Source organism: Andrographis paniculata, unplaced genomic scaffold (genome assembly GCF_009805555.1).
Source record: "Andrographis paniculata isolate CXL003 unplaced genomic scaffold, ASM980555v1 Contig86END, whole genome shotgun sequence".
Lineage (NCBI taxonomy): Eukaryota > Viridiplantae > Streptophyta > Magnoliopsida > Lamiales > Acanthaceae > Andrographis > Andrographis paniculata.
This window is the reverse complement of record NW_026137624.1, coordinates 3,089,097-3,233,275: the sequence shown is the minus strand read 5'-3', so window position 1 is coordinate 3,233,275 and position 144,179 is coordinate 3,089,097. Positions and strand designations below refer to the sequence as shown.

General features: G+C 31.7%; 6 protein-coding genes across 6 annotated transcripts in view; 3 read left to right on the top strand and 3 right to left on the bottom strand.

The window, feature by feature from the left end:
* The window catches only part of LOC127242031 (ABC transporter G family member 51-like), a 2,084-nt gene extending 34 nt beyond the window's left edge, over window positions 1–2,050 (top strand). The window contains exons 1-6 of the mRNA XM_051261365.1: window positions 1–50; window positions 278–361; window positions 735–822; window positions 1,187–1,353; window positions 1,594–1,742; window positions 1,885–2,050. The exon at window positions 1–50 is cut by the window's left edge and continues 34 nt beyond it. Of these exons, the coding sequence (XP_051117322.1) occupies window positions 1–50; window positions 278–361; window positions 735–822; window positions 1,187–1,353; window positions 1,594–1,742; window positions 1,885–2,050 (704 nt within the window). The remainder of the gene's footprint in view (window positions 51–277; window positions 362–734; window positions 823–1,186; window positions 1,354–1,593; window positions 1,743–1,884) is intronic.
* Window positions 2,051–9,483: 7,433 nt separating this feature from the next.
* LOC127242030 (uncharacterized) lies at window positions 9,484–11,489 on the top strand. The gene is made up of 7 exons (XM_051261364.1): window positions 9,484–9,622; window positions 9,704–9,764; window positions 9,819–10,184; window positions 10,554–10,716; window positions 10,987–11,033; window positions 11,130–11,398; window positions 11,476–11,489. The coding sequence occupies exons 1-7, from the start codon at window positions 9,484–9,486 to the stop codon at window positions 11,487–11,489; spliced, it is 1,059 nt and encodes a 352-aa protein (XP_051117321.1).
* A 38,295-nt stretch (window positions 11,490–49,784) lies between these two features.
* Window positions 49,785–50,687, bottom strand: LOC127242029 (uncharacterized). Its single transcript, XM_051261363.1, has 2 exons — window positions 50,503–50,687; window positions 49,785–50,397 (listed from the first exon to the last, which is right to left on the bottom strand). Exons 1-2 carry the CDS (start codon window positions 50,685–50,687, stop codon window positions 49,785–49,787), a joined length of 798 nt encoding a protein of 265 aa, XP_051117320.1.
* An 11,884-nt stretch (window positions 50,688–62,571) lies between these two features.
* LOC127242345 (protein DETOXIFICATION 14-like) lies at window positions 62,572–65,134 on the top strand. Its single transcript, XM_051261850.1, has 7 exons — window positions 62,572–62,940; window positions 63,349–63,893; window positions 63,995–64,081; window positions 64,162–64,218; window positions 64,341–64,579; window positions 64,669–64,874; window positions 64,965–65,134. Exons 1-7 carry the CDS (start codon window positions 62,689–62,691, stop codon window positions 65,034–65,036), a joined length of 1,458 nt encoding a protein of 485 aa, XP_051117807.1. The 5' UTR covers window positions 62,572–62,688; the 3' UTR covers window positions 65,037–65,134.
* Window positions 65,135–84,117: 18,983 nt separating this feature from the next.
* Window positions 84,118–84,525, bottom strand: LOC127242028 (uncharacterized). The gene has a single exon (XM_051261362.1). The coding sequence runs from the start codon at window positions 84,523–84,525 to the stop codon at window positions 84,118–84,120; it is 408 nt and encodes a 135-aa protein (XP_051117319.1).
* A 23,312-nt stretch (window positions 84,526–107,837) lies between these two features.
* Window positions 107,838–121,659, bottom strand: LOC127242027 (protein DETOXIFICATION 3-like). The gene is made up of 8 exons (XM_051261361.1): window positions 121,414–121,659; window positions 120,781–121,334; window positions 120,438–120,524; window positions 118,983–119,039; window positions 116,696–116,934; window positions 116,371–116,576; window positions 108,757–108,945; window positions 107,838–108,326 (listed from the first exon to the last, which is right to left on the bottom strand). Exons 1-8 carry the CDS (start codon window positions 121,657–121,659, stop codon window positions 107,838–107,840), a joined length of 2,067 nt encoding a protein of 688 aa, XP_051117318.1.
* Between the last annotated feature and the right edge of the window lie 22,520 nt (window positions 121,660–144,179).

The following is a 144,179-nucleotide window of genomic DNA, read 5'->3' as shown; positions in this document are numbered from 1 at the left end:
CGGAGGAATTTCTTATTGAAAATCAAGATCTGAAATCTTTGTTCATTCTGGTTCCTCCTTAGAACCATCCACCAGACTTGCCCATAAAGGCTCTTCTTCAATCCAATAAACTTCTGTCATCCGGCATGGGACTCGTCGGCCCAGCCGAGATTTGACAGATCTTGAGTCTTCTTCTATTGAACATAATTCTTCTCTTGCTTCACTTTTGGGTTGGGCTGCAGTGATTGTATCAGCAAGTTGAATGATTCATATTGTTGTTTGAATGATTAATTTCCAGGAGTACGGCTCAAGCATTGTCTACCTTGATGTGAGCACTTCTTCCATTTTCCTTGGTATAAACAATTATAGTACTGTACAACCGGTAATATCAATTGAGAGGTCTGTTTTTTATAGAGAAAGGGCTGCTGGAATGTACTCTCCGGTTTCATTCGCACTTGCACAGGCGAGATTTTCCATTTATTTATTTTTGTAAATGTTGCTTTAGCTTCCAAATACTCTGCTTCTATTTCTGAATTAAAAAATTTGTACTCATATCGCTGCCTCTTTCAAATTTTTTGTTTTCCTACACAAATTGAGTTCATAACCTTTTTTGTTCGGACGCAACAAGTGATTTCAAAACTGGACATGGGAATCATCTTATATTTTATTTTATGATCCCATAAATTCAAGTCATATGTATTTTTCGCAATTTAGTGTATCCTTCAATCAAGTCCTAACCTTTTGTATGATTGCAGGGGCTTGTGGAGCTTCCATACATTGCAGTACAAGCGATAGCATACTCCATTATCACCTACTTCATGATGAACTATAAAAGGACGGCTGGTAATTTTTATTATTTATTATTTATTTTTCTTTCTTTCTTACTGCTTACCACTTTCATTCCTTTGTTGGTTGCCATTTCATAAAAATAATAATAAAAAAAATGCACACATTTGTTTTTGTATTTTTCTAAAATGTTCCTTTATATTGTACTCATCTTTAACTCTGAACTTACACAAGGTACATGTGTAATATCTCATTCCGGCCGGTTTCGAAAATATATATATATATATATAGCATAAAGATCACCTTTTTAAAGCTTTTAATATGTGTCGTCGTGACGTGGTTGTTGTTAAATTAATGGTGAAAATCTTGATCTGAGGTAACTTATGGTGCTAATTTTGCTGTTTTTCTTAATATATGATAGGCAAAATTTTCATGTATCTCTTGTTCATGTTTCTTACATTCTTATACTTCACCTTCTTTGGAATGATGGTCGTGGGACTTACTCCCACTCTACATTTGGCGGCAGTTTGTGCCACTGCATTTTATGCAACATGGGAACTATTTTCTGGCTTTCTTATCCCGGTTCCGGTAAGTATAGACCTCAAGAGTTGGTTGTTATATAGAAACACACACACTCGAGCGCGAGCACACATCTTGCATCTATTTCCCTGTGGAACAATAACCCCTAATGCTTTTTAAGAAACACGAGTTGGGGTTTTTGTTTATGGTTCATATCTTTCGAACATTTTATAGAGTAGAGTAGTAAAATTGTAGTTTAGAATTTGATTAGCATTTAAACTCACAAATAGTTGATTATAATTGATGCAGATCATCCCTCCATGGTGGGTATGGCTCTACTACATCTGCCCGGTCGCTTGGACTTTGCGCAGCATAATAACATCCCAACTAGGCGACGTAGAGACAACAGTCATCGCAACGGATTTTCAAGGAACAGTTAAGGAGTTCATCAGTCACCAGTTTGGCTTTGAGTAAAAAATGCTCTGGCCTACAGTCGGTGTGCTCATTGGATTTTCTGTTGTATTCTTCGCTATTTATGTCTTCTCAATCAAAGTTGGCAATTTCCAAAGACGATGAATGAACTACACTACAACTTGGAAGAAAGCTGCTTTCGGAGGGACCCGGCCACGACGGGAAGGTCTACGGTCTCGCCCGCCGGAAGACGAAGACAAAGACGAAATCTAGGAAGAGGAAGAGGCCTTCCGGGAGTGAGAGAGAGGACGAGGGACAAAGTAGGGAGGAGAGTGAGAATGTAATGGATTGGTGATTATATATGAGTATATATAGATATAAATGTAAATTGATTTATGTATGAGAAATGACGTGGGAGGTTTGCAGTCAATTTACTAAAAGATTTATTTCTAATTTTATTGAGAAGTTGGTTACGTGATTAAGTTGACAAGGGTTTAAATGCTTTGTATTTTGATTTTTGTGGAAGTTTCTAATTTATATGTTTTATGTTTTTCTTTGTTGTTGAATGAAAATTTAGATGATTGACAAGTGTTGATTACTGCATAAATTTTCTATATCGATCCAACATTTAGTATCAGAGCAAGGTTCATGCTCAAGTACCTCCGATTAGAAACCATGTCAGTAGTGACGCAAGGAAAATAAATCGGTGGCATACCGTTTCAATGTCCGATGTTAACATCTTCGAACTATACGACATGAGCGATAAGGATGGAGGCCATTATGGATGCCCAAGGGGTATGGGAATCTGTCGAACCAAAGGTCGGTGAGGTCGTATTGCCGAGAGACATCCTTTTGCAAGTAGCCAAGAGGAAGACGACACAAGAGGTCTGGGAATCTCTAAAGATGCGGTATCTCGGAGCTGACATAGTGCAAAAGACAAGACTTCACACATTAAAGTGTGAGTTCGAGGCTCTTCAAATGGGAGATGGGGAGACCATAGATGAGTTCAATGGGAAATTAAGCAGCATGATATCAAAATAAAATAGCCCGGGAGCATCAATCGAAGATAGTGTGTTGGTAAGAAAATTGCTTAATTTAGTCCCTGACAAGTACCTACAACTAGTAGTGTCCATTGAGCAATGTTCTGATGTGGACTCAATGCCGTTTGAAGAAGCTATTGGGATATTAAAGGTCTATGAATATCGTTTGCGAGTGCGCAATGAAAATACAAGCAATAAATGAAGTTTGTTGCTTACAAAGTCTGCAGGTTCTAGTCAAAAGATTTCAGGCAGATTTCTCTCACCATCATAAGGTAGAGGCCGTGGTTCTACACATGGTCATAGATGGAGTCGAAATGGTGGTCGGGGCAGAGGCCGCGGTAAAGGTGGTCGAGGAAGTACTAGTGGTCAACGAGATTTTGGGGACAGCCGTTACAAACGAAGAGAAAAGAAGCACATAAGGTGCTTTAATTGTGAAGAGTACGGTCACTACGCATTTGAATGCAAAGCTCCAAAGGAAAAATCCGATGAAGTAAATTTGACTCAAACTCAAGATGAGGAACCATACCTATTGTTTATGAAAGTGCAGCGAACCATGAATCGGTTGTACAAGATTACACTCAAAATTGCTCAACCAGTGTGCTTAAATACAAGCATTGACGACAATGGGTGGCTATCGCACGTGAGACTCGGTCACATAAATTCTCGAGTATTAGAATCAATGGTGAAAAGAGGATTAGTGTGTGGTATACCCAACATCAAGTTCCCCACTCAAGTGCGTGAAAACTGCATGATTGCTAAGCAAACTGATCGAAGATTTTTGAGAGATTTAGAAATATCGTTTAAGATACAAAAAATGATATATGTATAAAATGAAAATATTGTCGCGCATGTTCGTGTAGTAACTCCAAAAACTTCGTAAGAAAAAAAAACTCTTTAACCGGTGAGTTTCCGGTTCGAACTCAGGGAATATGCGAATATCCTATATTTAATTAGAAAAAGTGCAATGAGTTAATGCAATCGATGAAACTGAAAGGATAAATTACAGAAATTAAATCTAATTAAAAAGCGATAAAATATATGTATCTTGAAAAGGATGAAGCGAGGCATTCGTGTCTCACTTTTGCGTTTCTTAATGGCTAGATTTTCATGGATGAAATGGACATGATGATGGCGTGATAGCGAAAAATATATTTATAATTGCGGGGCGGCTCGAAGGAATGAGCGTGATCGCATTTGCTTGCTTAAGCCGATTCTCGACTCGATTGGTACTTGATCTTAGGAGATTTACAACGAAGCTTCCGCGACACCCGGCAAAGAACATTATAAGTAAGAAACTCTATTGTCACTAGAAATTTTTGTGACCCAATAGACCACCGCCTATGCCCCATGAATTATTCTTCCAACCGTTGCGCTAGTGGCTCTACCCCTCTGATATCTCTCTTAAATCGGAATCGAATTTAGAACAACAACTAAGCAGGTCGACAAGCCTCCCGCGTACTTAGCTACGCTGAACTACCCGAAATCTATTTGTGACGCAAAACAAGGCTGAAATAGTCGATTCTTCTATCGCCCTTCCGCAACCTTGTTGAAATCTAACTTAAACAATTCAAACCGAACATGGCATTTTTGGGTGAAGGTGAGGTGGAGAAGTGTGATAGGAATTTTACTAGCTAAAATAATATGTTGTAATTGAAAGAAGGGGAGGAGAAAATCAGTTTGCTCGCGACACAAAATCGAAAATCTCGTATTATTAAACTAGATAAAAATGTGGAAGAAAGAAATGGAGAAAATAGAGTGTATGGTTATGTATATTATTGTGTATATATATGGTAAAATGAGAGGGAATATTTATAGAGGCGAAAAGCTTCTAGAAGTTTGGCGGTTACAACCGCCCATGAATAATTACTTCTAAAAATAACCATAAATAACTAACTCTAAAAATAGTTACTAACTACATCTAAAAATAGCTACTAATATAACTACTAATAACTACCTATTTTCTAGAAGGTTTTAGAATTAAATTTTATACTAAACAACAAAAAAATTGACTAAGAAATAGTGTATAAATTTAATCAAGAGTGCTGGGAGAGTGCAGTAAATGCAGAGTTGAGAGAGTGCAGTAAATTCAGGAGCTGAGGAAGCCTGGGCATCAAATGCAGCCGCTAACCCAACGGCAATAAATGGAGCCGCCGCTCGCTCAAATTTCTGTGTAGCCGCCGCTCGCTTTCCGTGTAGCTGCCCGAATTTTCGCGTTCATAAATGCAGCCGCCGCTCAAGGATTAATGGACATAAAATTCCGCTTCGCTCAAATTTTCGTGCAGCCGCTGCTCGCTTTCCGTGTAGCCGCCGCTCGCTTTCCGCATAGCAACATTGCTTTCCCCGCGGCCGGTGTTAGAATTCCGCGCCAGGGTTGACCGTTGACTTTTATGCGTTGACTTTTGTTGACTTTCGCGCTGGCGGCTGTTTTTCGCTCATGAAGCTATTTTTTTCACTTTTTAAGGTTAGTTTTGGACTCTAGATCAATTTTCAAGCATTATTTCACGTGTATGAATAATAAACACCTTATAAATATTTGTTTAAATAAATAATACTTATTAAAAAATATTAATTTAGCCAAAATTAAATACTTAAATAGCACATGAATAATGTCAAAAATTATAATTTAAGAAACACATCAATTAATTTAATTTATATACCAAATAAATTATAAATTACACCTAAAAATTAATAACTTAATATTATATACACAAGATGAAATAAATACAATTATTAGAATAAATTAACATAAATAATACTAAAATTCGACATAAATAAATAAATAATTAAATAAATTTAATCTATAAAATATGGCGAAATCAAGAGTTATCAAACTCCTCTCACTTAACCTTTATTCGTCATCGAATAAATTCAATTAGTGAAATTAAACCAAGTATTTTCTAAATAAGGACTCAATATTGTTGGTAATATCGACGGTGGTGTGTAAACGAATCTTAGCTAAAGTTCAGATCCTTAAGCCATTTATGCATTATTGCTCATCTACAAAGATTCTAAATTATGTCTCCCAAAATATTTTCAAACTTAAGTATTCGGAGTAGATTTTAAAGATGATGCGACGACTCAAAGCTTTAAATATAACGCCGTTATAAATTATATGGTGCAATAAATTAAGAAGCAAGGCAGATGACACGACTCCGAATCACCCGAACCCAACCTTAGACGGACCGATTGCAACCCGGATCCGGTCGAAGCTACTTATTTGCTTGAAGGTTGTGATCCTTTGATCTTAATCAAAATGTGTGGTTTAGATTAGCTTGCCACTTAAGATGTGTGGCTTAGATTAATTTGTCATTTAGTATATATAGTCATGTTTATTTTCTTGATGGACACACAACTTAGATGAGAACAATTTGAGAGGGTTTACCCTAGCTTTGGAGAGATTCCTTAGAGTTGGAGACGGAAGACACATCGGCAACCTCGGAAAGTCTGTGGATTCTGGAAAGTGCTTGCTCGAGAGGAGTGATTTTTTTTGGAATTCGATTTATCCTATTTTCTTTCGATTTGTCATTTGTAAGTTTCCCAAATATATTAGATATTTCATTTTCGAGTTTGATTCATGAATATGATCCTAATCCATGTCATAAATTGGTATCAGAGCGGTTGTTGATTTGATCATAAGATTTTGAAGCTATCTTGTTCACAACATGTTCGATAATATGCCTCTATGTCTTGTTTGATCAAATTTGTGTTAAAACATAGGTTTACTTCATGTTATTGGAGATAGTTCATAGTTTCTGAAAATAGCCATTTCGTTGTTGCAAAAATTCCCTATCTAGTGGAAATGATAGCTAGTTCCAATCCATTGTTAGTTGTCAAACATGAGTTGTGTTGTTGAATTTGTCTCTCAAGAAAACACAAGTAGTAGTGATTTTTGGCCGGCACTAACAACTTTATTCGTAGTTTTTTAAGTATTCTTAGACCTTGATTGAGTAATATGGTTGGTTTTGAGCCTAAACACATCAAATGATCGTGGAATTGAGTGAATTGAGGGCTTAGAAGTGTAATTTTGTGAGTTTTGTCGATAAATCGTATTTTGGCCGTAACTTTTGCATACAAACTCCGATTTACTACTGTGAGGAAGTTTTGGAATTGGCATCAAATCCTCTATACAGTGAGCATCAATATGCCATGATGCAATCTCAAAATCTTCAAAAAATGCCTGGAAGACAGTTTTTGGTCAGTCTGAAAATCTTCGGTTTTTAGCAGTCGAATTGTTCGATTTACTGCTCTCAATTGGCTGAGAATTTTTGTGTGATTCATTTTTTTGATGTTAGATAACGCCTTGAAGTTGATTATAATTTTTGGAATCGTGAGATTTGGATTTGAATAACGCTCTGAAATAGCGTTTGAATTTGATTATAGTGCACTGCGTTTTGTTTTTCAGGAGTGTGGCAAAAATGCAGCGAAAGAGCCAAGATGGTAATATGAATTATAAAAAGGTGCACTCTAAACATTAAGTAAAAGCCTAAAGCATATAAAAAAAAAGAAAAAAAAAACAAAAGAAAACAAAAGAAATTGAGCAGCACACTTTCTCTTCTTGTTATAGTGCATTGTCAATCATTTGGATAATCATAATTGAGAGTCACTAAACCAGTTCTGAGGGAGTAGTTCTATTCTTCTGTGGAGGTTCTTTTGAGTTATGAGAGATTGTCATGATCAAATGATGTGCTAGGGATTTCGATTCTAGCTTGTTGCTTAATTGTGGAATAAGAACTTATGTCAAACTTTCTTTACATTCTGCGATTATAGTTTGCCGTCGAATCCTCTAGTTTGTTTCCTAGTTGATGCGTCTTGTTTTTGTTCGACGTTACTTCTCCTTGAGTATTGCATTTGAAGGAATTCCTACGTACTGTTTGTGGTATTTGCAAAACACTTCTTCTGTTTTGATTGTGGTTGCTTCTGATTTTCCTTTCTGAGAGTTGTGAGAGCGAGAGTGAGAACACTTACCTTTCGATATACATATATATAGCTTGTCTTTGTTTGCAGGATGGCCACTTTTGAACAATTCAAGGAGCTGTTAGAATCGAGTATGCAAAAATCGGAGGCCAAAATGAAAAAAAACTTTATCCATGCAACAAAAGGCAACGTGGGATCATGTAGAGTACGCCGTGAATAAGAAAATGAAGGACTTAAATCATAGGTTGACATCGTTGGAGATGGCACAGACTGAGGTTCCTTCTGGAGTAGCTGATATTCGGGGTAGATATGATGCAGTTTAGGCTTCTCGTCATCGTGATGTGAGTCCTTCAATGAGGTCAGATACACACAATAGTCATAACTCAGAGCACTCATTCTATGAACGAGACCGAACTTATCATCGACGTGGTGAAGTGGATGACGATCTTTCTACCATTAGGATTACCCTTACTACCTTTGAGGATTAAGAAGGGCAGAGGAATTTCTGGATTGGACAACGAAGTGTGATATGGTATTTGATTGCCATAATTACTCGGATGGCAAGAAATTTTGAATGGCGATTTGTGAATTCAAGGATTATGCATTGACTTGGTGGGAGAAGGAGAGACGTTATAGAGAACAACATTGACAACATCCGATTGATAGTTGGCCCCGGTTGAAGGAAATCATGAGGAGGCGTTTTGTGCCACAAAGTTATGAACGAGATATGAATATCAAGTTGCAGTCCTTGGTGCAAGGTTTGAAACCGGTGGAGGAATATTTTAAGGAATTGGAAATTTTGATGATGCGACTGGATATTGATGAGAGTGAGTCATTGACAGAAGCTAGGTTCATTAAGGGTTTGAGGCGTGAGATATCTGATACGGTTGAGCTGCACCGCTTTTGTTCTCTTCGGGAAGCTGTGGATTTGGCTATCAAAAGCGATGAGCAGCTCAGGAGACCAACTTCAACCGGATTTTCATCTCAAAAGAAGTTCCCAACCAATTTTGTAGCTCTGGTCATATCTTCTACCAGATCTAAAGGAATTGTTTTCGCTAAGTCTTTCGATAAAAATAAGGATAAAGATAAATCTAAAGTAGTTGATAAGAAGGATGAGGCTGCAAAGTTCAAAGGAAAGGAGTTTGGACAACAAAAAGAAAAGATTGTAAAGTGCTATAAGTGTCATGGACAAGGGCACTATATAGGTCAATGCCCCAATAAACGAATCATTATGATTTTGGAGAATGGCGAATGGGGATATGTCGATGATGGTAAGGGCGATGAGGTAGTAGAGGCTGAAGCAGAGGCTAGAAGTGATGATGACGTTAAAGAAGTGTGCGATGAGCATCCGTTAAGTTTAGTAGTCATGCGTGCCTTGACCTCTTTACCGTACGAAGATAAGGATGCGGAACAGCGAGAAAATCTATTCCACTGTTATTGCAAGGTAGCGGGACATACTATATCCATGATAGTGGATTTGGGTAGTTGCACCAATGTTATTATTTCCTATGTGATCGAGAAGCTGAATTTAAATTCTACCCCACACCCGAAACCATATAACCTACATTGGATGAGTAATGAAGGACCTGTTCGTGTCGATAGATGATCGATTGTTACATTTTCGATTCATGGTTTTAGCGATAATGTCCTTTGTGATCTGTGTCCTATGAGTGCATGCCACCTCCTTTTAGGGCGACCATGACAATTTGGTAGACGTGTTTTGTACGACGGATATAAAAATCAAATATCATTCACTAAAGGTCGCAAGAAGCTGAGCATTTCCACCCTTCCACTCGAGACCGTCCGTCGTGATGCTGAACATTTACATAGGACTATGCGAGATGTGGTAAAATCAAAAGGGGTTGTTGTTGCCGTTTCGGCGAAACCTTTCGAGGGAGACGATGGCAAGCTGTTGCTTAGTCTCAAAGAGTTCAACAAAGAAGTTCGCCAAAACAGTAACCAAGATGAGGGAAGTTAGTTTTATAATCTCTTACTCAAAGAAGTACTTGTTATTGATGATAATTCTTTTTCTCACTCGTCTCCTCCTTTTGTAGATTTTCTTAAGGAGTTTGAGGATGTTTTTCCGGATGATATGCCACCTGGTTTACCACCATTGTGAGGCATCGAACATCGTGTTGATTTTGCACCGGGTTCATCAATTCCCAATAGGCCAGCTTATAGGTGTAATCCAAAAGAAAGTGAGGAAATTCGGAGACAAGCCCAAGAGCTTCTTGATAAGGGATGGCTTCGAGAATCTTTATCTCCTTGTTCTGTACCTGTTTTACTTGTCCCTAAAAAGGATAACTCATGGCGTATGTGTGTTAATTGTAGGGCCGTCAATGGAATTACTGTGAAATACCGACATCCAATCCCTCGATTGGATGATATGATTGACGAGTTGCATGGAGCATGGTTGTTTACAAAGTTTGACTTAAAGAGTGGATACCATCAGATTCGTATGCAACCTAAAGATGAGTGGAAAACAGCTTTTAAAACTAAGTTTGGGTTGTACGAGTGGCTAGTCATGCCATTCGGGTTGAAAAGGCGCCCAACACTTTCATGCGATTGATGAACAATGTGTTGAGAGAATTTATTGAAAAATTTGTGAAGGTATACTTTGATTACATACTTGTCTATAGTACTTGTTTGGAGGACCATCTAGTACATGTTAGGCAAGTTTTTCATGCTTTAAGACATGATAAATTGTATGGTACGTTAAAGAAATGCATATTCTGCACTAATAAAATTATTTTTCTTGGCTTTGTTGTAGGTGCAGATGGTCTTAAAGGTTGATTAAGCTAAGGTTGCTGCAATTCGGGAATGGAAAAAATGTACAAGTGTGGCCGATGTCCGGAGGTTCCTTGGAATGTGTGGATTCTTTAAGCGATTCGTACCACACTTTAGTGTGATAGCAGCCCCATTAACCTCCCGTTTAGAGAAGAATGTTCCATTCAAGTGGGAGGCAAGTCAAGAAACATCCTTTGAGAAGCTTTGGGATAATTTGACACATGCTCCGGTTTTGGCACTACCCGATTTGAACGAGCTTTTGAAGTCCAATGTGGAGTTGGTATAGGTGCAGTACTGTTACAAGAAGGGCGACCGGTTGCTTATTATAGTGAGAAGTTCCATGGAGTAGCCCTGAACTACTCGACATACGACAAGGAATTATATGCGGTTGTGCAAGCCCTGAGAGTTTGGCAACATTACTTGCTGCCAAAGGAGTTTGTAATTCACACGGATCATGATACCCTTAAGCATTTGCATCGGCAACAACAACTCAATCAGCGTCATGCTCGGTGGGTAAGCTTTATTGAACAATTTCCATATATGATTTAAGTATAAACAAGGGAAAGAGAATGTAGTTGTTGATGCACTCTCTCGGAGGTATGTTTTACTTAATCATACTTGTACACATTTGGTTGGATTTGCCCATATTCGTGAGTTGTATGAGTATGATGTAGATTTTGGTGATATATTTAGGAAGTGTGAGAAGCATGGTTTTGATGATTACTGTAAGCATGATGGCTATTTGTTTCATGGTGATAAATTGTGCATTCCTAGATGTAGCATTAGAGATGTTTTGATTGAGGAGAGTCATGGTAGTCATATGCTTGGACATTTTGGTAGACATGCTATATTTGATGTTTTTAGCGTTCACTTTTACTGGCCTCAAATGCCTAAACATGTTGATTCTTTTGGTGATAAGTGTCTTGCATATAGAGTGGCGAAGAGTACTTTGAAGCCCTATGGTATGTATACTCCTCTTCCCACTCCGGAAGGCCCTTGGTTAGATATTTCTATGTATTTTGTTCTTGGTTTACCTCAGGCACCGCATACTAAAGACTCAATTTTTGTTGTAGTTGATAGATTTTCCAAAATGGCTCACTTTATACCTTGTGCGAAAATGACATGCTAGTCATGTGGAAAAGCTTGTCTTTTGAGAGGTTGTAAAATTGCATGGGATTCCAAAAAATATTGTATCAGACCGGGATGTAAAGTTCGTATCTTATTTCTGGAAAAGTTTTTGGCATGAAATTGGGACGCGCTTACTTTTCTCTACCACATGTCACCCCTAGACGGATGGCCAAACGGAGGCGGTCAATCGTACCTTAGGTGATCTTCTACGTGTCATGGTACATGATAGTGGGCGAACATGGGATGAATGCCTACCACATGTTGAATTTGCTTATAATAGACATGTTAGTACTACTACTAAATTGTCCCCGTTTGAGATTGTTTATGGTTTTAACCCTTTAACCCCTACCGATATGTTGCAACTACCTAGTAGCGAGCATTTGAATTTTAGTGGCAGGGATCGAGCTACATCACTAAAGGAATTACATGCCAAGTTACGATAGAACATTGATAAGGTGGTCGCGACATACGCACGCTATGCCAATCGCGGAAGAAAATGCGTGATATTTTGACCCGACGATTGGGTATGAGTAGATTTGCCTAGAGAATGCTTTCCGGAGTTATGGCATGGGAAACTTTTTCTTCATGGAGCTGGTCCATTTCGTGTGTGGAGCGCATAAACGATAACACATACCGCATTGCACTTCCGAAAGACTTGGGTGTGAATGCGACTTTCAATGTTGCCGATTTGAGCCTATTTGATCACGCTGAAAATGTTACTAGCCTTGGGGACAAGGCAACCGAAGGGGGAGAGGATGACAGGGCTCCGGATCACCCGAACCCGACCTAGACGGATCGATTGCAACTTGGACCCGGTCGAAGCTACTTGTTTGCTTGGAGGTTTTGATCCTTTGATCTTAATCAAAATGTGTGGTTTAGATTAGCTTCCCACTTAAGATGTGTGGCTTAGATTAATTTGTCATTTAGTATATATAGTCTTGTTTATTTTTTTTATGGACACACAACTTAGATGAGAACAATTTGAGAGGGTTTACCCTAGCTTTGGAGAGATTCCTTAGATTTGGAGTGATTTCATCCGCCGATATGGCAAATTGATTGTTTGAGCTTTGGATGCAATTGCGTGAGAGACGGAAGACGCATCGGCAGCATCAGACAGCCCGTGGATTCTCGAAAGTGTTTGCTCGAGAGGAGTGCTTGCTTTTTGGAATTCTATTTATCCTATTTTCTTTCGATTCATCATTTATAAATTTCCCGAATATATTAGATATTTCCTTCCAAAATATACTATATGAAAACTTGCCATAATAAATTCCTCTAAAAGCTACAAATAATTATATATATATATATTAAAATTTACAACATTTATTTTTAAAATTTATTAGAGCATTTGTTACGGTCACTTCTTTTTTACCTTTATAATTGTGTTTATAGTTTTTACTATAAAAACTAATTACATTTCGTTTAAAAATACAATTATTAACTATATATTACCTTTATTGGGAACAAGTTACCTCCAACAAAATTTTAAAAAAAAACAGTAATTAAATATTATTTAAATTTTTTGAAATTTCAAAATTTAAAATTTAAAATTTAACAGGAATTACCTATAAATATGTATGTTGATTTATTTTGAATAATTTTAAATTTTAAAATAGTAAGTTATATGTATTACTCCCTTCGTCCCGCCCACCGTATCCACATTGTCGTTTCTGTTCGTCTCACATCTCATGTCACTTTTCTTTTTTAGAAAATAATTACACACTTTAATCTCATTTTAAATTTTCTAATTTAATTTTTTTTTAATTGTAGTAACTTAATTTATAATTATTTATATTATAGGATGATTATTTTCACTAATATATTTTTAATTAACTATTAATTATATTTATTTTAAATTTTCGTATTTACAGTAACCCGGACATGCAATATGAGAAGAGGGAGCAATATATTAAAATCTATATAGATTAATCTTTAAAATTAAAATGTAATATTTTATAAAAATATTATTAGAAAATAAAAATATATAGAAATATGTATAAATAAATAAATAATTTTATATATTACATAATAAAAATATATAAAAATAAATAAATTATTATTGGTCCTATAAAATAGTTAATAATGTGTTGAAATTGATTACTATAAATAATGATAAAGAAAATAATTTGAATGCTGAGATAGGTACGATAGAGATGACAGAGAGATAATGAAACAGAGAGAATGACAGCAACAGATGCTTTTAAATATTCATTTAAATCAAAATATTTAGAATTTAAAGATAATTTTTGTATTTTTTTTTTGTAAGTTCTAAATATTTTAATATTAATTGAATAATTGAAGTCAATATTTTTGGGACCATAATTTCTTGAGTTGTGTTTAAAGAGAAATTTTTCCTAGTAAAAGGAATTCTTCTTAACATCCTAGAAAAGTGAGATTTCTAAAAGAGAATGCAATATGAAGTTGTGTGCTAGGAATGGAAATGGTCCAATCAATTAAATGCTCGCCAAGAATTCGTACGGGTGACAGTATAGTAATCAGATGACCCGTGAATAAACGACTTAAATGCCTGCGTTTATTCATTAGAGACCATACAACACATCCATTGATATAGTGAGATAGTCACTAATAATTGAAATAAAACAATTTAGATCGAGGATACAAACGCAAACACGCATATATATATATATATATATTTGTAATTTTCCACCATAAAAAATTAGGGTATCGTTCCAAAAAAAAAAAAAACCCTAAAAGAATTATAGAGGCCCACTCATGATTCCTTGGCCAAAAATTAAAAAACTCAAAATTAAAAATGGTAGATCAAAATGTTAACTATTTGTGGTTTGTTTGGCTGTTCTATTAAATTAATTTGAAATAAAATATTAATTTGTAAATTTTGTTTAACTAATGTTTTGATGTGATGTTTTATATAAATAAATAACATACTTTCTTCGTTTTATTGGAAGAGTGACGTTTATTTTTTGCACGTAAATTTTTAAATAGACAAAATTGCCCATAACTTTCTTGTAGTTTCGAAACTCAGCGTAAATTCACCCTTTACTTTAAAAATTGCATGGTACCTCCTTATACTTTAAAAAATATTGCATGAAACTACTTTGTGGTTTCGAAACTCAGCATAAATCCCCATTTTACTTTAAAAAATTGCATGACGCTCACTTATACTTTCAAAAATATTGCATAAAACCCCCTGCCATGCAAAACATATAGATAGGAAATCATCTTCTTATCACATGAGGAAAGTTTCATGGTGGTGGGGTTTCATGCAACATTTTTTAAAGTATAAGGGGGTACCATGCAATTTTTAAAGTAGAGGGGGAATTTATGCTGAATTTCAAAACCACAAGTGAGTTATGGACAATTTTGCTTTTTTAAATATTAGTATTATATTATATGGTAATAAAAAAGACAAAAATACCCCTATTGTAATATAAAAGTAATGTCATTTCTGTAATATATTGTAAGTTGAAAGGGTATTTATTATGTTAAGTACATAGTATAATTATTAAAATAGGAAATGGTAACCTTGTTTTGGAACGAACGAAAATAAAAAATAGTAATCTTTCAATTGATCGGAAAGAGTATTTTTATTAAAAGCTCAATTTATATATACCATATGATATAAATGTGTATATGTCTTATGTTATATACTATATATTTGGTGACGAAAATGTTTGGCCACGTCCCCCTTTATATTTTTTTATTTTCTTTAAAAAAAAATTTATGTGGACCTCACCATTTAAAATAAAAATAAAATAAAAAATAATGGGAGAAATGTAGGCGGTTTTATATTTAATTTTATAAATATAATATTATTATATAAAATTTTTATTTATATTTATTTTGAATTATAATATTATACTACTCCCTCCATCCCGCAAGAAGGTTGTCATGACCTTTTTGCATGTTGATATTTGAATATTAATTATTATATCAATATACCGTAGAAATCAAGAGAAAAAAACACAAATACGTTTATTAGCCTCTTATAATACAAATACAATAATATTTTTGGGTAAATTATTTAAATATAAGAATATTTTTAATGTTAAGTACAATAACGCAAAAATCAAATGGCAACCTTCTTGCGGGACGGAGGGAGTACTATAATTGTTATAATATATTATATCTATAGTAGGTGTCATTAAATAATAATGTCACATGTCAAAAATTTGTGAGGACACAAGCATTATGTGATAAGTAATCAAAATGTAAAAGTTGTTATAAAATATATAACAAATAAATAAACAAAATATTTATATATGTGTATGCATGTAACGTGTGTATAAGTTAAACACACAATTTAATAGATATATAATATATATGCAATATACTTATATGTAGAGAGAGAGTTTGATATAATATATGTATGTATATCTATAGAGAGAGAGAGACATAGAGAGAAAGAGTAAAATGATAGACAATAGCTTTGATAGCATAATTTGTATATATTTTCTCATTTCACCACACAAGAATATTTATACAAGTATTACTACATAATGAGTCATTAAATCAATGACTTGGCAAACTTATTATATGACACCTAAAAACAAATGTGATAGTCATAACACTCCACCTTATGTGTTATTTAATAACAATGAATACGCTTCGTTAAAACCTTATTAGGAAAAAACTCAGTGGGACAAAAATCCTAATAAAGGAAAAAAAGTACGATATCCATGCATTAAAAATACTTCCCCTGATGTGCATATTACTTGAAATATCGTTCTCCCTAATGTGGACATTATTTGAAATATCGCTCCCCCTGATGTGGACATCATTTGAAATATCGCTCCCCTTGATATGTACATCATTTGAAATCTTGCAACTAACGCATCCCGATGATCTTTACTAATTTATCGAACATTGCGCTCGGTAAAGCCTTGGTCAACAAGTCTACTAAATTTCGGTCTAATCGAATCTGCTGCATTATCTAATCCTTCCTTTAGTTGCGCTATACAAGCTGCATTATCTTCGTAGGAGGATTATCATTTTCAGATTTCAAACCACAATTCTGTAAAATGTGGTGAATCATTTATTTTAGCCAAACACACTCTCTACTAGCCTCATGAATTGCTATTATTTCTGCATGATTTGAAGATATGGCAGTTAATGTTTGTTTAGTGGATCTCCAATATACCACTGTATCGCCACAAGTAAACATATAGCCAGTCTGAGACTTGGCTTTATGCGGGTCAGAAAGATACCCAACATCTGCATATCCAATCAATCCATGTCGAGATCCTTTTGGATATAACAGACCAAGATTAATAGATCATTGGAGATAATGAAAAATATGTTTGATTCCTTTCCAATGTCGTTGTGTTGGCATTGCACTAAATTCGGCCAATAAATTTACAGCAAACGCTATATCTGGTCTAGTACTGTTACCTATATACATTAGTGCATCAATAGCACTTAAATATGGTACTTTAAAACCAAGTGCTTCCTCATTCTCCTCTTTTGGTCTAAAAGGATCTTTAATAGGATCGAGAGTTCTAACGACCATTGGAGTACTCAATGAATGTGTTTTATCCATTGCAAATCGTTTCAATACCTTCTGGGTATATGCAGATTGATGTATCAAAATCTCATTTTCCAAATGTTCAATTTGTAGACCAAGACAAAATTTCGTTCTCCCGAAATCTTTACTTTCAAACTCCCTTTTCAAATATTCAATAGCTTCTTGGACTTCTCCAGGTGTTCCAATTAAATTCAAGTCATCCAAAAAAATAACTATTATCACAAAATTTCTCCCACATTTCTTTATAAAAACACATGGGCAAACACTATCATTGGCATATCCTTCTGTCAATAATGATTCACTGAGACGATTATACCACATGCGACTAGATTGTTTGAGCTCATACACAGACTTTTGTAATTTAATATAATAATATTCTTTTGGCTTTAATTTGTATGCATCGGGCATGCAAAATCCTTCAGGGATTTTCATGTATATATCACTATCCAACGAGCCATATAAACATGGAGTTACAACGTCCATCAGACGCATATCCAAATTTTCATGTACTGCCAAACTGACAAGATATCAAAATGTTATTTCATCAATTACTGGAGAATATATTTCATTAAAATAAACTCCAGGTCTTTGTGAAAAACCTTGGGCAACAAGTCTTGCTTTATATTTGGCAATTTCATTATTCTCATTTCGCTGTCGAACAAATACCCATTTATAGCCAACAGGTTTAACACCTTCAGGTGTTTGAACAATAAGTCCAAAAACTTTCCGTTTTGTCAATGAATTTAATTCAGACTGGATCGCATCTTTTCATTTTGGACAATCTATTCTTTTTTGACATTCATCAATTGATCTAGGTTCTGGATCCTCGTCATTTTCCATTAGATCAAGTGCTACATTATAGCAATAATATTATCCATAATTGTATCATTTCGGTTCCAATATTTTCCAGTAGTAACATAATTTATTGAATTTTCAATAATTTCATTCTTTTCAGGAGAAATTCTATTAGGATTAACATCCTCATCAAGTTTATCAGGATCAATTTCCTTAAAAATCTAATCCATGTTACTACCTGTTTCTTGAGGGTTTTGATTAACATTCAAATCATCAACCCTTTCATTTGTTCCCATTTTCTTTCGAGGATTTTTATCTTTGGAATCTATAGGTCTGCCACATTTCAGGTGTACATATGATTCATTAGGACTTTGTATTTTGTCTCCAAAAAGAACAATTTTAGCAGGTACATTTTTAGCAGCTATATAAGATCTAGTGACCCTGCTGGTGTCACAAAAAGCATCAGGCAACTGATTTGCTATTCGCTGCAAATGTAAAATTCTTTGTACCTCTAATTCACTTTGACTTGTACGAGGATCAAGAAAACTGAATGGTATTTTCCAAGTAATTTTCTTTTTCATTTGATCAGTTTCTCCCCCTAGTGTCGGGAAATGCGACTCGTCAAAATGATAATTAGCAAAATGAGCCATAAACAAATCACCAGTTAACGGTTCAAGATATTTAATGATAAATGGTGATTCATACCCGACATATATCTCCAATCTCCGTTTTGGGGGCCCATTTTTGTACGTTGGGGTGGTGCAATTGACACATAAACTGTGCACCCAAAAGTTTTCAAATGTGAAATATTGGACCTTTCATTGTAGAGTAATTGTATTGAGGAGTAGCTGTGATAGCTTGTCAGTCTTAATTTTATCAGTGTTGCTGCATGAATAATTGCATATCCCCAAGCAGATACAGGAAGTTTGGATTTCATTAGCATAGGTCTTGCAATTAATTGCAGCCTTTTTACAAGGGATTCAACAAGACAATTTTGAGTATTTACATGAGGTACAGGATGTTCAATGTCAATTTCAATAGACATGCAATAATTATCAAATGTCTTAGATGAAAATTCGTCAGCATTATCAAGACGAATTTTCTTTATTGGGTGATCTAGAAACTGAGCTCGTAATCTAATTATTTGAGCAAGTAACCTCACAAATGCCAAATTGCGGGTGGATAATAAACACACATGCGACCATCTAGTAGATGCATCGATAAGTACTATAAAATATAGAAATGCTTCGCATGGTGGATCTACAGGCCCACGTATATCACCCTGAACTCGTTCTAAAAATGAAGGGGATTCAGTTCCCACTATTTCTGATGATGGTCTAGTTATTAACTTCCCTTTTGAGCAAGCAACACATATAAACTCATTTGTATTTAATATCCATTGATCTTTCAAGTTATGGCCATTGGTATTTTCAATAATTCGTCTCATCATAGTATTACCGGGATGCCCAACCGATCATGCCAAATCATAAAATCTGTAGACTTCTGGTCTACTAGATATGTTTCAACCACATTAATCTTTGTGCAATATAATCTGGAAGACAATGAAGACAATTTTTCTAATATATATTTATGTCCATCAATGAATTTTGTAATCAACAAAAATTCATTATTTGTCTCACTTGATGTCTCAATATGATATCCATTTCTACGAATATTATTAAAACTCAACAAATTTCCTTGAGATTTACTATAATATAGTGCATTTTGGATATCAAGTTTTACTCATTCGGGGAGAAATATTATCGCTCTTCCAGAGTCCTCAATTAACTTCGCACAACTACTTATAGTATTCACCTCAATTTTTCCCAACTTCAGGTTGGTGAAATATTTCTTATATTTCAAAATGGTGTGCGTTGATGCACTATCAATGAGACATGAATTGTCTTCCATATTATTCATTATAACGTGCTCAACATTCATATTTCTTCTTCTGAGAGAAATATAAGAATAAATATATCAAAAATTTGGAGAAAATACATAGATGTCATATCATTACAAAATATAGGGAGCAAAAACTACATATGTTACAAAAATATATGCATATATCTATATGTGTACTATTATATCACATTTCTGGGATTTTCATAGTATCCACCTTCATGGTGTACTAGAAAATCAGATACATCTAACTGCATATTGTCATACATTTATCACCCCCACTACCACTAGCAATGTTCTCCAAGAAATTAATTTATGGGGATTGACATTTTCCGATGCTTTAACTTCTTCAGGTACCTTATCTTTCTGTTTCAGGGAATTTTGCTACAGCTCAACGAAATAAGAATTGGAACGACAATTTATGAACCAATGTCCTATCATTCTGCAACGATGACACCTATCCTCGTTTTTCTTTGAACTCTGACCAACCTCATTCTGAGGCCTCTTCAGAGGCCTATTTGATTCTTGTTCATCAAAATATCCCTAGCGGTAGTAATGCGAAACAAACCTGCCACGACCTCGTCCATGGTTGGCTCTACGTCCACAACTCATTCCACGTCCACGACTAAATCCACATCCACTGCCTTGTCCACGACCTCGTCTGCGGTAGAATCTAGGCATATTATTTAAACACTGAGTTGCATTCACTTCAGGGAATGGACTTGCACCAGTTGGCCTCGATTCGTGATTTTTTAATAATAATTCGTTATTTTGTTCAGCAACAAGTAGACAAGTAATAAGATCACAATATTTATTAAAACCCCTTTCTCGATATTGTTGTTGTAAAACTATATTAGAGGCATGAAACGTGGTAAACGTTTTTTCCAACATATCCCTATCAAAAATATTTTCTCCATAAAATCTTATCTGGGATGTGATTTTGAACATCATGGAATTATAATTGGCAAATGTTTTAAAATCTTGCAAACGCAAGTGTTGCCATGCGTGTTTCGCTTTTGGCAATATGACAGATTTCAAGTGTCCAAACCGATCTTTCAAATTTGTCCATTATTCAAATGAATCTTTCACCATTAAATATTCCATTTTCAGGGCTTCGTCAATATGATGACGTAAGAAAATCATTGCCTTTGCACGTTCTTGATTTGTGCATTCATTTTCACTAATTATTGTTTTCGAAAACCCCATGGATTCGAGGTGCATCTCGACATCCATTACCCACGGCATATAATTATTTATGATAATTGCCAGTGGGGGAAATTCAAATTTTCCTATATTAGACATGGTTAAAAGAAAGTGAATAAACTTACCTGAAACTCTGCAACCTTTCGAGTAACCTAAAATACAACAACAAAAATAACAAAAAAATACGCTATCTTTATATGCATTTCCTCGGCAAAGCCTCATGTTGATAACGTGTTATAAAATATATAACAAATAAATAAACAAAATATTTATATATGTGTATGCATGTAACATGTGTGCAAGTTAAACACACAATTTAATAAATATATAATATATATGCAATATACTTATACGTAGAGAGAGGGAGAGAGTTTGATATAATGTATGTATATATATATCTATAGAGAGAGAAAAAGATAGAGAGAAAGAGTAAAAGGACAGACAATAGCTTTGATAACATAATTCGTATCTATTCTCTCATTTCACCACACAAGAATATTTATACAAGCATTACTACATAATGAGTCATTAAATCAATGACTTGACAAACTTATTAAATGACACCTAAAAACAAATGTGATGAGTCATAACAAAAGCCTATATATAGGCTTGGTCAGATTATTAAATCAAGGTGAATTCATTCCTTCCAAATTTATTTATATTTCTCTTAGTCCCTCTCTCTCTCTCTCTCTATATATATATATATATATTACACATATTTTGTATCACAAAAACATACATACATGTTTATTCATACATATTACACATATATTTATATTATATCTTATTTTGTTATATATATTTTATAACACGTTATCAATACGAGACTTTTCCGAGGAAGTGCTAATATAAATATATCGTATTTTTTGGTTTTTTATTTAAGTTAGTAAAAACATGTTGAAAAAGTGTGTTCAAAGAGAATAGTAATATCTCGAAGTTCTGCCGGGATACAATAAGAAAATATCAAAATGTTGCCGAAACTCTGCCAAAATTTTAAGTTATTTATTCAATTAAATTTTCTAATACAATTATTACTAACATAAATTTGCAATTTTTTCACCAGCTATTATAGAGAAAATGACACTCGAAGATGTCAATATTTAATAAATGAATTTATCTGAAAATAATGCGAGTGATGGTGATAATTTTATTAGCACACAATGATATATGTGATTTTTTTTTTATGTACCAAGAAGGTACATACTTTGATAACCATGAAGGTTCATATTTTGAAAATCCCCGATGATGTATGTTGAATACCCTGAAGGTGTATATTGAGAACCCTGAAGATTCATATTTTAAAACCCCTAATGGTGTATATTGAGATGTATATTAAGCATCCTGAATGTGCATATTGCGAAATTTTTTAAGAAGAAATATGAATGTTGAGCATGCTATAATGAATAATATGGAAGACAATTCATGTCTCCTTGATAGTGCATCAACGCACACTATTCTGAAATATAAGAAAGATTTCACCAACCTGAAGTTGGGAAAAATTGAGGCGAATACTATAAGTGGTTGTGCGAAATTAATTGAGGGCTCTGGAAGAGCAAAAATATTTTTCCCGAATGAGTAAAACTTGATACCGAAAATGCACTATTTTGTAGCAAATCTCAAAGAAATTTGTTAAATTTTAATGATATTCGCAGAAATGGATATCGTATTGATCCATCAAGTGAGACAACTAATGAATTTCTGTTGATTACAAAATTCATTGATGGACATAAATATATATTAGAAAAATTGTTTTCATTATCTTCCGGATTATATTACACAAAGATTAATGTAGTTGAAACATATCTGGTAGATCAGAAGTCTACAGATTTTATGATTTGGCATAACCGGTTTGGGCATTCCGGTAATACTATGATGAGACGAATTATTGAAAATACCCATGGCCATAACTTGAAAGATAATAAATACAAATGAGCTTAAACGTGTTGCTTGCTCAAAAGGGAAGTTAATAACTAGACCATCACCAACAAAAGTGGGAACTGAATCCCCTACATTTTTAGAACGAATTCAGGTTGATATATGTGGGCCTGTAGATCCATCATGCGGACCATTTCAATATTTTATGGTACTTATCGATACATCTACTAGATGGTCGCATGTGTGTTTATTATCCATCCGCAATTTGACATTTGCGAGGCTGTTTGCTCATATAATTAAATTACGAGCTCAGTTCTCAAACCACCCAATAAAGAAAATTCGTCTTGATAATGCTGATAAATTTTCATCTAAGACATTTGATGATTATTGCATATCTATTGGAATTGACATTGAACATCATGTACCTCATGTACATACTCAAAATGGTATAGCTGAATCACTTATAAAAAGGCTACAATCAATTGCAAGACCTATGTTGATTAAATCTAAACTTCTCGTATCTTCTTGGAGAAATGCAATTACGCATGCAGCAACACAGATAAAATTAAGACCAACAAGCTATCATAGTTACTCCCTAGTACAATTAGTGTACAATGAGAAGTCCAATATTTCACATTTGAAAACTTTTGGGTGCGTAGTTTATGTGTCAATTGCACCGCTCCAACATACAAAAATGGACCCCTAACGGAGATTGGGGATATATGTCGGGTATGAATCACCATCTATCATTAAATATCTTGAACCGTTAACTGGTGATTCGTTTACGGCTCGTTTTGCTAATTGTCATTTTGACAAGTCGCATTTCCCGACACTAGGGAGAGAAACTGATCAACTGAAAAAGGAAATTACTTGGAAAATACCATTCAGTTTTCTTGATCCTCTTACAAGTCAAAGTGAATTAGAGGTACAAAGAATTTTACATTTGCAGCGAATAGCAAATCAGTTGTCTGATACTTTTTGTGACGTCAGCAGGGTCACTAGATCTTATATAGTTGCTGAAAATGTACCTGCTAAAATTGTTATTCCTGAAGACAAAATACAAAGAGCTAATGAATCAAATGCACGCCTAAAGCGTGGCAGGCCTGTAGGTTCCAAAGATAAAAATCCTCGAAAGAAAAGAGGAACAAATGAAAGGGTTGAGAATTTGAATGTTAATCAAAACCCTCAAGAAACATGTAGTAACATGGATCAGATATCTGAAGAAATTGATCCTGATAAACTTGCTGAGGATATTAATCCTAATAGAATTTCTCCTGAAGAGAATGAAATTATTAAAAATTTAATAAATTATGTTACTACTAGATGGAACAGAAATGATACAATTATGGATAGTTCTTTCCATATAATGTAGTACTTGATCTAATGGAAAATGACGAGGATCCGAAACTTATATCAGTTGATGAATTTCGGAAAAGAATAAATTGACTAAAATGGAAAGATGCAATCCAATCTGAATTAAATTCATTGGCAAAACGAAAAGTTTTTGGACCCATTGTTCAAACAACTGAAGGTGTTAAACCTCTTGGCTATAAATGGGTATTTGTTCGAAAGCGAAGGGAGAATAATGAGATTGCCGAATATAAAGCAAGACTAGTTGCCCAAGGTTTTTCAAAAACACCTGGAGTTGATTTTAATGAAACATATTCTCCAGTAATTGATGAAATAACATTATATCTTGTCAGTTTGGTAGTACATGAAAATTTGGATATGCGTCTGATGGACGTTGTAACTGCATATTTATATGGCTCATTGGATAGTGATATTTACATGAAAATCCCTGAAGGATTTAGTATGTCTGATGCATACAAATCAAAGCCAAAAGAATATTATTCTATTAAATTACAAAAGTGTTTGTATGGGCTCAAGCAATCTGGTCGCATATGGTATAATTGTCTCAGTGAATCATTATTAAAAGAGGGATATGCCAATGATTTTACTTGTCTGTGTGTTTTTATAAAGAAATATGAGAGAAATTTTGTGGTAATAGTTGTTTATGTGGATTACTTTAATTTAATTGGAACTCCTCAAGAGGTCCAAGAGGCTATTAAATATTTGAAAATAGAGTTTGAAATTAAATATTTTGGAAAAATAAAAGTTTAGTCTTGGTCTACAAATTGAACGTCTAGAAAATAGAATTTTGATACATCAATCTGCATATACCTAGAAGGTATTGAAACGATTTGCAATGGATAAAGCACATTCATTAAGTACTCAAATGGTCGTTAAAATTCTCGATTCTACTAAAGATCCTTTTAGACCAAAAGAATATAGTGGGAAAACACTTGGTCCTGAAGTATCATATTTAAGTGCTATTGGCGTACTAATGTATCTGGCTAACAGTAGTAGACCAGAATAGCATTTGTTGTAAATTTATTAGTAAGATTTAATGCAATGCCAACACAACAACATTGGAAAAGCATTAAACATATTTTTCATTATCTTCAAAGAACGATTGATCTTGGTTTATTATATTCAAAGAATTCTCGACATGAATTGATTGGATATGCAGATACAAGATATCTTTTTGACCCGTATAGAGCCAAGTCTCAGACTGGCTATATACTTACTTGCGGTGGTACAATGGTATCCTAGAGATCTACTAAACAAACATTAACTGAAACTTCTTCGAATTATACTGAAATAATAGCTATTTATGAGGCTAGTCGAGAATGTGTTTGGTTGGTATCAATGACTCACCACATTTTAAAGAATTGTGGTTAGAGATCTGAAAATGATAATCCTCATACTATTTTGTACGAAGATAATGCAGCTTGTATAGCGCACTTGAAAATGTGGATATATCAAAGGAGATAGAACGAAACATATTTCACTGAAATTTTTCTTTACTCACGATCTTCAGAAAAATGGTGAAATAGATGTGCTGCAAATTCGATCAAATGATAATTTAGTAGATTTATTGACCAAGGTTTTACCAACTGCAATGTTCGAAAAATTAGTGAAAAACATCGGGATGCATCGGCTACGGGATTTCAAGTGATGTCCACATCAGGAGGAGTATTTTTAATGCATAAATATCGTACTCTTTTACCTTCACTGAGAGTTTTTATCCCAATAAATTTTTTTCTAGTAAGATTTCAACGAACCGTATTCATTGCAATTAATGAAATCTAAGGAAAAGTGTTATAATATATTATATCTATACTAAGTGCCATTAAATAGTAATGCCACATGTCAAAAGTTTGTGAAGACACAACCATTATGTGATGAGTAATCAAAATATAAAAGCCTATATGTAGGCTTGGTCATATTATTAAATGGAGGTGAATTCATTCCTTGTAAATTTATTTTATTTCTCTTAGTCTCTCTCTATATATATATTACACTTATTTTGTATCACAAACACATACATACATGTTTATTCATATGTACTATACATATATTTATAATATATCTTATTTTGTTATATATATTTTATAGCAATAATAAATTAATAAATATTTTTATTATTTTTATTTTAAATATAATTATTTTTATATATAGATTATACGAATTCTCTTTCATTTCAACAAAATTTATGATGTATTTGTATTGTAAAATAATTTATTTATTATTTTTATTTTAAATATAATTATTTCTATATATAGATTATACGAATTCTCTTTCATTTCAACAAAATTTAGGGTGTATTTGTATTGTAAAATAATTTAAAAAGATATTTTTTTTTATGAAGTATAGATAATTGTGTTAAAAATATAAAATTAATAAATGTATGTAATATATTATTTTTTAAGGCAAAATATGTAAAATAAAAAATAAAAAAAATAAAAAGTGAAAAAGAACACACATTTAATCATTATATTCAATATAGTCATTAAAATTCAAAATTTTACAAATACACTTTGAAAACCCAATGTTCAAAATCTGTAAAAATCAAAACTCAAAACTAAAGCTATACAAATAAATGCATCATTTATTATATTTCACTCAAATACTACGAAAATCTCAAAATGAAAGAAATTTAATACCTCAAATATAAATAGTAAAATATTAATATCATAAAATTTTAAAAAATAAATTTTAAGTTATTTAGTACTCTCTCCGTCTCATATCTATCTATCTGTTTACTTTTTGCACAGAATTTTAGAAATATTAGTATTATATTGAGATGTAATAGAAATAAAGGTAAAAGGACTAAATTATCCTTATTAGTATTGTATGATATAAAGGTAATGACATTTGTGTAATATATTGTAAAGTAAAAGGGTATTTGTAATGTTAGGTAGATAGTACAGTTACTTTAAAAAAAAAAATAGATAGTTTGTTATGGGACAGTCCAAAATGGAAAATGGATAAATTGTTAAAGGACCAAGAGAGTATAATTTTGTTCACTTTGTGTTTTTGAATGAATATAATTTTTGCGTTATATATGAAAAATTATATCGAAATATAAAAAATACTAATATTATATATTGAATTATCAACTTTTGAGTTGATAAAGTGTATATATTATATATAGTGTATTGATATGTGTATATATAGTATTTGTTTCAATAATATTTATGGAGAATTAATAATTTTATGTCAAATTTAATTAAAAAAGATAATATATATATATTTGAGAGTGTTTGATAATTAGTTGTTAGTTGTTAGTTGATAGTTGATTCTATTAAGCGGTTTGACTAGCTGAATAATTAGCTACTTCTGTTCGAATATTTGGTAAAAATAATTTCTTGATATTAGTTGTTTATATTATGGACAAAAAAATTGTATTATTTTTAATAAACAAAAAATTTGTACAAATTATATTTAGTTTGGAGTTAAAGCGGGTCCTATTCTCTAACTGGGTCTTTTAATTCTCTTTTCGGGTTGATTTATTTTCCAACTTGGTTTTCAATGGCTTATTTGATCCGAAGAGATTTGGTCTTCGGTTTGAATTTCCCAGACTTTGGAGAGCTTTGGTCTCCGTGCGAGTGATTTGATCGTTGGCTTTGAATTTAATGTCTTCTTTAGACGATCCGAGGCTTTGATCTTTGATTTGGCTTTGCCGCCTTTTGGAGAGCCTTGATCTCCGTGTAGGCAATTTGATTATTAGCTTTGGATTTGATGTCTTTTTTAGATGATTCGTGGCTTTGATCTTTGATTTGGCTTTGCCGCCTTTTAGAGGGCTTTAGTCTCCATGTAGGCGATTCGATCATTAGCTTTGGATTTGATGTCTTCTTTAGACGATCCGCAGCTTTGATATGTGGTTTGGCCTTTTCACCTTTTGGAAAGCTTCGGTCTCCGTGTGGGCGATTTGATCGTTAGCTTTGGATTTGATGTCTTCTTTGGACGATCCGCAACTTTGATCTTTAGTTTGCATTTTCCGTCTTTTGGAGAGCTTCGGTCTCCGTGTGGGCGATTTGATCATTAGCTTTGGATTTGATGTCTTCTTTGGACGATCCGCGGCTTTGATCTTTGGTTTGCCTTTTCCGCCTTTTGAAGAGTTTTGGTCTCCGTGTGGGCGATTTGATCGTCGGCTTTGGATTTGATATCTTCTTTGGACGATCCGCAGCTTTGATCTTTGGTTTGCCTTTTGCGCCTTTTGGAGAGCTTCGGTCTCCGTGTGGGCGATTTGATCGTTAGCTTTGGATTTGATATCTTCTTTGGATGATCCGCGGCTTTGATCTTTGGTTTGTCTTTTCCGCCTTTTGAAGAGTTTCAGTCTCCGTGTGGGCGATTTGATCGTCGGCTCTAGATTTGATATCTTCTTTGGACGATCTGCAGCTTTGATCTTTGGTTTGGCTTTTCCGCCTTTTGGAGGACTTTGATGGATTCTTCAACGGCTTTTGGGAGCTTTGATCCTTGAAGATGTGGATTTGGTACTCCATAACATTTTTGGCGGCGTGTCCCTTTGACTTTTGGATCGAAGAGGGCCTGGTTGATGCTTTGTTAAAGAACGCGATGGACATCTTGAAACTTTGAGAGGAACTTTGAAGACCTTCCCTTGGCTTTGACGAATTCTCCAACGGCTTTGGGAGCTTTGATCCTTCCTCCGGCTTTGGCATACGACGAAGAATGTTAACTCAATCGATTTGTCAACCAATATTAGATCATTTGTCCAAATCAGTGACTTTCGACAAAGAACGCCTCGAAGGACACGAAAAACATGAAGAACAATACACAGAGAGACTAGAGACTTACCTCTTTGTTTGAATCCTCGATGTAACTTCGGTGTCTCAAATGAACTGACCATGATTCCTATTTACAGGGGAGGGGTAACCTCGGCTTCCTTTTTGAATGGTGTCACGTGGCGCGTCCTGATTGACCAACATGGAGATTTTATAATCTTTCATTTTCCATAAGATGTTGTTTTCCATTCTTAACGAATTTGATTGTGCACCTTCATTTCTCGCCAAGATCTTTATATCATTGTCTTTTTCGGAAGATATTAATTTATATAATTCATTCATTGACAAGATTAATTTATTTTGCTGCCAAATTTATTATGGCTATGCACGTAATATTTGTACGATATCTTCTATTTTAAGCAAATTTTTGCATTAATGATTGATGTAAAAATTAACATATGTGCATAATTAAATATCATATATCTATTTTATTGAAATTTTATTTTCTTCCGAAATATATGATATCTAATTGAATTTAGACATATATTTTTAGTTTCTACAGCAATTAAAACCACTTATATTTTATTTTTAAAACATGTAGTTACATTATTTTTTAGTATAGGATATTTAAAAATTTTATCATTAGTTATTGAAATATTCTGTTTTTGCTGTTTTTTAAAAATATTTTTAAAGAAAATGAATGAATTTTCATTAAAAATGTAACCAATTTTCATTAGAAATTATGTTAAAGTAAAAATAATAATATTATAAAAATAAAAAACTGTCGATTGAACCGACTATTTACGGTTCAAAGAAAAAAAATATTGAAATCGAACCATGAAAAAATCAGTTTCGATTTCAATTTGATGACGATTCCGATAACAGAACTGTCAGTCTGAAACGGAGAACCAGTTGGATTTTTCACTTTAAAATCTATAAAGTAATTGTACGGTATTTTGATAACTTAATCCGCCTAACTAACATTCATAATAATATCAGGGGTAGGGGTATGTATGATGAAAAATCTATTATGGTGGTTGGTGGATTTGGCTTCGGTTGCCTCCAACCGATGCGAAATCCTACACCATATTTTGGTGTTGCTACAAATTGGTGTTACACTATAGTAACGCCAAAAAAATGGTGTTGCCTTTCTATTTTTTATATTTTTTATTTTTTAATTTTTCCATTTTAATTTTAAATTTTATTTTTATTTTTCTAGATTTTTAAAAAAATTGTTTCAAATAATAGAAAAAATAAAATATTTGAAAAATATTGGTGAGAAATAGAGTAAAAATATTGTATAAACTGCATATTTGGAATTAAAAGTGTATGAGTTAAAGATGGCCTTAAGATATTGGTAAAAAATAATAAAAAAGAAAGTAAAAAAAATTGTTATTATATACTCCTTCCGTCCAGCTACAAAGTATACATATTTCTATTTTGGGACGTCCAATTACAAAGTAACTATTTCATTAAATACCCCACTTTTTTCACAAATATTCTTACTTTACATCACATCATTACTTTTATACCAAAAAGCAAGGGCAAAAATGTCATTACACTACTTTTATCTACCAACTATAATTAAAATACTATTATTTCTTAAACTTTGCGTTAAAAGTAACTATATACTTTATCCGTGGACGGAGGGAGTATTAAAATAAGAATAATAATATTATAAATAGATAATTTTTTTTTATTATAAACCGATTATATATAAATTTAGTAAATAATAATAATAATAAAAAGTTTTAACATAATTTGAACAAAGAAAAAAAAAAGTATATTATTAAAAAGTGGCAACGAATTGATTAATTTAAATATGAATAAACATATATTATACACAATATAAAATATTTATAATATTTCATTATATTATAACATATATTTTGTTATAATATAATATATGTTGTGCTATATAAAAAAATATATACTCTATATTATTATTACATATGTTGATTAGGTTTAATATGTAATTCAATAAGCACCGTATTCTTACAAAAATATCTTCTAAAAATTTTTAGTAAGCATATTATATAGAGAGCAAACAAAAATATATGTAATTAAATTACAACAACAGCAGCAGCAGCAACAACAACAACAATAATAATAATAATAATAATAAAAATAATAATAAAATTTGAGTTTACAATAAGGAGCAAATCAATTAATTTATTTATCCAATCAAATTTTTATAAATGAATATGACACGCCTTTTAGCAAAATTATTCGATTAAAACAAAAAATGAGTCCCGCGTAAAAGAATATAATAGAAATAGAAATGTTAACTTAAGAAGTATTATTGACAATATTAAAATGGAATACTTGGGAATTGTTCAACACAATTAAACTCATTTTTTGATTATATATATTTTTAATTTATTAATTGATTCAGACTATTTTTATATTTAAATTTTATATATTCATTATTTTAATAACAAAAATTAATTTAAACAATTTCATGATTATATAGTAAATATTTTTTAAATATATATTTAATATAATATTTTGTGAAAAACTCATCAAAATAGTTTATTTATAGCTTGAACCGTGCATAGCACGGTTCTCCACTAGTGTATATATATATATCAACACTCAGTGTATAGAATCTTGATCCATACGTTACAAACTATTATAATTGAATATAAGTGTAATTAAATTATTGAAATGCATGAGACATGTTTTATGCAATTTTAGAAATACGACAATTTAGATCGAGAATAGAGACACAAGCACGAACATATATATATATATTGATTGTGCATGTGCCTTTGAATAATAAAATAAATAAATAAATATAAAGGTATTTTGATTTCAAGTATCATATGACCGTAAAATACTTACATATTTGTATTAGAATATGATACTTCAAATCATTTTGAAAAAGAAAAATACATATATATAATAAGAATAAAAAAAATTTAAATAGCAGAAGAAAAAACATAATAGATAACTTAAAATACATGTATACTATAACAATAAAAGTATGAAATAAATATAAATTTTTTATATATTAAAACTTATAATAATTTTCTATATAAATAACTCAAATATTCATTTCAATCAAAACATTTAAATTTTAATGTAATGTACCAAATTGAAATTTGTTAGATTATCTTTATGACTTAATCGTGAGTTACATTAAAAGTGCATTCTTTTTTCTTTTTCTTTTTTTTTTATTTTTTTAAAAATATTTCAATATTAATAAAAATAAGAAGACAATTTTTTTTTGGGACCACAATTTATTTGTTGTGCTTAAATAGAATTTTCCTAGTAAAGGAAATTCTTCCTAATATCCTAGTCAAGTGAGATTTCTAAAAGAGGATGCAACATTGAGCTGAGAGCTAGAGTAGAAATGGTACAATCAATTAACATGAGTTTGTTTTGTAAAATAATTTAAATAAATATTTTTTAAGCGAAAATCAATTTTTATCTCATTCAATATTATAGTTATCAATTTTGGATTCTATTGAATTTTTTTATTTTTTTTTTATCTATTTTGGTCTTATTCAAATAAAAAATTATAAATTTTATCCCCATGATGGTTGACTGAAACTGAATACGGTCGTGTTGGTTTGAACACGACCGTGTTGGATGACTGGGTGTCCCAAATAGCCAACACAGCTGTATTGATTACCTTGCACTGAACATTGTCGTGTTCATGTCCCTATTCACGACTATGTTCTGAATACGACCATGTTTCTGTCCATCTTCGAACACAACCATATTTTTGTCCATATTCATGACTATATTATCAACACAGTCATATTCTAGGTTATGTTCATGACCCTATTCTCAACACAGTCATGTTTTAGGTCATGTTCACCACATATTTTCAATATAATCATATTATAGGTCATATTTATTATAATTTTCACTTATTTTTTAAATTTATTTTATTTATATTTACAATGCAACAAAAATATTTTTTTACAATTATTTCGTAATATAAAAAAATAATTAATTTTTAATATTTTAAAAAATAATTGAAAAAAATTATAAAAATAATATATTAATATACATTTTTAATAATCATAATTATATATAGTTTTCAAAATTTATGATAAAGATTTTAAAATAATTTAATTTACAATTTTAAATTATAAACTATACTTATTTTTATATTTTATATTTCTAAAATTAAATATTAAATTTATTTTAAAATATTAAAACTTGATTTTTTTTATATTATGAAATAATTTTGTAAAAAATAATTTTGTTGAATTATAAATATATATCAAATAATTTTAATAAAAAAGTGAAAATAATAATAAATATGACCTATAATATTATAATATGACTATATTGAAAATAAATCGTGAACTAACCTAGAACATGACTTTGTTGAGAACAGCGTCGTAAACATGACCTAAAAACATGGTTGTGTTGAGAACATGGTCATGAATATGGGCAGAACATGATTGTGTTCAGAACACGGACAGAAACACGACTATGTTCAGAATGTGGCCATAATCAGGGGCATGAACATGGCCATGTACAGTGCAGGGTAATCAACATAGCCGTGTTGGCTGGATGTGATGCCCAATCATCCTTTTGAGTCATCCAATACGGTCGTGTTCAAGCCAACACGGCCGTGTTCAATCCCAATCAACCATCATTGTGCTAAAATTGATAAATTTTTATTTGAGTTGGACCAAAATTGATAAAAAAAAATTTCAATGTGACCAGAATTGCTAATTATGATATTGAATGAGATCAAAAATAATTTTTACTTTTTTTTTATGTAATATACAAAGAATCGTGTAGATAATATAAAAATAATGAATATTATTACCTTTTTGAAAAACGTGTGTTCAAAAAACACAAAAAATAACAACACACCCTTAAACGCTGAGAAATAATTTATACAGGTGATAGTCAGGCCCATTCTTGACCTTTATTATATAAATTAATAATAATTTATATAATATACAAATTTTTAAAACTACTACTAAAAAATATAATAAAATATACAAATTTAAACCTATAAATATAAAAATAATAAGAACACAAAAAATATTACTCTATCATATCTTTTTAGTTTTATATAATTCACAAAAAATATAAAATCATACCATTAAATAAACACACTAAAACATACAAATAAATAATTTAAAAATTAATGTAAAAATTATTTATTTAAAAAATAATTAAAAAATAATTTTTTATTTAAATTTTATTTTATGTATTCTAAATAATAATAATAATAATAATAATAATAATAATAATATATTAATATATAGGAGTATATATATTATTGGGCTCCTTCTGGGCCCCTAGAGAGAATGGGCCTGGGCAAGAGCCCCTATGGCTCTGACCCAGGGCCGGGCCTGGTGATAGTATAGCACATCTAACACCCAAGAATCCGATGACATATTAACAAACGACTTAAATGTCCACGGTAGACATTTTGCATTTATTCATAGACATCGTTGATCGTACAACACATCCATATCTATATTAATCGTCACTAATAATTGAAATTATCAGGAGCCGTTTGTAGATTAATTGATTTAATTAGTAGTTTATTAATTTATTTAGTTGATTATACTTCCTCCGTCTACAAACTAATATTTTATTTTTTTATTTGGGACGTCCAATAATTATTGTCCTAATTCTTTTTTTAAACACAAATTTTACATTTTTATCATTCGTTTATTTATTACTTTTAATCTCTACTATACAATTAAGGGCAAATTTGTCAATTCATAACAAAAACACAATCACCTAAAAAACCGTGCAAATATACTTTAGGACAATAGAAATTGGACCGGGGGAGTATTAATTATTTGCATTAAGAAAATATCATGTTAGCTATTTATAGATGAAATTACAATCAATGGCATTTAAATATTTTATTTTTAGAGAAAATATTACATTAAATATTGATAAGTTTATTATTTTACTATATTTATAAATGAAAATATTCTCTTTTTTTATTTTTTTTTAATTTTAAACATAAAATTTATGTGATAATACATAAATAAATTAATAATATTTATATATTTTTCTGTCTATATTTGATTAGATTTTATATAGTTACACAAGAATTAACAGTTTTAATTGTTTCAAATTTATAAATATATATATCTATATTAAAATGATTACTAACTAGTACAGCAATAATATAAAAAAAAAAAAAAAAAAACTGAGGTTTAAAAAGGTAATTTAAAAAATAAAAATAAAAATATTATTCTCAAACTTTGACTTGTGATACTTCTTCAAAATTTATAATCAATTCAGGTAATTTATCAAACGGTTTAGGTAAACAGCCCCCAAGCCATAACAAGTTTTTGTTATACTTCCTTCATCCTGACCTAATGTATCAATTTACTTATATTTTTAGTAAATTAAAAAATAATAATATTTTATTTGTGAGTATAAGTATGTAAAATTGTTTTTCAATTTAAAATATAAATAAAATAATAATATTTTGTAAAATTTAATAATATTTTTGTATTTAAATACTTTGAATGAGACAGACAAAAAATAATAAAAATAATACCGACAAATGAAGTATTTGAGTTTGTTCACCTCATTTATTTTTTTGGTGACATAATTCTCTATAAATATTACAAAAAATATAATATATAAATTAACATAATATATAATAAAATAAATTAATAATTCAACACAAAATATTATTTTTAATATTATTGGCACGATCCTCTGTATTTAACATAAAAATTGTATTCATTTAAAAACACAAAGTAAACACTCTTTATTTTGTATTGAAATGTAACACTAATATACCTTTATTTACTTTATATGTACTTTTGTTTTGTGTATTTTTATTTTAAAAAATTTTTATTGTTGGATGGGCAAAAAAAAAAAACTAGGAAAAATTGTGAAATATATTATTTATATATACTCAATTATTAATTTTGTCGATTATTTGTATTGTTGGCAAAATATATTATGCACATTCTAAAAAATAGCATTTTTCATATCCTAGTTATGATTGGTGCGAGCAAGTCAATCATCCCATATTGAATACTCTATCTGCAATTTATATCCTATATGTTTTGTTTTCTTCTATTTTTTGTATTTTTTATTTTATTTAATTTTAATTTTCTACCAAAATTAATTATTTAATTCAAAATTTCTTAATAATATTGTACTTTTATTATTTTTTTGTCCGTTAAACTTATATATAACAAACAATTTTATTTACTCGTAATTTTATCACCCTCACTTTAACAAATAACAACTAATTTGTCATTATTTTTTCTACTTATCAATAGGGGTCGGCACAGTTCGGCTATTTACAAATATATAAAAATTTGGTATACAAACCTAATCGAACAAATACTCGAAACTGTGAACTGTATTCGAACCAAAATTTTAGGTTAATAAAAAATATTTGTAGTATTTGCAAATAATTAAAACCTAATATATATATATATATATTAAATACATTAGAAATAATTACAATTTCAATTAAGTAAAAATATTTGCAAATATTTCGAATTGAACTAAACCGAAACGAATCAAACAGCATCCAGAATATAATATAATTATTGATATGAATTTTAAAATATAATAAAATAAATATATTGTGGTATATTTTGGGCCAATGAAATAAAGAGACCCAATTACACACAATCCGTGACATGCCCAAATTGAAGTCCGGATCTGGCTACCCGCTGCCTGATCCAAGATCTTTATGAGACTCGCTGGATCGGGATTGCTGGGCCGTTCATCTGAACCGGTCTGATCTGATTATTATATATATATATATATCCTGGACTAATTCATTCATTAGGTTCACTTATTCGATTCAGTTCGGATCGCGATTCTCTCTCAAGCCAGGGGCGGATCTACATGGGGGCTAGGGGGTCAACCCCCAGTCGTCAAAATATATCTATTTTTTAGTGTAAAAAATAGTAAAATATATATTTTTTTAGTAATTTGTCATTCCTATTTTTTATTAATAATGTAAAAACTTATAAAAATTTTATCTGTTTGTTAATTTATATTTCTAGCCTTTAAATTTTATTTTTTTTATAATAAAAAATATTGAATTTTATGTAGTTTTTTTGAATTTTTTTTTGTCCGGATGTGCTATGAGTTAAACAAAAAAACATTGAATCGATAAAAAAAAATTGATACTTTTGCCCTCCCAAACTTTTACTGCTGATTCCGTCACTGTCTCAAGCCGTTGGTGATTCCGACACGTTTCAATCGATCTCTCGTGCAATTTCCTAGGAATCTGTTTGGCGGATTTTGGAGTTGTTCCCTCCTCATCGGTGTGTGCCTTCTCCATTGGAGTTCTACGGTTTGGTTTTTCGATTTGTGCATTATTGTTGGTTTACAGTATAAATATTACAAAAAATATAATACATAAATTAACACAATATATATAATATATACTCTATTCACTTAAAAAAAAATTGATAATTTAACACAAAATATTATTTTTAATATTAGTGACACGATCCTCCGTATCTAACATAAAAATGTATTCATTTAAAAAAAAAAAAAACAAAGTAAACACTTCTTCATTTTGTATTGAAGTTAAGTTGATTTGAGTTTTGATGTTAACGGTATTTCGTATAATTTTTTATATAAGAAAATAATACTTCCTCCGTACAATAATTTTGTTTATCATTTTTGTCTGTTTCAAAATAATAGTCTCAATTCTATAAATAATTATACCACTATAAAATTATCCTTACTTTTTCATTATTATTACACAATTGTCACTACTTTTTATATTAATACACTCACAAAGGAAAAAATGTCTTTTAACCCATACTTTTTACCCAAAACACAATTCAAACTATAATTCTGAAACAAAAGAAATATATTTTATCGTAAATCGTACAATTGAATAATAATTTTTATATTTAAAATAAAAAAAACAGACAAATCGTTAGTTAATTAATTAAATTAATCAATATTGTTGACCTCACATTCGTGGCTAAAGTAGAAAAAAAAAATTAATATTTTCATATAAAAAAAATACTCTTATTTTGATAAACAATCATATATCCATTAAATTATTATTATTTTATTACTATATTATTATTACAAAAATATTTCTTCATTTTACATAAATATACTTGTAATGACAAAAAAAAAAAAAAAAAAAAATTACATATAAACTCCGTTCACGCAACACAACGTTTTTAGGTGAATTGATTTTTTTATATTTAGTAAGAAGAATTGTGTCAAAAGTAAAAAATATAGTATTATTTTAAGCGGAATAATTGACTTTTTGTAATGAGTTTTTGAAATTTTTTTGATTTTGGTAAAAAATATTTTGTATTGTTTATTATTATTTTTTTAAATCACAATTGAGAAATAAGCTTGGAAGAACTGAGCGATAATTTCTAAAAAACTAATATAATATTAATAATTTTTAAATATCTATTCAACACAAATCCGTCTATTCTGTCTCACTCAAGAGTTTATTTTTTCCATTTTAATAAAAGTAATTATATACTAATATCAAGTCAAATAATAAAATGGTAAAATCTCTTACACACTTATATAAACCAATTAAATATTATTATTTTTTAATTTACTAGAAAATCCCAAAAATTTCATTCGAGCGGGACGAAAAGAGTATTATATACCTCTCTGATCCAAAGTAAAGGGGTCATTTGAGATTTTGCAGTAAATTTAAAAATAATAGTATTTTATTAGTTAGCGGAGGTAGAAGAGATTTTTTTACATTTTTAATACTCCCTCCGTCCACTTACAATGTTTACATATTTTTATTTTGGGACGTCCAATTACAAAATTAACATTTCATTAAATACCTTACTTTTTTCCACAAATACCCTTACTTTACATCACATCATTACTTTTACACAAAAAAAAAAAAATAAAGGCAAGAATGTCATTACACTACTTTTAACTACTCACTATAATTAAAATACTATTATTTCTTAAACACCGCGCCAAAAGTAAATATAAACATTGTAAGTGGACGGAGGGAGTAGTATTTATGTATAAAGTAATTATATATATAATTATACGTTTGAATTTAAATAAAAGTTAAAGAGTATTTTGATATTAGTTTATGATTATTTTTTCTAAAATAGAAAAAAAGATACTTTAAAGTGGAACAAACAAAAATCGTAAAAATGATAAAATCTGAAAGTTGATTTGAGATTTGTTTATTTAATTTTAGGGAAAAAATCAATTTAGGTCTCAATATAATAAAAATTTATCAATTTTGGTCTCAATATAAAAAAACTCATCAATTTTAGTCCGATTATAAATAATTTTAATCAATTTTTGTCCAATTATAAATAATTTCAATCAATTATGGTCTCATCGTTAAAAAAACTAACGGAAATTGCTGACGTAGACGTAACGAAGATGACGTGGCAGCTGACCTGTAAACTACACAATAATATACGATTATACACGGCTACGTTGTCACATGACCATGTATATTTCAATGTATAATTATATGTGGTCATGTATAATTTACATGGCTGGTTACCTTTCTGTTTTGGTTTTATTTTTTATTTTTTTTTCATAATTCTTTTAAAAAAATATTTTGAATTTAAAATAGTTAATATAGTTAAAACAGAAAAAATCAATAGTAATCCTAATATAATTAAAATATATCAATTTTAATTCAAATATAAAAACTTATAAGATATATATTTTTGAAATATTTTGTCTAAAATTATGTTATTCATAACAATTTTCCTCTTACAACCAATTACACAACTATTTTTTATTTTTATATATTATAGTAGTATTAAAAATTAATTTATTATTTCAATACAATTATATATGTCTTTGTTAAAATTGTTTGAAATTGTATTGAAATGTAAAATTAATTTTTAATACTATAATATACAAAAATAAAAAAATAGTTGTGTAATTGAATGTTTTTAAGAAAAATATTTTTGGTAGAGTAGAATTTTAGACAAACTCTTCCAAAAAAATTTACTTATAAGATTTTGGTTTTTGGTTTTTGTTTTGAATAGTAAAATTTTGAATTGAAATAGGGTTTAATGTGATATAATTATAAATATGTATTAATGTAATGTTTTGAATGTAAAATTTAATTTTATTGTAATATAATAAATAAAAAATAAGTGTTTGATTTGATGTTTTTGAGGGAAAAAATTGAAATAGGAAAACGGAAAAACAAATCTCACAAGTAAACACACCCTATGATAAATATTTATATTTGAACAAAAATTGATACATTTTAATTATATTATGATTATTATTGATTTTTTTTTTCATTTAACTATATGAACTATTCTAAATTCAAAATACTACATCCCCTGCAAAAAAGAGCAACATTTGTTTTTTTGCACGTAAATTTTTTAATATTAGTATTATATTGTTTTATAGTAGAAAAAACAAAAATGTCTCTATTAGATTGTGTGATAAAAAAGTAATGACATTTGTGTAATATATTGGAAATTGTAAGGGTATTAATTATGTTAGGTAGGTAATACAATTACTATATTAGAAAAATGATATTTTTTTTTTGAGACGGACAAAAATGAAAAATGGTATCCTTCTGATGGGACGGACAAAAATGAAAAATGATATCCTTCTGATGGGATGGAGGGAGTATTTTTTTTAAAAAAAAATATATATAACAAAAAAAATAAAATTTTAGACATGGTCGTGTAACAACATGATTATATATAATTATACACTGAAATATATACATGGCCGTGTAGTTTCTAGGTCAGCTGCCATATCACCCCCGTTATATCAACGTCAGCAATTTCCGTTAGTTTTTTAGCGGTGTGACCAAAATTTATTGAAATTGTTTATAATAGGATCAAAATTGATTAAAATTGTTTATAATATAACTAAAATTAATAAGTACTTTATATTGAACCAAAATTGATAAATTTTTATTATATGAGACCAAAAATTGATTTTTTTCCCTTATTTTTATTTAAAATACAAATTAATATTATTCAATTGCAGTAATACTTTACTATTTTTTTAAAAAATTATTATATCAAATATTATTTAACTCAAAATTTAAATTAAAAATTCAATTTAAAATCAAAATGACAAGTATAATTTCCAAGGCCACAGGCCTCTACATAAATGGGCCTAGGCAGCAGAGCGTCCGTCGTGGGTGTGTTCTCTTTGGCACTGTTATTTTTATTTTTTTATGAATTTAAGTTTTTTATTGTTATATTTGAAGTTAAAATAAGAGCAAAAACTATTATTAATCTCATTCAAATTTAAAATTTTTATTTTTGGTTCACTCAAAAAATGTATCAAAATTAAAATTGGTATCATACAAAATATGAATAATCATTTTTTATCCCACTATTTAAATTTCAATGGACCGACGTAATTATAACAAAAGCTGAGGTGGCAAATCGAACACGACCGTATTATATAAAACGGTATTGTTTGACCTTCCTCCGTCACGATCGATATCAACACAGCGTGTTCATTAGAAACACGCTCCTAATTTAAAATCCAAAACCAGTGTTTGTTTATGCACCTACCAGTATGTATATCTTCAAGGAACCAATTAGAGACACAAAATGTAGTGTTTTGATTATAAATAAATTATATAAATACAGCAGACTGAATATAAATAAAATAGGTTGGATTTCTATAATTATTATTAATATGATATTTTGAATATAAATTAATTTTTAATATATGATATAATATTTTTTTAAATAAAATTAACTAAATAATTAAACTCGGGGACAAAATTCCCAACTACATACACCATGAGTGATTTACTAATAACTTTATTACACAAAATATTTATAGTATCTTTTAATTTTATTTCTTCAAGAAAGTAATTATTGCACTTGCACTAACTAAATTTACAAATAAGAACCAAGTTCTCAACAGAATTTCACCTATATTAAGCTGCTAAGACGACAACCTATATAAAATTCAAGAACATAACTGATCAGGGATTAGTTATACACCATAACTAATTCACAATAAGCCAAAATCATGGAGGTATGGAATAGATAAATGAAAGCCATATCACTTATCTAGTGCTCACTTTTTCTCTTCATGCTAATACCACACAAGAAGGATAGAACTGAAAGCTCCATTCTCTATCTACTCCAGTGTTACATACTTCTCCATTGAATGCTAGAATAAACTTCTCTTCCCTTCAGCTAAGATGAGCATAACCTAAAAACCACAAGTATGAATAATTTTCGGCAATGGGACTTAACATTACACTCGAAAGAGTGTAAAGTACTAAGCAACAATGTCAAGTAATAAAAAATGAGTTAGCAAGGCACCCTGTAACATATGCTATATGTAGTGGATTTGTTGCCGAAATAACAACAAAATACAGTTTAGGAAATATGGACATCCATTGTAGCAGAATGGAAAATCAACATAAGGAGATAATATCACATCCCTTATAAGCTATTCAATAATATAATTTCTATCCATGGAACAACCAATATAAGGTTCCCCCAGGCAAAGCACAATGCACATATTCATCTCTAATCCAGACCTGACAGAAGAAGTTGGCAAGCATTACCGTAAAATTCTCTTCTTTTTCGAAGGGAAATAATGTGGAAGGGATCGGATTGCGCCATTCCAATGGTGGATACTGATCCAAGTTTGCATTGCTACTATATCGCCTTGTTGTATTCCGTCTTCTACTTCAGTCGCACATTTTATATCGAGGATATCAAGGCATCATCTCAAGAACTATCTCAACATCTCTGGCCTCATCATCAGAAAATCCAGGATACCCACATAAGCTTTCCCACAATCTTTTTAACAATAGACTTGCTGAAATGTGGTAGCTGGAGAAAAGAACTATAACCTTCATTGGATACCCCTGTTGCTTTTCTAGAACTGAGGGAGATAGCCTGCATAAGATTAGAGTTGTTAAACGAATCGAGTCGTTCGTGAATTCGGCTCGGTTAAAGTTCGTTCGCGAATGTTAACGAGCCTAGCTGAACAACATATACAGACTCGTTTAGTTAACGAATAAACCAGGGCTTTGTTCGCAAACGTTCCCGAATATTTTTTTAAATAATAAATTTATTATAAATATTATATATACATATAAAAGTATAATTTATAAATAAAGAAAATATTAATTTAAAATATATAAATAAAATAATTTTAATTTTTTTTAATTTATATATAAAATTTAAAAAGTAAGACAAACAAGCTTGAATGAACTCGAACGAGCTTAATCGAGCCTAGACGAGCCGAATACAAACACGAGCTCAAACAACAAAAATTCTTAACGAGCCGAACACTACGAACAAACTTGAAAGCTTAACGAAGGAACACGAGCCTTATTCGAAAATGTTAACAAACATTTAAAATTTGACTTGACTCGACTCGGCTCAGCTCGTTAACGGCTCTAATCAAGACCAACACCACTTTTAGTCTAATGCACTAAATAAGCATTATCACTTTCACTTTGCCTCAGGAAACATGGAAAAAATGATGTTGTAGCCAACCTTGTTGCTCGTGCATTTTTACAATGGTTTAGCTTCTAACAAGACAATATAACCAGAAATATTAAAATTTAACCCCAACCGAAGCGCCACATTTCTTTTATTCATTTGTTTTTCCTTTTTTTTAATAATAATAATAAAAAAAAACTGGGGTGCTAAAACTCCAAGGCTAAAACTTTTTATGTAGAAAATACTTTGTCACCACATGGTAACATATCACAGTTCAAAACATCATTGAGTTTTGTAGAACGATGTTCACCCAATGAAATCCCCTTAGTTCATTCTAATTAATTTCAAATGACTTCTAAGTTTTTTAAGGCCTTAGACTGGTAGTCACAACCCACAATACCTTAATACTACTCTGTGATAGCTAAATAACTCCCAATTGCAGGTCTCAGCCATCCATGTTCTTGCTGGGTGCAAGGTATAATGGCCATCTGCATGTAAGAAAGAACTCAACATTATCATTCACACAACCAAACACATCAAAATGTACATTGTGCATAAGAAATGAACAACATGAGAATTCACTCCGTTTCTAGTTTATAGTAAGTAGATGATATCAGTTCAGGAAAGTAATTTCAGGGAATACAAATGGCGATCTGAGTTTTATTGCAATAAAATTAAGAACAAGTGGAAATCTGTACAAAGATGTAAAAACTCGTTCTAGAGTTTTTTTAACTATTTTCAAAGTTGCAAAAGAAAAAGGGGTGAAATATTATAGTGAATTAAAAACAAAGTTAAACATTGCATAAGAATCTTCAAGGAAACCATCTAGATAGTGTGTTCTTGCAGAACATTATACATAAAAATAATTGTTGTTGTATATTTCCAACAATAAAAAGTAAAATTCGAAAAAAGAATTATTTTCAAATTTGATTAAAAAGATGTCTGAAATTGAGAATCCCTAGACACCTTATGATACATAAGAAAATTGAAAAGAACACTAAAGACTAGAAAAGTAAAAAGATGATCCCCAAAAGAAAGAAATTTCACTGAATTTGATGTCGATTGAAAATGTCTTTTTCAGGTCCTCAAACGGCCTACTTATAAGCCCATGTCAACTGCCCTAATGTCGTTATCAGATCGTTCCCCCACAACCGCTCGCCGGTTGTAACTTCTTCCAACCGCTTTAAAACTGCTATTTAACCGCCCCATTTAACCAACCGACCTGAACACCCACAGTCTCATCTTCCTTCGCCCGACTTCCCCTTGTCCGACTTTCGTATCAACCGACCTAAACACCCACCGACTTATCTTCTTTCGCCCTACTTCCCTTTGTCCGACCTCCGTATCAACCGACCTAAACATTCACCGTCTCATCTTTCTTCGCCCGACTTCCCCTTGGCCGACTTTCATATCAACCGACCGCCTGATCGGGGGTTCTCTCGAAGAAGCTCATTTCTTGATGACGCCTTAACCTTTGGGCCTACACACCAGCCCATAAACCAACCCCTGGTCTTATTTGCAAACCCATTCTCGAAAACCCTATACATTGGTTTTCCTCACTCAACAACTTGCCTCCTCCCGCCCGACACCTAAGCGTCACTTCTCGGATTATGTGAGATGTTACAGTGCTATCATTACACTGTTTTATGTTACATCACAGGGTTTATGTAAAACCCTTCTCTTACCCTTTCATATTCACACACTAAGAATCCAAAATCTCTTCTTCCCTTTCTCTAGCAAAATTCCTCCAAACCTCTTCTCTTTTGTCTCTGCGCATCGCAATGGCCAATCAATACTTACCCGCTTTCCCCTTTGACGGAACTAACCCATCGGTGCCTTTTGTAGCTTCGAGGGTTCTTACTCCCACCGTTCGTCCCTATTGCACCACCACGGAAGACGCCGAACATATGAAACTCGTCATCTCACAAGTCTCCGATGGCCAAAAATGATGCTGCCTTCAAGCCGGAAAGAATCCTGGACAGCATCAGGATTCACCTCACCAACCCCAAAGACGCTTACCGTAAGTGGTATTCCAGACTGCTCCCCCACTTTCAAGAACAGTGGAGGAGGCAGGGCATCGACAAGGCCATCCTTCTTTCAACCCAGCCTCTCCACCTCCATGATAAAGCCCTCTTGGCTATGACGGCCTTTTGGCATTCAGAGATGGGAGTTTTCTTTCTCCCTTCTGGTCCTATTGGCCTGACCCTCATGGACGTGGCCATTATCGCCCACCTAGCCATAGTGGGCGACAATCCCGTTCTAGTCTCTTTCAAGGGTCGGGAGCCTTCGCCCGACCACGGGGGCTGGGCTCTTGCTAAACTTGGCGAGAAGAAGAGAGACTGTACAAGCTTCGTCACCAAATTTTTGGGCGAAGAAGGCACTCCCGTCTCCGAACTGGAACACTGCTTTACTCCTTTTTTGGCTATGCAGGTACATTTTTCTTTTCCTTATACTTTTATACTTTTCCATATAAACTCGAAGTTGGACGTTCAGTTAAGTTTCTTTTTTCTTCCACAGATATATAATTCTTTCCCCCTCCAAGCTTGTCCTTTCTTCTCAGGTCGACTTGGCAATTCATTTGGCCAATGGCCAATTTTTTTCCTTAGGCACCTTATTTTTAGTTAACCTTTTTTAGGGCTTGTCCCGAGTGAGCACCCGCCTAACCGACACCAAAAAGGCAGACACAACCGCCTCAAGACCATTTTGGTTCCTGGAGCTGTGGCTTCGCCTATACTTCCCGAATGTATATTTTGGTCGTCTGCCTATTAGTCTGAACCCTCAGAGGTCGTTAGGTTTTGCCTTAGCCAAATTTACCCCTAGTTCCTCTAATCTTCATCCATCTAACCCCGTCATCACCCAAATTTTGACCGAGGGCCGTAGCAACTCCTGTTACTATGTTTATGAAACTTTTGTCCAATATACCACCGACCTTTTTTGGCTTTATCTCGACACTCCGTATCCCCGATCCTCTTTCCCATCCGACCTATCCCTTTTCGTGGGATTCTGCTTTAAAAGCCCGATCTCTATTTTCAAGTAAGAGGTCAGACAAAAAAAACTACAGATCTTTTTATACCTTTAACTACCAACCCCAATTTTTGGCCCGACAGTTCGGTTACCGTCAGGGTTTGCCGGGACCACTCGCCCAACCTCACCTTATATCCCAAAGCCTGGAAGGGCTAGTGATCCCTGAGCTCATACCACCCTATCTTTTCCAACTCACCGTCTACATTACCTCCAATTCTTACTTACCTTTCCGTCTTAAACCTTCGGCGGTTGAGGCCTTCCCGACCAGGTGGTCAGCTATTTGGTCTCTCATTGCTCCCCCAACTGATCAGTTGGTTGGAAAACTCATTCCGCCCCCAGCATTGGCACTGGGTTCTCCCAGACTAGCCTCTGCTCCTAGAAGAAAGAGGCTGGCTTCTGCCGAAGGCAGGTCTGGGACTCAAAAGAAAAAAAAGAAGGCCGCCCAGCCGTCGACAGACAGACAGTCGAGGAGTACCTATTGTCCCTGTCAGTGGACACAAGTGGATTGCCAAAATATTTGAGAGAGCAATTCGGTAAGTTCTTATCCCTTCAAGTTTGTCATTCTTTAATGTATGCTCTTCTCCACTTTATTATTTCCTATTCAAAGACCCCTTTGCTACCACCTACCACTGCTCCGACCGTCCCTCAGCCGACCACGGTTCAGCCGATTACTGCTCCGACCGCGACCTAGCCGACCACAGTTCAACCGACCACTCAACCAGATGAGCTACCCATTGAGCAACCAACCGTTCAACCGGTTGGTCCACCGGAAGACCCCCTAACCACCGGGCAACCGACCACTACACTACCGACCCCTCTGCCGGTTGAGGTACATTAGTTTCCAATACCTCAAAGAAAACACTTATCCAATTTCACCACTAACTTCAAAACTTTTTTTCTATAGGTCAACCTAAATCCTTCGACGGTTGCTCCTCAACCGACCCCCATTGTTGTAGAGGGGGAACCGCCGATGATCCACCGGCCTAAGGAACCGGTGGGGAGGCAAACTTCTCCTCCAGTTTTGCCCTCACCTGTTCTTCCAACGCCACAGGTAACTACAAAATTCTTTTCCATATTTCCACATGACTATTTTCTATAAGTCTCTAACTCGTTTATCATTACTCAATTAGGAACCTGAAGCGGTAGCGGCAGTGCCCGACCAAATCATCTTGCCGCTGCAGCCAGCCGCCCAACCCGTGGGTGAGGGGCCTCTTGTAGCTCCACAACCAGTCCAACCGAACCCACCACCTCGTGAGGTTGAAGAGATTTCTTCCTCGAGGTCGGGCGAAGCTTCAGTGAACCAAAACCTGGAATATGTGGTTAGTACTCCTTTGCCTTTTACCCTCCGAATTCTTCCTATGTTTTCTCTATTAACTAAAACTTTTCTTTCAGGGTTCGGCACCGGTCGCAGCCAATCGTCTGCCAGCGGCAGACGAATCGGCCATCGGCCCAGGGGCCGGCCGAGGTCCCCCCCTTGGCGTTTCGGATACTGGCTTCTTCTGAGGCAACAGCTGTACTCGACCAGGTAGCTTTCTATCATGTATCTGATCTTTTGATAAATTCATTTTTGTTCCTCTATACCTTAACACCTTTTCATTCCAAGCTGCCCGAGAGATGAATGTATTGGCCCAAGTAACTCTCCCGACTCCCACCCGACCTATCATAGCACGCTGTGCTGACTTGTCTTTCGCCGACTTGAGTCCAGCCGACCTTGAGGCTTTGGTTCAGGTTGCGATAGACTTATTGGTGCAGCATCCAATGTAGTTGGGAGCTACTCCCATCCTTGATCGGATGATGGAGAGGATTAAGGAAATCCAAGCCGAATTACCCCTGATCCGACCTCCGTCGTCTGAGGCCACGTCATCTCAACCGACTGCTGATCCGGCTAGCCTTGAAGCATCCTTGAAGAAGGTCAACGAAGACCTTAATCACGCCAAGGCTACGTTCGATGAACTCCAACAAACACGACAAATGTTGGAGGCTGAGATCTCCTAGAAGACGGAAGAGCTCAGACGCCTTCAACAACAGTTGGAGTCCCTGGATAGCAACATCCAGGAAAGAGGTCGTCTGGTGGAGGAACATCGCCAAACGCAGACGAGTCTCTACGATCAATTACAGGCAAGCATCCGAACGAGACTCGTCAGAGGACACCAGGAGGCTTACCAGCGTCGTCGGGCAACCCGATCGGAGCTGAAATGGGCCGACCTTCGAGCCGCCCTTCGGGCCCTTCTTTCTCCATAGCTTTTGTATATGAACATAATCTTGAGACTCAATCTATGTATCATATTCTTCAGAACATAGATCCGTAAATTTTTGCACCTTAACTAAGTCAGCAACTGAATACTACATGTATATATAATTCATACCACTCCACTACGAATGTCACCCATACTCATAAACTTGCACTTACAACCCCTCATGGATTCTTCTCACATTCGTGTCCCTGCCACCAATTGAGAAGGTTCTTTGCAACCATTCCTTGTGGGCAAACACCCCACAGTCCATCATGCTGAAGACCTGATACAGGTGCTCAAGCAACTCGACTTTAAATTCAAGTTCTCTGGCAGAGATAGGAAAATCATAAATGGTACAATTCGCCTAATGGAGCATGTATCCATCAGCTATGAACCCCTCACTGACATTCTCACTCGAATATCCGACCTTGATCATCATATGGATATGATAGACCATCATGTCATGGCCATTCTCCCTGACCTTAGCTGGAACAACATTTTCTGTCAACAAAGATCAAAACTCTCCCGATTGTGTGTACTTGTTGAGCAAGAAAGGCATTCTTTACAAGATATGAAAGTCCGCACTGAACAAGACCTTCAAGAAATGCAAGACCAATGGGATTGTTATAGTCCCGACCTAGAAGATCTCCTGGACGAAGAACCTAAACTGGTCTCCGCAAATTGGGATGAAGTTTCTGAACCAGAAGACGATCATATTTGTGTCATCCTTTCGGATGATGAATGAAACCGCTTCTTGTGGGTTTGAACCCTCAAAGGGTTTTTAGATTTCTTGTAATAAAATTTAACGACAGTACTCTGAAAAGGCAGGAAAATACCTTTTTCAGATACTTGGCGTTAATATTCTCATGTACCAACTTCCCTTCCTCATTCACAATAATAAAAGCTCTGTTTCCTATTGCTTTGTGAATGATGAAAGGACCTTTCCAATTGGGAGGCCATTTGCCTAACTAATAAACTTTCTTATATGTAGGCAGAATTGTTTTCTACACCAAATCTCCTTCTGCAAATACTTTAGGGGATACTCTTTTTCCATAATACTTAGCTCTGATCTCATTTTGTCTAACCACTAGATCCAGAGCATTCAGTCATTCAGTGTCCACTTCCTCCAACCGTCACCACATCCCTTGTACATATGCTTCATCATTATTCACCGTTGTATTAATTACCTTGGGTGAAGATACAACAAATTCCGCGGGAAGTATAGCATCCTACCCGAATGTGAGTTGGTAGGGAGAAAATCCAGTAGAAGTATTCCTACTATTTCGGTGGGCCCACAATGCTTGAGGCAACAATGTATGCCATTTCCTTGGATTTCCCTCAACCATTTTCCGGATGATGCCGATGACGATTTTATTTGCTGCTTCAGCCAATCCATTCGCCTGCGGGTAGTAAGGCGAAGAATGATGCAATTTGACGTTGAATTCGGTAAAAAACTCAATGAATTTTTTTCCGGTAAACATTAAACCCTGATCGGTCGTAAGAGTGTGAGGAATCCCAAACCGATAAATAATGTAATTAAGTAGGAATTCAATCACTTCTTTCTGTGTCACATTCTTCAAAAGGACTGCCTCTACCCATTTGGTGAAATAATCAGTTGCTATCGGATAATCAGCAGCACCTGGCACATCAGTCGGCTGCTTTAATGAGACGACCCTTATGGACAGACCTTCCTCCGGATAATCAACAGCGCCTCGCATATCATTCGGTTGTTTTGATGAGGCGACCCTTATGGACCAACCTCCATCTGGATAATCACCAACGCCTCGCATATCATTCGGCTGCTTTGATGAGGAGACCTTATTCCTGTACCTCGCAGCATACCTGCGTTTGGCATTACGAATTTGAGTACGATTCATACCCGGAAAACGAGGATCCACATCAACTGGTAAAGGTTTTTTATTTCGAGCCCACTTGCTCCTGACCAACCCGGTCCTTCTAGTCGGGTGGTCCCGGACCAATACTTGTTCCTTTAATTCCACATTAAAAGAACCATCTTGATTATCCCATTTTTTAGCCATTAGTTTTTCATAAACCTTGAGTTTTTCTTCTGGTCGGCCACTGCTTGATGGGTTTTCTTTCCCCGATCTGGGACTTGCTTGTATATTAACCATTGCTGTGGTTACTTTTGGAAAAGGTTGTTGCTCTACACCCAAAGTGATATATTTCAGCCGATCTGCCTTAATGGCCTTTTGGATCTCATTTCGAAAATGAGTGCATTGACTTGTATTATGTGTGAAGGAGTTATGCCACTTACAATATGGCCTTCCTTTGATTTTTTTCTTAGTAGCCAACCTTTGCCCTTTTGGAATTCGGATCTGGCCATCAGTTAGCAAAATCTCAAAAATTTCATCAGCATTTGAATTGTCAAATGTGGGTTGCTCTCTTCCTTCAGTTTCTGGCATTGGCTTTAATTTGGAGCACACATAAGGCTTTCCTGAAATGATTTCGGCTGCCATTTCTTCTGTCTGATCAAAATTAAAGTCGTATGCTTCTGTTTCCATACTCGCCATATGTTGAACTTTATTACGCCTGAAATTCTGATCATTTTCTTTGAAAAGAGACTCTAAACGTCCAGCCTTGGCAGCGAGACTTGCCAAATCTTCTACATCATGAGCAGTGAGTGCCTCTCTTAGGCGGCCATGCATATTTCTGACCACTAAATTGGTCATTTCCTTTTCATTGATTATAGTAGGACAACGTCCTTTCATCAATTGCACCCTTTCAATAAACTGTGAGGCTGACTCTTCTGGATATTGTTTCAATTCCAACAAATCGGTAAGAGAAAAAGTTGGTAAAGGATTGAAGAATCTAGCATAGAACGCCATTTCCAAACCTTCCCAAGTTTGTATTTGCCTAGGTGGCAGATTTACAAACCATGAAAAAGTTGTTCTGGTAAGAGACAATCCAAATAGTTGCAGTTTATAAAAATGATTATTTCCAACTTCCTCTAACTGTGCTGTGAAACGACCCACATGCTCTATGGTGGAGGATCCGTATTCCTCTAAAAAAGCATGAAAATCAGGTGGTCGATAATTCCTTGGAAGCGGATAGTCGCTAATGATCCTTTCAGGAAAAGGTCTTTGATAAGCAGGATGGTTGGCCATCTGAGGATTCAAACCGAAATGAACCCTCAACACTTACGCAATCTCTTCAGGATCCAAACGAGGTATTGATGATCAGGGATAAGAATGGGATCCTGCACATGTGCTCCTTGCCTCTCTTCCCTTACAGTGTTTGGCTGTACATTTTCAAATCTTGATCCCAAAGGAACATTATTAGGGAAAGTTAGAGGAGTCTTTCCCCTATCTGTTCGGTTGAACGTTGCGGCGCTTGGCAATGTACTGTCAACGTGTGATGGCCCTGCGAAATTGCTTGTATTCTTGATGGTGATATTCCTGGTGGTGTTTGAGTGGGTTGAATAGTAATCCTTGATAAAGCTTGATCTAACATGTTCTGCATGAGATTCTGTTGCTCGCGCAACATATTCTGCATAGCCAAAGTTTGTTGATTGTTCAATTTTTGAACATAATACACCAAATCGGCGGGTGGTTGGGGGACCTCCCCTAGATTTGGCATGACAGGTGGTGAAATATTTTCTCCCACCGGTGTTGAAGATGATTGAGGTTGTGAGCCTATCATATTGATCTTTTTGATGATTCGGCCGGACCTCAGTCGTATGAAATTCTCTGTTGATGTAGGATCAGCAATCTTGCCTTACTCCCACTATGGTCGCCAATTTGTTGATGCAATTTTTCAACAATACAAAAGTAAAATCCGAAAATAAGAAATTATCTCCGAATTTGATATAATTAGTGCATGAGATTAGGAATCTCTAAACACTTTACGGTACATAAGTAAATTGGAAAATAAATGCTACAGACTGAAAATTAAAGGATGATCCCCGAATTACTGACTTTGATGTCGATTGAAGATGATTGAAGATGCCCTGCCAGTTGCTGACCCCAATCCTTAAATATTCCTCAGAAACGATACCTGGAACCATCGCCCGAACGGTTACAACACCTACTCTCAACCGTCTACTAATTCCTCTTTTGTTGACACGTGTTTTAAACCGTCTCGCCAAACGCTTCTACCAGTTCCAGAACTCAACTGGCCCGACCAACCGTTCCAGAGACTAACTGGTCGTTAGACCAAACGACTTATTGGTCGCCCCATCAAGCGACCAACATCTAATCTCTCCAGACGATTCAATGGTCGCCCCAAACGAGCGACTGAACTACTGTTCACTCACTCGATCTCCGCAGCAGCCGACCTCCACAGCAACCGACTTGCTCATCCAACTGCGGACCATCCGACCTGCTTATCCGACTACGGACCAACCGACCTGCCTGTCCGACCGCAGACCTTCCGACCTGCTTATCCGACTGCGGACCAACCGACCTGCTTATCCGACTGCGGACCAACCGACCTGCTTATCCGACTGCGGACCAACCGACCTGTCTGTCCGACCGCGGACCTTCCGACCTGCTTATCCGACTGCGGACCAACCGACCTGCCCGTCCGACCGCGGACCTTCCGACTTGCTTATCCGACCGTGGACCTTCCGACCCGCTTATCCAACTGCGGACCAACCGACCTGCTTATCCGATTGCAGACCAACCGAACTGCCTGTCCGACCGCGGACCTTTCGACTTGCTTATCCGACTGCGGACCAACCGACCTGCCTGTCCGACCGCGGACTTTCCGACCTGCCTATCCGACCGCGGACCTTCCGACCTGCTTATCCGCTCGGGAGGACAGCCGGTCTAACCAATCACCCCGAAAATCCCTTAACCACCAAACGTACTCGATTACAGGCCCAAATTTCCCTATATCTTGGGCCTTTAACCTAATTATAAAATTCGTACGTAACAAAGATATTTCTTCTTCAAGGAGAATACAAAAGGTATTTTTAGGGTCTGTTTGGTTCAAATGAGGGGAGGGGAGGATATGGATTTTAATAGAAGGGATGGGAGACAAAGGGAGAGGAAAGAATATTAAAATTGTAATAGTGTGTTTGGTTAATATGAAAGTAAAGGGAGGCGAGGCCAGAGAAAATAGTATTTTTGTGTCTAGTTAAGCAGGGGAGGAAAGGAAAAATATAATAATTTTACTGTTTTACCTCTGTGTTATATAAATAAAGAAAAATAAAACTATTTAATAAAATTTGATTAATCTATTTATAAAATGTCATACAAAATTTATTTGTCTAATATAATAAAAACAATAATTACATTATTACGCCTTGGATCAAATACTTTATACATTAGTTATTTATTAAATTTACCAATAAAGATAAACAATAGTTTTACGTATAAATAATAACACTATAACAAAAATTATATAAACTAAGTATATTATAAAAATATTTTATATTTTATAATTTATAATTTTTAATATTAATTAAACTATTTAGTTATCTTAATTATATTCTATAATTATTTTTACTATACAATAATTATTTTTATTAGTACACTTCTTAATTACTTACTAATTATATTTTATCTGAATTTCCATATCTACAATAATATGCTCATATTACATGGGACAAAAGAAGTAAAATATTAGTATTATAGATAGAATTATATGCTAATTTGTAATTCATTAAAAAATTATTATAATTAAACTTGATTAAAAAAATTAATTAAAACTATTTCGAAATATAATATAATTTTAATATATATTAATATTTATTTGAAGTAATTAAAAATAAAATAAATAAATATTAAAATTTTGAAAGATGTTATAAAATTTCTAATAAAATATGTAATTAAATAAAAGAAAATTTTGATAAAATCCATCTTCTCCAAATTCCCCCAAATTGGAGGGGAAAAAAAATTACAAGAAATGGATTCTCCTCCCCTCCCTTCTCCTCTATCCTCTAAAAAAATTTGAACTAATACGTATGGAGAAGGGAAAAATGTGTCCGCCAAATGGGTGAGAGTGAATGTGATATATGTATGTACTTCATGCATGCGTTAGAGTGTTGGGTGAAAGTGAACACAAAAGATATATGCGTATTAATATGTCTCGTGATCTAGGGTTGATTCAGTCTGCAGGTACTCTGGAATGCTAACATAATTATTGATTATTGAGTTGATGATATATTTTTAGATTCATATTTCACTTCCATACGAGCCACTTTTATTGACACTCACGAATGATAAACAATTGCTTAAGTTGCTACCTACTTTTTCATTACATAAGTCAAATTGCGTGTGAAGAGCTTTCGCGAGCAGCTTGAATCTACCTATCAGTGTGATTTCCATTCATATTCATCTAACTAGATTTAGTTAAGTGACTTATCTTTTTTTTTTTCTAGCCCTATTATCTTGAGACACTTTGTTAAAACTAATTTCAAGTTCATGCCATCCAAGGGTGAAAGTGCAATTACACTAAGAATGAAACATTACAATTTGAGTTACAAATTTAATATTTGTGGTATACTATAAAGTGTGTAAAGTTATCTAAATGTATAATTTAAATAAGATGGGTGGCGGGACCAAGCGACTCTTATTAGAGTGTTGCTAGTCACCCGCTTCTAGCGTTCAGAGCTCCTTACAGATTGAGCTCTTCTAAAAAAAATATACGAGTTTCAAATTGTAAAATCTTGATAAATGAGTCTCGATTTAGGTCCTATTTATAGGCATTGGCCTACCTTCTAGAAGGTGACACTTTCCATTTATAGTTGGCGAATTAAATCCCCACCATCCAATCCTATAGATGCTAATTCTTAATCAACGGGAAAGATGGCTTTGACAGAGATTGAGACTTAGGTCTTAGCCAATTCAGCCTCCTTTTACCAGGCAGACAGTTGGCATCGCTCTCTTTCTCTACTCAACTGATTCTCAAATCGTAGTCAGACAATAGATAACCTATTTAGCAATCAATTCACACGTGCTCTTTTCTCTTTTGTTCAAAATGTAGCAATGTGACAATTTTCGTACGTAAAATGTCTCAAAATACCAAGGCACCTTAATTAGCACAATAAAGACACAACACACAATTACCAAGGTATTTTGACATAGATTGTAGCAATTTTAATGAAAATTTGCAATATGCGCTTATAAAAATCATAGTCAGGATAAACCACATTCGTTGACCGAACTATTGAGGAGCTTAGCAGTTGATGGATCCTTGTGGTGCACCGAGGACGTTTCACTATTAAGTGAGAGAAGATGTGATACCCCTAGAGTTAGGCCGGTGCTAGCTCAACTCTCATGTATAGATGAGTTGGTGTTTGGTCATCTGAGATTAGATAGAGTGTAAATGGATTGAATAGCCTACTCATGTCAATAATGTGCATATTCTTTTTCGGGAGTTATACTGAAAGAACTCTAGAATTAAGAGTGTTTGCCCTAAAGTAATTTGAGGATGGGTGACCCCCCTATAAAGTCTCCCAGGGTGCGCATGAGTGAGGACAAAAGCGTACTGGAATGACTCATGTTGACCTGTGGGGCTAGTTACAATCCTAACACGCTCGATTTTATGTGGCTTGAAGGCCAGGGTATCACATATAATCAAAAAAAATGTTCATGCTAGAAAAAGAATCTCTTAGGAAAGTGCCACGGTGGTCGCTCAGGAAGAATCTTAGTGAATCAACAAGATTATTAAAACTTCGACTTCACTAGACTGGTCAAATTGTGTATCAAATACTCTCGAGTCATTAAGACTAAGTTCGCCAAGGGGATCTTTTCAGAAATTTTTAGCTTTGTGGTGGCATCAATTTTTTTTTTTTTTAGAACATCGTTTCAAATGATAATATTGTTTTTAGCTTTGATGTCTATTTATTTTTTGAATCGTTCATTATATTTCACAATTTATTGAAGTGTGGCATTGCATATTTCTCACAATTTGATTGCTTTGTTATGTTTTTTACCACATAAAAGTATACTCATATTTTCATTGTAACAACTCCGTCAAAAAAGTTAGATACCCGCATAAATAGATATGATTTATGTTAAGATAATTTCAGATAAACGGTGAGAATACAATATGGGCCATAGTATAGCATCACGAGTACTTAGTACTTATGGAACATAAAAGACCTCAAGTATTCTGTATAATTTAATAAGCAGATATCATATGTAGTGTATCGTCGTTGTTAATAAGTATTACTCTTGGTTATATTTATATAACTGCAATAACCTGTAATTTTATTTCTTTTGAATTCACGTACTCCTATTTTATACTTTGGAAGAATTAGTTTGGATTGATACGTACTCGGTCATAATAGTTGTGTATATCCAATAATATACAAAAGAATATCATTTAATTTCCAAATCATACAATAATAGTTTGTATACAGATCTATATTCAATATAAAATCTTTAAAAAACAAAAGAAAATTTCAACAATGAGAAACACACCAGAAATACCTACTATAATTCTTCATTGTAACTTTGTCGATTGAGTCCTAGATGACCACAATGATCAAATTTTAGGCAATTCCCACAAATTGTAATCAGATTGCAAATTGTAAATCACAATCATCATCAACCTTTTGAAAACTATATATAAAACACAATTCCTACAAATTGTAATCAAACAAGTAAACTTTCGATTGTCAATGTTTTCATATGCGATTTGAAATCATGTGAAATAAATCAGTAATAAACAACAGTTTTACCAGCTTTTTAAGATCTTTCCAAAAAACAAGACAAAGTCTTGTAATTCTTGTATTGCTTCAATCGCAATCGATGATACATTTTTGTTCTAAAATTGAAATTTCCTAAAACAAAAAAAAAAAGTACATTTCATAACCTTTGTCATTCCTCACCTCTAAAGCCGACGAACTAGCTAAAAGATACACAAATAACAATCAGAGTTTAACCTTGTCGAAAGTTCGTAATCGAATGATTGTTGGAGATGTAGGGCTCGACATCACTACTCAATTCAACACCGTAGGTTGCTGCCAAAGTTGGGCTCGACATAAAATTCCGATTCACCAGTTTGGATGACTAGAAATGAGAAGAGCATATCGCTAGAATCTTGGTGTGTTTCGCTCGTGTGCAAAAAATAACATAATCAATTGGAAATCGGTTGGGATTGGAATAAGGATTAAGATTGGAGTAGAATTGGAAATTAGGGACGGTAAGGAAATGAATATCAAAGATTTTCGAAAAAGGGGGAGTGTAGTGTTAGGAATTTAATTTCACAAATCTTTGTCTTCTTCCGTTAGAATCTGGATTTGTTTCGCTTGCGCGCGCAAATCTGTCTTCTTCCGCCCTTGAACAGTTGTTTTGAACGAAAAATTAACTTCAGACAGAGAAAAAAATAGAAAAGAAAATTACAATAATTGGGAGTTAGAAACAAATTATTATAAAAAGTGGGTATGCAAACAAATTAATTTTGGAGGAGGAACTAAATTTAAATTGAAAATAGAATAGAATGATTTAATTCCAATTAGCAATTTATTTTTGTATTTTTATTTTAAATTTTTATTTAAACAAGAATTTAATACTCCCTCCCTCCAGTATTTTTGTCCGTCCCCAAAACAAGGTTACCATTTTCTAATTTAGTAATTGTGCTACATACTTAACATAATAAATACCCTTTCAACTTACAATATATGACATAAATGTCATTACTTTTACATTACACCATACTAACAGGGGTATTGTCTTTTTTACTATAATTCAATATAATACTAATATTAAAAAATTTACGTGCAAAAATCAAATGCCACCTTTCGGGACAGAGGGAGTATAAAATAAATAATTTTGATTAATGAAAAAAACTTATGAAAAAGTGGTTAAATAGATGAAAGTGAAGATTTTTTTCATGATTAAGCTAGGAGGATATATTCTTCTAAAATCACAAATTTAGGGAGAAGCTGAAATATTTTGAATTTCCCTATGATGAAAAAGTTAAAATGACATGATCTCCTATAAACTAAAAAGAGTTAGCCACAACTTAGGAAGAAGTTAGAAATATTTTGAGTGTAAAAAATAAATTTATAGAAATTAAAAAGGACACATCACCACACATATACAGCAGGTGTAGCCCTTTATTCTTAAATTTAGCTACTTTATTCACTTTATTTTAGCTGTGTTGTCTTTTTAAGTTCTTTAATTTACATTGTCTTGGGTAAATGCTTTTACTTTATTTTGTTTTACTCAATTCCTTGCATTAATCATTTTTGTTTTTATTTGTCTTCAAAATTCCCTACTTTTTTGTTTCTACTTTCATTTTATGTATTTAATTCTAAAAATAAAAAACTTAACTCGAATCACCATAAGAGGTACTAAATAATTTTTTATAGGCCAAATCCTACCGATTATTTTAGGAGGTGTTTGAAAATTAACTGTAGCTTTTAGCATATAGTTAATTTGATTAGTCATTAGTTGTTAGTTAATTCTAGTAGTTGGTTTGATTAATTAAATATATTAGCTCATTGTGTTAAAATATTCGGTAAAATAGTTTATTGATATTCGTTGTTTAGCCATAAAATGATAATTAAGAATATTTTATATTTTATTTTAAGATATTTAATTGCATTCTTTCGGTATTTAGGATTTTTTAGAATTTTTATTTTTAGTTAATGAAAATTATAAAAGTTCTATTAAAAAATTTGCTTTGGTTGTTTTTTTTTTAAAAAAATGATGTATTTTTGTTGAAAAATATGAATAATTTTTATTAAAAATAGTGTAAAATATAAAAGAACAAGTTATTCATATATGTATTTTTATTAAATTAATTTTTAATAAATTTTTTTATTAAACTTATAATTTTAAATAAATTAATTCTAATATATTCATTTTCAATAAAAAAAAATTGTGTGATAAAATATATATATATGTAAAATAAATTCATTATCCTAATATTTTTATTTTTCCTTTATTTTAAAAATTTTAAAATGTTTACAAATAAATAGTTTATATTAAAAAAATAATAATTGTAACTTATAAAATTATAATTTCAAAGTTATTACCAAAATATATTAATATAATTAATAAATACTGCAATAAAATGGATTGATATGTATGAAATAATTCTTTAATTAAATTAATTTTTGGAGATTTATACATTACTAAAAAAAAATACACCTATTAAATACTTATATTATTATTTTTTTATCGATTTTTTTCTTTTTCAAAAAATTAAAAATTCTTTAAACAATTGTTTTTCAAATAATCTTTTATTTTTATTTTAGATAATAAAATTTTTTATATCCATCATCAAAATTTATATATTTTTTTGTCTAGTGATGTAGCGGTAGATTCGTGACCGTGAGGTCAGGGTTCAAACCTCTCTCTAGGTCACCTGTACGATTCGCCTAATGTGATTTGTTTTGTCGGACTTAGTTTACTCCATGCACATTTTGGAACAGTCATTTCGGTTTTTTTATGATAAAATACATAAATAAATAAAAATAAAAAAAAGTCCAAATATTTTTGTTTTTATAATAATAAATGATATATATATATATATATTTGAATCATAAAAGAGTAATAATCATTTTTATTACAGGGAGTATAGTGGCGGTCTCCTTTATGATTGACAATCACAAGTGATAGAGTCGCATTTAAGTGATAGATATGATACTGGAGGCATGTGGGGCTGCTTCCTACGTTTGTTTTCTCTCAATCACCACTGCCAAAATTCATTTTGATTTTATTATAATTATAATTATAATTATAATAGACCCAAAACTGGAGACGTGACCAACCTTCTTTTTACCTCCTTATATAAATATTTTAAAATAAATAAATATTTATTTTAAAATAAAGATAAATAGTTACCCTCCGTCTTCGCAGTTAGACTAGATACGAGAATTTAAATAAAATATAATTAATAAATAATTAAAAAATGTATTAAAAAAATAATTATTATATATTAAAAATAATAATATATTAAGATTAAAATGACTAAATAGATTAATTCAGATTAAAAAAAATTTAAATTTTAAATTTTAAAATAGATAAAATTGCTTATAACTTCCATGTGGTTTCGAAATTCAGCGTAAAATCTCCCCATATTTTAATATTTGCATGGTATCCCTTATATTTTAAAAAACATTGCATGAAACCCCACCACTACGAAACTTTCTTTGTGTGATAAGAAGAAGATGATTTTCTATCTATATATTTTGCATGGTATAGGGGGTTTTATGTAATATATTTTAAAGTATAAGTGAGCGTCATGCAATTTTTTAAAGTAAAATGGAAATTTATGCTGAGTTTCGAAACCACAAAGTGGTTTCATGCAATATTTTTTTAAAGTATAAGGGAACGTCATACAATTTTTAAAGTAGATGAGGAATTTACACTAAGTTTCGAAACCACAAGGGAGTTATGGACAATTTTGCCTTTGAAATATGATTAAAGTGTATAATAATTTTCCAAAAAAAATAAATAAATTATGTGAAATAGACGAAAATAGAAAATAAAGATAAATTATATGGGAGAAAGGGAGTTGTAGTTATCAGGGGCATGTTATACGCAATAGTCGTTACAAATAACATTTAGAATAATGATAATAATAATAATAGTCTTAATCAATTTACAGACCCACCCTTAAATATTAGTCTTATTAATGTTATTGAAGAAAACGACTGTATTCTACAGTTCTGTAGTAGTTGTATATCTATTGGTATAAAAATATGATTTAGATATCAGATATTATATCCGGATATTATATTCTAGTTTTAGGAATATGATTCGGATATTATAGGTATAGGCTTATGCTAAGTCTTTTTTACGTTTTTTATTTGCTATTCGATCATCAACCCTAATCCATCACAACAATTTGTATAGAAAGGCGGTCAATCTGGTGTCGGACTGACTTAACCGATCACTATATATTAAGACAAATAGTTATGTAAGTATATAGTACTAATGTAATATTACATCGGTTCGACTCTAAGGGTTTCATTTATTTTTTACGAGTTGATATTTGAATATTAATTATTAAATCAAAATATAGTACAAATTAAGAAAAAATTGCAAAAATACTTCAATTGGCGACTTATAATACTAATAGAAGTACATTAGAATATTTTTATTATTAAGTACAATGACGCAAAAAAATAAATGTGATCCTTAGAGACGGACAGAAAGAGTATAATATTATCTTATACAAAAATATATTATGCACATATATAAATTCAACACCGTAATCCTCCCATGTAATATAACCTAATGTTGTGTTAAATAAAAATATAATGTATATACATATTTATTACATTAAAAACTACTCCCTCATGCACAGAATTTTAAAAATATTAGTATTATATTTGGATGCAGCAAAAATAAAAGTAAAAAAGAAAAAAACTAAAATAAGTATTGTATGATATAAATATAATAATATTTTTATAATATATTATAAATTGAAAGTGTATTTATAATGTTAAGTACATAATATTTTGGGCTAAATTGCACAATATCCACCCGTGGTTTCATGAAATTGCACCAAATCCCCCGTACTTCTAAAACTACGTCAAACTCCATCGTGGTTTCATAAACTTTTGACATAAATGCGTTCAAACTGCAAATAAATTTTAAAATCTCAATTTATAAACCCCGAAATTACAAATATATTTATTTTTTTTATATTTATTAAAAAAAATAGTAAATATACTAAAAAATAGTTATTTTTTTTTAGGTTTTAAGAGTTTATTTTTACTATTTTTTAGGTTAAATATATAAAAAAATAAATATATTTGTAATTTTAGTGATTTATAAATTGAGATTCTAAAATTTATTCGCGGCGCTGAAATACCGTTAAATAAGACCGCTGAAGGGGTTAGACGCAAAGGTTATGAAACTACGAGGAGTTTGACTGAAATATGGAAACTGAAATATGGAAATTTGGTTCAATTTCATGAAATCACATGTGAATTTTGTACAATTTAATCCAATATTCTGTTGCGAGACTGCATCAAAATGAAAAATTGAATAGTAAGGCGAGAGATGAAAAATATATAATAAACTGCCATAATATCACATATGATTTCAACCCGACTTATTATTATATATATATACACACAGACGTAGACGAATTTTGTTGTATTTAAAAGTGTGATTCATTGGCGACTACGTACCGACTGCCGTTCAGTTCAGTTCGAGGCTCGGAGTCGGAGATCGTATCCGGAGGCTGAATCAGGAAGTAATGGAATCGGAAGAGCCGCTAATCGTTCCGAAGACCGAGTTAAGGAGCGGAGGTTTTGCGGCGAGGAGGGAAGCGTATGTAGGAGAGCTGCGCAGAGCGACCACGCTAGCTTTGCCGATTGTGGTGGTTTCTTTGACGCAGTATCTGTTGCGCGCTGCGTCGATGATGATGCTCGGCCATCTCGGGGAGCTCGCCTTTGCCGGCGCTTCTATTTCCACCTCCCTCTGTAATGTTACTGGATACAGTCTTCTGGTTAGTCCTTAATTTCGATTTATTTTTTATGAAGAGGACACTTTCCGCACCGATTTAAGCGGTTGCCATGGCTTTCTTCGCATTAATTGCTGTTTCGGGTTGATTAATTTGTGCTGTGTTCAATCAATTTTGAGTGTATACTTGCTTTTGGTTCGCAATTATATATCGTAATCATTCGAATTTAATTGATTGCATTGAATGACTGAAGATATTCTTTGATTAATTTAACTAACAGTTTCCTATCACGATCTAATAATGGAAGGAATGAACACTTTGTGCATTCATAATCATACCAACCAACATGTCATTTAGTTACTGATTTATGAAATTTGAAGATACTGACTGATCTGCAGTGAAGTTATTTAGCTAAATAGAGACATTAAACTTAGATGGTTACCTTTCGAGCAGCTTGGGATGGCTAGTGCATTGGAGACACTTTGTGGACAGGCCTACGGAGCAGAGAACTATCATAAAGTCGGGATTTTCACTTACGGTGCCGTACTTTGGCTCTTTCTAGCTTGTTTACCAATATCCCTTTTATGGGTGTATACAGAGAAGCTTCTGATATTGATTGGCCAAGACCCTATGATCTCCAAGGAAGCCGGCATATTCTCGATTTGGCTCATTCCCACACTTGTTCCGTATGCTATTCTTCAGCCTATGACTCGATATTTGCAGATTCAGAGTTTGATAATGCCTATGGTGTGGTCCTCAATACTTTCTTTGGTCATCCATTTGCCTCTTTCGTGGGTGTTTATATTTACTTTGAAGCTCGGAAGCCCTGGAGCTGCGATTGTTCTCTGTTTTTCATATTGGTTGAATGTGATCGTGCTAGGAATTTACATAAAATGGTCGCCAAGCTGTAAGAAAACTCATGCTTCATTCTCAAAGGATATATTCCTTACATTCGGTGAATTCTTCTGCTTTGCTATCCCTTCTGCTTTGATGGTTTGGTAATAACTCTTCCATTTCTAGAGATTATCTATCTCTAGCATGTTAGTTATGATATGTTCTGGATTGAAAAATGACCGTTTTATTGTCACTGCCTTTGTAGTTTGGAATGGTGGACATACGAGATAGTTGTATTGCTTGGTGGATTACTAACTAATCCGGGGCTAGAGACTTCGGTGCTATCAGTATGGTATGATTAATTGAAGAACTTCCTTTCCATAACTTGAAACCTTGGCGATGATGATGTCCATTGTTCTGTCTTGTGAGCAGCCTGACGATCACCTCGATGCATTATCTTATACAATATTCTTTAGGCGCTGCTGCAAGGTTAGATCCTTTACTCCATGCATTCTGTAGCTTCAACAAGGATGGATGATATTGATATGCTAAACTTAAGTATGGTTTCCCAATCTAATGATTTAAGTTTAGACGAAAATATTTTGCTGCAGCACTCGAATTTCCAATGAACTTGGAGCGGGGAAGCCGGAGGCAGCCAAACGAGTCCTTACTGTTATGCTGTTTCTGTCTGTGGTAGAGATTACCATGGCGGATGCTATTCTTTTCTTCTTTCGTTCTGATCTGGGATTTGCATTTAGTAATGAAGAAAGCATGGTTGGTTACGTGAAACGAATGACTCCTATTCTTTGCATCTCGATCATTATGGATAGCTTGCAAGCAGTACTTTCAGGTGTAGCTCAATTAGGACATCAAAAAATAATAATGTCATGATTCAAGTCAAGCTCATGTGTAGTAGTTTATCTTTTGTTTTACTTGTAGGAGCCGCAAGAGGCACCGGATGGCAGCACATCGGCGCCTACATAAACCTCGGGTCGTATTATCTTGCTGGGATTCCTATATCTCTGTTGCTCGGATTCTATCTTGGCCTGAAAGGTGAGGGTCTATGGGGCGGCCTGGTGGTCGGATCAACCGTGCAAACTGTGTTGCTCGGCGTCGTAGCGCTCCGAACGGATTGGCATAAACAGGTAGGTATTAAATGCTGCAGTGCAAAATTTAGTAGATGAAAACGAAGACATGACATAGTTTTTTTTGTTGTTGTTGTTTTGATTTCACAGGCAGTGGAAGCAAGAGAGAGGATGATGATTGAGGGAAAAATTTCGACTTACAATGAGGATGAGGTGGTTTGATTTTGAGAGAGCTAAGATTGCAGAGGCCATTTCTTCCTTCCTTCCTTCTTTCCAATATTGTCCAAATTTCTATAGAAATAGAAACATGTTTGGTCTTATTTGCCTTTGTCATCTAAATCTATTTCTCACCTCTTTCTTTTTTTTATTTTTTTTTTTAATTTTTTTTTTTTTTTTTGTTTTTTCAGAATTCGGATCGCGTAAGGGGCTAGGGGCAACACCCAAACCCAATTTTTTTATAATTTTTTTAAAAGTAAAAATAAGCTTTTTAGATTTAATTATTTAGTTTTGTCCCCTAATTTAAATCTATTACTCTATTTTAGTCCTAATTTTATTTTTAAATTTACAATATTATATACTACATTAGTCGTCTTATTTATTTTTAAATTTATAATATTATATACTACGTTAGTTAGTCCGTCTTACTCTATTTTATTTCTAATTTTATTTTTTAATTTATAATATTATATACTATATTCGTCCGTAAGATCTTATTTACTCTTTAAATATTAATTATTATATGAGAATATAGTACAATTTTTTTTTAAAAAAAAGTCTTAATAACATTTATGCAAAAAATTATATATATAAAAAAAATATTTTTAATGTAAAGTAAAATGAAATGAGACCTTGAGAGCCAGACGGAGGGAATAATAATTGTAGTTATAAATATTATATAAAACATATAATATTTTATTCTAAATATTACTATAGTTTTATCATATTTTTTATTTTTTTCTTTTCTTTTATTTATTTTTTTCTTCATAATTTTTCTAGTGTCAAAGGGAATTGAAAAGGATAAAATGATGCATATTTAATGATTGTGAACTGACGAGTAGGTCTTGTAATTTTATTTTTTCCACACGCATAAACAAACCAAACTACGGGTGCAAATAAAATATTGGGAAATAACGGTTCAAAACATGTTAAAACTAAAATCGAATAATAAAAAATATAAAACTAACATAACAACTTTACACTTCCGAAATTTGAAAGTTAGTTCCATTACTGAATGTAAGATGAACTATCACTTTATTTTAGGCAATATTATGTTATATTATACTACTTTATTTTTTTTATCAATAGCCAAAAGACCAATACTGGTGTAAATTAATATAAATAGTAACTATGTTTCCATTTTGTTGTTGAAAATAATTTTGGACAAAATATAATTTTATAAATAGTTATTAATATAACTCATTATATATGAACCAAGCAAAAAAAATTCAAATTTTCAAAATATTATATTGCAGGATCGTACACCATTTAATTAATTAATTATATATATATATTTATGTATATAGTAATATGATATGATAATTATAACTCATTTATCTTTTTGTTTTATTGTTAAAAACAATGTGAGATAAAATATAATCTTAATATTATTGGTAAAACTTACTTCTATAAAAATTACTTCATCGGTCCATTAGAATTAGCACATTTGGATTCGACATGAAGATTAAGAAAAATAAATATTTTATTAAAAAAATGATAAGTAGTTTGGAGTATTTTTAAATATTTAGGTAGAAATTAAAATAAATAAAGAGCGAACGTAATAAAGTTAGTGATATTTGTTGTAAATAAGTATTCAATTGAGGGTAATAATTAAATGTTGATTTGTTGACTTTGTCAAAATTAGTAATTTGATAAATTTAGTAGACGGACTAAAAAGAAAAATTAGAATAAATTTGGATGACAGAGGGAATATTAAAGAAATAAAAAAAATATATAAAATGATAGAATTATTATTTTGATCAAAAAAATTAATTCAATATTATTCAGATTGTTGACTCTGTATCAAATATTAAATTTACATTATTTTTTATCGTAGTCTAAAGATCAAAATATGCATTGATTATCATTTAGTTGGAATTGGACAATCGTTACAACATTGATTATCATTTATCTAGGATCGAGCTATCATAACGGAATTGAGTTATTGTTTAGCAGGGATTGGGCTATTAATATGGCAGTGATTATCGTTTAAACGGGATTGAGTTATCGATTTGACATTGATTATGTAATGCCAAGATTGAGCTATCATTTTGAGAGTGATTATGTTATATTTGTGAATTGCTATGTGTTAAGATATGATGCACGATCAGGAGTATTGCAATGACTTATTGCAATGACTTTTAGGTTATGGTTGATTGTGCTTTATGTTTACATATTTATTTCCATACCCAACTAATGTTGTTGATGATATTATATTTTTTTCTTGTGAATTTCATAGCTGGACCCTCGGGTCGATGATTGACATATCATTTTAGATAAGGTCTTTCTGCATAACACCATGCACGTTTTTCGGCAATATTTCGTTATATGACTGTTTCACTTTTTTCATGTGTTTGAGAAGTATTGCAGTGATGGTGATGTATTTCTATATTTTTACATAAATGTTATTCATGAAAAAAAAAAAAAAAAAAAGTGATGTGTTTTTAAGCCTTAGTATTATAGCGTAGCGTGTCGATACACGTTATTTTTATAATGATGGCACGTGACATACCCGCCTTTCCGGGTATTACAAAAAGATTCATTTATATTGTTGTTGTGTCATCCAATTGATGCAATCTGCTTAAATGTTTTGGAATGTAGTTCTCCTTTCTTTTATTATCCTTAATTTCTATATCAAACTTCTAGAGTAGAAAAAGCTAGTGGATTACACAGGCTTTGGTCTCCTTCTCCATCAAATACTTAACGCTTGCATGGTCATCATGAATTATGATCTTGCTTCCAATCAAATACTCTCTGAACTTCTCGAAATGAAAATAATAGTTAGTAGCTCTTTTCCAGTGGTAGTGTAACTCCTTTTAGTGGAGTCTAATGTCTTGTTGGTTTAGTATATCACATTCATCTTGTATTTCACGTTTTGGCCTAGGATAGCACTGACGGTATAATTGTTTGTATCTGTCATCAACTCGAATGTTTCACTTCATATTAGCGCTAAGATGATGGGCGAAGTGGTGGGATTACCTTTAGTAGATGAAATGCCTCTTCACACTGATCCGTCCACTCAAACTTAACATCTTACTTATATGCACAGTGAGGTGCTGAGAAATCTTGTTGAGGTTCTTGATTAATTTTTTGTAAAAACCTCCATATTCAAGGAAACTTCGGACAACCTTCTCATTCTTGCATGCTGCCATCTTTTTAATTACGCTCCTTCAATCTGCTCCGCCTCGGCTTTGCCCACCACCATGTGACTGCAGAATATAGAATAGTTCCTTACAAATGTTTTGTTTTTTTTTTTTTTTTTTTTTTTTTTCTTTCTTTTAGTATATAGTCTTTATGTCACATTTTAATTGATATATTTGATTTGTGGTACAATATTGAAAGTAGTAAAATTTAGTAAATTAATGATAATGGTTTATAATATTGGTTCATTTATTTTTTATGTGAGTAATGATATTGATAATTTTAAAATAAAGTGATTTATGTATTTTAAATATTTTAAATCCTAATATATTTTAGTAAAATATATATAATATAGATATCATTTTGTAGGGAACATAATTTTATATAAAAAAATTAAATGAAAATATACGTTTATTTATTTATAATTCACATAAAATAATTTTTTTTCACAAAAAATATAGAAATTTTTAAATTTAAATAAAAAATATTTTTTTTTATTAAGGATAAAACAAAAAATAAAGAAGTTTGCAATGAGCCCTATGTGTAAGAGATTAGAAATATAATTAAGTTAATTGGAGAGAGACATAAATAAATACTTTTGTGTGATCCTATATGTAAAGTGTTAGAAACTTAATTAGTTTGATTTATATTTGTTAAACATGTTTAATATTGATAAATTTACTTAAAAGTATCAAATAATGTGAGACATATCAAAATAGAAAATGTATTAATTAACATAAGATAAGGGTGTTTTATACTCTATCCATCCCAAATAATTTGGATGCATTATTGTAAAGACGAAATATAGATAGAGTATAATTAGTAAGTAATTAATAAGTGTATTAGTAAAAATAATTATTGTATAATAACAATAATTATATATTGAGATTAAAATAACTAAATAGTTCAATTAAGATTGAAAAAAACATAAATTATAGAACTGAAAATGTGATTAAAGTATATAATTATATTTTTTTAAAAAAATAACAAATTATGAGGAACGGACAAAAATAGAAAATATGGACACATTATGTGAACGGAGGGAGTATTATCAATAGAAATATAAAAAATGGCCGGTAAGATTCTAATATTGTAAATATTTCAGAACTTTCTGAACTAATATGGACTAGTCGATCGATTTTATTGTTAATCTAATGGTTGATATTAATCGAGTGTCCTTTGAGTATTTAAAAAAATTATCATCTTAATTAGTAATTTGGAAACATAAATCTACTCAAAATATAGAAACGCTTGCTATTAGTTTCTTTTAATTCAAAATGAAACGAAGTTTAGAATTGTCATGGGTGGCCCCAAATTCGATTAAATCTCTCATAACAAGCAAATAACAACAACAATGATCAACAACACAACTACAGACACAAACAGATTTATACAGACAGTTCATGAGACGATCAAACAACATGCATACACTGTAAGCAGAAAAATGGAACACATGAGATTGATAATTCAGTCCGGTCACCAATGAAACATAAATCTACTCAAAATATAGAAACGCTTGCTATTAGTTACTTTCAATTCAAAATGAAACGAAGTTTAGAATTTTCATTGGTGACCCCAAATTCGATTAAATATCTCACAACAAGAAAATAACCGCAACAATGATCAAACAACACAACTACATACACAAACAGATTTATACATATAGTTCATGTGACGATCAAACAACATGCAGACACTGTAAGTAGAAAAATAGCGCACAAAAAATTGATAACCCAGCTCGGTCACCAATGATCTATATCTAGGGGGTTCAAACTCAAGCTCATCTCAACTCATCAAGGAGCGAATCAGGCTTACATACTTCAAATTTTAGATGTTCCTCTTAGAAATCCCTAACTCTCTACCTCAAGGAATTTCTAGTCTCACATCTCTCAACCTACAACTCGCTGCCTCACCTTAAAAAAAAAAAAAAAAGGAAAGGAAAAAAACTCACCACCTCACCCAGTTTTTCTTTCTGCAATTATCTATTTCTTCACACGAAAAAATTTATTTTCTGATGTTTCTTAATAGACTTCCGAAATGATCCCTCTAACCATTCAATTCACTCACTAAAATTGGTTAACACAAACATTCATATGGAATCAATTTTCATTATGTGGAGATCAGCACTCTTGTTTGATTGGGCTCAAGTCAAATTGGTCCATGTCTGTCCATCAGAGTTCGCTTGAGAACGGATCATCTACAAACAACATCAACCAAACCCAAATACAAACTACAACTCATTTTTCAAGAATTTTTTCCTTTTTGGTTGATGTTTACCAATTTAAGTAGGGACGACCAACAAAGCTACAAAATCTCTATAATCCGAAAAATTGTACGACGAAACTCTCTCCCTCAACCAACAACAAAATATATGCAATTACCACCACAAACAACACTTCTTATTCCTAAGATCAATATGCAAGCATCATCCTTCTCCTCCTATAGGAAACATCAAATAAAAATTTCTTATCTATCGTGATGGGAGCTGGAGGTGGCTCATTCCTCCTTTAATCGCCCGTTCAAGAATATAAGAGACTCCCCCTTAATTACTGCTTATCAACTTAGTTATTCATCACCTTCAACAACAAATAATGCACACAACAAGTAATCTATCAAATTCATCAAACCAATATCAAATTATATTTATACAAGAACAAATGATTTACCCATTCAATGCAGCATTACACATTCCTTTTGATTCCCGATGTGGTAGATAATCAAACCAAAAAGGTTCGAATAAGCATTTAACATTGACTAGAACTAGGGAAAGGAATGAGATATTTTCCCATTTTCTTTTTTTAGATTGTCTGCCACATGTCAGAACAATCTCCAAATGTGATTGTGCTCAAATTGTGATGATTTATTGTTCATACTGAATTTTTCATATTCGTCATATAGTGTTTCTTCCACTTCCTTTGGCATCATCACCTTTGAAGTAAAATAAATCAGTCCACTGCCTTCGTAAGAATTTATGAATTTTTCTCTTGTAATTCTTTCACAATTGGGAATATCAACAATAGCACTTGAAGGGTGATGTGTATCAACTATACTCTTCATCCTCACACCAAATTTTCGTTTTACATCATTAGATGCTAACTCATCAATCTTAACTGCATTAGTAGCACCACCTTTTGAGTTTGACATATCTTCATTTAATTTTTTCGTAGATGATGCAAGATTGTGGAGATTTGATGACACATTTGGCCTTAACTCACATCTGATTTTTATTCTATATTTGAGCTCTTCCGATGGCCATTTGATTTATTTTCCCTTGAGTATATCATGTATAATCTGGGCACATTAATTTGCATTATATCTTGTTCGTCAGAAGTATGCAGTTTGTGGATTGTCTAGATGAATATTTTTCCTTTTTCTGATTTTGTTTTTTAAAATTTTTGATCCAATACTCGTTTTCTCCAATTCCTGCAACATGCCACATTTGAAAAAAATAGTCTAGAAACTCGAGGCTTCAGAATGATAACGAATTCCGCTATGAACTCCATGAGGTTTTTCAAACAATAATACTTTGTCAAGCTTGGATTTTTCTTTCAAAACCTTTTTATTTTCATCCATGAGCTTCTTGTTTGTAGACTTTATTTCTTCAACCTTCTTCCATAAATATGCAGCCTCATCAAATACTTTCTCATGCTCAATATACAATCACCATTCATAACTTTTAACTTCGTATTTTCATCAATTGCTAAATCAATTTTTGCTTTCAGTTTATCCACATAACCCTTGAGGTATTTGTTTATGTAAATCAATATTTTGCATTCACCCACTATTTTTCTTCATAAGCTTCAACCAAATCCTTAATATTCATCTAGATGAAGCTATCATTGTCATTATTTACTTTGACATCCTTTTTATCTTGTAGTGTGAGTGCAATTACTTTATCCTTCCTCATGATTGTTGCACACTCCTTTTGTTCTAATGTCTTTGTTGGAATTTCAAATTTTTGAGCATTCTGTGCAGGTTTCTTGATAGCCTATTTGGCTATATTCTTTAATATACCTTTGGATCACTATTCGGTAATATATTGAAGATAAGGTTCTGATACCAATTGTTGGCTCCAAATTCGATTAAATCTCTCACAACAAGCAAATAACAACAACAATGATCAAACAACACAAAGACAGACACAAGCAGATTTACATAGACAGTTTATGAGATGATCAAATAGCATGCAGACTTTGTAAGCAGAAACACGAAATACACGAAATTGATAACCCAGTTTGTGTCACCGATGATCTACATTTGAGGGGTTCCAACCCAGGCTCATCTCAACTTATCAAGGAATGAATCAAGCTTATAGTTACAATTTTAGTTGTTTCTCTTAGAAATCCTCAACCCTCTACCGCAAGTAATTTCTAGTTTCACATCTCTCAACCTACAACTCGCTGCCTCACCTATTTTTTCTTTATGCAATTATCTATTTTTTTTACACAACAAATTTTCTTCTTTGATGTTTCTTAACAGGCTTTCGGAATAATCCCCGTAACCATTGAATTCACTTATTACAAAATTGGTTACTATAAGCATCCACATGGAATCAATTTTGTTACAACCGAATTTTGTTATTCCATCGCATGGGGACCAACACTGAGTAATTAATTTAACTTAATCCAACACACCCTAAATTCTACGCTACCCTACCCATTTGAAGAAACCATCCCCCCACCCAAACCCTACATCCCATAAATCGCTCGATGCTCTATTCTAAATTAGCCGATGCTTCATCCCATCCGTCGTTGTTGGAGAACCGAGCAGTGCTACCATATCTACTTCCCATTTTGATTTGACCTCTCTCCCCGTTCAAAATCAACCTCAATCGTCTGACGCTTTGCCCTGCCACGCTGCCGTCGGAAAACCAAGCAGTGCTTTGTAGGTGTTGAAGATCATTTTTTTTTTTTGACCGTTTTGCATATATTTTCTTATTGCAATTCCACTAAAAATGACAATGAATGTTGATTTGTCCAACAATAGGCACCTAGTGAAGCAAATGATATATACGTTTTATAAAATATATTATTTTCAATAATATTATATGTTTTAGAGAATATACCATAATGATGTCGTTTGAATGTGAACGTTGTATTGTTATTTTTTTTTCTATAAAAGACGAAATTTGACTTGAAACTCAAATTAATTTTCCATAATTTTTATACATTCTCTTTAATTTAAGAGAAAATTATAATGAATTATAAATAGGTAAATCAACATTTCTATATTTTAATATAATTTGATGTTTGTTGCCTTATATAATAAAATTGGTTTGCATTATGATTCATCATAACTACCAATTAAAGTTTATTGTGAACCTAATTATTTTAGAGAATATTTACATATTTTTTTCAAAAATAAAAATTCTAAAATCGCACAATTCTTCATTATGCTAATCTAGAATAATTTTAAAATATCGCAATATATTATGGATTTTTCAAGCACAAATGGTTTATGTACTATTTCAATATTTCTCGTTTACGACATCTGATATGTTGAGTCACTAATATAATTATGCTAATTGTTTATAAGAAAATTGATGCCTAGAATAGTTGAGATATGATGTAATATAAATTCGACCTAAAATTACTTTTGCAATAATTTTACTATATTATATGTACCACTCTTTATTACAATGATAGTGGATGTATTGTACATATTGGGGATCATTTTTTACCTTTTTAGAAAATGTTTTCATATTTCAAACTCTAGATTAGGTGCATACTTACAATATAATCTAGACCCATTGTCAGGGCTCCAAAATAATGCATTCATCCAATAATAGACACATGGGGAAGCAAATGATAAATGTTATAAAATATAATATTTTTAGTAATATCATATGTGTTATACATAAGATACCATAATATTTTTGTTTGAGTGTAAACATTGTATAATTAAAATTTTTTTATCTTTTATATGTAACGCGAAATAATTATTTTATGCGAATTATTAATGTTAAAATATTGAGACAATAAATTGATTTGATTTGATTTGATTTGGAACCCAAATTAATGCTCCATGATTTTTGTACATTTCCTATAATTTAAGGGCGAATTAATGCGCGGGGTCCTTGTAAGTTTGATGCACGACCTCCGCAATCGCTTGATAGTTGGCGCACGGCGGCTCAATAGACGGATTTACTGGATGCCCTGCTGGTCTGCGGCTCCAGTTAAGTCGTGAGGGGTCTCTGGAACCAGAAGGCTAGCATTTGGTGGCTATGCAATATATACCATTGGTTCATCCAATTTTCATCCTATTATAAATATATTTGATCATTGTCACAAGCGTAATCACTTTACCAATTGGTTCATATATTTTCTACCTTGCTTCTTTATACACATCTATCCCATTTCATTAAGTTTATGTAGTATTTACCTCACCTAGACCTGTATTTAATTTGTCTCCTTATATAAATTCATTTCTATAGACTCAAACACTTAATTATTATGATTACTTCCTAACTTAAAATCTTTGGGTTCAACTTCGAAACTCATCAATCATATACTATAAAATATATCATTTAATTTCTATAAGTAGACTACAATTTCGACATCATTTTATTCAATATCTCACGCATTCTATAACTAAACCCATCTTTTTATGTTATTAATCCATACAATTTCTCAACATGTATCAATAAAATTAAATGTCATATGACATATTGGTGTGACCTTTCAACAATATTTCCAACATGACCAATAACCCAGATACAAGCACAAAATTTTCGAGAATTAATCAAATATGCAATTGACTGAAAACCGTGAAGATTGTTGAATACGGACCTAACAAACATTGAATCTCTTATCTCTCCAACTTACAAATCACTTAACAAAGTCATCTTGAGATTATCATCATAAAAATTGTAACTGCAAGATAAAAAATATAAATAATTATGGAGGCACCTAAAAATTATCTTGTTTCTTATTTCCTTTTGATTAGATTTTTAAGTATGTTTTCTTTTAATTTGTTTCATTTTTACTAGTTTCTTTATTTACACGTTCAATTTTTATAGTTATTTCCTTATTTTGATGTTTCATAATTTAGATGCTACTTTCTTTATAAGTTCTTTTCTTTATGTTTTCTTTTTCTTTTCTCAAGGCCATCTATAAAAGGCTATTGTTTATCATTGAATGAATTGCTAACATATTTGTTATATATATATATATATTGCTTTCGAGATTCGTTCTTGCTTATTGAAGATTCAAGATTAGGTGATTCAATATTCTCAAGTACTTTTTCATAATTAGATTGTTTATCAATAGGTGCTAGCCCGTCTATTGTGCTAATACCATTCTCGGTTTGATTAATATTTAGTTTGCTTGCCCGATCAACCTTGTAAATCAAGAAGTGATATTATTCTTCTATTCATATCTTTGTCATTCTTATTCTTCTATTGAATTCCATATCCATCTATTTCTATATTGTTTGTGATTTGCGAGCTCTTTGAGTCCTTCAGTTACTTTCACATTATTTAGTATTAGAGCATATTGATACAATATTGTGATTTTTATGACTGCTTTAGGTTATTATTTATAAAACTAAAAAAAATTCAAATTTAGAAAAGAAGACAGACAAACAAAGAAAAAAAATTAAAAGAAAAGTTATTGAAGTTAGAAAAAATTGAAGTTGATATAACGTTGCGGTTGTTATCCTTTTCATATTATATTTTTATATTTATTCTTAACTTTTTTCACTTCTTTCTTAATTCTTTGAATTTGGTGTCAATGCACATATACACTATGTATTGATTGTTGACATCGAATAATTGAATCTTTTCTAAAACTTTATGAAATTAAAAGAAGGCAAGAATATTGGTGAAAAAACTTGTGTTAGCGATACACGAGTTGAGAGGAAATGAGTGAAATTGGCAAGTGTGTTACATCTTGGAAAGGTTATGGTTTGAGAGAAAAAGCTTGAGTGATGTAGTCTTAATTTTCTTTCATAGCGTGCCATATATATATATATATATATATATTTATGTATCATCATGCAAGGAGACAAGGAGAGACAACAAATTCTCATGGAATTAAATTCTTCTACAATTCCGTCAATGGAATGCTAGCAAAAAATATTAATGGAAGGTTCACTAGACTACCCTAGAAGTTTAATGTACTAACTACACATATCTCCATAGGCTCAGGATCCGGACCTAGTGTTGATCCACAAAAGTTTTGCTTCCCCATGTACACCAAAATCTCATAGATGAATCTCTTGTGAAAGATATGTCCCTGAATCTGATGATGAGTGGGAACCAACCCAACGTAGATCCATCCGCATAACCCCATGTGAAACTTGAAGTTCAACATCCAAACTTTCAACGATTGTTCTTACTCAAACACTTTCTTGATTGGGAGTGCAAGATGGTTCTTGTGTTTTATTATTCTGGATACAATGATGAACAACATGTACGAGTTTCTGTATATGATATACTTTGAGTTGCTGGAATCAGATATGTTGCAAGAGGAACAAGGAAAGGAAAACTCTTATAACTACTTCCAAGGCATTGAAAAGAGCAATAAGGAAAATATTTGTATCATTTTGGAATGTGAGAGAGTTTTACTAATGTGCACAAGGACTTACACAAGGATTCCATACTTTTGAGGAAATGGTTGTGATGAAGACTATCGTATTGAAGGATGATAAAGCCACGATGGTGAAATTCATGGGAGGATTCAATGGAGTCGAGGTGAATAAGTGGGTTGACTTAGATTTTCATATTCACAACCGTAAAGAAAAGATAACATGAATCAATTATGATATTCTTATGGTTTATATTATTAATAGGATAATCGAAGTATGATATATATTATTTACAAATATAACTTTCTCACAGTAATAAAGAAAATGGCCCGATGAATTGAAGTTGTCAAAATATACGAACTTGAGTAAATCATAAGTGAAAAAAAAAGTTATCATAATATTCACAATAAACAATATGATTTTGCATATAATTTTCATCTTTATAATATTGCATATAATAATAACTATTACAAATAAAATAATTTTAAATAAATAATCAAATTCTATCAAAACAAATATAATATAATAATTAAAAAAATAAAATTATATTTCTTCCGTCGAGTTACAAAGTATAGATATTTCTATTTGAGGACGTCCAATTACAAAGTAAATATTGCATTAAATACCTCACTTTTTCTATAAATACCTTTATTTTACATCACATCATTACTTTTACACCAAAAATTAAGGACAAAAATATCATTATACTACTTTTAACTATCTAATATAATTAAAATACTATTATTTTTTAAACACTGCGTCAAAAGTAAATATTTACTTTGTACGTGGACGGAGGGAGTACATTATTTTAAAAATATAAAATTATATCACTATCCAAAAATAAAATTATATATCACTTTTTAAAAATATAAAATTGTATATTATTTTTTTAAAAAAAATAAAATACACAATATACCCAAAATAATAACAAAAATATATAAAACACTATAAAACACCATAAAAATTTCATAAATAAAGTAACACGTAGATGTAGATGACTGAAAAAATAGAAAAGGATTTGAGGATGGGTTTGAACCCCAATGGCCAAATACAGTGGGTTAGAGAACAAATAGGCATAATTTTAAAGTTATTTGACATATCGATATGTAATACAACAATCAAAACAATATACTTTAGGGTGTGTTTGTTTGAGGGTTTGTATTTTGAATTGGGATTTTAAATTGGGATTTGAATAGTAAAATTTTTGAATTTGAATAGTTGTATAATGTGATATAAATAGGTGTTGATGTGATATTTTGAATGTAACATTGATTTTTAGTATAACATAAAAAATAAAAAAATAGGTGTTTGATTTGATATTTTTGGGAAAAAAAATGGGATGAATAGTGAAAATCTAATTGAATCCACCAAACAAACACACATATTGTTTTGATTGTTACTGTCTTTGTCGGTTTGTCCGAATCGAGTCTTTAAACAAGTGTTTGCTTGTACGTTTTGAAATTGATTTTTACTATTTAAAAATATTTTTTCTAAAGAATATTAAATTGTATATTTGTTTTTATTTTGTATTATATTTAAAATTAAAGGGTTTATTTCCTTATACTTTAAAATTTATTTGAAATAAAATGTTGGTGTGATTTTTATTTGAATAGTGACGAAACAAAAAACAAGCATACTTTAATTTTAAATTTAAAACATCAAGGTTGTGTTTGGCAACTAGCTGATAGTTAGTTGTTAGTTGATTCAATTAGCTGATAGTTGTTAACTGATTAATTAGCTGGTTTAAATAGCTGATTTAATTAGCTATTTGTATTGAAATTTTTAGTAAAACAACAGTGTGATATTAGTTGTTTATACCACTACAAAAAAAATAGTATATTAGTAACGGAATTTCGTCTCTAAAGTTCACGTAGTTAACACAATTCCCTCTCTAATTTCGTCTTTAATGTCATTAGTAACGGAAAAAGTGAATTTAGGGATGAAAAAACCTTTACAAAATTGATATTTTATTGTTGTACGTAAAATGACAATTGAGGACATTTCTATTTTATTTTTTTCTAATATATTCAATTGATATTCTTTTGAGTTTAGAATGTTTGAAATTGTTTGTTATTAGTTATTGAAAATTGTAAAAGTATTATAAAATGGTATTTATTTTTATTATAGTTAGATTTAAAAAATAATACTATATTTTTCTTGTCAAATATAAATAGTTTTTTCTATTGAAAATGATGTAAAATATAAAATAATAAATTTTTTTGTATATATTTATTATGTTAATTATCTATTAATTCGTTATATTTATAATTTTCAATAAATTTAATTTACCTTTAGTATAAAATTTATATAATGTAATTTTAATATAAAAATAAACTACTAATATTTATATTTTCTACTTTGTGTTGATTTTAATAAATTTATATATTTTACAATTAAAATAATTTATACATAAAAATTAATTACTTTAAATTTATAAAAGTAAAACTATAATATAATAAAATATTCTAATATAATTAATAAATAATCAAAATATATTTATTGTGTAAAATGCATAATAAATTTTTATGGACAAACAAAGGAATAAAAAAATTTAAACTGAAAAAACTATTTCAAAACGCTGGGTAAGTTAGCTTTTCAAAAATTAGTTTTTTATATCCAAAAAGCTAATTTACCATACACCTAAATTAACTGTTTGTCTGGTCAATCACTTAAAAATTGTTGAATAAGCTAAAAGCTCTTAAAAAAACTTTGTGTCACCTGCCACACGTGGTTCGCCTAGTGTGACTTTCCCATCGGGCCTGATTTGCAGGGTATTAGGTTCAGCCGGGGGTTTACCCAGTGCGCACTTTCGGGTAGCGGCTGCAAATTTTCACGTCATAAAAAAAAAAAAAAGATAATAATAAATAATATTCAATATCTATTTATATCATATAAAATAATTATTTTACTTCAAAATTTTAAGTATATATCTCATATCCCAAACTCAACTATCAAGCCAATAATCAAACCTAATGATTCAGTCCAATAATTTTAATTACCAAAGTCCCCATTCTAACGGTAGCCGTGCCCAACAGCCCAACTTATATTAATTATAAATTAAAGATGAATGTCCACGAAAATCCTAATACCCAATTACTTAATTAACTTACTTTGTCAAACTTCAAAAAAACATAATAAATTAAATTAATAAAGATAGGAATAATATCAAACACACGATGGTCTTACAAGCCAACTATAAAATAATACTAATAATTATATTAAATAAATAAAATAGAAAAAAAAAAGTATAACATTAGACGAATCATATGTGGCAGGTGACTTGAGAGTGTTACGGGTTTTACGGGTTTTGAACCCACAGTCATGAGTCAACCCCCACACCACTGGTCATCCTTACGGGACCTCCACATCATATTTTCTTTCTGCAACATTACACATTCTTTCTTCCACATCAATAAATATATATAATAATATTTATATCAATCAAATAAATTTTTAAAGTAAAATAAAAATATATAAATATATATCAGTTTATAAATAATAAATTTTTATACTTCCTTCATTTCAAAATAATAGTCTTGGCATTTTCATCCGTCTCAAAACAATAATTTCATTTCCATTTTTGTAATAAGCTCTCCATCTTTTTACAAAATTATTTTCACTTTTTTCATAATAATTATATAAAGTAAGGACATTTTGGTCTTTTAAAAATAATTTTATACCCACGGTATAATGTTATTATTTCTTAATTCTCGTCGATCCTAAATGTCCATATTATTTTAGAACGGAGGGAGTATAACACAAAATTATAAAAAATAAATAAATATTGATTTTTTTAAATTTATTGGCAGAATAAAGAAACACTAGTTTTTTTATATACGAATTGAAGTGGAGTTTCGACTCTAGTAGTGTTATATTTTTTACATATATTTTATAATAATATTTTAAATACATAATAAATCAAATTTATTACTATTATTTGATCATAGAATATAATTAATATTATATTTTATTATTTATTATTTATAATATTATTAAATATGTATTATAATAATTAAAATTTAATAATTCTTTAACCATATTTATTCAAATTTTACTGGATTCTGCATTTCTTAAAAAAATATATTTTTTTTTTCTCTCAAAAATATAAAAAATATAATTTATTTAAAAACTAAGATAAATAAAATAAAAATAGAATTTATAAATATAATTAAATTATTTTATAATTAAAAAACAAAAAAATAAATAAATAGAAAGCACCCGCCCAGTATTCCTCCCAACTGGTGCTTAAGTATTACAGAATTCCCAATAACTTTAAAAAAAAAAGAAAAAAGTTATTTCATCTTAAAAACCATTTACAGACGATTTATTTTAAGCACTTCTCAACTTTTTTTTTTTTTTTTCAAATATTTTATGCATTGGATCTATCTTTTTTTTAATAAATAAATATATTTATATGTATTCAGATTTTCTTTAAAAAAATAATTTATTAATTATGTATAAATATATATAAAAAAATATTTATATAAACTTTCGCCCACAAATCCAACAATTAACCAAATACAAGTAGTTATATGAATTTGTAAAAAGAAATCGTTGTTCTGCTCAATTTCCTTTTTGGTTGTCATTGAAAAATATTTTTATTTTTTTTAAATAAAAAATTATTATATTTTTGTATTTTTTTATACTATGAAAAAAAAAGTAACAATTATTACTCACTTTTATTAAAATTTGTGTCCGATCAAATGAACACATATTTGCATGACGGATGGAGCATAAACTATTTGGTGTTTAATCCATAGGATATTAGGGTTTGGCAAAAGCAATAATGGACGATTGAATTTGATAGCACTGTATTTATTTCCATTTATGATATTTCATGGAGTAGTATCTATTAAGTTTTTATTTTCTTTAATCTATAAAAAAATTTAGAAATTCGGACACAATATTATTAATTTCCCATTTTCATTTAAGAGTCATATGTTAAAGTAATGTTAATTTTGATTAATTACATATATATTTAATTAAAGTTTCATCTTAGAAATAAGCACACAAGGCAAAAGTAAACGCACGGTTGGAATATTTGCAAATATGTGGGTATTTGATATCCGAATCAAACCGAACAAATACCCGAAAACACGAATCGTATCTGAGCCGAAAATTTCGATTAAACCGAAAATATTTGCAATATTTGCAAATAATTCGAACCAAACCGAAATTAAAAAATAATATATTAAAAGATAATTAAAATTCTAATTAAATCAAAATATTTGCAAATATTTCAAATATCCGAAACGGAATCGAACCGTAATCGAACCAAATATAATTATTAATATAAATTTTAAAATATAATGATATAAATATATAATGTATTAGGTTCGGTTAACCGAACCGAACTGTACAAATATCAAATATGCAGTATTTGTATTCGAACCGAATTTACTCAGTTAACCGAAAATTCGGTTTGGATCAGTTCGATTCAACGGTTCGACGGATCGGTTCGATTCGGTTTAAATTTTTTGCCCACCCCTACGAGACAATGCATAGACAACTTCCATTAAATAAATTATATTAATCCCAGTATCATAATTTTTTTTTTCAGAAAATTATATATGTTTTATATAAAATTAAAGAGTGTATATAATATATTAATTTTTTTTTTAAAAATATATTGAAAATTTTTATTAAAAGAACAAAGTAATTTATTTTACTGATTTTTTAGATGGTATATTCTAAATAAATTTTCATTTATCACCTACAATTAGATGAAATAAATTTTAAATTATTAAGTATTATATAATCTTGATATATTGAGGCAAAATATTTATTAGATTTGATATTTTATACTCCATTTGTACTATAATAAATGATAAAATTTTTATTTTAGTTTGTCACCTAACAAATGATATCTTTTTATATTTGTAAAATTTATTAATTTAAAATATATTTAATAAATATAAATTAATTTAATTAATTTTATAACACATATAACATCATACATCATGTTGATCTATTTAAAACTCTTTTATTTCTATTTTTTTCATCAATAAACAAATATTTTATATATTTTTTTATAAAATTAATTTATATTAGTTATAAATAAATAAATTTTTTTATTTATATTATATAAAATTTTATTACATATATAATTTTTAAAATATTTAAATATATATTTTAAATTTATTTTAATCGTATATATTAATTTTTATTTCAAAATTACTAATAATACAAATTACATGAAACAACATCATAATGTATTATTATTATTATTATTATTAACTAATTAAATATTATTACGTTAAATAAAATGTCTCTAATAAAAACTATCATTTGTTATGAAACCAACGAAATATTAAATAAGTATTGAATATTATGTTTTTAAATATATATATAGTAAAAAATAAAAATTGAAAACTACGAAACCTAAATATCGTTTGTAATATTTTATTCATGTGGGAAAAGACACATGAAAGATGATTCCTAATAAAAAATATATAAATAAATAAATAAATAAAACCACCAATTGAACATGTAATATTAATTATTTGTTGGCGGTTTAGATTTTGAATTGAGATTTGAATAATAAAAATTTTAAATTTGAATAGTTGTATGATGTGATATAAATAGGTGTTGATGTGATGTTTTGAATGTAAAATTAATTTTTAATATAATATAAAAAATAAAAAATAGGTGTTTGATTTGATATTTTTTAGAAAAAAAAAATTGGATGAATAGTGGAAATCTAATCCAATCATTATTGGATAGATAGAAATATATATGTTTGGTATAATCTACCATTATTAATAGTAAATAAGATTAACTCAATAATACAATAATCAAAATTAATTAAACAATCAAGAAACGTAACTTAGCTTAAGAAATTGCGCTTTTAGACGTACATAACGGAAGAGAAAGACGTAAAAGCGCGTTTAAGAGTGCTTACGGTTTGTTAATTTAGCTATTATACCTAAAGGATATATATATATATATATATATATTTTTTGTCCTTGCATATCCTACCGTATCGAAAATACCGATCGATACTGATATCGGTATCGTATCGTTTCGAACTGAAAGTTTTAATATACCGAAACTTTCGGTACAATACAGGTAAGTATATACTGTTTATACCAAAAATTTTGATTTCAATACGATACCGCTATATAACGATTATACCGAAAATATAATTTTAAATTTCAAAATAATTAAAAAAAATTAATAAATATCACCATTTTCCCCCAAAAACTACTATGAAAAAATCAATAAATTTTCAATAGTCTATATTCATACAGAGCTTTTAAAAAATTCATATCGATACCGTACCAAAATTTTCGATATTTTCAACACAATACGGTACGATAAGTCGATATTTCGATATGTTCGATAAATTTTTTCATCCCTAGTCTACTATGAAAAAATTAAAAAAAAAAAAATATTCAAAGCAAATAGGGAGGGAGTATTATTATTTGTGGTATCCCAATTCAAGAGAAGCCGCCATGGATTTACATATCTCAAGGACGAGCCGGTTCTCGAACTCAGCCCTCGAATAATTATACGTCATGCCTGACCGTGACCCTGACCGTCTGTCTCCGAACACGTCGCCGCCGTTGGATGTCCCCGACACCTCCGCCAGTCTCATCATCATCTTCATGTATGCGTTTCTGAATCTGTTCCACAGCCTCGCCGGCGGCGCCACCGATTTCAACCGGAGCTTTCGGGACAGCCGGAGCCTCCACGACGGGCGCCGCTTCTGTCTGTCGGCGTCGGCGGTTCCGAGCCTGGCGACTTTGAGGTTTCTTCTGTTGGTTGGGGAGAGCCTGGAGTAGGCCCTCGATCGCCTCCATTTTCTGGCGAATGGGATGATTTCCATGGCGGGGATTGCTTCTCTTCTCTGCCTGATTTCTGTGCAGGTTTTTTTATATATATAGGGTGGTTTTTGCAGGACCGGGGCTCCAGCTACCCTGTCCTGCCTGGGTTGATCTCTACCGTTGATGAAGTTGTTATACGGACGGTGTCAATTTATTGGGATTCGGAGTCCCGGTTCCCCTTACACTAACTAAAATAACTGGGGATTGCTTTTAAGTATTTAGGAAACATGAAGGAGTTGTGGGACACCAAAAGTCAACAAAGGAGGGAATAATTAAAAATTGATGTGCTGTAAAAAGAGTTATGTAAATAATAATAATAATAATAATATAGGGTGTGAAATGAGATTTTTATTTTTATTTTTTTAATGTGGGAATTTGAGCATTTGATTTGACGAGTGTGGTCTGTATAAATTTTGGATCGAAGATAATAGCTTTTAAATTAAATTTAACAAAATAAATCATATTAAATAATAATATATGGCAAATAAAACTTAAAAGTATAGTGTTTGAACCAATTACTCCACGGTCGTAGAGGAAATGTTAATGCCACGGTCGTAGAGGAAATGTTAATGTATTACTGTATATTTAATTAAATAGTCAGTGTCACGTTATATATTTTCTTGAAATTTTTATGTTCGATAAATATGGTATGGGTATATAACACACACTAAGGTCTGTTTTTTGAATTTTTTTTAAAGTATTATAATACACTTCATTTCGGCTCTAAGGATCTCATTTATTTTTTGGGTGTTGATATTTGAATATTAATTATTATATCAAAACGTAGTACAAATTAAGGAAAACTGACAAAAATACTTCTGTTAGTGTCTTCTAATACTAATATAATGATATTTGTGCAAAAAATTATATAAATATAAGAACATTTTTAATTTTAAGTACAATGACGCAAAACATAAATGAGACCCTTGAATCGAGCCGGATGGAGGGAGTATGATATTTTATGAAAATATTACTCCCTCCGTCTCATGTAGTTTGTCCATATTAGTCTAGATATGAGAGTTTAGGTAAAGTATATGTTGATGTGATTTTTCAACAATAAAAAGTAAAATCCGAAAATAGGAAATTATCTTCAAATTTGATATAATTAGTGTCTGAGATTAGGAATCTCTAAACACCGTAGGATATATAAATAAAATAGGAAATTTAAAATACAGACTGAAAAATAAAGTGGTGATCCCCAAAAACAATTCTCTTGAATTTGATGTTGATTAAAGATGATTGAAGATGCCTTTCCAGAATAAATCCAAATCCTTAAATATTCCTTCAAAAAAACGTTTCAGAACCGTCGCCAGCAACCGCCGTCAACCGCCCACAACGAAATGTTTTGAAATGTCGTCTGGACGGTTACGGCAACCGTCCACAAAGTCCTTCTCTGTCGACACGTGTCTTACACCGTCTCGCCAAACACTTCTACCAATTCCAGAACTCAACTGGCCCGACCGACCATTCCAGAGACTAACTGGTCGCTAAACCAAACGACTTATTGGTCACCCCATCAAGCGACCAACATATGATCTCTCCAGACGATTCAATGGTCACCCCAACCAAGCGACTGAACTACTGTTCACTTAATTAGGCGACTAATTAACAGACCTTCGCTTTGTCCAAACTCCGTATTGGCCGACTCAACCGATGGCGGACCAACCGACTGCGAACCAACCGACTGCAAACCATCCCATCCGACTGTAGACCTTCCGACCTGCCTATCCGACCGCGGACCTTCCGACCTGCCTATCCGACTGCGGACCAACCGACCTGCTTATCCGACTGCGGACCAACCGACCGGACCAACCGACCGTGGACCAACCGACCTGAGTGCCTATTTTCTCCTTTTCCGCCGGACTTCATGTCATAATTTCCTTTAAGATCCAGCTATTATTATTATTATTATTATTATTATTATTATTATTATTATTATTATTATTATTATTATCTTTTGTGCGTAACAATTTGCCTCATCCGCAAGACTCCTAAGCGTCATTTCTCATGATGTTTAGGAGTTAGCAGGCCGTCATCCGAGGCCACGTCAGCTTCAGATCCGACCTTCATCTTTTGAGGCTACGTTGTACCCGACCTCCATTTATCGCGGATTGGTGTTGGCCTGCGCGTTGGTCGATCTTGCACTATCATTTCTTCAGCACCTCCCCCATGACAGAAGTCGTGATCGTTTTCTATGAAAAAGGATTCTAACCTCCCTGCCTTGGATGCTAAACTGGCCAGATCTTGAACGTCGTGGGCCGTTAAAGCCTCCCGCAGTTGTGTATGCATATTTCGGACTACCAAATTGGTCATCTCGCTCTCCTCAATGATTGTCGGGCAACGTCCCTTCTTTAATCGCATCTGCTCTATGAATTGGTAGGCGGTCTTCTCCGGCATTTGCCTGATCTCCAGAAGGTCTGTGAGTGAGACTGTTGGAAGAGGATTAAAGAACCTTGCATGAAAGGCCGCTTTCAAACCTTCCCAGGTTTGTATTTGTCCAGGTGGTAGATCGACAAACCACGAAAAAGCTGTTCTGGTAAGAGACAAACCAAATAGTTAGAGTTTATAAAAAGGGTTATTACCGACCTCTCATAACTCTGTTGTGAAACGACTCATATGCTCTATGGTAAAGGATCCGTCTTCTCCTGATAAAACATGAAAGTCTGGCGGTCGGTAATTCCTCGGGAGAGGATACTCATTGACGATTCTCTCTGGAAATGGCCTTTGATACACCGGCCTATTCACCCATTTGCGGATTCATGCCGAAATGCACCCGCAAAACTTGAGCGGTGTCTTCCGGATCTACTCTGGGTGGAACAGGGTCGAATACAGGAATGAGGTTATGAGCCTGTCCTCCCAATCTTTCTTCTCTGGTGACGGTTGGCTCGGCTGGGATGAAATTATGAGCATGTCCTCTCAATCTTTCTTTTCTGGGGATGGTTGGCTCGGCTGGGATGGGATTATGAGTCTGTCCCCCAACCTCTCTTCCCTAGAGAAGGCTGGCTCGGCTAAGACATCCAATAGAACATTACTTGGGTATGTGAGAGAAGTCTTTCCTCTATCAACCCTATTAGTAGTAGCACTTGGAAAGGTACTGTCTACATATGAAGGCCCTACAAAATCTGCTTGTTATCTGGATGACGACAGTCCTGGCGGTGATTGTGTAGGTTGCAGAATAATCCTTGATAAAATTTGATCTAGCAGATTTTGCATAAGGTTTTGTTGCTCACGCAACATGTTTTGCATGACCAAAATTTGCTGATTGTTTAATTGTTGAACATAAGACACCCAATCGAAGGATAAAAACAACGATTTTTTGTACTTAGTGTCCTAAAATAAAAAATTTAAAAATTAATATATAAAAATGATAATTGAACCTACTTGATGGATAAAAATTACAATTTTCCCAAAAAAAATTGCACATATTAATATACTATATAATAAATATTTTAATAGCAATATATATAATTATATATTGCAAAATATAATTGTGATTTTAGAATATATATTTTAATTCAATTAACATATATTTATATAAAAAATTAGCAAATATTAATATATTCTATTCGTCATCAAGTAATCATCCACTTTGTATTTAACAAAGAAATTGAGTACAGATTTAGATGACATAGAGTAATACTTCATCCGTACCACTTAATTTGTTAACTCTTTTTATTTTCGTCTATTTCACATGCTTTGTCTTTTTCTTTTTTGGAAATATTATTATACAATTTAATCACATTTTAAAATTTATAATTTATGATTTTTTTTATTTTAATTAAACTATTTAGTCATCTTAATGTTAATTTGTAATTATTTTTATTAAATTATAATTATTTTCACTAATATACTTTTTAATTACTTACCAATTACACAATACCTAAAAATCCGTGCCTAAGCTAAATAAGACAATTTAGTTGGGACGGAGGGAGTATATAATAAATTATAATATAATTATATGTAACAAAATGTAATTGTGATTTTAACACAATAGATTATGATTTTAATGCCATATAGATAAATTATGTAACACTACACAATATATAAGTCACACAATAAATTTTAATACAATATATAATATTACACATTATATAATTGTATTTAGCATAATATATGTTGATTTTAGCACGAAATATAATCCACACAACACATATTTTATATAACACAACATATGTTCTTTGTCTTTGTTACCCCCACAAAATTATAACTATAATTAGAAAATCAAGAATTGGGCCGCTCAAATGAAGTTCAGAGTTGATGAGCGTCTAGGAGCTTAAGTTGTTGTTTTCTTAGATCACATATGCTATTATCGATCAAATATCGATTGTCTGTGATCGAAGATCTACATGCCACCCAGTTCAATTGAAACCCGGATAGTGTGCAAGGCGCCCTAATAGTGTGTAGGGGTGCCCGTATAGGGTGTAAGGATGCCAGGGGCGTCCAGATAGATGTAGATAGCACTTGAATTAATAAAGAAGTCGTTACTCATGCGAAAGTTGCCCAGGTTAATGCAGAAGTCACCCAAACTAATGCAGAAGTAGCTTAGAGATGCATAAGTCTCCCAAACCGATGCAGAAGCTGTATGGGTTGATGCAGAAGTCGCCCGAGTTAACATAGAAGTCATCTGAACTGATGTAGAAATCACTCCGACTACTATAGAAGTTGCCCGGGGTATTGTAGGAGTAGCCTAGATTTATGCGAAAGTTGTCTGGGCTGATGCAGAATGTGCCCGGATAGAAGGCATGGCGCAAGGAAAGGTGTGCAGGCGGTGTCAGATGATTGCAGAACGATAAACGTGTATTTCAAGAGGTTTGGACGTAGTCAGAAATATTTTATATAGTCCAGGCGCTATCAAATTTGTTTTCCGGAAGACGGGACAATGCTAGATATATTTTAGATAGTCCAAGCGCTGTTAGATTTGTTTTTGCAGAGGTAGGGCGCTTCCAGATATATTTTGGATAGTCCGAGTGTTGTCAGATTTGTTTTCTAGAAGGTGGGGTGCTGCCATATATATTTTAGATAGTCCCAGCGGTGTCAGATTTGTTTTCCAGAAGGCAGGGTGCTATCAGATACTCCCTCCGTCTCTTAGCTATCTATCTGTTTGCTTTTTACACGAAGTTATTATATTGAGATATTGTATGAATAAAGTAGAAAAGACTAAAATAACTTTATTAGTATTGTGTAATATAAAGATAGTGACATTTGTGTAATATATTGTAAGTTATAAGGGTATTTTTCATGTTAGTAGAAAATACAGTTACTAAAAAAGAAAATTGATACTTTGATAGGGATAGACCAAAATAGGAAAATGGATACATTGTTAAGGGACAAATGAAATATATTTTAGATAGTCTAAGCATTGTCAAATTTGTTTTCCAGAAGGCGGAGCGTTGTCAAATATATTTTAGATAGTTCAAGCGTTGTCATATATTTTTTCCAGAAGGCGAGGTGCTGTCAGATTTAATTTACAGATATATGGGCGTATCTTCAGATATGATTTATAAAAGTAGGGGCGTGTTTATGATTTTAAAAGGTTGTATATATTTTCAGATATATTTACAAAGATTTGGAGGTGTTTTACATAAGAAGAGACGCCCAACCAACCTTAATTAAAATATTATATTTATTTTATTTTATCAATCTATTTAAAAAAAAAAAAAATTGGTTTCCAAAATTTAGAAAATAACTTAGAAAACAATTAAATTGTTATTAATTCTTATACTCAAGAGTTGCGTCTCTTTTTCGCGGCGTTGTGAGTAGAGCAGAACATTATGTCTGTTCATAAGACATTGTTTAGATCCGATAAATAAGTTGATGTATTCATTGTAAAACTTAGATTCCAACATCTCAATCAAAATTTATATTTATTTTATTTTATTTCTTGTATTTTATTAATTTTTCTCGCAATTTTCTTCTTCCTCTAATTTCTTGCTATCAAACTTTGAGTGGATACAAATTGAGGATTTAATTACTCTAATTCCTTCAAAAAAGAAACATTAATTACCATCCGGTTAGAAATTTTCAACACACGGTAACAATCTTATAATGATTTGCTACTAACCTAGTAATATGTTGTATACTTTGTAATAATTTGCTAATCATTTCAAATTAATTTACTAACTTGCTCAAAATCAACATGACCAAATCAACACTCTAATCGCCGTCAAATTTATAAAATCAAACTTATCAATGTTGTCTTAGCACTTTTTCTTTTTTAATGTCATTTTTTTAAAATAGTTGTTTAACTTATTAATTTACAAAGGGGGTGTTCTTTTGGCCAAATATTCCCAATGTGTACTGTTCACTAAATTTTTTTCTCCAAAAAAATCAAATTAATATACTTATTTTTTTTTATTTTTATATTACATTAAAAAATCAGTTTTACATTCAAAATATTATATCAACACCTATTTATGTCATTTTTACTATTCAAATATCAATTAAAAATTCAAATTTCAAATAAATACACCCAAAATGTACACCCAAAATGTACATATACTTTTATTAATAGTAGTAAAGAATATATATATATATATATATTTAAATTAAACTAAAATAAGTGGAAAAATTTTCACATCACGTAATTGGTGGTTGTGCAGACAGTGCTTGCATATGTAAATTATTTTGTAAAAAAAAAATATATATTAAAATAAATATAATTGTATTAAATATTTATTTGTTGAAAAAAAAACGATTAAATTATATATATAATTTATTTAACTAAATTATGCAATATAATTTAGTTTTTCTTTAAAAATTTGATACCAATTATTATAATTTTTTTTCCTGAAAATTTCAACTTAGGTACATAATATTCAATTTATTACTATTATTTTATTTTTTTTTTAAATGCATGTGTTATTTTACTCAAAATAAATCAACATACAAAACAACTAAAATACTATACATATTTATTATTTTTATAACACCAACATAATTTCCGATACTTCATATAAATTTATTTATTTTTTTCAATCGAAAACACAAAACAAAAATATTTATTTTATATTTAAAACACCTATATATATAACTACTTTTACTATTAAATATATAAACTAAAAACACCCCATATATATATATATATATGTATATTAAAGACCATATATGAATTGATAAGTGCAAGTCAATTAGTGTTGGTAAAAAATAATTAAAAAGAGTTGATGGTATAAAATTTTATTTTGCGGTCATCTATGACTCGGGAATAGGAAATTTCTATGCCCTTTTCGTGATTTCTTCGAAGGATGTGTTTGTTTGGGGGATTGAATTTAATTTTCACCGTTCATCTCATTTTTTTCCCCAAAAAAAAATCAAATCAAACACCTATTTTTAATTTTTTATATTATATTAAAAATCAATTTTACATTCAAAACATCACATTAACACCTATTTATATCACATCATACAACTATTTAAATTCAAAAATTTTACTATTCAAATCCCAACTCAAAATCCAAAAATATTACTTATAGATGAAATCAAATTTATCTTTCTGAATTATTCCTGAGGTGTTTGACCATTTCTATATTCTAAAGTTGCCTTCATAATTTTACCCAAGCAAGGGTAAACCGAAGGTGACCATTTGTATTACTCAAATATACATTAATTTTAATAGGTAATTATAAAAAATATATATAAGACCGTATTTAGATATATTTTGGAAAAAAAAAAGAAAAAGGAATAAAATACAGAAATATAATGTTAAAAAAATATTAAATGTATTTTTTTATTGCAAATAAGTTTTTGATATAATAATTTAAATAAAATATATATGAATTTTTTAGGGTTTTTTTTTTTTTTTGTTTTGTTTTGTTTATTTAAATATGATTAAAAATACTAGTACTAAAGTAATTTAAAATTATGCATAACCAGAAGGTCTAAATATTTAATGTCATTTTCTGACATATTATAAATGTTAGAAATGCTTACTCATAATTGTGAGAACACGCGAATTGGGATATTTGTGAGTTCTTTGTGACAATTCATGTTTAACACGTTCATGCCCCATTACATACACACATACAAAATCGATCCTGACTTTCGAAAGAAGCGGGGTAAAATAAAAGTCAGGGCTCTTAAATATATATATATATATATATAAAGTACTTTTACCTATAATAAAATATAAATTAAAAAACCAATTTTTCTAGCATAAATTTAATTTCGAAACTTAGTATAAAATTTTCACATATTTTACAAATTGCGTAATGCTCCCTTATATTTTAACAAATACTATATGAAACTCCCGCCATGCAAAAAATATAGATAAAATGTCATCTTCTCATCATAAAAAAAAATATATATATATATAAAAATGAGTTTCATGGTATATTTTTTAAAGTATAAGGGATTCATGCAAATTTTAAAAAATATAGAGGATTTACACTGAGTTTCGAAATTATAAAGGAATTATTAATAATTTTGCCTAATAATAATAATAATTTTGTCTAATATTTATTATCTTTTTAGTGCAAAAAAAAATAATTAAAATAAAAATAAAAGACCCCTAAATATATATAAATGATCTACTCCGATTTTTTTTTACCTATAATAGAATATAAATTATTAAATAAAATAATTTTTCTTTTAGAATTTTTAGATAAAATATCAATAATAGTATTAATATTAACAATTTTAAAACAAAAATTAGGGGCCCCTGAATATGTATAAATAATGTATTTTTTATCTATAATAAAATATAAATAATTAAATAAAATAAATTTTCTAATATCTTTATATGCAAAATATCAATAATACTATTAATATTAACTTTGTCTAATTTTTTTTAATGAATAAAAAAATATTTTTAAATTTTGAAGGTACTTGGGTTTGAACCTAAAACCTGAAAAGTGATATAGATAAAACGTAACCTCCAACCATGCTTTTATATTAATAAATTAATGTCAAACAACTTGTATATATAAATAATGAGCCCCAGTTTAAATTGGGCCCTGAGGACGCCGGGAAAGGGACGGCCTGCACACATTTATCAAGATATGAAGTTTAATTATGACGTGTTTTCAATAATTTTTTTAAAATTTATATATGTATAATGCAAAAAGTAATTAAAATAAGCTAAAAAGTACTAAAAATTTATACAAAATGTGTTTGTTTTAAATTTTGAATTTTTGAATTTTGAATTTGGATTTTAAATAGCAAAACATTTAAATTTGAAATAATTTTTTTAATGTGATATAAAGAAATATTAATACGATATTTTGAATATAAAATTAATTTTTAATATAAATATTAAAAAATAAATTTTGATTTAATTTTTTATTTTTTTGGCAGAAAAAAATAGTAAAAATCCTTATATTATATATATAAACTTCCAAACATGTAATTGTGTCACTGTAGTTTGTAATTCCATTTTCAAAATATGCAACTCAAGAAATTATCTTATATAAATATATTGTTTTATTTTAAAAGTTTGAAAAATTAACCTCTTTTTAGTAACTCCTGATTATGCCACTTATTTAGTGGGAAAATTTAATTGGACTAAAGAATCAATTACTTGGAGGATTTGAATCAATTAGTTAAAGTGATCTTGAATAATTAAACATCGCACGGGTATGGTGCTTATATTATATTTCGGTAGCACGTTGAATTAATGGTGGCCATTAGATCACAATATAATTTAAGATTAATTCAGTGGGTAAAATGATAAGTGATAATTTTGGTATTGATTTTATCCTTTATGGAAAACAAATTGAATGTTACAATTATAGAAAAAAAATATAATTAAATTATTTCACTTTGGGAGTGATCATCTCACACCAAATAAAATATTAATCTTTCTCGTTGTCTCGCCGGATCACATTATAATATCATATAGAGATTTGATTGACGCCATGAATGGTAGCGTTGGATATAAGTTCAAAAGCACATGAACGTGAATGAGGCTCAAAGACAAAAGTAGAGTCAGACCTCATTAGTCACGGAGTCGCTCAACAACAATGGAGCTTCAAGCCTCGGAGCCAAAGATTGTTGCCTCCACAGAGCCGAAGACAACAGCTTCCATTGGATTGTAGTGCTTTCACATGGCCGAAAGCAGCAGCCTCCATGGACCTTAAAGCAGCAACTCTTTGGATTATGACGCTTCCACTCCGGAACAATATTTCTATAAGGTCAGAAATTGCTGTCTCAATTTGGTTGAAAACAACTACCTCCATTGGACTGCGGTGCTTCCACAAAGCAGAGGAAGGTTGCCTCCACAAGATAGAAAGCAACAGCTTCCACAGATCATGGGATAATTACCTCCGTTGGCCCTGGGTTAATAATTTCGTACTGAACATTAGTGGAGGGCCTATGCACTTTTATACTTTATTCAAAAAGCTCTATGAAACAAGCCAACAAGAGGAAAACCGAAGATTTCATTTAACTCGAGGCTGTTGGGGACACATCCCCGTAGACTGGCTAGGAGTACGATGAAAACAAGTCGGAGTAAGCGGCAGATCTAGTCCAGAGGCAATGGAAGAAGTTCAGAGCAAGTGGAACCTGGTCCAGAGGCAATTGAAGCGGTTGAGAGCTGATGGAAGAAGGTTACCAGGTGGTTAAGAGCTGATGGAAGGAGGTTACCAGGGAACTGATGGAAGGAGGTTACCAGGGAACTGATGGAAGGAGGTTACTAGACATTTGGAGGTAGTGGAAGGAGGTTACCAAACAGTTGAAGGTAGTAGTGGGAGGTTATCAGGTGGTTGAGAGTGGTGGAGGAATAATTGGAACTGCCCTTTTTAGTGGGAAGAGACGATTATTCTATCTTAGGATTAAAACTAGGAAAAAACACATCACACACAGACACAAGAAGATGAACTCGTATATTTCTCTATTTCTTTTTCATGTTTTAGTTCATGTTTATGCTTTTTAATTCGAATTACATGCTTTTATGTTTCTAGCATATTTTTATTCGCTTTCCAGTAGATTTATCCGAGTTTTAGTAGATGTTAGTCTAAATCCATCGAAATCGATCGTTCAGACTTGAAGTCTCGCTTAGGCTCGAAGCCGTGCAGGCTCCACGGAAGGAGCCACCCAAAATCCGACGATGGACAGGCTCTTTAGAGTACTTCCAAAACCCACACCGACGAATCGACGAACGGTCTTGGAACCTCCGATAGGTTCCAACAGGTAAGAAAGAAGCAACTGACGTAGTTCGATGTGTTGAAGAATAGGATTACAATCAACAAATTTTGAATTTCAGTAACTTTTCGTATCAAAAGTAATCATTTACATGGTTTTTTTTTTTTTTTTTTAATGTGCCATATGCTATTTCAAAAAATGTCCGCCATGTAGAGTGCTAGAGAACAATTGGTATAGAAAATATCCAACATATTATGTAATACATGATTTTGGGGGTTGTGGCGTCCTTTATTTATCCATATAAATATGAGGTTTTAATTCGCATAATCGATGCATCTTCTCATATTTTTTCTTCCGCAAAAAATTAAGTAAATTTAATATTTTGAAAAATTGTACAGAAATAAAATTGAGATGTATATAGTATCATCAATTTAAGCATCTCGTAAATCATTAGTATATCGTATCAAAATGTTACGGAGAGTATATTAGAATGATATATACAACATATTGTATAACCATCCGCATCGTATACTCATGCAAAATATTATTATTGAACGTCCACAACTTTTTCAAGCCCCGATGATGCATACAGATCTTATTGACAGTATGCTTACATGCACGGGTTCTCTGTTTAGATCCAAATGCATAAAAAAGCAATAGGTGATTCCGATCGCGTGCATTACATCGTATATATATATATTTTGATGATGTGGGAACCCGCAGCTGCTACCCGAAAGTGCGCATTGGGTAAACCCCCGGCCGAACCTAATACCCTGCAAACTAGGTCCGACAGGCAAGTCACACTAGGCGAACCATGTATGGCAGGTGACCTGAGGCGTCGGGAGTTCTCTGTTTTTTTGTATATTGTTGCAATAAACAATGGTTCAAGAAGGATAGTCTAATTGACACTAATAATATCACAAACTACACAAAGAATATATTTGCTACAAATTTTGCAACAAATCTACGAAAAACATGCGATATCGAAGTATAAAATCATCTAAAAAAATTAGCATGATTCAATGCTATGGATTGAATTGAAAAAAATAAATAAATGAAACCGGCATCTTTCAAAATGATAATAATGAGGATTACATTCAGCGAATATTGAATCCCGATAAGTTTCGTCTTGAAAGTAAAATTCTAGATATTTTTTATTTTACCACATCATATATGTGTTCTAAAAATACTCACTTCATCCCAATTCAAAATACTATTTTTACAATTTTCGTCTCTCACACTTCAAAATATCCATTTTCTATTTAAAAAAAACTATTATCCACTAATACCAAAACACCTTTAAATCTTACTTAAACTACAAACATACCATGACACATACAATTACTTTATACATAAAGTCAAAGGAAAAATGTCACAATTACTTTATACACGCTTTCACTAATTAATAAAATATTATTATTTCTTCATATACTATAAAACTTCAAAAACTCTTTTAATTTGGTACGGAGGGAGTATCATCTTAGATAACATAGGAGAACATTTCGGTAATAGATGTCCATCATATCATCTCTTGTATTTTGGGAAGGAGGGCAAATATGTTCACGAAATTCTATAATCTCATCCCTACAAATATCACAACTGTCATATTAAAAAAATAATTATTAGTATTTTTTAAGTTCTTTTTTTGTATTTTATTTTCAAAATTTTCATAAAATTTGATCATCAAATTGAATTTATCAAAAATTCATGATCGTAGCTCTGAAAATATGAAATTTAGCCAAACTTGTATCCATAAATAGATAGAAAAATTAATTTATCATCATAATTTAGGAAAATATTATATTTATTGATTAACATACCATAAAAATTCGCAAATGATTTAGATAATTATAGGGCTATTAATTGAAGAAATTATGGGATATTAATTGAAGAAATTAATACATATGAATATTTATATTTTCAGGAAACTTTTAGCAAAAAGAATCGAATAAATTTATTATTATAAAATATTTTTTGTATATAAAATTGGATAAATTGATTTTTTAGTCATGGAACTGGACCCTTTATCATATTAGTCTTGTAACGGGAGTCTGTCGCAAACTAATCCTGTAAGTGAAAAATTTTCGTACTTTTAGTCTACTAGCGTCGGAGATGTCTACATGGCACTAGCGTAGCTCGCCGGAGGACACGGATCCGCTAGGTCAGCGATACCCAATAGACACGTGGCTTTTTAATTTTATTTTAAAAAAATAAATTTATTTATTTTGTCTTTTTTTAAAAAAAATATTAAAATTTTGAAAACATATATGTATAAAATATAAAGCAAAGTCTCCGCCAGCTGTTGTTGACCTAGTGGATACGTGTCATCTAGCGAGCCACATGGGTGCCAGACTTTTCTGGCACCGGAGGACTAAAATTGCGAAATTTTTTCACTTACGAGACTAGTTTGTGACATATTTCAATTACGAGACTAAAATGATAAAAAAGTCCAGTTATGAAATTAAAAAATCAGTTTATTCAATAAAATTAATAAATTGTAACATAATTTTATTGAATAACATCATTTTCATATTAGTAATATAACATATCTCAATACTTCAAAAAATATATTACATTGTTGAATATATATTATAAAAAAATTTATATCATCTCCTCATATATACTATTGTGACTAGATGATCCCAACTTTTTCAAGCCCTGACGTTTCATACAAATTTTATTATGAGAATGCAGAGGTTTTCTGTTTGGATTCAAATGCAGAAAATGTAGGAAAATAATCCCGAGCGTGTACAATATATCCAATATTGCTGCAATAAGGAGGGATAATTTTTTTTTTAATAAAATTGACATAATAATACAAAGCACTGCTCGGAGAATATTGCTGCTCTATCGTATAATAAAATTATGAGAAAAATGCGCAAGACATGTACATGATGTGTTGCAATAATTAAGTGTGATTTTATAATTTGATGTACATCATATCTAAAAATTTTATGCATTATCTCTTTATTATTATTATGTGCATTTAGTAATTAAATACCATGAATTATGGATCGTAATTTAGATAAATTTTAATTACATAAATTAATTGTCATAATTGCTATAATACAAAAATTAGTATTATTATTATTATTATTTTTGAATTCATGTATTTTGTAGCATATTACTAAATTGTAATAATATATAAATTAATTTGATATATCATATGCATATATTGTCAAAAGCAATACAAATATAGTAATATATTTTAATAAATAATTATATATAAATATATATATATTATATATTGTATGATCATTATATATATTCTTATAATTTATTTTTATAAGAATAATTATGTTAATTATAAATAAAAATATGTATTAATAAGATTATTATATCAAAGATAGTAAAAAATATACCACATATATCAATATGGGATATCGTATTTGAATGTTAAATACATAATCTTGCCCAAATACAAGTCATCTCGTAAAATATATATAAATTCTTAATACTGTGATTTTTTTCATACATATGTCACAGTTCATACACCATAGCAAAGTCAGTACCATTAATCTTTCCCATTAGAAAATATAAAACCCTCGTAATTGACATCTTAATAACTCAATAATTGTTCTACACTTGTAGTAATTAATTACCTCAAGGAATCGCCATTTGGATGAAAATGCTTATAGTTCACTACAAAAAAAGTAGATAACTCACGGAAATTACTCATGTATATAATTATGTGAGTAATACCAACAAATTATTTACAGAATTACTTAAGATATTATTTTCGTGAGTAATTATAGACGGAATACTTGTTAGTAATACATACGAAATTACTTACATACTTTAATTCAATGAGTAATTACCGAAGGAATTACTCACTAAATTAAATTATGGAAGTAATTTTTCAACTAAAGAAAAATTTAAATATGGTGCCCTAAGTATTGACTTCCCAAATCCAGCAGCGCCGCCAACGTCCAGTCCTCCACGGCTAATCTGCATTAATCTGCACTGAGCCTCTCTGTTCCTTCTCCCCACCCACACTCATCCTAATCGAATCACCGGGGCATTTATTTTGATTTGGGGTGTGTACCTGCACTTATAGGTACTTTGATGCTCCAGTATCCTTCTCTGGAAATATTGAGAGGAAAATCTGTATATAGCGACGAACCTTGGATTTCAGTATCCTCCACCAACCCCTCGTCCTCCGATCCTTGTGCGGTTGAAGGCGCCATATCCGGGATATTAAAGCTCAACATAGATGGAGCATCAATCGGGAACCTTGGGCCGGCAGGTGCCGCCGGTATCATTTGAGATGCTGCAGGGATGGTGGTAGTGGCCTTCCAAGCCCTGATCGACAGAGCAACGAACATTTTTGCAGAGCTCTATTCGATTTGCACGGGTGTGAACTTAGTGGTGGGTCAAGGCTATCTACCGTTTTGGATTGAGAAGAACTCCACCGGTTGCATCTTCTTGGTATATTTATCGATTGGACATTGGACGCTCCAGCCCCTCTTTCTTTGGCTTCACTTGCGACTTTGGAACATCACATGGAGGATTACACACATTTTCCAAGAGGGTAACTGAGTTGTGGACTCATTGGCAGGTATGATAAGCATACTCCCCGATGTGCAGACTCTCATTTCAAAAGACATCCACCCGGCGGCTCGAGGGTTTCTTAGAGCAAACGAGAGCGGAATCCGGAGTTTCAAGGTCTGGTAGATTCCTCTACTTAGTTGATATGAGACTGATATGTCTTGGTTGATTTCGCTAGTTACCTTTTGATACTGACTAGGTTTAGTCTTATGGTGTGGGACATTGACTCTGTTGTAGTTCTTTAACCAGAACTAATGGATTGATTGCGGTGTTTTGACCGGGTACATAGGCAGCTCCTTTGAGCGCAACCAAAAAAAAAAATTAAGTTGAAAAATCAAAAAAATAAAAAAACTAAGGTTGTTGATCTCTCCCCAAATGAGAAACAAAGAGAACAAATATGTGGAAATGCATAAATGCAACCTTGAAGAAAAATGGACGAAACAAAATCCTCTTAATACATTTCTATAAAATTTAGCATAATAATTGAAATTGAAAAGTTCTATCATCTCCCATTTTTACAAATAACCAACGACAAGAAAAGTGCCATCGGAATTGAAAATGTCCGCAAAATTATTCCAACTAAAGATAATGCTTACAACTTTGCACAACAAAGCAAGTTACATTTCAAACTATTATATGTAGCCACAAAATCCATAATTACGGGATGACTGAACCTGTATAAATGTAAGTGTTAGTACTTGAGCAAAAATACAATAAGTTAAATCATAAAATCATGACATGAATTATAAAAAATACCTCAAATAATTGAGTGAAATTCAGAGTATAAGTCGAATCACCCGGGCATTGGGAATGTAAATTTGATATTGAATTAAGTGTTTCAATCTATAATTGAAAATATAAACTAGAAAAACAAAGCAAAATTGTAAAAATATAAAGTTCAAAATAAAGTAGAAAAAAATAATAAATCTGTTGCGGAACTGTTTGATTTTGCCTCAATAGAAAGCCATGTTCTTCAACATATGTCTCATTTATAGATGACTGTGTAAGAAATAATATAATTATATTAATATCAAGTAAAATAATATAATTAAAAATAATAAAATGAATGTATTTTTCTCAATTAAAAATGCATTTATTTGTACATCCTGTTATTTTTTTCAGAATTCTTTTTCAATCCACTTTTTTTTTTTTTTTTTTTTTTTTTTTGTCTTTTACCGGAACGCATTCTTGCTTTTATCACCTTCATGTGTATGTTGTCTTCTTTCTCCAAAGCCGCTTCCATCTTTAAGGTTTCTTGAGTATATCTCACAGATGATCGTTCACCCAAATATTCATTCACCTTCTCAGTGGTCTTCACAAACGATTCTTTCTTCAATTCATATGTTTCTTTAGATTATGAAGCCCTATCACCAGTTTGTTGAAAAAAAAATTGAAATCCCTATACCTCATTTTCGTAGGATCACCCACGTTATCTTCCGAGGAAACCACTATCCCTATCTTAGCAAATTTTTTTCTTCTTTTCATCAGATATTGCTCTAGGATCTTAAAAACATTATTATTTGTAGGAACTTTCAACGCATGAGCGCATAACAAGCGAACAAATTCAAACTTATTGTAACAAAAATCAACGTTATCATCTAAAGAGTTAAAGTTCACAACATGATACCTTGACCTTCCCAAACAACTAACATGATAAATTGCTACAGTTTCATCCATGCCATTAAGAACCATCGCACAATCATAAGCTTTCCCTAAATCCTTTTAAAAACACTTAAAAACTTCAGTTGTATAGATACTTGCAGCGTGTTTCAAAAATTGAACAGGTAAAGGAAGGACCAGAGCACTTGTACATGCTTTAAAATCAACAATCAACTCCTCATATCAACGAGATTCAATTAAATTTTTTATCCATTCAAAAAATACTCGCAAAGGGTTATTAGAACTCACATACCTTTTGATGATACTATATTTTCACTATGTTGTGTAGTAGTAATATCAATACAGAAGAATTGACGTCCATATACCAATGTCCAATTTTCTTTTACTCTAAATAACCTCTTCAACCATTCGTTCTCCATAATATCATACTTCTCCAATATTTCATCACATTCGTGCAGACATTCATCATTTTCATCACAATAATAAATACACCTTTCAAAATCATGTGCAAAATCTTTGTATTTTTTAAAAACTCCATTTAAATGTATTGTAGTACTTTGATAGATGTGCCAAATACATAACCTGTGACAAGATTCAGGCCATCTTGTACCAAATGCATTCGCCATAGTATGATCTTGATTTTTCAGAATAAGTAGGCTTTTTCCCACCCATGATGCCTGCGAATGTATCGAACAATCATTCAAATGAAGAAATTGTCTCATCGTATAATAGTGAGGTACCAAAGATTATTGTTTGTCTATAATGATTGACACCGACAATCAATGCAAAACTACAACTTTCTCTATTCTTTCTATACGTGGTGTCAAAACTCACAACATTGCCTAAATCAAAATAATTTGCTTACATTCCGTTGTCTGCAAAAAAGATATTAGTTATCATATTATCTTCATCAGCTTGAATAGAATACGAAGCATTCAGATCTTTCTTTTGCATCTCCTGCAAATACTCAATCACTTTATCGGTTTCTCTAACTTTCATTTCTTTGTTCTCTTTGAGAGTAAATAATTCTTGTGGTCTTGCTCAATAAATCTGAAGCTGTCTCGGCCACCAGCTTCTTTAACCATAAGATTATGGAAGAGTTTTGGAGTAAGTCTGACACATTATGCCATCTCAATCTGTGTAGCATGAGCATAATTTATCTTCCTATGTGCCCTTAATAAATATGTATCTTGGCGGCCGGAAAGATAATGTGTATGTTGAGAAATAAACTCGACAACTTGAGATTTTTCATTCTCTTTTAAACAAATCTTTATTCTTGCATTGCAATCAAATCTTGTTATTGGTTGTGGCATTTTCACATTGATACTTCTTCTTTCCTCCTCCCGTTTTCCTTCAGCAGTACAAACTAAAATTCTGAATATGATTTTACCCTTTTTATCTTTATGCATCTTTTGCCTTTTGATGTCAAAACCGATATTTTGGCATAACTTAGATAATACTGATATGCTTCTTCCTCTCAATCAAACAACATTCCAGTTTGAACTTCTTCGGTCTTTGTTTGAGATATAATCTTACCATTTTTATCTATATGCATCTTGTTCTTTTTGATGCCAAAATCGATATTTTTAGTATAACTTAGATAATACTGATATGTTGCATCCTTTGAATCAAACAACATTCTAATTTGAATTGCTTCGGTCTCTGTTTGAGATAGTGAGACTAAATTATCAAATTCCATACTTATAAAGAATAACAATGAAATAAAAGATACCAAATTTCAATCGATTTACAACAAAAAACACGCACAACAACTACACATATAATCCCACATCGACTAAATTTCAAATCAAATTTTCAAATGAGTAAAATAAATGGCATAAACCCCAAACACGATACTTTGATATATGATTTTCAAAAAATAATTTAGCACACAATAATGTAATTGTTTTTTTTTTTTTTTTTTTTGTAACTAGAGAGTGAAGAAGATACAGTGATGATGAGAGAACCAAAGATATTGTTTAATGGGATTGAGAAGTTTTCCGGAGATGTTTGGCGCGACGATGGCTGGAGGAAGAGACATGACAGCAACGGGTTGGTCAGCGAGCTACGGCGACGGGCTACTGGAAGAAGTGAACAAATCGGTGCGTCGTTCTGAAAAAAAAAATCATACTGAATTTGGGGATGAATTTATAAATTATAAATATATTTAATTTTTTTATAAAAAAATTAAATAAGGAGCCATTTGTCGCACTTCTATTGGATCGACAGGGGCGATAAGTAGCTCCGTTGGATAAAGGATCCGAAACCATAAATTATAACGTATATGCTTTTATATAACACAATATTATATTATATTATATCGAAGTATACAAAATTTGTCTTTATTATATGTGTTGATTTGTCTCAGTCAACATTATGTACCAAAACCTTTTTTTTTTTTTTTTCAAGGATTATTTTTTTAACTTGATTAAATGCACCAACTCACATTGCTCAAAGTACTTTCTCATGATGAGATTATCCAAAGATGAGTATTTTAAAATAAATCTTGATTAAACCACGTAACAAAAGTTGTCATCAGAGGTTTTCTTACAGGCAGTGGACAGTTCGTCCGATGCCAATTAGTGATTTTATTTTTATTTCTTAAATCAAGTTTAATTCTCAATAGTCCCCCTTAAACTTGGTTTATTACTCCAAGAGCCTCTCGCATCTTTTGAAAGTCTTCAAACTTCAATGGCTTCATAAATATGTCCGAAACTTGATTCTTAGAGTCCACATATTGAAGCTCTACCTTCTTATTCTCAATGTTTTCCCGAATGAAATGAAGGCGAGTATCAATATGCTTACTTCGATCATGGTGGACAAGATTCTTGGCCAAAGCAATAGCCGATTTCTTGTCTAGCATGATCTTCATAGCCTCTATTTGCTCACAATAAAGTTCTTTTATCAATCTTCGAAGCCAAATAGCATGACAGGTTCCCGATGTTGCAGCAACACTTTCCAACTCACAAGTGAGAGCGAAATAATCGGTTGTTTCTTTGAGCTCCAAGAGATTGCATTTTTTCCCATGAAAAATACAAATCCCGTAGTGCTTTTTCTATCAACAATATCTCCACCATAATTGCTATCACAATATCTCATCAACTTGGAAGTATTGGAAGATGAATAAAACAAGCCAAAATGAAGGGTACCTTTGATATATCGAAGTATCCTCTTTGCTGCCATCCAATGTGCTTGGCTGGGAACTTCCATGTAAAGACTCACAATTCCAACCGAAAATAAAATATATGATCTAGTGCAAGTCAAGTACCTTAGACTTCCAACAAGACTTTTGAATATGGTGGAATCAACACGTTCTTTGTTCTCCTTAGTTTTGGACAACTTTGCTCCATGCTTTATAGGCGTGCTTACTGGTTTGCTTCCAAGCATATTGAACTTATTTAGTACTTCTTTTGCATCTTTCTTGGGAGATGAAAATCCCTTCCTCTATTTGATTTACTTGAATTCTCAAATAATACGATATTAGTCCCATGTCACTCATTTCAAATTCTTGAGCCATGGACTCCTTGAAATCTTCAGCCATCCTTAGATTGCTTCTGGTGAAGATGAGATCATCCACGTAGACACAAACGAATAGCACGTGTCCATCTTCCACTTTCCCATAGAGTGCATACTCACTTTGGCATCTTGAAAATCGATCATCTTGCAAATATATGTCAAGATGACTATTCCATCCTCTAGGGGCTTGCTTGAGCCCATAAAGTACCCTCTTCAACTTTAAGATTTTATCTTCAACATCTTGAACAACATAACCGAGTGGTTGCTCAATGTACACATCATTCTTAAGATATCCATTGAGAAAAGTGGACTTAACATCCAATTGATGTATCTTCCAATGACTTTGTGCCGATAGTGAGATTAGTAGCTGAATTGTCTCCAATCGGGCCACCGGAGCAAACACTTTCTCATAATCAACTCCATGCTTTTGCTTATAGTCTTTCACTACCAATTGGGCTTTGTACCTCTCAACTTCTTCTTTGTCATTCTTCTTTGCCTTATACACACACTTGACACCAATGATTTGATGATTAAGTGGTCGTGGTACTAGCTCCCATGTGTTATTCTTTTCAATGACTCGAATCTCTTCATCCATGGCTTCAATCCACTTTTTGCTTTTCTAGCTTCTTGTAAAGACATAGGCTTGGCATCCATCAACAAACACAATAGATTGTAATCATCCAGGCTATTGGTTACATCGTAGAGTTCATCCACACTCCGGTATTTTGAAGTTCTCTCACTTGATGTTGATGCCTCCAAAGGTGATGAAGGTCGTGTAGTTGGTGGAGTGATCTCCCCCTCAATGTTTGCACATTCTTCATCTTCAAAGTATGGGAGAAAGTTATACGATCCTTGCTCTTTTGAATTCCAGTCCCACAATCCAAGCTCATCAAACTCCACATCGCGACTCACCACAAGCCTTTCATTTTGTGGGTCAAACAATCTATATGCCTTTGATTTTTCATCATAGCCAAGAAAGACTAACTTCTTTCTACGATCATCGAGTTTGGATCTTTCTTGCTTGTGAACATGTGCATAGGCGATGTATTCAAATACCTTCAAATGAGCCATGCTTGGCTTCACTCCAATCCACGCTTCTTGTGGCGTTGCATTCTTTAAACTTTTGGTCGGACTTCGATTCAAAAGATATATGGTATATGCCACAGCTTCTCCCCAAAAATATCTTGACATATTTTTAAATTTCAGCATTGACCTCGCCATATTGAGAATGATCCAATTCTTTCTCTCAGCAACTCCATTTTGTTGAGGAGTTCTTGGTGCCATCATAGCTCGCCGGATGCCATGGACCTCATAAAATTTTGTGAGTTCTTTTGACAAAAATTCACCTCATCGATCAGTCCTCAAGGCTTTGATCTCATGATCACTTTTCTTCTCAAATGGTGCTTCGAATTTCTTGAAAGCATCAAACACCTCACTCTTTTGCTTCAAAAAGTAAACCCAAGTCTTTCTACTATAATCATCAATAAAGAGAATAAAATACGATCTTTTTCCCAATGATTGAGGCTTTATTAGGCCATAAATGTTGGCATGGAACAAATGCAGTTGCTCTTGAATCTGAATGCTTTGGAAAAATCTTCCTTGAATGCTTTCCGAGTAGGCATGCTTCACGTAGTTGATCCGGATGATCACTAATAGGAAGACCTTTCACAATCTTTTTTTCGCTCATCTCCTTCAAGCAACCAAAGTTCAAATGACCGAGCTGCATATGTCATATCCATGATGGATCCTCGGCACAAGTCTTCAAGCATGGCATCATTATTCTTCAAGTTCAATAAGAACATACGATTCTTTGTCATGACCACCTTCACCACAAAATTAGAATCGTGATCTCGAAGCAAAGTATGCAATCTTCTATTTGAATCTTGTGTTCTCTTTCCAAAAGGTGACCAATACTAAGAATTTTTCTAGTTAATTTTCGAACGTAATTCACATCACGAAGCATTTTGCGGCCTCCACTCTTAGTCTTGAAAATCACCGTTCATTTTTCTTTGATGTCAACTTTTGTATTGTCTCCAAAACTCACCGCGCCATTGTGACTTGTGTCAAGCTCCACAAATTTGTTTTTGTCCCCAGTCATGTGGTTGCTCGCTCCATTATCATGATACCACACACCTGTCTCCACCTTTAATTCATCTTTCGATGCTAAGAATAAAGATTCTTCCATCAAATATTCCTTATTTTCAATGAGATTTGCCACCCCACTTTTCTTCTTTGACCAACACTCTGAAGTGTAATGACCACGCTTATGACAAGAATAGCATTCAATATGAGATTTATCTATTTTTCCGGTGTTGGTGTGACGTCCTCCTCATCTTCCTGTTCCTTGTCCTCGACCTTTGTAGTTAGGTTGAGCCTTTTGGGCTTGTTCTTCGTGACCATAATCTCGCCCATGCCATTGATTTCTTCGATGTCCTCGGTCTCGGCCTTTACTTATCGTTTCTTTCAAACTCAATTTGTTTTGTAAAACTTGTTCCACATGATCATCATCATCATGACTCATCCTTCTTCATATGCTAGTAGGGAACTATCCAACTCATCAATGGTCATGGCCTCCAAGTCCTTCGACTCTTCGATTGCAACCACCATTCTTTGTGAGAGAGCAAAATATCTTTTCTATCACTCGAACATCTGACACGACTTCTCCAAGCCGTTTCATTTGATTCGTCACTGCCAAGACTCTTGTAAAGTAGTCTTGGATCAATTTACTTTCTTTCATCGAAAGTGTTTCAAGTTCTCCCCTTAGGGTTTGGAGTCGAACCTTCTTTACTTTGTCAACTCCCATGACGGATCTTTGAAACTTCTCCCAAGCTCCCTTCGAGGTGGTCTCATTTGCAATCTTCTTAAATATATCATCATCTAAACCTTGATGGATAATTGTATGAGCACATTGATCTTTCTTGCGTAGCTTCTCTAATTCATTCCTCTCATTTTGATTGAGAGCTCCTTCATTCTCCGGTACTGTGTAGTCATTTTCAACACTCTCCCAAACACCATGTGCACCAAGTATGGCTTTTATACTAAGTGGCTAATTTTAAAAGTTGTGTTTGGTGAGTTGAGGGTATTGGAAGGGAGTCTATTTCGTTGCCATACTACCCACAAACCCGATATGGCTCTGATACCACTTTGCTGGAATAAGAAGGAAGAACACTAAAAGAAAACAAAAAAACACAAGAAGATTTTTTTTGGTGGAAATGAGAGGTAACTAAAAGAGAAGACACTTATTGATGAAAATGATTTGCAAATTATAACTATTTATAGAACATAAACTCTACTTATCAATACCAATATTAATTTTACCTACCAACATAAAAAATACAAAATACTTTGTTCAATGTATGGTTGGTAGGCCACCAACTCTTCCACCAACCCCCACTAACCATCATTAGAAACAATAAAAGTTGGTGATTTTATTTTTATTTTATTTCTTAGATCAAGTTTAATTCTCAACACTTCACCCTCAACACTTGCCCAATTTTAGCTTGGTTATCACCAATCTCGAAAACATCAATTGAGTCATTGTCTCCAAATGCTCCCTCAACCTCAACATTTGCTGCGGAAGGATCTTCCCATGTTGGAGGAAGCAATTCATAGTTCCAGTTAATGTTGTATGGGTAGTATCTACGTTTTCCCTTCTTCATGTCTTGCTTAATTGGAGTATACAGCTCATATTATTGAGGCAAACGTATGATTTGGTTTGTTTTTCCTATTTGATTTGATTCAAAACTATTCTACTCCAGATTTTGTAAATAAATTTTTCCAAATAAAATGATAAATTAAGAACAATTCATCAAAATATAATCATATTCCAACCAATATAATAACATTTCAATTTCAACTATACACTATTCACCAACTTCATCAAAAATAAAATAAGTTATAAACTATCCGTCGATATCCCTAATTAAGGTAATGAAAATTTAATAATTTTGAAATATGAATTAATGTTTAATTTTATTCGTAATTAATAAAATTAAAATTATTGAGGCAGACGTAATTAATGTTGATTTTATTTGTAATTAATAAAATTAAAAGTATGTCACTATATTTTTTAATCCTAATTTTGATAAATTTCGACATTTCAATCTTCATCATTATTTTTTCTCTGCCATTGTGCATCCGGCGGCAAGAATAAAAGAACCTCGCATTCCACGGCTGCATTCCACGCATTCATCCGTTTAAAGTTATGAACTTTGCTAATTGTATATTACATATTTTTATTTTTGTGTATTTTTTTTTTGGATTTTAATTCATTTTTAACAATTTCATGTTGATTTGTTATTTTTTATGTTGTATGTTGAAAATAGTTATGAAACTTTTAGATCTATATCACATACATTGCCCACCGATGTTTTCGTTATTAAAAAATCTTTTCCATTATAATATTTTCAAATTTGATTAAAGTCTTTACCCGTTGGATGTGTTAATTTTGAATATATATGATTAATTACAAAAACTATGTATATATATGTTATAATTTAATTGTATATATATAATATAAATTTCATTTGAATCCTAAAAATAAAACAAGACATTGTTGGCTTTCTGTGTCTTGTTGGCTTTCTATTTTTCTTATGCTAAAAGTTATTTTTTTTAAATTTCTTTTCAACTTAATTTTTGTATATTTTTATTATATATGTGCATATCCAATATAACGTTCATTATATATATATATATATATACACACGTGGACAGAGGACTATAAAAAAAAAATTAGTTTGATTAAGACATAGAAGACAATGCGTCTTAAACAAAATAGATATCTGCTAATTACTAATATGGAATTATTGCTATGGAATATAAATAAACAATATGAGCAACTATGTTAAAACCAAGAACTTACTCACTTGTTCCTACAAAAAGAGAAAAAAATACATTTAGTACACTTTACAGGTACGTATATAAAATACGGATAACTAACTTTTATATATAGTTTTATTAAAAAATAATAATTATGTATAGGTATATTCAACTATCGATTCATCTTCATATTCCATCAATCATAAAACACAAGTTCACTTTCTTTTTTTTTTCTTTTTATTTACCATAAAAAGTAGTTTTGTTTCTTTTTTAGTAGAAAAAAGTTATCCTATCTTTTACTATCTTTTACTATCTTTGACCAATTTTTCTACTTTTCTTACTAATAAAAGACAAAAAAATACCGATCATATTAAAGTTCATGTCCAACCAAATAAACTTATTTTTACATGAAAAATTAAAGGGAGTATTATATATATATTTTTTTCATTTGGTATTAGTTTTTATAGTTCCATTATCTCATCTTTTCATTTTACTATAAATTTAACATATTATAATTTAAAAACTGTTAATAAAATGATTCTATATTTGTTTCATTATTTTATATCAATTTGTAGTAAACATAATTTTTCATTCTTAAAAATGTATGATACATTGCGAAATAGTTAAAGAAAAATAAAAGATTTATTACCATATACATATAGAAATATTTTAATACTATTATTATAAAATTGTTTGTTTTGATGAGTATGGAAAAAAATTGGTTTGGGTTTGTTATAAAAATAATGTTTGATGAAATATTTTGTGAGAGAAAAAAATTTATTTTTTTCGAGAAACACAGAGTCAAAATAGTAAAATATGGGGAAACTCGGCTAAAGAAACATACCCAAGCTTTTTTGTTTTTTTATTTATGTATTTTTTAAAATTTTAAGCTAATAGTTTATTTTGCATCTTTTATATTTATTTTTTCAAAATTATTGTAAATCAAACAATTTACAATTTTATATGATTTCTCTTATATGACCGTTTTTATTTTTATTTTAGAAGTTATATATTTTGATGAAATTCATATTTAAAATTTATATTTTATTAAGCTTGTAATCTTTCAAAGTTAAAATTAAATTATACTATTGAAATTATTATAAGTTTCATCGGTATTTATATAGATTGTAGTTAGGGAAAAATATTATAGAAAAAATAAACACTCTAAATAACAACTACGTTGACCACTTCTCAATGTATTGAGCTTGTCCAATCTAAATGGACATGCAAATAATCGAAACAGAGAGCTGACGAAAAAAATTCTTCTTCTAAATACAAGGTATTTTTTTGTGTAATTTATATATTTTTATTAATATTAATATATATTTTAGTTCAATAATAGTAACATAATATATATCTAAATTAATAATTAGTATGTTAGTTTTTCGAATGATTTATATAATCAATTAGCAATGTTGAAAGGAGAAATATTATTTCAACGTGTTCAATGCAAGAATGTCACTGCTGCATGTGGAGTAATTGTAAAATACTTATTGTACAATATATCTTCTTCAAATCGGAAGATTCACAAAAATATACCATAATTACGAATATGGACAAATACAGTACTTTCTTGGCATATGAATGTATTATTATTATTATTGGTTTTTTTTTTTTGGTTGTTGATGTTACTATTATACTTCTTTTGTAGGTATAAAAATAATTTAAAACTACAAAAGTTGGTATAATTTTTTAGTACAAATTCATTATCTATTTCAAAATTAATTCAAATATCAAATGCAAAAATAATTTTCATACATGATTTTAGACATCAACAAAGGGTAAATTTTTTATAATTAATTTTTCACTCATAATTTAATTTTTCTTATTTCTTATGAAGTTAAGTTGTTTTATATTGTTGGACGAATTGAATATATTAATGTTCAAAATCTTTAGAATGCCACATGTAGCAATTATAGAAATTTTTATGACCTATTTTACAAAGATTGTATGTATGTACTGCAACCAGATAGTTAAAACAAATTTAAAGTAATATAATATGTATATATAAATATATCTCCATATTTTATTTACATTATACTTATGTTTTATATACAATTTTCAATGTAGATGATGATATAAATTTGACAATAAAAATGGTTCCAAAAGCATGAACTTAAAATTATTACACAAACAATTTCCATTTATATTTCAATACGAAGTATATTATTTCAAAGATGTACAAGATCATGCATATATATTTACATTTATCAATATACAAATATATTATTTTATTATTAATAATTTAACATATTTATATTTCTTTTAAATATATGATCGTAAAAATGATACATAATTAGAAGTATTGACACATATTTATATATAGATTGTGCTTATATATTTATAATATCAGCTACACTTCATGAACACGATAAAAAAATAGGTACATAGTAAATTTTGTATTAATTGTTCAGCCGTCTTAAAACTATTTATATATTTCTACAAAATATTTAAAAATATAATCAATTATTTATATAATATTATTTAAAAATTTTATACAAATTGCGCAATGCATGAAAGTCATCACTAGTAAATAAATAAATAATGTCATGAATTTCATTAAAATAATTTTTCAATATTTGTACATGTCCACCATCTATCAAATTTGTATATTGACATAGAACAACTATTATTCATACTAATAAAAGTAAAAAATAAATGGCATCTTGATTCTATGAATTCAACATCTGTCATCCATCAATTTTATCAATTGACATAAAATGACTTTTCTACTTTCCAATAAAATAAATAAAAATATAATTTTACAAAATCTGAAAATATGCAATTTTTAAATCATTTTTTAAAAAATGATAGAACTTATGTTTGTCATATACCCAAAAAAAAAATAGAAAAATAGAAAGAAATTTTCGACAAAAATATTATATCGTAAACAGTTTACATGTGTCGTAGAGGCATATTTATGATTTGCAGCATTTGGAGGATAAGTAAATCCAGAGTTCGACGTATTTCAATATGTAAGTAGTTGTTTGTAGTAAGTGGCGATGTAAATTGCGAGTGTGATTATTTCGAAAACATAAAATTTTCAAATATTTTTTATATTTCGATTCCCAAGCTGAATGTCATTCTTTGTGATTGACAATAGCTCAAAAATAATAAGGCATATCATATCATCACAAAAAAAAAAAAAAGTAAAGACAATTTTTCTAAGCATTTTGATACAATTTTGCAAAAAATTGGTCAAGAATCGTAACATATACTCACAAAAATTGTCAAGAGAACATACTTAAAATTCGCGTAATCACCAATTCACATGACAAAGTTATGTTTTGCGACTGAAAATAGTTTAAAATACCAAAACATATCAATCATAACAAAAGAATAAATACATAATTTTCTAAGTATTTTGATATAAGCACATATTAGTTAAAAGTCACGACACATACTCACAAAATTATTAGGAGAATATATTAAAAATTTGTGTTATCCCTCAACATTATCAAAGTCATTGCAAAACATCAAATAAAAACAAGACAAAAGAAGCTTCGCAATGCAACAATAGAAGAAATAACATATGCTTTAATTTTGAACATAAATAGTTCCTTGAATCTTGGGTATTGGATTCTAAAGCTTCATTTTATTCTTATAGCAACTCAGACATTATAGAATGTCACATCTTTGGAGGTTGTTCGGTACAGTTTATTTTCATATGAAAATCTATTGGAAATCATGGGAAAGGGAGACATTCACATCAAGACTCTAAATGGATGCAAATTGAGATTGTTTGGAGTGTGAAATATTTTAAGCTTGAAGAAAAACTCTACTTTGATAGGACAATTGGATGATGAAGAACATACAACAATATTTAGATGCAATACTTAGAAGCTTACCAAAAAACCATGATTTTGACTCGAGATAAAAATGAAGACGTATACAGGACAACTAATGCTTAGAATAATTTTTTTTTTAATTGCAGATACAAAGTATGATGCAGAATTATAGAATAATTGACTAGGCCACATAAGTCAAAACGGGATGAAAATAGTTCTTTCAAAAAGAAAAAGGCCAAGTTTAAAGTTAATGAATGTAGGGTTATGCAAGGATTGCATATTTGGGAAATAGAAAATGGTAAATTTCTTAGCTAGAGACAGAGATCAAAAGAAGCAAAAGTTAAAAGTAGTGCACAATGATTTGTGAGACCAACCATAGTGACATTATTTAGTGGAGTGTGTTACTACATGACTTTTATTGATGATGCAACAAAAAAAAAACTATGTATTTACTCTTTGAAGTATAAATATGATGCACAAATGTGAATTAGCCATGTTTAAGGATTATTGTATTAAGAATGGTATTTGAATGAAGATAAATAGTACATGAAACTCCTCATCATAATGGAATTTTAGAAGATATGAACAAAACACTAAATGAACATGCAAGATGTATGTGATTGTGGGCTACCAAAGATAGGATAATGAAATTCCTAAGGAAATTTGAAATGGAAAATAGGTAAATTTGTCTTACTCACAAGTATTCAAATTTGTTTCATACATTATGACTGACGATCAAAGCAAGTTAGATTCCAACCTATCAAGTATACTTTTATATACTATGGCGACGATGAGCTTGTGTATAGATTTTGGGATGATCAAAATTAAGATTATCAAAAGTAAGAATGTCATGCTTGATGAAAGACTTTTATACAAAGAAATATATGAAACATCCATAATAAATAAAGAAAATACTTACGAAGGTGAAATGAAAATAGTGGAATTGGACATTTCCAATTTTTATGCTAGATAGACAATTTACATTGATTAGGATATTGTCTTGGAAGAATTTGATGTAGTTAAGTTAGAAGATTTCAGCTAGAACCAATTCCTTTAGAAGCTTCAAATATTAGAAAACTTTCCGGTCAACATTGTGCTCCTAAGAAGTACTAAATTTTTCTACATTATTTACTTCGAACTTATTTCGTTGAACCTAAGTGCTATGTAGAGGCTAAAAAAAGTGAGCAATTAGACAAGTGAAAGCTTACAATGGATGAAAAAATAATTTCCCTATTGTTAAATAAAATATGAAAATTGATTACACATTTAGAAGAAAGCAAACCGTTGCACAAATAGATTTAACAAATCAAGTAAGTTAAAGAAATAATCATAAGGCCATGCTAGTAGTCAAATAGTTTCAAAAAAAATATGGTGTTGACTACACTAATGACTTCACACCTGTTGTGAAGATATATCTATCAAATTAGTTCTGATCATAGTACCTGCAGTAAACTTGGTGTTACATTACATGAATGTTAAGATAATATTCACTTATATTAATATGGAAAAAATATATACAAATATAAATAAACAATAAGATAGGTACTTCATTGAAGGTAAAGAAAATTTAGTGCATAAATTGTAGAAAAATTTTTATGAACTAAAACAAGTTCCATGGAAATTGTACAAAATGTTTAATAGATTTATGCATAAAATTGAGTTCACAAGGTGCAATACTGAGCATTGTTGCTACTTCAAAATGTATGATATTAGATATAACATTCTCTTTTTGTATGTGGATAATATACTGATAGACGAATATCAGAACAAGAGGTGAACACTGTAAAGAAGTTGTCCGAACAAATTTTAATAAAAGATCTTAGAGGGGACAAACATATTTTGGGTATGCCCATCATTACAAAAAAAAAAAAAAATCAGAAGGATAAAATTTATCTTTTGCAGGCTAAGTACATCGAAAAAGTTCTTGCAAGATTCAACATGATGAAAGCAAATTTAGTAAGCACCCTATTGGGTAGTCAATTTAAGATATTCAAGGATTCACTTAACAATGGTGATGAAAGATCTTGTAACTTGATTCCATATTCTACATTACTTTATGTTTCCATATTATGTATTTTTCATTAAGCAAGTCCGAAAAATTTTATCATCTAATTCATTGTTTGCAAACTTGTTTGCATGTATACAAATTATTGTATACCAATATAAAAATAGTAACTCTAAATATTATCATATATATGCACAAGTCTAACATGAGTATATATCACAATACTGCATCTCTACCGGTCTTTCTTTGAAGTAATATTACATCTTAATTAATTAGATAAAAAGAAATGTGTTTTAATAACAATATACGGCATCTCGTTCCTTCAGTAGTTGTATTCTTAATTTGCTAATTTATTGTGACGATGGTCTTTCATCACCTACTCTTTTCATCGCTTCAATAGCCTATACAAATGCATATATACAATTGATTTTATATTTTAGAGAGAGAAAGAAAGAGAAAGAGAAGAGTTGAAAACGTACCTTGTTTTGCCAGTTGGTGAAGGTTGTTATGAGTAAAAGGAGTAAAGATTGCAATGCTGAGCCAACTACAATTCCAATCCAAAATCCTTTTGCCTTAAAATGAGCAACAAACCCTAATATTAAAGCAACAGGGAGTCCCACAAAGTAAAATGCCCCTAAGCTCACATAAGCTCCTACATGTTGCCACCCGCTGCCTCTAGCTATTCCTGATTGATTATACAATTAATTAAGATCATTATCATCATCATCTATTTCTAATGAATTAATGAAATGTAAATGGATAGACCAATTAAGAAAATCAAAACATGAATCAGATTAGACTAACCAGAAATTACTGCCTGCAGACTATCTGCTACCGTGGAAATACAAATTAATGGTGTCATGAGAGCTATGTAGTTGACAACTTTGTGATCGTTAGTGTAGGCAGCACCTAAGACTTTGCGGCAAGAAAAGAGCACAATGCATGCAATAATAGCTTCTGTTACAACAAGAAACATATTCGCGCAAACTGCTACCAAGGCTCTATGTGGGTTTCGCCGCCCTAACTCATTTGAAACTCGAGTGCTGAGAAGAATTATTCATATTAACTAATTAATTATTAATTGTATAATGTGTTCTGCGGACAATTACTCTATATTGTTAGCTTTCATATAATATTGACATGTTGAGAACAAATGCTATATATATTATGCATAATTTTACCGTGCGTTGTCTATACAATATTAATAAAAAAATAATTAGCATCATAATTTTTAATAATTTTGATTCATTATATATTAATAAAAAAATAATACTATTAATTCAAGAAAATTAAAGATATTTAATTTAATTATATTTAATAATGCTTTAGAATTTTTGATCCTATAGTGCTAGTTTGGAATGGGCTCAAAAATTTTGTACTTTTTAAATATTAAAAATATTAAATATAATAAAGTTTCAAAATTTTCATACTCACCGGCCATAAAATGTATTCAAAACTTTTGAAATTATTTAATTTAATAATATTGAAAATATATTATTATAATCTCGGAATAGATTCGGATGCTATTCTGAAGGCAATAGTCATTTTTCTGGTAACGACAGTTTCTAATAAATTTATGCTATTTTTTTTTTTTTTTTAACAAAAGGTCGTATCAGAATATTATTTAAATAAAAATTCAAATCAACATCCTATCTTAAATTAATTTTAAAACACAATCAAACAATTTTTAGACATCAATTTTTCAATATTGCTTTTTAGTTAAGTGTTGTGTGTCCTGATGTAAAATATATATTTTTAAATGTCATTATGTAGTGATGATCTCTATTAGTTTTCATTTGGTGTATGCAGACTTGCAATTCTAAATAATAATTTTTTTTTTTTTTTTTTTATGAATTGTCATATATATATATTTTTGCAAACTATTACTATTATATATTATACTTTATAGGACAAACTAAAATTATTATTTTTGTCATTGAAAAAACATAATTTAATTTTTTTATATATATAATGTAAATAAGTATATCTCTTTTTATTTTTTTTTTGTTATAATACTAAATTTATAAAAAAAAAAAATAATAAAAAATTATTATGTAGCATTTTAAACAGACTCTTAGGCTAGACTATACTTTTAAAAAGACCATATTTAGGCTTTTAAAATATTTTTTTTCAGGGGCTATATATTTTTAAAACAAGTTAAACCTATTTAGTCAAAGTCTGACCTAGCTTGACCTATTTCTACCCCTAGTGTGATATAATAGTAGTTTAAGTAGTAGATGCATTATACTGTTTGTATTATATTTTGATCTATTTAATTTTGGAATGTTAGAATCTGTTTTATACATTAAATTAAATCAATGTATATGAAGGTAATAATGTAGAGTATGCTAATTTTGTAATGAATGAGTACCTCTCAAAAAATTATAGGGTTGTTTTTTCTGTTTTTCACAAAAAAATATGTACTTTTCATATACATTCAATTATACTATTTAATTTAATACAAGATTGTTTGGTTGTGATTTAAAATTGACTTAAACTGAAATGTTAATTTGAGTTTTGTTTAAATAGAATTTTGATACGATATTTTGTGAGATAAAATAATATTACCTCTGTCCGCTTACAAAGTTTACATTTTATTAAATACCCTACTTTTTTCCACAAATACCCTTATTTTACATCACATCATTACTTTTACACAAAAAAGTAAAGGCAAAAATGTCATTATACTACTTTTAACTACTCACTATAATTAAAATACTATTATTTCTTAAACACCGCGCCAAAAGTAAATGTAAACATTGTAAGTGGACGGAGGGAGTATATTTTTATTGAAAACTGTATAAGATGAATAATGTTGATTTTGATTTAAAATGCTAAAAGAAAAAACTCGGACTATAATTTATATGCAACAATAGTATTCGTCACTATCCCTTATAATTAATTTTGTTTGGTTGTGTTTTATAATTGATTTGAAATGTTGGGTTAATTTGAATTTTTATTTATATAATACTTTTGATGTGTGATTTTTTGGATTAAAATAATATATTTTGAATAGAAAATTTATCAGATGCATAAAATTAATTTTGGTTGGAATAGTAAAAAAACATAATAAGTGGAAAATCACACATACCTCGCTGCAACTCCAAGCCCATATGGAACAGAGAAGTGTAATGTTGAAATGGTTAGGCTGAAAGAAAAGCAAGAATAATTAATCATACCTCAAGTAATAATTAATTAAATTATTCAATATATATGTGTATAGGGTAAATTATGCATTTAGTGCACATACTTATAAATAGTTTTTAATTCAGCATTGAATAAATTATATTATTAATATAATTATATATAATTTAATTTATTTATTTTTTTTATAATAATAATTCAATAGGTGCTGAAAATAATATTTCAACACCTAATCGGCAGAGATTTACAAAATATGTTATACTTTAATTATTATTATTACATAATTTATATCTTTATTCGGTCAAAAAAAATTATATATAATTGCACAAAAAATAGGGATGAAATAGGAATTTTGTTCATACTCTTTGTTGAGATGGATATATGCTAATACAATAAAAATTATACTTCCTCTGTCCGCCTCTAAGGTCACGTTTACTTTTTGTGTCATTACACTAAAAAAGATAATATATTTGTAACGGAATTTCGTCCCTAAAGTTCACGTAACTAACATAATTCTATTTATAATTCCGTCTCTAATGTCATTAGTAACGAAAAAAGTAAATTTAGAGACAAAAAAAAATTTGTTACAAAAATGATTTTTTCTTGTAGTGTTATACTTAACATTAAAAATATTTTTTTTTTATTTGTATAATTTTTTTACAAATGTCTTTCTATTAATATTATAAGACACTAATTGAAGTATTTTTATATTTTTTCTAAATTTGTACTATGTTTTGATATAATAATTAATATTGAAAGATCAATACGAAAAAAAAAAAGAAGTAAATGAGACCCTTAGAGTCAGACGGAGGTAGTCCGTAATATTTTATATTTTATGCTCCCTTCTTTCAAACTTTTGAACGCGGATTTAATATGAGTACATTTTTTTTTTGTTTATTTTTATCTTTTTACTCTTAAAAAAATATAAAAAGTTATATGATTATTTACTAAATAAAGAAATAATATATTTTTAAGAAAAAAAAATAAAACAATTATAAAAAGTGGAAGGAGTATTTTAAGTTAAAATACATATTTTCTATGTATATATATATATGCTTAGATTAGTGTGTACATAGGGGACGAGTAGTATATATATATATATAAATAAATATACTCCCCTCGGTGTCCCAGTAACAAATTATCTATTATTATATTTTGGTCTGTCCTATAATAAAGTATTTATTTTTTTTAATAATTGTATTATTTACCGAGCATTAATTACAAATACCTTTACAACCTACAGTATATTATACAAATATCATTACCATAATTATTTTAATTTTTTTTTACTTTATTTCTACCATATATTAATATAATACTAATATAACTTAAATTATATGCAAAAGACAAATAAACAGTTATTTAAGGAATAAACGAAATATATAGATAGTAGTTGGCATACCATATTGACAAGACTGAGGTCTCAAGTGTTGGATTGGGTAAAAGAGCAGACACCAACACAAGTATCTCCATACACCACCATTTCAAGCTACAACATTAAACAATTAAACATCCGATAAAAAAAAAAAAAAAAAAAAACATTACATAATCAAAACAAACTTATACGATCAAGATAAAGAAAGAAGAAGTGCAGCCCCCATGGGATCACCTGTCCCGAAAACAAACCCTATCACCCTATCCTGACATATATAATGTATATATATACACTGTGTGTATGGGATAGGGGGATAGGGTTTTGTCTGAAACAGACGATCCCTGAAGTGGAGCTTATATATATGTATTACCAAACCATGGCTGCAGAAGGAATTCCCAGTCTAAGAAACTGCTTCATACCCAAGAAGACATCAGCTGATAACTTCCAGCGAGTATTTCTACAAGACTTAGAATATTTGACATAAATCGCGAGCACGATTACGTATAACCAACTCGATACGCATACGGCTACAGCTGCGCCGCTACTTCCAAGACCACACTTGAACACAAGAGCCCAGCTTGCGGGAACATGACACAAGAGCACGACCAAAGAGCACGCCAGAATCGGAAATACTAAACTCTGAGTTTGCAATAATCTCACAAGAGGCTTGGAAAGTGCAGCGGCAAAGAGCGCCGGGATGAGCCACAACGAGTACTTCTTGGCTTCAACCGAGACTACGTTATCTTGATCTTGCCTCATCATTATAAGTAGTATTTTGTCGATGAACATCCACAAAACGCACACCGGGACACAAACCATAACTAGTGATAACATGGCACTCCATGTGTACATCCCGAGCTTGTAGTATTGCTTCGCCCCGTAAGCTTGGCCGCAAAGCGTTTCCAAGCCCCCCACCAATCCAGACTGTTGATCATCGATCCATCCAAAACTTTATTAAAAAAAAAAATTATAATTGAGATTGAAGATGAATTGATTAACTTACGAGAAGGCTGAAACCGGTAACGTTGGTTAAGGACGTGGCGATAGCGACGGTGGCCAACGGGAGGCGGCCGAGATGTCCAACCATAATGAGCGAGACAAGTTGCAGCAGATATTGGAGAAGAGAGACGGCCACCATCGGTCCGGCTATATAACTCGCCTTCTTTACTTCTTCCACAAATTCTCTTCCATCTATACTCCATATTGTTCTTTGTGGTTGTGTACTACTGGATTTAGAGTTTTCTTCCATGGCTGTTCATGAAGTTACTCATCTAGAATTGCACACACATGACGTGCATATATATATATATACATATATATACAATGCTCAGCACAAATTAGATTTGTTTGGTTATGTGTGCTCAAGTCGATTAAATATATAGACTAGCATGTAATCAAATGTTTTGCACAAGTGTTGTTATGTAATGACACATTTAAATTAGTTTTAAATTATAAATAATAAATCATGTGATTATAATAATACTTTTTTCGTCACATAACAAATACTATTTTCATTTTAGTCTCTTCCATAACAAATAATATTTTTCTATATTTGGTAAAGCTTATTAATTTAAAATATAACAAATATAAATTGACTTAATTAACTTTAACATATAAAATATCATACTCCTTCCGTCCGGTGAAATTAGTCCGGTTTCTTTTGGGCACATAGTTTAAGAAATATTGATTTAGATACTTAATTAGTTTGATTAATTGTTTAATATTTATAATACAATGTTATTTTAATTATTTTTCATTTAATAAAATATTCAAAGGCCAATAACACTTAGGCGGTGGATGGCCCACTTCATTCTTAATCATGCCGGATGTGTGCCGCACATTTCGCCATTGATATGCGCTGTATACAATGATATTTTATTATGTTTTGAGCGACTTTTGAGATACAAAATTTCGTATATATGCAACTCATGGTGTGTTTTTGATTGTGTAATAGGTTTCATGGAGTTGGCATGTTTTGGGGTGTATTTGGGAGAGAATGAGCAGAACGCACGAAGGCTTTAGTCGTGATCATGCAACACAATGTGAGAAATGTGGAATATACAAAAAGGCCCTCTGGGGTAAATTAACAATATAAAGAGTATGTGAGGATTGAAGTGCAAAGGGGATCTATTTAAAAGGGGATGTTGGGATGGACTTGAAGAGACATGATTTTTTCAATTGAAGAGGAGAAGATAGGGACTACCATGTTCTTTACCACGAGGCCATATTATTTGAAGGGAAAGAAGGAAGAACACGAGGGAAGAGATGAGAACTTAGAAGAGGATTGCAGACACTTTTCGGGGCGTTCTTCTTCTATCTTCATATTGTTTTTCTTTGTCGAATTCAAAATTGAAGGCATGATGAACTTCTTTATTTGTTTTATGTTTTCAATTTCTATGAATTCCGCGTAATTTCATTTCTAGCATAGGTGTGAATTGATGTTTGAGATTGAATTTGTGAGACTTAGTTCTGTTTAATGGGGTGTTCATTGATATTGGGTATTTCTAATTCTTCTAATTTATAATTTTAGAAATCTTAAATTGATTATTGTGCACGTATTGATTTGAGATTTCGTAGCTAAATTGGAGATTGGCACCCGTAATTGTGTAATTTTCCAATTGATGTAGCAATCTAGAGGAATACTCTAGGGAAGAATTAGAATCAATTTTAAACAAATCTGCCTAGGAATTTTGTTAAATTGAATTGGGCCTTTCTAGTACTTAAAGTTGTTGAGTCAGTAAAACTACGGTCGTACCTAGTATTCTCACTCGATTAGGGAAATAGCTAACGGTCGTACCTTAGCTATCGAAAAAGTTAGGAAAGGTTGTTTGTGAACGCGTGTAGATCAACTATGACCAATTTATCCAACTAGTCAATGAACTTGAGTCGATGAACAAAATTTATATCCCGAACAGAAAATTCATGCCTATGCTAGAGTCTAATCACCTTTGGTAATCCGCCTTGCATTTTATTTTATTTTATTTAGTTGAGCGAATTTATTTTCTCCTTAAATTGGTGTGATAAATCAAAACCCCCCCATTATATATATATATACATATATTAGTATAATTATATTCAACTGAGTGTTTAAATTATTATTTTTCCCTGTCGAGACGACCCTACTCACCAACATTACTTTATTTTGTATTTTCTGTGGCGTAGGAATTAATATCTTATTTTGTAGTTGTGCGACATACTTGCAATTTTGGCGCCGTTGCCGGGGAACAGTATAAGGATTTTTTATATTTGGTTTTTGTTTTTTTATTTAGCTCTAATTTTCGCTTAATGGTTTATGCCTTGAACTGGTCGTACAGGTGAATTAGTGTTTGATTCAGAAATCGAAAGGACTGCACGCCGTTTGAGGAAAGAAACTAGAGAACGAAAAAGGGTTGAAAAAGAAGTTGAGTCGCTGGAACCTGACTTAACTATCAAACTGGCTGACACTTTTAGTTCCGAAGAGAGTGAAGAGGCCAAGGGAGTTGAAGAAGTTGTGATACATCTAATGGAACGACATAGAACTCTTACGGAGCTAGCTGCTCCCGATTTAATTCAGCATCCCTTGTGTATTACTTTTCCTGCTATAGCCGATAATACGGCATTTGAGCTTAAATCTGGACTAATTCATTTATTGCCGTCTTTTCATGGTTTGGCAGGTGAGGAACCACACAAGCACTTGCAGGAGTTCGATGTGGTATGTACGAGCATGAAACCACCGGGAATCACTGAGGAGCAGATAAAACTCTGAGATTTTCCATTATCCTTGAAAGATGCAGCCAAGGATTGGTTGTTCAACTTGCCCGCCGGAAGTCTGACCACGTGGATGGATATGAAGCGCAAGTTCCTCGAAAGGTTCTTTCCCGCATCTCGGGCTGCTAATTTGCGAAAAGAGATATGTGGCATCAAACAAACATCAGGGGAGTCTTTATACGAGTATTGGGATCGATTTAATAAGTTAAATGCTAGATGTCCGCAACATCAGATTTTTGAGCAACTTCTAATCTAATATTTCTATGAAGGACTAACTTCTATTGATAGGAGGATCATCGATGCTGCCAATGGAGAAGCTCTCATGAACAAGACTCCGAGAGAAGTTTGGGAATTGTTGAACGACATGGCTATGAACTCTCAACAATTTCGGCCAAGGGATGTCGTGGTAGTGAAAGAAGTTGCTGAGGTAAGTTCTCCTATGCAAGAACAATTGAATGAGTTAACTTCTTTTGTGAGAAAACTTGTTGTAGGGAACGCTCAAGTGAAGTCATGTGAGATTTGTGTGAGTGTTGAGCATCCTACGGATGCTTGTCCTACATTGAAACAAGAGGTGGAAGTGAATGCTGCAGGATTTGCACAAAGAAGGGCTTATAATCCCTATTAAAACACATACAATCCAGGATGGAGAGACCACCCCAATTTTCGATATGGGAATCAGAATTAGCAATCCTTTTGACAACAGCAGCCACCGGGATTCCAACCACCTGTGCAGCAGCAACAACAATGGACCATGCCTCAAGCTCATAGTCCTGGTAACTCTTTGCATGATATATTGAAATCAATTGCCTCTAATTTTTTGCAATTTCAGCAAGAGACAAGAACTAGTATAAAAAAACTTGGAAAATCAGATGTCTCAAGTTGTGAAAGAGGTGCGAGACATGAAAGAAAGGGAGAAAGGTACACTACCGGCTCAAACCCACATGAACCTGAGCAATGTTAGTTCAATGGTCTTGCGAAGTGGTAAGGAGCTAGAAGGTCCGAAGGTTATTGCACAAAAAGAGAAAGCCGAAAAGAAGATTGAGAAGGAGATAGAGCAAGAAGCGAACAAGTCAACTGATCAGGTAATCTCTAAACCACCTATTCAATCCACTTCTAATATTGCTCCATTTCCTTACAGGTTAGCGAAACTGGCTAAAAGCGATAAAGACAAGGAGATCATGGAGATGTTTAAGAAAATAGAGCTAAGCATTCCTTTGCTTGACGCAATTAAGCAAGTCCCCCGTTATGCAAAATTTTTGAAAGAGCTGTGTACCAAGAAGAAGAAATTGAGAGTGGACGAAATAGTGCTAGTTGGAGAGATTGTATCCGCCGTGCTGCAAAGAAAATTGCCACAAAAATGCGGAGATCTAGGTATGTTTGTAGTCCCGTGCAAAATAGGTAAGATGGAAATTAAAAGAGCTATGCTAGATATGGGTGCAACTATAAATGTTATGCCTAAGTCTATTTTTAACTCTTTGAACATTGGGCCCTTGAAAGAAACAAGGATAGTGATTCAACTAGCTGATAGAACTTACGCTTACCCCAACGGGATAATTGAGGATGTTCTTGTACAAGTGAATGAGTTAATATTCCCTATTGATATCTATGTTTTAGATATGGATGATGGAAATTCACCTAATCCTTCACCTATTCTTCTTGGACGCCCTTTTATGTGTACTGCACACACAAAAATTGATGTTAGAACGGGGACACTTACCATGGAATTCGAAGGTCGAATGGTTTATATCAATATTTTTTATGAATTGAATGATCCCGTGGAACCTCATGCTTTGTATTGTGTAGATGTCCTTGATCAAAATGTGCAGGAAGTCTTTGAAGTTGGAGAAAGAAGGAAATTGCAATTGCAAAAGTTTGAGGAGATTCAGAACAAAGCTTTCGAGAATGCAAAAATTATTAAAGGAAATAGTAAGAAATTTCATGATCCAAATATTTTGAGAAAATATTTTAAGGTTTGACAAAAGGTTTTGCTTCATCATTCTCATCTTAAGACTTTTCTGAGTAAACTTCGTTATCATTGGATAGGTCCATTTGTGGTAACTAATGTATTTCCGTGTGGTACAATTGAGATTCAAAGTTTTTAACGCAGATAAAAGATTTGTTGTGAATAAACATCATCTTAAGCCTTACTATGAGGGGTTCCAGAGCAAAGAAGTGGAGTGCATAGCTCTTTTTGAGCCGCGTGATTAGCTTTAGAGATGTTGTGTCAAGCCAACAACAATAAACAAAGGCGCTTCTTGGGAGGCAACCCAAGTGTTTTAATTTTATGTTGTGTGCTTTGAGTTTTGGTTGTGTTTGTGAGTAAGCCTCATGCCTTCTTTTGGTGTTTTGATGCAGGTATAGTGTTCATGGTGGAATGAGCAGAATGGACAAAGTTTTTAGGCGTAGCCACGCATCCAATCTGTTGTGATTGATGAGAGGGAGAATTGTTTAAAGAAATCAGAACGTAAAACTTTTTTGGGCGTGATCACGACTAATGAAGTATTACATTATGAAAAATTTGTGCAAAAAGAGGGTTTCTTTTGGGGAATTATTATATTTATTATTATTATTATTATTATTATTATTTCTATAATAATGATTATTATTATAGCTATTAAATTTCTATATATTGTTTCTATATTTATTCTTATTGTTATATTTATTATTACGTCTATAATTATAGTTATTATGATATTATTATTATAATTATTAAATTTCTTATTACTATATTTATTATTGTTTCTATAATTATAATTATTATTATAGTAATTAAATCCTTTTTTTTCCATAGTTATTATTATATCCATAATTACTATTACATTTATTATTATTACTATATTTATTATCCGTACTATAATAATTATTATATTTAATATTATTATTATTACTATTATTATTATTATTACACCTTTAAAACCCTAATTTTTTTTTTCTCTCTCCCTCACTTTTTCACAGGAGCCGCTGCCTCCCTCTTTTCTCCACCAGTTTGAACCGTTCACCATCTGGAACTATTCACCATTTCACCGCCCCTCCGCGACGCCGCCCATTAGTCGCTGCTGTTTTTCAGCCTGTCCGTGCTACCGGCCAGCGCCGCCCTTTTTGTTGCTTCAATTTTCTCCAGTTTGCCAGTTTGATTTCAGGGAGTTCTCCTATCTTTTTAATCTATCGCATTCTCTTAGTTAACCTCTATTGATTATTGCATAGATATTATATAAAATCATTTGATGATGAAGAATTTTAATTTGGGTGATTTTCGTAGAGGTTCTTTGATGCAATCTATAAATGAATGCATATAGATGATTGAGAATAATGTTGTGATGGTGAAATTGTCAATTGCATGAGATTGATGTTGGGTATCGGGGCTGAATTGCTAGTGTGTAGTTTTTTTTTTTTTAAGGAATTATAATTTGGTTGTTGAATTCGCTTTCGTATAGGCACCATGGGCAAAGTGCGAGTGTCGAAAATTTGGCCGGCAAAACGGCCTGTTAAGAGAAATTGGACTCTATTGAACAACACATGAGCGCTAGTCGCCGGTCCTAAGCGGGCCGGTCGCTCCCACCTATTCTAGGGAAGTTTCTTTTCTCATTTCTTTTATTTCATCTTTGTTCTTGCAATAGGGACATTGGACTAATTAGGTGTGGGGGGGAGATTAGAATTTTTGATGCGATATAATGCTTTATTTTGATAACTTCCCTGCATGTCTTCTTGTGTATTTTGAGCAAGGCTGTTGTGCTTACTTAGTTCATTAGGATCTTACCGTGTTTGTTGATGAAGTTAGATGACGAGTGTGCTTAGCCTTCTAACAAAGAACCCTTAAGTGAGTTATTTGAGCCTTATTTGAGCAAATTCACTCATATATATCATATATGCTCAATTTTTTTTGGATTGTGTGAACATATGTTGTATTTGACTACCTAGAACTTGCTTGCTTATGCTTATTGACTCAACGTTTATTGAGAATTGATGGGATTAAAATGATAAGGCATTAGGATTCCCCATGTTGGCCTTAATTTCATATCTTTACTTATATTATCCCTTAGTGAACCAAGTTTGAGTTTAATGGTATTATCTTATTTTTCTTGGTTTATATTTAACCCCGAGCCGATAAGCCCTTTTATTGGATTAAGCCAAACGCCTACTTGAACCCATGGGAACTTGAGGGATTGTTCTTTGATTCATTACATTAGATTATTTAGAGTTGCATTCATTATACGATATTATTCCGAAGTTGTACTTGAAAGTATTCATATTGTGGCATGGTTATAAATTCATATATATGTTTGCCAAAAGTATCTCATTTTCTAGCCCTTTAAAATAATAATAATAATAATAATAATAATAATAATAATAATAATAATAATAATAATAATAATAATGAAAAGGGGCTAAAAAAAAGAAATAATACGAGTCCTTAAAAAAAAAAAAAGGACTCGGGTTAAATAAAGAAAGTATGTTATTGTTTTGCATTGATCATCGTTAGTGCAGTGTTGTTTGATTTATGTTCATTCATGTATGCAACTTGCGCTCATTGTGATGTGATGAATTGATAGATTAATTCCTCGGTCTCATTAGCCGTTAATATATTTTTTCCTACCCCAACCATGGCCCAATTATAACCTTTAATTAAGACCTTTGATTATGAACGTTAATTTCTTGAGGAATTGTAGAGTTGATTTGATTTACTTGCAAGCCTATGGGGTTCGTCGTTTACTTCATGTGCATTGAGTGAATATAGCGTAAACACATGAGGGTGAGAGCTTTACATTGTATACATTCCACATTTGGTGAGGTTAGTTGGTTCTTGCATGCTTTGAATCTGACGTAATTGATAACACGACTAAGTGACTTTTGCGCTAGTGAGTATTTCAATTCTTGGTTTGGACATATGCTTGAGGACAAGCATGGAATAGGTATGGGGGAATTGATATGCGTTGTATATAACAATATTTTATTATATTTTGGACGACTTTTGAGATACAAAATTTCATATATATGCAACTCATGGTGTGTTTTTTATTGCGTAATAGGTTTCATGGAGTTGGCATGTTTTGGGGTGTATTTGGGAAACAATGAGCAGAACGCACGAAGGCTTTAGGTGTGATCATGCAACACAATGTGAGAAATGTGAAATTTACAAAAAGGCCCTCCGAGATAAATTAACAATATAAAGAGTATGTGAGGATTGAACTGCAAAGGGAATCTATTTAAAAGGGAATTTTGGGATGAACTTGAAGAGACACGAATTTTTCAATTGAAGAGGAGAAGATAATGAGACTATAACGTTCTCTACCACGACGTCATATTATTTGAAGGGAAAGAAGGAAGAACACGAGGGAAGAGAGGAGAACTTTGAAGAGGATTGCAGACACTTTTCGGGGCGTTCTTCTTCTATCTTCATATTGTTTTTCTTTGTCGAATTCGAAATTGAAGGCATGATGAACTTCTTTATTTGTTGTGTTTTCAATTTCTATGAATTCCGAGTAATTTCATTTCTAACGTAGGTGTGAATTGATGTTTGTGATTGAATTTGTGAGACTTAGTTTTGTTTAATTGGGTGTTCATCGATATTGGGTATTTCTAATTCTTCTAATTTATAAGTTTAGAAATCTTAAATTGATTATTGCGCACGTATTGATTTGTGATTTCGTAGCTAAATTGGAGATTGGCACCCGTAATTGTGTAATTTCCCAATTGGTGTAGCAATCTAGAGGAATAATCTAGGGAAGAATTAGCATCAATTTTAAACAAATCTTCCTAGGAATTTTGTTAAATTGAATTGGGCCTTTCTAGTACTTAAAGTTGTTGAGTCAGTAAAACTACGGTCGTACCTAGGATTCTCACTCGATTAGGGAAATAGCTAACGGTCGTACCTTAGCTATCGAAAAATTTAGGAAAAGTTGGTTGTGAACGCGTGTAGATCAACTATAACCAATTTATCCAACTAGTCAATGAACTTGATTTTTAGTCGATGAACAAAATTTATATCCCGAACAGAAAATTCATGCCTATGCTAGAGTCTAATCACCTTTGGTAATCCGCCTTGCATTTTATTTTATTTTATTTAGTTGAACGAATTTATTTTCTCCTTAAATTAGTGTGATAAATCAAAACCCCCCTCATTATATGTATATATTAGTATAATTATATTCAACCGAGTGTTTAAATTATTATTGTTCCCTGTGACGACGACCCTACTCACCAACATTACTTCATTTTGTATTTTATGTGGCGTAGGAATTAATATTTTATTTTGCAGCTGCGTGACACGCTTGCAGCCATGTACTTCTTCTATTACATTGACTTATTATTTGGGCCTAAAGTACCTTAACAAAACAACATCCAACATTCTTTTGTATAATGTCTCCCAATCAACCGAAATCGAAGTGCCTTGAGTCACACATCAATAGGCACCACTAAATTTTGTTCTTTCAAACAGGGGCGACTATTAGCAAAAGCACAGTGAGCGATCGCTCATGGCTCAATTTTAAGAAAAGGCCTATATTTTAAAATATTAATATATTATTATTATTAGATATATTAAATTTCAAATTAAATTTTAAATTTTAAATTATATTTTTTCTTCTTCATAATTATCTAATTTAATTTTAATTCTAAAATGATTTTTTAAACCCTAATTCCCAATTCAATCGTCGTCTTCACAATCCCACTTTTTCTTCTTACTTTTTCCCTTCCGACCAGCCAGTGTTCACAATCCCCTTCTTCTTCTTTTCTTTTCTCCCTTGATTCAGCGACATAGGCAGACTAACAGACAATCCTCCTCCACTTTTTCATCTTACTTTTTCCCCTCCGACCAGCCAGTGTTCACAATCCCCTTCTTCTTCTTTTTTTTTCTCCCTTGGTTCAGCGACATAGGCAGACTGACAGACAATCCTCCTCCATCTTCTTATTCTTTTCTCCCTTGGTTCAGCGACATAGACAGACAGACAATCCCCTCCCCGTCCTTCTTCTTTTCTCTCTCGATTCCGCGACATAAATAGACGGACAATCCCCCTCCATCTTCTTCTTCTTTTCTCCTTTGGTTCAGCGACATAGACAGATAGACGACACCATGCCTTTTTTCTGGTATGAATTAATTTAATAATTTAATTCTCTCATCTATTAATTCTAATACAATATTTTTATTATTTTTTCAATTCAATTTCTTTTGGATAAATTGTTGGATTACTGTTATGGATTGCAGGATATGATTTATACGTGGAGTTGAAGTTGCTACAAGAGTGTTTATCTAAGAAATTTGTTAATTGTTAATTGTTACCTATAGAATATTGTTAACCATCCCAGTGACCTTTCCTAACAGCTGAAAGAAGTTTTTCAAAACTAAAGTTGCTTAAGACTTAGTTCTATGTCCCAAGAAAGACTAAATGATCTACCTTTAGTAGCAATTGAAAATAAAATTTTGGACAAAGTAAATTATGAAGATTTGATTGACGGATTTGCTTTAAAGAATGCACGAAGGACAAGACTTTTTCAAATGAAAATCTTGTAACTACTGATTGAACTCCTCTAGTATTTGTTGGGACAAAAGCCTAAATATTTCTCTAAAACCAAAATATTTGTTGGGAAATATTTCTTTAGAACAAAAAAAAATATATTTATTTGGAACTTAGGCTAAATATTTCTCTGAAACCAAAATATTTGTTGGGATAAAAGCAAAATATTTTCTTAAAATAAAAAATATTTGTTAGGAGCAGAGTCTAAATATTTTTTTGGAACCAAAATATTTGTTGGAATAAATTTTCAGACCAGCCTTATGATAATCTTTAAAATAAAGTTTATGCGAAAACTAACTTTAAAAAATCTTAAAACGGTTTTAAAATCAAAATGTGATGTGAAATCAATTATTTGTTATTATTATTATTTTTTTTTTCAGGATAACAAATGAAGAAATGTATTTTATAGATATATATAAAAATTTATTAACAAAATACAAACAAAGAACAATAAAGAGAAAGAAAAAAAAGCCATGTGTCACGTCATTTACAATTTATGTCCACTCTCAAAATTATGAAATGTATTTCATTTTTTATTTGAAATTTTTTTTATTAAAAATATAACATTTAATATTAATTTATTATTACATTAAAATTCTAATGCGCAAATATTTATAATTCCCGAAGCATGGCCTAGATTATTATTATTATTATTATTAGCATATATATATATATATATATATATGATTCAGATATGGCTTAGTTATGCCTAACATAATAGCCTATATAGGGGTGGGCATCCCTGATAATACAGCTTGGATATCAAAATGAGTTTATTGTTTTTATATTTAAAAAAAAGGTATTAGGCTTCAAATTTAATTTATATATATAGTTAATTTCTATATAAAAGTATATATATGTATATGATAAGTAATGTTAATAAAACATATATGACAGGTATCTGTCATTATTTAAATATAACAGTTTTGGTTAGACTAGTAAAAAATTAAATTAAAAAATTTAGACTTCTTGACTCAAATATATATATATATATATATATATTTATATCCTACATTAATTATCGACCCGATCGAGCTCACCCTAAATTAAATTTTCTATACAGCCAAACGAAACAAAATAATGTGAAGTGCAGTGCTAGATCCCACAAAATTAAATAATTTTGATTAACTAATCCTTCCCTTGTATGGTTCATAATATAAAAAAATAAAAAATAAAAAATGAAGGCTAAAATAATGACCTAAAGAATATAGATAAACAATATTTGATAATAACTTATTGCTCTTAAATTACTAATTTCTAAAATGATAAAATGATTTTGTTAAAATAACAAAAAAGTAATCTAATCCATGAATTGTGAGCAAGAGTGAGGAACACCTACATTCTAATCTTATTGATTAAGAGCACAATGGTGTACACAGACAGCGAGATAAAAACAGTATGTACTTGCTACGGTCGCAGAGGACCAGATCAACGGATCAACACAATCAACCCAGAAAAGCAGTTGTGTTCTCACAGGAACACACAAACTAGTTCACAGCTAATCACAAGCCAACAAATGATCAAAGGATGTAAAATATAACAATACAACCAGATTTAATCCATTCCAGAGACAATCATCACTTTAGCTGCTTTCCAAAAACTCTGGTACACCGAACCTTAGATTTAATCACAGAAAGTCACCAAATCAACCTTGTAACCTGCGGAGGGAAAAGATATGAAAGAAGTAACACAATAATAGATGTAAGTGAGAAATTAAACGCAAATGAGATGAAAGAAAATCGATGCGGAGATCGATTTGAGAGCGAACGAAGGCGAAGACGATGTGAAGCGATTCAATTAATCGTGTGCAAAGAGATCGTGCACAAGTGAGGAAAGTGTATGAGATAGCAGTGAAACAATGGGAAGATGGATTGTATTATGTGCTCTGTGTGTGAAGTAGGTGTATGGAGGAAGATTGAAAATGGGGATGGTGTGCACGCATTCCTGTGAGTGAAGAGAGATGGAGGCGTGAGTGATGGTGATGATTTCTGATTCTGCCTTATTAGGGCTAAAGGTATATATATATATAGTATATAGAGTATAATGGGTCCAGCCCAATGTAAGACCCAAATGTAAGGCCCAGAAAAGTGTATCATGGTTTTAACACCCCCCTCGCTTGAGGGGTCATCCTTAGCAACCTAAAACAAATCAAGAAGATGGTTAAGTTTGCACATATGAATAATAGATTTGCTTCCCAAACTTTTGGTTAACATATCAGCACGTTGATTTTCTGAAGAAATGAACTTAGTAGACACTACCCCCTTTTCAATAAAATCCCTAACTAAATGGCAGTCAACCTCAATATGTTTTGTACATTCATGAAACACGGTATTTGCAGCAATTTGAAGATCATATGTATTATCACAAAATAGGTCAGCAGGTGAGTCATGAGAAATATGTAAATCCTTTAAAATACCGATGATCCAAACTAGCTCAGTGCATGTAGTTGCCATTGCGCGATATTCGGCTTCGGAAGAAGACCGACTCACTATGGATTGCTTTTTACTCTTGTAAGACACCAGGGAATCCCCAAGAAACACACAATAACCTGTTACAGACTTTCTTGAAATAGGGCAAGATGCCCAATCAGAATCACAGAACGCAGATATATGCATTTTTTGATTTCTTGAAAACAGTAGTCCTTGACCAGAGGACCCCTTTAAGTACTTTAAGACCTTAAAAGCAGCAGCAAGATGAGACTGCTTAGGTGTATGCATGAACTGACTTAGCACTTGAACAAAAAATGCTATGTCAGGACGTGTCATAGTGAGATATATCAATTTTCCTACAAGTTGCTGATATACAACAGGGTCCGACAGGAGTGAGTCATTTTCTGTCACAACATTATCTAGTTTCATATTTTTTTCCATTGGAACAAGTGCTGTTTTGCACCCAAGAACTCTATACTGAGCAAGTAATTCAAGCGTATATTTTCTTTGACAAAAGACAAGACCTTTATTGCACTCAATTGCCTCTATTCCTAGGAAGTATTGAACAATTCCAAGATCTTTAATCTTGAATTTGTCATGCATGAACTGTTTAAAGCAAGGAATAGCATTTACATCATCGCCAGTAATTACAATGTCATCAACATAAACTAAGGCAACATTGATCAAATCATTAACAGTCCTAACAAAAAGAGATTAATCATGAAGAGATTGAGTAAAACCAAACTCTATCATGGCTGTTTTTAGCTTTTCATTCCATCGTCGAGGGGCTTGCTTTAAACCATAAAGGGATTTTTTTAAGAGGCAAACTTTGTTTTTAAAGAGGTCTGGATACCCCTCTGGTGGTATCATGTACACTGTCTCATTAAGATCTCCATGCAAAAAAGCATTGTTAACATCTAGTTGAAAGATTTTCCATCTTCGACTAAGGGCTAGAGACACAACACAGCGGACAGTAACCATTTTAATAACTGGAGAGAAAGTTTCATGAAAATCAAGCCCCTATCTTTGACTGTACCCTTTAGCAACAAGGCGAGCTTTATATCGCTCAACACTCCCATCGGAGTTGTATTTTATTTTGAACACCCACTTACATCCAACAGGTTGTCTATTACTTGGTAAATCTGAAAGAACCCAAGTATTATTTTCGAGAAGGGCTTGCATTTCAAGATCCATGGCTTTCTTCCATTTTGGATCTTGTAATGCTTCACTAACAGAGTGAGGCTCAACAGCCTTGTCAAGATTGGCAAGAAAACACGAGGTAGCAGGAGGTATTTCCATTGGTGTTTGACACACACTGCCTATTGGATATTTTACACTTGCATGTCCAAGAGACACTTCATAGTCTCTCAAATATGTTGGAAGTTTGGATGCTCTACTAGATTTACGCCTGTCTTCTATTGCCTCAGAGAAGGGAATCATTGTATCTGATATGAGAGTATTCTCACCAGAGACATTTGTGTTGCTATCCAAAGTTGCAGATTGTTGTGAATCCAAGTGACAATCTTGGATATCAACTACAGGTGCCATCAGGGGACTGCCATCACAGCTTTGAAAGATATCATCATAGGCACCGGCAGGAGGTGTTAAATTGGTCTTTTGAAACTGCAAAGATGAGACTGTAGAGGTATCCTTAAAGGGAAGAATTGACTCATGAAATTTAACATCACAAGATACAAAAACTGTGTTGGATTCAAGATCCAACACCTTGTATCCTTTCCTATTTTCAGCATACCCAACAAAGCAGCACCTGGTGGCACGGGTCTGAAACTTGTCAGTTGGATTTACTACAGTGGCATAGCACAGACACCTAAACACTTTTAACCTGGATAAGTTGGGCTTACACTGATGAATCAGTTCAAAAGGTGTTTTACCACCTAAGAGATGAGAGGGAGTTCTGTTCATTAAATGAACAGCTGTGAGGATGGCATCTCCCCACAGAAAAAGAGGACAGCTACAATAGAGCATGAGTGCATGAGCAACATTAAGGATGTGACGGTGTTTTTTCTAAAAAAAAATCATTTTGTTGAGGAGTATACACGCATGAATTCTGGTGAACAATTCCCAATGAGGAGAATAGAGAAGACAGAGAGCTGTTTAAAAATTCAGTTCCATTATCAGACCGAAAACATTTAATTGTTCTTCCAAATTGATTTTTTATGAGGGAGACAAACTGTGTCACACAGCTACTAACATCAGACTTACTAGCCATCAAATATACCCAGACAGCATGAGAGAAATCATCTACAAGGGTTAGAAAGTATTTGAACCCTCCTCTAGATTCAACTCGATAAGGGCCCTACACATCTCCATGTACAAGGTCAAATATAGAGTTGGATTATGTTCGCTAGGAGGAAAAGGTGTTCTAGTTTGCTTGGCTAAGTGACAAATATCACATATTACATCCTTTTTGCAAGAAAAACCAAGGTCAGATTCAAGCACACTTAAACTAGCATCCGATGGATGTCCTAAGCGAAGATGCCAGAGTTCATATTGATCTAGAGCAGTGGCATTACAGGACTTATAAGGAGATGAGACTTCTACAGGTAGCTTGTAGAGACCATTACTGAGTTTGGCAAAAACAAGAACAGAACCATCAATTGTACTGTAAACAGTACATCCATTCTTAAAAAATGACATAGAGAGAGTTCCTAAGGAAACAAGCTTTGCAACTGACAACAGATTCAGAGTAAACTCAGGGACAACTAGGACATTTTCAAGAAGGATATTATGCCTAAACCGGAATTTTCCACTCTCTATTACTTTGACAGCTTTACCTGTAGGCAAAGTAATTTGCAGTGGCCCATTAGAAAGACCTTTTACAACAAAAAGAAAATTTCTATCAGCTACCATATGGTCAGTGGCCCCGGAATCTAGAATCCATTCACAACAAACAGTGGAATTACAAGAAAAAGTTGAAGAAATACCTGTCATGTTGAGCTGTGACCTCTCTTCACCCTTTTTTTTTCATGAAGCAACCTGATCAATTGATCACATATATCTGGAGTTAGTGAGACTGTAGTTGAATCACATTCATTTGTAGCATTCAGAGGTTGAGCACACAAAGTGTTTGCAGTGTTAGTCACATATTTGTTTTGTTTAAACATTTGTCTTTTATCAGGATATCCAATTAATTGATAGTACCTTTCCACTAAATGACCTGTTCAACCACAATGAGAGCACTTCAGATTTAGGTTCTTTGCATTTGATCTAAATGTTTTCTTGGGAACAAAGGCACCAATATGCTTAGGAGTTTCTGTGATTCCACATATTTTCTTATGTGACTCTTCTTGTGAAACAGGATTAAAAGCCTCAGCAACAGAAGGAGAAGGATCCATAGCGAGAATTGTGCTTCTAACTACACTGTATCTATCATTTAAACCCATTAAAAAACTGCACAAGTTGTTGAGTATGTTTATATTTATCTAAGGAAGACTTGGCAGTGCAAATGCACATGTCTACAGATTTGACAGACGCTACATGATCCCATAAAACTCTCAAGTTTGAGTAATAGGTGCTTACAGTATCATTTCCTTGAGTACAGTTATTTAATTCTTTCAACAGAGCATATACATTGGCTGCATTGCTCTTTCCATATGTTTTCTTAATTTCTGTCCACATATCAGAGGCTTTAGTGCGAAAGACAAGTGTCCTATAGATGGATTTATCTACAGAGTTTAAAATCCAGGACATGATCATAGCATTACACATGCTCCATTTTTTAAACAAGTCAGGATCAGCAGGCATAGGCACATTTCCTTCAACAAGGTCAAGTTTATTTTTTCCTAATAAAGCTATAGTCATCGCTCTATCCCAGATTATATAGTTCTCACATCAATTAAGGACACAGGACACCAAAGAAGAGTTTGATGAATCTGAAGCATGAAGATACAAAGGATCGAAGTAACTTGAACTCACCAGGAATGGATTATTAGACAGACCTGAGTTCTGAGCAGAGCTTTCACCCATACTGAAATGATAAGAAATGAACTAAGATATACCTGTCACAGTGGTCAGCTATTGGATCTCTTATAGAGACCAGCCAGTTACTTGTAAGTCAGGTGTCAGAGGAGGAATTTTAACAGAGAAAGGAGGTTCATAGAGGCTTCAGAGATCACAGCAGAAACATCGAGGCAGTATCTGCGAGAATTCAAAGAGGCAAGCTGTTAGATTGCTCTGATACCATGTTAAAATAACAAAAAAGTAATCTAATGCATGAATTGTGAGCAAGAGTGAGGAACACCTATACTCTAATCTTATTGATTAAGAGCACAATGGTGTACACAGACAGCGAGATAAAAACAGTATGTACTCGCTACGGTCGCAAAGGACCAGATCAACGGATCAACACAATCAACACAGAAAGCAACTATGTTCTCACAGGAACACACAAATTAGTTCACAACTAATCACAAGCCAACAAATGATCAAAGGATGTAAAAGATAACAATACAACCAGATTTAATCCATTCCAGAGACAATCATCACTTTAGCTGCTTTCCAAAAACTCTGGTACACCGAACCTTAGATTCAATCACAGAAAGTCACCAAATCAACCTTGTAACCTGCGGAGGGAAAAGATATGAAAGAAGTAACACAATAATAGATGTAAGTGAGAAATTAAACGCAAATGAGATGAAAGAAAATCGATGCGGAAATCGATTTGAGAGCGAACGAAGGTGAAGACGACGTGAAGCAATTCAATTAATCGCGTGCAAAGAGATCGTGCACAAGTGAGGAAAGTGTATGAGATAGCAGTGAAAAAATGGGAAGATGGATTGTATTATGTGCTCTGTGTGTGAAGTACGTGTACGGAGGAAGATTGAAAATGGGGATGGTGTGCACAGTGCATTCCTTTGAGTGAAGAGAGATGGAGGCGTGAGTGATGGTGATGATTTCTGATTCTGCCTTATTAGGGCTAAAGGTATATATTTATATATAGTATATAGAGTATAATGGGTCCAGCCCAATGTGAGACCCAAATGTAAGGCCCAGAAAAATATATCATGGTTTTAACAGATTTCTAAACAATTATTTTATTTTAATTTCTTATTTGTCCTTAACATCTCTTATTCAAACACACACGTGTGTGTATATATATATATATATTATATTTTATTACATTATTTATATTTATTTAAATATACTTTCTCTTGTTAAGTTATGAATCTTTTTATAAATTTGAAATAATTGAAATAATTATTTTTTATATGTAAATTATTTTATTTGTAAAATATTTAAATTTATTAAAAACTAAATAGAAAATATTAATATTATTAACTTATAGTATATATATGTATTTTTGAATCACAAAACTTTTGCATTAAAAATAAATAAAATAGAATAAATTTGCTTGAAAGTATAAATTTAGTAAAAATTACATTTATAAATTAAAAAAATTAAATTTATTAATATTTTTTTACTAAAAATGTGATACCTACGTGTCAATACGAGTCCTTCTCTCACTCACGCACACCTGAGAGACTTCCCATGGGGTTGGGTCACCAATTCTCAAATTACTCTAGAATAAGCACGCTTAACTCTAGTTCTTTCAGTAGGACTTCTAAAAAGAAATATGTAAATTGTTGATATGAATAGTCTTTTCAATCAATTTAACCTATATTCAACTTTGGATGGCCTAATACCGGCTCATCCATGAGAGTTGGTCTAGCACTGGCCCAACTCCGGGGTATTACATCATCCCTCATTTAAGAATGCAACGTCTACGTTGCATCCCAATGATCATCAACTGCTAGGTCTGTCACCAGTTCGGTCAACGACTGTGAGCTGTCGCAGGTTCGCTCTGATACCAACTGTGACACCTCGACCCGCAAGCCACGCGAAGCCGGGTATGTCGAGATCGTAGAGTAATTTGAGGATAATTGACCTCCGGGGAAGTTTCTCAGGGTGCGCGTAAGTGAGGACAGAAGCGCGTTGGAAGGACTTGTCTTGAATTGTGGAGTCAGTCTACGATCCCGACATACCTGACTTCGCATGGCTTGCGGGCCGAGGTATCACAAAAAATACATTAAATTTTTTAAAAAATATCTAAAAATAACAAAAATAAATATTTTAATAATATTTATATAATTCACTTTAATTAAAAATTTAAAAAATCTAAAGAATGTAAGAAAATATTTTAACAAAGGATTTCATTTTAACGGGGGATAGCTTGATTGTGAAAGCATACTATGGCCATTGAGGGTGATGGTGGTCAGTGCTAGATACCACTTAAAGGGTGATGGTGGTAAGTGTTTGTTTAGGGAATTGGAATTTGAATAGGAAAAAATTTGAATTTTAATAGTTGTATGATGTGATATAAATAAGTGTTGATGTGATGTTTTGAATGTAAAATTAATTTTTAGCATAATATAAAAAATAAAAAATAAATATTTGATTTTATATTTTAAAAAAAAATTGATGAATAATAGAATTTGGGGGATTTCCCCCAAAATAACACATATATCATGGGGATATATTTGGGTTTTGTATGGTCGGATGTGCAGCAGAGGTGGAACGAGATAGTTCATGAGATTTGGAATTCTTATATCGGTTTGTAAATGAGTTTTGTTGATTAGCTTATTTGGGTTTTTGGAGAACGGATTTGGAATAGAATTTGGGCTTGATGAAGGTGAGAAGACCCATTGGGCCGGGTACTTTGCCTTGAAGAGTCTCGATGGTTTGCCCATGGATTTGGGCTAGAGAAAATTTAAGTTGTTTTGGACTGCATCATTCAAATTCGAACGAATAAAGGCTGGGACGGGCCTCAAATTGGGCCTTTGCACCTATATATATATTAATTGCTAGGGTTGATATTTATATACTTCGTTTGGTTCTAAAGGTCTTATTTAATTTTTGTGTATTGATATTTGAATATTAATTATTATATGAAAATGTAGTACAAATTAAGTGAAAAGAGTAAAAATACTTCTATTAATATCTTATAATACTATTATAATGATATTTGTACAGAAAATTATACAAATATAAGAATATTTTTAATGTTAAGTACAATGACGCAAAATGTAAGTTGAACCCTTATAACCGGCCGGAGAGAGTATTTGTGTTTATATATCGCTTATTAGTTATTTTGTAGTTTAGTTTAATCTATGATTTATAAATAATGGACTTGTAGTTCAATGTTATCATGGAATTAATATATTTATTATTAAAAAAACAAAATATTTTAAAACTAAAATATAAAATATGTTTCATGGTCACTTTATACATAAATATTTAATAAAAATAATTAATTTACCAAACACTCAGTTAGTCAAATTAACTAATTGAATCAGCTAACAACTTAAAATTTAACAGTTAATTTGTCAAATTACCCACAAAGTTATGGTTTCTAACAAAAGTGTTGTTGGAAATTTTGGCCGTTCGGCATAACCCAATGAGTCCCTCGATAAATAAATAATTAGTTGGATCACTTTTTATCCCGGCCCACCGGATTGGCCCAATCCCTTTAACCCAATTCCTTAAGCCCAAATCCTAAACCCATATATCCCAAACCGATTTAGTTAAGGGTTGGTTAGGTGGTTGATTTTGGGTATAACCGTGTGTATATCTAATTTGATATAGAAAGTAAGATTGGGGGTTTTTGGGGTGAGGTGAATGGAATCATCACTCAATCCAACCGTGGGAATCAGAGAGAATATAAGGTGTGAGTCGGATTGTCTATTAGGCGGAGAACCGACGAACGAGAGAGAGGAAGAGGAAAACCGTGAGTTCTTGGTGAGTTCCGACTAGTGTTTTCCGGTAAGATTAGAGCCTTTCCGAGTGCCAATTCTGGTGGGTTTCGAGGTTTAGAGTGTCGAGCCATCCTCCACCTTGCAGCATGGTTACCATAGGCAATCGCGCACTATGGGACTAAGCCGAAAACCGCCGTCCCTTCGCCGGTGCGATGATCGGTGGCAGGCCCGTTCTTGACCTTTATTAGGCCCGGAGCAAAATTAGAATATTGGACCTTTAAATATTTTTTATATTATTATAATAATATAATAATAATTTTATATATTTTTTTAATGTAAATGTATTAATAAATATTTTTTATTTATTAAAAGATCAAAATATAAATATAAAATTAATGTGACATGTTTAGTATAATATAAAAATAAAAAAAATATTTGATTTAATATCTTTTTAAGAATATTTTTATAAACAATCAAAAGTCTTTAAAAGACAATTTTTAAACAAAAAAGTTTATAAGAGTTTATTTCTTTTGATTGGTTTAGGGAAAAGTTTGGTTTGAATTTGATATTAAAATAATGTTTGATGGGATGTTTGTGAGAGAGAAAATATATTTTTTCGAGAGAAACACATAGTCCTAATAATAAAAATTCGAAAGTTTAGATTAAAGAAATAAACACAGTGTTTATATAATATACAAATTTCTAAAAATACTACTAAAAATATAATAAAATATATAAATTTAAACATATAGACACACAAAATATTACTTTATCATATCTTTTTAATTTTACATAATTCACAAAAATATATAAAATTATACTATTAAATTAACACACAAACATACAAATAAATAATATAAAAATTAATGTAGAAATCATTTATTTAAAAAATAATTATAAAATAAACTTTTTATTTAAAATTTTATTTTATATATTCTATAAAAATAATAATAATAATATATTAATATATAGGAGTATATATACATATATTATTGGTCCCTATGGCCCTGGCCCTTGCTGGGCCTGATTGGAGGAAAAACCGGGTAAAAGAAGATCGATGTTGGTCAGTTCAATCGGTTTCCGGAGAAGATGGGCGGAGATGCTGGACCGTCGGAGATGAAGGCCGGAGCGTCGCTGCTGCCGGAGCCGAGCTGTCCCTCTGTTCGTCTGTGTAAATCTGAAGCAGTCGCCCGCCTCGCCGCTCTTCGCCGCGATTAAAGCTGGAAGAGATCAACCAACAAAAAGAAGAACAACAACAACAAGAGATCGAAACTGTGGTCCAACAGTTGCTTCCCTATTGCCGAAAAGAAGATCGGAAGAATCGTCGTCGGAATGGCTGGCCGTTGCTGCTCGGAGATGGTGCAGACGCCGCGGGTCTGTTCTGGAGAAGGTTGCGCGCTGCCGGTGAAGATGACCGGAGGGAGCTGCTGCTTGTCGCCGCCGCTGTCCAGTTGCGCCCGTTCGCCGCTGCTCATCGTCGATTTCGTAGTCGCGATGAAAAGTTTCAGAATCAGAGAAGGACATGAACAGGAAGTTCTTTTTTTTTTTTAATTCTCCAACTCATCGTAGAGGCTGTCTTGTTTGTATTTTCTTATTTTTTCAGTTTTATGCCTTTGCTTTAATGGTGTTAATATCATTTCGATTGGGTATTGATTTTATTCGAATTCGCTTCCGCTAATTTATTGTCGTATTTTTATTTTTATATATGAGGTTTTATTCGATAAAAAATCCGAGAAAAAATTCACAACAAGTGTATTTTTTATTATGCAGAATAAGAGATAGGATGTTAATTTTTCCTAATCACATTACAAAAAAATAATATATTTGTAACGGAATTCTGTCACTAAAGATCACGTAGCTAACGTCATTCCATCATTAATTCCGTCTCTAATATCATTAGTAACGGAAAAAATAAATTTAAAGACGAAAAAATAACGTTACAAAAATAATATTTTCTTGTAGTGTCAATATATAAAAAATAATTATACCGAACACATATTTTTAATTAGTACAACACATTTGTACTTCATAAATATATTGTACGAAAAGATCTTAAGTGTGTATTCTATAAATTCTATAAACTAGAGTCTAATTTATTCTAACTTATAGGTGTGTTTGTTTGGGAATTTGGTTTTTGAATTGGGATTTGAATAGTAAAAATTTTGAATTTGAATAGTTATATGATGTGATATAAATAGGTGTTGATGTAATATTTTGAATGTAAAATTAATTTTTAGTATAATATAAAAAATAAAAAATAGGTGTTTGATTTGATATTTTTGAAAGAAGAAATGAGATGAATAGTGGATTGAAAATCCAATCCTCCAAACAAACACACTCGAAGTATATGTCCATATTAAGTGCATTGTC

Excerpts from the sequence above, each read along its gene's own strand:
- LOC127242028 (XM_051261362.1), bottom strand. The coding sequence starts at position 84,525 with ATGGAAATCATCCCATTCGCCAGAAAATGGAGGCGATCGAGGGCCTAC.
- LOC127242027 (XM_051261361.1), bottom strand. The coding sequence starts at position 121,659 with ATGGAAGAAAACTCTAAATCCAGTAGTACACAACCACAAAGAACAATA. Across the intron at positions 121,335-121,413 it reads TTACCGGTTTCAGCCTTCTC|TCTGGATTGGTGGGGGGCTT; the intron begins GTAAGTTAATCA and ends GATGATCAACAG. Across the intron at positions 108,946-116,370 it reads TCACCAACTGGCAAAACAAG|CAAGACATGAAGAAGGGAAA; the intron begins GTACGTTTTCAA and ends ACTCCAATTAAG.
- LOC127242345 (XM_051261850.1), top strand. The coding sequence starts at position 62,689 with ATGGAATCGGAAGAGCCGCTAATCGTTCCGAAGACCGAGTTAAGGAGC. Across the intron at positions 64,580-64,668 it reads CTTGCAAGCAGTACTTTCAG|GAGCCGCAAGAGGCACCGGA; the intron begins GTGTAGCTCAAT and ends TTTTACTTGTAG. Across the intron at positions 64,875-64,964 it reads GAACGGATTGGCATAAACAG|GCAGTGGAAGCAAGAGAGAG; the intron begins GTAGGTATTAAA and ends TTGATTTCACAG.
- LOC127242029 (XM_051261363.1), bottom strand. The coding sequence starts at position 50,687 with ATGGTTAATATACAAGCAAGTCCCAGATCGGGGAAAGAAAACCCATCA. Across the intron at positions 50,398-50,502 it reads CACCCGACTAGAAGGACCGG|GTATGCTGCGAGGTACAGGA; the intron begins GTTGGTCAGGAG and ends TGCCAAACGCAG.
- LOC127242030 (XM_051261364.1), top strand. The coding sequence starts at position 9,484 with ATGCGAGATGTGGTAAAATCAAAAGGGGTTGTTGTTGCCGTTTCGGCG. Across the intron at positions 9,623-9,703 it reads CAGTAACCAAGATGAGGGAA|ATTTTCTTAAGGAGTTTGAG; the intron begins GTTAGTTTTATA and ends CTCCTTTTGTAG. Across the intron at positions 11,034-11,129 it reads GTTGATGCACTCTCTCGGAG|GAAGTGTGAGAAGCATGGTT; the intron begins GTATGTTTTACT and ends TGATATATTTAG.